Source organism: Mesocricetus auratus, unplaced genomic scaffold, assembly GCF_017639785.1.
Source record: "Mesocricetus auratus isolate SY011 unplaced genomic scaffold, BCM_Maur_2.0 Super-Scaffold_100026, whole genome shotgun sequence".
Classification (NCBI taxonomy): Eukaryota; Metazoa; Chordata; class Mammalia; order Rodentia; family Cricetidae; genus Mesocricetus; species Mesocricetus auratus.
In genome coordinates this window covers 28,535,413-28,679,591 of record NW_024429207.1, presented here as the reverse complement: position 1 = coordinate 28,679,591, position 144,179 = coordinate 28,535,413, and the positions used below count along the sequence as shown (strand labels likewise).

General features: G+C 43.7%; 2 protein-coding genes across 6 annotated transcripts; one reads left to right on the top strand and one right to left on the bottom strand.

Moving 5' to 3' along the window:
• Positions 1 to 35,264: 35,264 nt before the first annotated feature.
• Positions 35,265 to 48,113, bottom strand: Smim19 (small integral membrane protein 19). The gene is made up of 4 exons (XM_005066531.4): positions 47,866 to 48,113; positions 44,524 to 44,662; positions 41,960 to 42,084; positions 35,265 to 36,097 (listed from the first exon to the last, which is right to left on the bottom strand). Exons 2-4 carry the CDS (start codon positions 44,655 to 44,657, stop codon positions 36,033 to 36,035), a joined length of 324 nt encoding a protein of 107 aa, XP_005066588.1. The 5' UTR covers positions 44,658 to 44,662; positions 47,866 to 48,113; the 3' UTR covers positions 35,265 to 36,032.
• Positions 48,114 to 48,142: 29 nt separating this feature from the next.
• Positions 48,143 to 142,763, top strand: Slc20a2 (solute carrier family 20 member 2). 5 transcript variants are annotated; one of them, XM_040731948.1, is made up of 12 exons: positions 48,153 to 48,290; positions 80,817 to 80,941; positions 109,661 to 110,214; positions 113,890 to 114,030; positions 115,502 to 115,587; positions 122,506 to 122,602; positions 129,823 to 129,939; positions 132,177 to 132,377; positions 132,596 to 133,187; positions 136,342 to 136,527; positions 138,307 to 138,391; positions 141,309 to 142,763. In XM_040731948.1, the coding sequence occupies exons 3-12, from the start codon at positions 109,926 to 109,928 to the stop codon at positions 141,465 to 141,467; spliced, it is 1,953 nt and encodes a 650-aa protein (XP_040587882.1). In that variant the 5' UTR covers positions 48,153 to 48,290; positions 80,817 to 80,941; positions 109,661 to 109,925; the 3' UTR covers positions 141,468 to 142,763. The 5 variants fall into 5 exon arrangements, with proteins under 5 accessions (XP_040587881.1, XP_040587882.1, XP_012966339.1 ...); XM_040731947.1 differs by lacking the exon at positions 80,817 to 80,941 and having other exon boundaries at positions 48,143 to 48,290; XM_013110885.3 differs by lacking the exons at positions 48,153 to 48,290; positions 80,817 to 80,941 and adding an exon at positions 81,890 to 82,030.
• The last annotated feature ends 1,416 nt before the right edge of the window (positions 142,764 to 144,179 follow it).

The following is a 144,179-nucleotide window of genomic DNA, read 5'->3' as shown; positions in this document are numbered from 1 at the left end:
GACATCGGGCTAGGTACTCAAAGAGGACAGGATCCCGGAGGCAGGAGCTGATGGAGTGGCCATGGAAGGGTGTGGCACACTGGCTTGTTCTCCGTGGCTTGCTCAGCAGGCTACAGAACCCAGGACCAGCAGTCCAGGTGTAGCACCACCCACCATGGGCTGTGCCGTCCCTCATCAATCGCTAATTAAGAAAATGTCCAACAGGCTTGTGTATGTCACTATTTTATGAAGGCATTTTCTTCATTGATGTTACCTCCTCTCAGATGACTGTGGATTGTCTCAAGCTGATATAAAATTAGCCTCCACAGATGGGATTTGTGTCCTCCTCCTGGAACAATGCTGATTTTGCACTAGCAAATTCAATATGGTTCAAGATAGAGCCCAAAGACAAATAATTCAGTGGCAAACTTCTTTTTGGTGTGCTTCTGGTTCCCTCCCTCTCTTACTTCTCCACCTGATCATTCTTACCCTCTTAACTTTTACTTGGGTTTTTATTTTGTTTCTGTTTTTGTTTTTATGGGGTCTTTTCTTTTTAATAATTTTTATTTGTATTTTATGTACAAATATGGTGTTCTGCATGCTTGTATGTCTGCGTGAGAGTGTCAGATCCCCTGACACAGGAGTTATAGACAGATTTGAGCTACCTTCTGGGTGTGGGACTCGAACCTGTGTCCTCTGGTGATGGTGGATGTCCTTCTGTGTGCTGTGAATACACGTTTCTCTTATTGGTTGGTGAGTAAACTCTGATTAGCCAGCAACCAGGTAGGAAGATAGCTGGGGTTACCACAGTAAGAGAATTCTGGAAAGAGAGATGCAGAGAGGAGCTGCTAAAGAGACACCACATAGCTACCTGGAAGAGAGGACCCTGAGCTTTCACTGGAAAGCCAAGCCCAGGTGGAAATATATAGATTAATAGAGATGGGTTACTAATTAAGAGAGAGCTAGCCAATAGGAAGCCTGAGCCATTGGCCAAACAGTTAATAATCTGTGTGTTTATTTGGGACTAAACAGCTGTGGCACCAGGAGGAACAGAACTCACTTTGTAGATCAGGCAGCCTTGAACTCACAGAGATCTGCCTGCCTCGGGTTCCTGGGCAGTATTGCAGTTACAGGTCTGTGCTACCATGCCCAGCTTACTTTGTCTTTTAAATGTTTTACCAAGAAGTTCTTCCTGGATAGAATTATTGCAATCATTAGGTCACCATTAGGACAATGAATATCCTAGCTAGGTCCCCAGCTTGGCTCCTAATCTGTGATGTCATCTGTTTGAGATTTTTTTCAGCCCCTGTCTCATTAGTTGCTGTCACAAAGCTTCGCCAAGTGCTCATGATGGGCAATCACACAATCCACTCAAGATAATTTCAAACTCTCCTCCATGAAATAAACCTGACCCATGCTCACTTAGATCCTGGGGACAGAGTCTAGCCCCATAGTCCCCCTCTAGCCAGAAGCCACCAATGAGAGAATATATCACACCTTTTTAAAAATCTGTCCTCTGGGTTTGGAGTGAAGGGTTAGTGTTCTTAGGGCCTCGGGTGTGCTGAGAAACTCCAATCAGGAAAGTTGGCTTGACAGATAACACTTGTGGGCTGTCAGGGTCCCGGGAGCCTTTGAAAAGATGATCCCAACCCGGCTGGTGTATCCACCACCTTAAGATTGCAGGGTGAGCTGGGTGCTGGTGGTGCACACCTTTAATCCCAGCACTTGGGAGGCAGAGGCAGGAAGATCTCTGTGAGTTCGAGACCAGCCTGTTCGGCAAGAGCTAGTTCCAGGACAGCCTCCAAAGCCACAGAGAAAAACCTGTCTTGAAAAACAAACAAAAAGACTGCAGGATGACTGATCTGAAGGTAGCGTCTTCCAGCCCCAAAGTTCCCTTTCCCACCCTATGGCACCCAACCCCCTTGTGGCACATGTGCTCAGCTTCCACTTCCTTGGGGACACCGATGCCCCTCAGTTCTGTATACAGGAACACTTCTGCTTCTGGAGAGGCTAGCCCCTGCTCTCTTTCATTCCCATGACTAACATCCATAGCCTTGACTAAACATGTTCAGGATCAGCCTTGACCATGTCTGAGTGGTTTGGAGTGGTCATCCAGAACGGGGATGGGGCTGATGGAGGAGTCCCAGGTCAGGAGGGTGACTAAAACCTTGAAGTTTGGGATTTTCCTTATCTATTTATGGCCTCTTTCTCTACTGGTCCACCTATCAGGGACCTGTTAAGGTCCTAGCCCTTTATTCTGTCAAACTACTAGAGATTTATTCTAGAAATGACAAAACAGAGGAAGGATTGGGTGTCCTAGCCTGTTGTTTTCATTAGTCTTGGGGAGATGAGAATGAACATCTATTCACCCCTGGTAGGACACCAGTAACAGAGGAAAGTAAGATTTTTACTCAAGTCCTGCTTAGTAAACCAGGGAATTTATTAGGCTTACTTACAGAGAGTGGATAAGGAGTTACAGAAGAGTAGGTTACCGATAAATAGGTCCATCATGCTGGTGCAGTAGCCTTAGAGACCATTGGAGATGGCTCCTTCCTCACGTATTTTAGACCCCACCTCCTGATTCTCTGGTAAAGCTAGAAAAAGAAGTCCATTTAGTTGGTGTTTATTTTTGAGATTTTTATACATGTGTATGTATGCACTTGCTCAGGTGCGCGCGCACACACACACACACACACACACACACACACACACACACACACACTGCTTTTGCTTTACAAGACAGGGTTTTTCTATGTATCCCTGGCTATTCTGGAACACTTTCTATAGAACAGGTTGGCCTTAAACTCAGAGACCCACCTCCCAAGTACTGAGATTAAAGGTGTATGTCACCACCACCTGGCTGATATTACAGTTTACTAACAACATCCCCCCCTTTTCCTCCATCCAAACCTTCCCACATGCCCCTGCCTGCTCTCATTCACATTCATGGCTTCTTCTTTCACTGAGTGTTAATGTATATCTGTATACACTCCTCCTGGAAAGAAGAGAGCAAATGTCTGTTCACCTTTGATAGGGCTGTGAATCCCACCAATCGAGAATAAGACCACTACCACAGTTTAAAGCCAAATTTGAAGCAAGCTTTAATTAAATGTATATAACTTAATATGCATATGTATTTGTTTATACGTATATAACCTGTTGAGTCCATATAATGTAACTTGTATGTATGTTTTCAGGGATGATGAACCTGAGCCACCAGGGACGCAACATGGGTGTGAACAAGTGAGCCCTTGCTGCCACATGGTGGCGCTGGGACACAGCTGGCATGTGACTAGGCTAGTGCACACTATGATGTCAAGCCCCTGGGCCAGGGCTCACATGTGAAGAGACCGCCCAGACCGCCGGGAACACAGGCATTTCTGCAACTCAGCAGGTATGAAGTAGCAGTGCTGGGGCATGGCACATGTGCACTTATTGCTACCTGGTCGCCTGGGCATACCTGTTAGTGGGCACTCCTTCACACTGCCTAAACACTCATTTCTCGAATACCTATCACATCCCAGGGCTGTCCTTGCCATTCCCAGACTTGCCACACAGTGGTGCAGTATTGCTTGTTCACCTGCAAGCCTGTCCCAACACCAACACTTACCAGCTGGGGCATGTCTTTTTTCTGTATTTGCCTGGTAACATCTGTTCTCACCTGCTGGCATGCTCACAAATCTGCTGTGTCTCAGACCTACCATGTGGTGTCCCAAGCTCTTCCACGTCTAGTGCCACTGAGTGACAGAATGGGGTTTACCTGTTTGTACTCCAGCTGTGTTCCAGTGCCACCAGCTGGTGTCCTGGGCACATCTGCTTTCCTGCCCACCATATTCCAGGGCCATCTCACGGCAGCATGAATATACCTGTTCGCACATCTGCCGTGTACCAAGCACGGCCATTTAGCAGCCTCGGTGTGCCAGCCAATCTGCCATGTCCCAGAGTCACTATGTGGTGGCATGGGCATGTCTGTTCTCACATCTGCCATGACAGCATCAGCTCACACACTTGTGTGACTCTTGTGTTCCAACACTGCCAGAGTTGGAATTTATTAGAGCAGCGTTGTTGGACTATAAGCTACTGGAGAAAATTCCAACTCTACTCACCCCAGATTGGGAGCCCATGACAGACCAAAGTACAGATATCATCAAAGTCCAATTTGGTGAATTTAAGAGTTTTATTGAAATTGTTTACAGGAATATGGGTGAGGGGAAATTACAGGAGTATAAATGACTCAAAGACATGTGCATTGCCAAAGCCCACCCCAGCATGGCTGGCATCTCCCCAAGGCTAGGAACCTGGAGAACACTGCATAGCCTGCAGGCAGCTCAGCAGGTTGGAGAGTGTCCTTCCAGGCAGCTCAGCGGGTCTATATCGGCTTCTTTCCAGGCAGCTTGGCTCAGTTCTTCTTGTTGGCTGTTTGGCGATTCTGAGAGTGACTCTCACAGAAGTCTTATTGTTTCTTTTTGGGAGGAAGGGACCTAGTGAACCTTATCAGTTTCAGGGACTTCCTGAAGCTTATCTTCTGTCTGAAGAATCCCCTGTAAGATGGAATGTTTCAATCTCTCAAACTTGGAGGAAAATGATATATAGCTCCTTCCTATGAACAAGCCAGGAAATACATGTGAGGACTTGCACACACAGACCTGCCTACAGTAGAACTAAGAATTAAGCACCTGCTTATGACAGAGTTAGGGTATAAAAGAGTATGTGAGCTGCACATATACACCTACCTATGACACAGCTAGGAAATACATGCGTGTGAACCTACACATACACATCCATTATAGAACACAGAAATACATGTGTGTGATTGTCCCACACGTATCTACCTATGAGACTTCTAGGGTTTGTATAGTGGTTGAGCCTGTGCATATACACCCATCTATGATAGATCTAGGAAATGATCAGAACAAAAAGATATGCCTAAGGGTCAAACAGTGGCACTCATATCTTTTTGGTAACCATCTGCTCTCTGATTGCCCAATCCACAGGAGAAAAATCATGCCTGGTACTAGAAACCAGTCAACTACCCAAGGCTCATGAGGTCATGGGTTTTAGAGGAGAGCCTACTGCTATTGCTTTACTAAACCCACATAACTCCTAACTCCATTCTAAATACTTACCCTTGTGCCTACAGATAACTGCAATTCTCGACCACCATAAATTGTTTCTTTGCAACAAAGACCATTACAGAAAACCACAACTGGGCAAAATGCAGAGTACAACTGATTGTGGAGTACCCAGCTCCAGAGGATAAATTTAAAACCCAACTCCTGCACCTGAGGCTCATGAACACTGGGGATGATGATGTGGGATGGTTTTAAGAGCCAGAGGATGAGGAGATATGCGGTGAGGCTGTGAGACTGTGTGTCTTAGAAAAAAACACAGAAGCTATGCACATGGTACTCCATATGGCTGCCTTAACTAGACCTGAACAAGGACAACACCAATAAATATGCTAATGTGACCTCACCCCTAGACAAAGAACAAAGGCATCTGAGGAGTGCGGAGATTGGGAGAATTAGGTTTCCACAGAATCCTATGTGGATGATCCCCTAATTGACTATCCAAATACCTATTGGTCATCTCTGAAATCATATACATACAAGCAACACTAAATGGACTCCATGAGGTGTGTATGTATGTATATGTAGGTGAGAGTATGTATTATGTGAGTATGTATGTATGTGTGTATATATATGTGTGTATGTATATATGTGTGTGTGTACACACATGCATGTGAATTTCTGTAAGTAACAAAGAAAAAGAGGTCATGAGTTTGGAAGGGAATAAGTTGGAGAGGGACATGAGAGTGGTCAGAGGAAAGGGAAAGGGGGAAATGTGATTATATTTTAATTTTTAAAATGGTGGGGGCAGGGGAGGAGGGGAGGGAGAGGGAGCTGGAATTGACATGTGAATCAAGTTGGTTTCTAATTTAAATTTAAAAAAATGGAATTGAAGAAAAAGAAAAAATGTGATTCAGTAGGTTGTTACAAATGTATCCATCACTTTGGAAATGATTTTCTGAGAAATGCTATTTGAAGCTAGCTTTTACAAATTAAACATTGATCCAATCTGTAACCAAGTTGATATGTGGTTTGGCATTGTTCATAATAGTTCATTCGTTCTGCTTTCATACTATACGTGCAGTCTACTTAAAATTGGCTGGCCTTTAAGAAAAACAATGTAACCAATACACTTTGGACTCCTAATATAATTAACTCCTACAAGCTGAATCAATTGCATAGTCTGGTTTTACCAAGTTCTTTATTTATCCTTCATAATCCATTCATACCCCTAAGTCAGAAAAAGGAATGTGTATGTTGAAAGTAACTCATGAGCCTGGATTGATAACGTCTAACTATGACTTCCTGTGTTGTTCCAAGCCCGTAAGACCAGAAAAACAATTTGATTTCCTTCCTCGTGAGATGGCCTGGAAAAGATTAAGACAAAAGTTCCTCATTCCTTTTCAGTGCTATATTTGCTGTGCTCTTCGACAAATACAGAAGGTGGCCTTTTAAAAGAGATTAGATTGTCGGTGCCAGTGTCACAGGAGCAGCAGTTGGTAATTGACTTTGGGAGATCAGCCCACCAGGAATCAAGGCATTGATGGGTGAATCTCAGCTAGGCAAGGGCCCCAGGGCTTCAGCTCCAGAATGTCTCTTGCTCCTGCTGTGCCTTTATATGTTTGCTGCTATTTTTCTCTGTTATCTGGCATGCCGTGAATGGACATGGGGAGATCCCCGCTGCCTTTAATGGAGTGTGATTGTCCCATGGAAATATCCTGTTATGCTGGGCATTTTTCACCTGTGGATTATTATGACGATAATAATCCCTAAGATGTACTGTTTAACTGAAGCAATGATTCTTACACAATAATAGTGTCAACTTAAATAGGATTTTAATGATTGAGAGTCTTTAATAAATATAGTAAGGGATTATGATAGAGGTTAATTTAGTGGGAAAACTAATATAGGTAAAGGTAAGATAGTGCTGCCCCCCACCCCTGATAAAGCAGGGGCTGAAAAGGATAGAAAATAATAAAGAAATATCAAGTTCTTTTTATCTTAACTTTGAGAGATGTGTTCGTGGGTTTCCCTGTGCATTGTGGCTAAATCAAAGCTGAAATGTGACTTAGGTTAGGTTAAGATGTTTTTGTTAATAGCCTTGAGGTGAAAAAACTCTAGGGGGCAACCTGAAGTTTAGAAAGGCGTGTAGTTGAGTGGGGACTCACTGAGGTCAAAGAGCGAGAACAAAGCAGCCTGGTTCTTAGTAGCTGGCCAGCCTTTCCCGTTAGGGCGGATTGACAATCAAAAATGATGATTAACTCGTTGTACCCATTTCTGCTCTCAAATTCCTGATATATATATATATAGTTGACAAATGGGCATACACCCTGATGATTTAAAGTAGAGAGTCTGTTTTTCATATATAAAAGTGTAGGTTTATGGGGTTTGTTTTGTTGTTTTTTCGGGGCAGAGTTTCTCTGTATTGGTTTGGAGTCTGTCCTGGAACTCACAGAGATCTGCCTGCCTCTGCCTCTGCCTCTGCCTCCCGAGTGCTGTGATTAAAGTCATGCGCCACCACCGCCTGGCTTGTGATTCTTTTAAGATTCCTTGTAAGACACCTTTTGAGATAAATGAGAAGTGATTGACCCTTTCTTTGCAACCGCAAAATGCAGCCTAACAGCATTTAGGTGGATCTACTCAGTTCATAGTCTATTGCCTCTAGAATACCTAACTCAGCATAATTATTTTAAGATTCATCAATGGTCTGCATGTACTTTACTTTTTCACTGCTTTCTATTGCTGTGTTGTATTCCATTGTATGGGTATACCACAATTATTTATTCACTGTCTGATTCGCATTTGGAATATTTCCAGTTTTTAGTTATTAAGAGTAAAATAAAACAACTCCGTACTTCCAGCATGTGTATCATTGCAAATTATTTTAGATGAAAAAACATCACATGACTTCTCAAAGAGGGAGAAAGAAAAAAAAGAGGGAGGGAGGCAGGGAGGGTGGGAGGAAAGGAGGGAGGCAGGGAGGGTGGGAGGAAAGGAGGGAGGCAGGGAGGTGAAATTGGGAAAGATCACCCTTTGGAGCCAGACAGGGATGGGTTTGAAGTCAGGCTCTGCTTCTAAGTATCCTCATTCAGGACAAGTGAGTGTGTTTTTAATTCCTAAGTTCTTTTTCATTTTTTTAAAGATTTATTTATGTGTACAGTGTTCTGTGTGTATGTACCTCTGCAGGCCAGAAGAGGGTATCAGATCTCAATACAGATGGTTGTGAGTCATTATGTGGTTGCTGGGTATTGAAGTCAGGACATCTGGAAGACCAGTCAGTGTTCTAAATCACTGAGCCATCTCTCCAGACCCCCCCCCCTTTTTGTTTTTAAATGAGGATACTACCACGGGGTAATTGAGAGGATTAAATTCTCTGACGTCACCAATGTAAGGCGCACAGCAAGCATATAACAAGTGGTGACTTCAATTTCCTCACCTGGGGAAGAGAAGGGCTTCCTGCAGAGGTGTACTCAGACCCTAGGATGCTCTGTAGACCACACGTCCATGAGTCATTTCCAATGAGTGTCACTGACGGCTGCTTGCAAGCTAAGGATGATTTAGTCCAAGCACATATCACTTACGTCAAACCATGTTCTACAAGTGTTTTGATCATGTTTAATCATGCTCCAAACAGCCCTTTAAGAATTATTGATCTTCCAAAGCCCTGAAATATTCAAGTTCATCTTTGTCTTTGAGGGAAATGTTAAGCAGTAGGAAAAGAACTTGGAGTCTGAAGATTGGTTAACAATGGAAATTGCTACCAGCTGACTTCTAGAATATTCTAGATAAGCAGGCTGATTATAATGTGAGATTTCCATACAGCAGACAGCTTTAGGAAGGCAGCAGTTTGTGTGAGCCCTGAGCTTCACATCTTCAAGACCAGTCCTGTCAATCATCCCTTTGTGGGAGTCCCAGGACATGCCGCAACTTGGATACGTTGCCAGCTAACTAGAGCACACAAGAAAACAAAGGGGCTTGGAAAGGTCACCTCGTGACCAATAAGGCCAGGTATGTCTCAGCCAAGCACTGAGAAGACGGGAGTCTCATGATTGCATCTTTCTTCACAAATCCCTTGGCTTGGTTTCTTTATCTTAATGAGTGGGGTTAAGCAGGGTTGCTTCAGCTCCAACATCCTATAATTTTGTAATAGCGATTAATCCATGGATGTTGAGTGCTGGAAACTTGACTACCTGGTCAAATTTCTGCTGTTCACCAGCAGAAATGAGAATTGAAAAAAAGCATTGAAGGGAGAGGAAGTAACACAGGAAAAACGGAAGAAGGGAGGGAGGGAGGGAGGGAGGGAGGGAGGGAGGAAGGAAGGAAGGAAGGAAGGAAGGAAGGAAGGAAGGAAGGAAGGAAGGAAGGAAGGAGAAAATAACCCAGTGAGCATCATTGCCATTACCAGAAAAGAGGCACAGGGAGTTCCTGCATCAAAAACGTCTACTCACGTTAAACCAGATGCTCGGCCATGCTACATAAAATAATTACAAGACAAGAGAGAATAAAGCAAACTTAGCAGTTTATTGAGTATAAAATAGAGATAGTACATAGTTCAAATTTAAGTGCAGGCATATAAAAAGTGGGAAAAAAGAGACCCTTATGTGTCTTCACAATGGATACATACATATATGATTTCGATGAGCTGCTTCCTTGTGTCTTTTTTAACTCTTGGAAGTCTTTGTGGAGGTTTTTGATATTTCTTTTAGCCTCTGTGTCCCAGAGATCATCTAGGTAATTCTCATAGGCAAGCATGACTACAGGACTGGTAGGTTTTACAGAGAAGACACTGACTTGATCTTTCTTATTGTTGGTATTCCGTCAATGAGTTCTGGGCATGTCAATTTCCTTTGTTGGCTCTGAGTTTGTTAGAGACGTAGCATTGTTTGGGAGGGAAGATGTGGGCATGAGTTGGACCTAGAAGCTGAAATTGGCCTGAGTGGAATGAAATCAGGTGGATAGAGGGGACCAAGCCAGTATATAAGATGTGCATCCTGCCCCGTGCTGGGGTGTGGGGTAGACAGGTCTGGGTGGAAATGTTGGATATGGCTTGGAAGAGTCCTATGGCTTAGAGGATAGGTAGGGGGGATACTGTCTCAAGCCTAGAGCTCCTCCACAGTGAAGGCAGGGGAGGCCAGACCAGGTTGAAGAACTGCTTGTGGGACCCAGGCTAAACCTGGTAGGTTTCAGACAAGGTATGGATGAGGAGGTCAGTGGTACTCATCAGGCTAGTCTCTTGAGGAAAATGTGGGAAGTCTAGGTGATGGAGGCAGAGAAAAGGGCCCTGTGAGTGAATACAGCTAGGACAGGTCCTGGTGGAGGCATGGATGGTGGCTTCTGAGCAAAAGGGAGTGCTGGGACTAGACCAGAGCTCAGGAGGAAGGACCCAGGGAAGAAGCCCAGAAGTCAGCTTCTGCGAGTACAGGTGGCCACACTAAGTTGGGACACTGGCTACGTCACCCAGGCTAGATGTGGTAGATCATAGAAAATAAGTATTGGGTGGCAAAGGGATATACCCTGGAGGAGGGAGGGTCTGGGAAGTCTGAATATGGAGTTGGGCGGTGGCGGCAGAGCCAAGGGTCCTGCCTATACCTCAGCTTTGAAGATAGGCACTGTTTTACAGAGAGTGAAATGATGGACAAACATCGGAGCAATTAAATAGGACCACGCATCAATCAGGCTTTGCCATCCTAATACCTGACAAAATAGACTTCAAACTAAAACTAATCAGAAGAGACAAAGAGAGACACTTCATTCTCATCAAAGGAACAGTTAACCAAGAAGAAGCTACTAGCATAAACACATACACCACACTCTGGTGCACCCAATTCCATTTAAAAAGGCTGTACTATTGGATAGGCATAGATTTAGAGACGTAGATTAACATTGGTCCATTAACACTAGGTGATTTTAATACCCCACTTTCTCCAACAGATAGGTCATCTGCATCAAAACTAAATGGAAACATCAGAATTAATTGGCATTATACATCAGTATGTCTCCAGAACATTCTGTCCGAACACCAAGCAGCATACATCCTACTCAGCAGCACGTGGGAGCTCTTCCAAACAGACCACATCCTGGAACACACAAATGAATTTTTATAAATTCTAAAAGATTGAAATTATTCTGTATATACTATCTGACCACAGTGAAATAAAACTTGAAAACCAGCCAACAAATCTCTAGTAAATACAAAAACTCACTACTGAAAGATGAATGGACCAAAGAAGGAATCAAGAAAATATTTTTTAAAATTCCTGAAATGAAAATGAAAAGACAAGACACTAACCTGCTGGGGGATGTTGAAAGCCTAACTATTAGTCTCATGTACTTAGTTCCATTTATTACTTTTTCCGAAGGTCAATAAATTGTCCTCAGTGAGTCATCCGTGTGCTACCAGGACCTGACAAATGCATTATTAGCCCTCTATGTTACTAATCCTCACAACAACCTTCAGAGGCATTATTTACATTTTGCAGATAAAGAAAATGAGACATGAGGAGACTAAGAAATTTGCTGTGGCCAAACTGGGGTTTTCTTCAAGGACAATACCCCTTGCCTATCTGTCCCAACTTCTTGGCTTTTCTTCGGCAGGGAGTCTGTGGAGATGTCATGTGGGATCAGAGGACATGAACATCTAGTGTGGTTTTGGCACTGTGGCAATGATGGCTCCTTTGGCCCGGCAGCCAACTTGCTGTGTGTCAAGCCAAGCCATGTGTTCTTTTTTTCTGACCCACTGCAAGGTCACTTAACTAGTAGGTGGCAAGAGAAATATTCAAACAGGACCACAGGAGAGCTCTGTTTCCTGCGCTTCGGGCAACAAATTAATTAGAAGAGAGGAATGCAAGAACTAGGTCAAGTGATCCAGAACCTGTGACATTTCTCTTACCTTGGATGCTTACCCTGTGCCAAGAAATGAGCTGAGTGTGTCACCTCGTCCTAGTGAGTTCTTGTGTCAGTAACTTTTCTACTGCTGTAGACATCCCACTGCAACAGTGCACGGTATGTCTTAAAGCCTTTTCTTTTGAATATGAACTTATATTTTGGGGGAAATGGAAAATTCTCAAGAGTAAAAAAAAAAAAAAGCCATGACATTGTAGCAGTACGCAGGCTCTGGCACCCTGCTCCAACAGCCATGGTAGAGTTGACCTCATCAGTTTCCCAGAGCACTGAATCTTGGTCATGAGGCAAACAGAAAGCCCAGGGTATGAACAGTTTGGAAGCTGGAAATGAGACCTCTACAAATATGAACAGGAAAGACTTCACACCAGAAAACCTACAACAAGAAAATGTACTTGTTGTGGCTGGAGAGGTGGCTCTCCAGCAGTTGAGAGCACTGACTGCTCTTCCAGAGGACCCACGTTCAATTCCCAGCACCCATGTGGTAGCTCACAACTGTCTGTAACTTCAGTTCCAGGAGATTTGGCACCTTCACACAGACATATATGTAGGCAGAACACCCATGCACATAAAAATAAATAAATCTTTAAAAAGAAAGAAAAATTTACTTACCCTGGCCTTGGTTGGAGATGCAATGGGGTAAATGTTATGAAAATATTATGGTTGACTGGGTGTAAGGGTAAACTTAAACTACTGGACTGTCCAGAATTCCCAGAGTTGGTAACTTCTAACTTAGAGTGATCTTTTGGGAGAATTACACCATAAGCAAGATCCCACAAATAAAGGTCTTGTGGAGCAAACAATAAGGTACTATCAAAAATAATGATAGAAATTAAAAGTCAACAAGTGAGTTTAAAGACTGAGTTATGGGACATGAAAAGGCTACACATACCTCAAAAGATTTACTGTTCTGGGAAGAAAATAATGCATTTGCATCAAATGTGGGTTAATAAGATGTGACTGGATGTCAAGGTGACACGGTGTAGACCTATGTAAGCCTTAGTTGTCCACTTGATTGAATCAGGAATCTACTAAAGGAAAACAACAAGGCACAATTGAGCTGGTTATTGGAAGTAGGAAAACATACCATAAACGTGTGTGTGGTACCTTCTGGAGGCATAAGGGAAAAAAACTTCTTGCTTGTTTTTTGCCTGCTTGTTTTCATTTTTGTTGATAAGTTCATCTACTCTGTTGCTGCTACATTCATTCCCTGTTCATAACTCAGTTTTAGCCGTCTTCCAATATAGATTAAATGCCAGTGAGTTTTCTGGGAATCATCCAAACCTTCAACACTAGATTAGAACTGCAAAGGCACCCAGTCTTGTGAATTGAGCAGCTCCTGAGCTTTTGGCCTCTGTGAAGACATCCATTGTTGGACTATCCAAACTCTACTGTGTAACCAAATCTAATAGTCGCCTTTTCATATATATTCATCCTATCTGTTCTCTTCCTCTCGCATAACTAATGCAATCACCAAAGAGTTTGTTGTGTGTGTGTGTGTGTGTGTGTGTGTGTGTGTGTGTGTGTGTGTGTGTACACGTGCCCACGTGTGTAAAGCAGAATGTTCAGGGTACTCACTTGCTCAAGATTCACCTGGAAAGCTTGGATGTTGTCACATTCAAGGATCCTAACATATTAGATGGATGTTAGAAAGGTTAATTCTGGATGGAATTTTGCCTTAGTCAAATATATAATGTCTCACTTATCAAACTGGTTCCGACCCATGGGAATTAGCTTAGAGCAGTGGTTCTCAACCTCCCAATGCTTCCACCCTTTAATCTAGTTCCTCATGTTGTGGTGAACCCTAACCATGAAATTATTTTGTTGCTACTTCAGAACTGTAATTTTGCTACTGTTATGAATCATAATGCAAGTATCTGTGTTTTCTGATGGTCTTGGGGGACCCCTGTGAAAGGGTCATTCCACTCCCAGAGGGGTTGCAACCCACTGGTTGAGAACCACTGGCTTAGAGAAAGATGTATCCTTAGAAACACCTTTCCTGATGCAATGCTTTCATGAAGATTTCCCAGTTCATTAGGAAGCCCTTGTTTACACCTTCCTCTTAATTCCATTAGGAAGCCCTTGTTTACACCTTCCTCTTAATTCCATGTGGTTTTTGCTGACAGCCTACTGGTAGACATAAAGCTGAGTACAACACATCTTACCTGGTTTGCAAATACTTCTGACAGTTTCTATAGCTCCCAATGCCAACTACACAGCTTAATTTATACAGAAAATTCACTGAAGTGTTTTTTTAATGTTTTTCGCCCTTTTAAAGAAATAATTAGCTAATCATTAGCTGGGCTTCCCAGACAGGGCCTGATCACTAGGTGTGTGACTCAGCTTCATCACAGAATTGGGGTGAGTATAGAAGGCTTATGGATAAGAGGGTATACTCACTAAGCTGGGTTGTGACACAGGGTTCGCCTACCAGGCCTCAAGTTTATCCTTAATGATTTCTTTTCTCTGCATATCTACCATCTAGGACTCTTCTTGTATTCATTAACTCTGATGGGTAGAATTTTAGATGGGTTTAGAAGAGATGTATTACTGTAAGTAGAAAATGTCATAGGCTGTCAAAATTTGGACTCCTTTCCCCCTTTTAAGTCAAGCATGAATGGAAAGTTGACATAGGGACATTTTCATAGGCTTCTTCTACAGACCTGCAGGAACTGGCTAACTCTTAACTAGTCTTGTATTCTGCTACAGCAAGATGTCTTTAGGTCACTGGGAATGTATACCTCAAAGCAGTTGGTGAAACCTTGGTCTCTTGAATGGTTTACTTCACCATGCACTATTTTACCACATACCTCCCACTCCAGAGCAATGGGGCTAAAAGCCAAAAGTGTCTATGGGTAAAGAGAAGTCTAGACAGAGACAACTTTTGAGAAAAGAATTATGTTGTCTCTTTTCTCCCATGTCTTGCCCTTACATTCTATCTTTTCAAGCTGATGTTTAAGACATTGCATAGTCTCCTTGGGATAAGATCTTGTGTGACAAGTAGGAATTTTTATGATTAGAACCGTTTGTGATGATACTGGCAATACTTGAAGTATCAAACATTCTTGTTTCAGCAGAACATATGAAATTTTCAGGACTACTTATAGCTTCTAGAACTATGGAAAAAAAGGATTGGAACTGTTTAAACAAAGCTCCCAGCTGGTAGATTTTAACTAAGCTGGTTGAGACATGGACATGGAATGACCATTCCTAATTGCTTCTTGTATTGGGTAGTCACTTGTGGATACCAGCTTACCCAAGTGTGATTGAAGAGGAAACAACTCATATATTCTTACCTTCAAATCTTTGCTAGATCATACCTGTTAATTAATATTCTTATAATTTCAAGACGTAGTGGGATACAAGCCTTCAAGTCCCTAAGTAAGATGCAGATATGTGACACTTGGATACTGGCCTCTGCTTTGCTTCTGATCCTGCCTTCATTTTTTTAGTCCCCTTTTGCTTGAATGAGAAGAACTGAACTTGACCAACTTTGCTTTGAAGAGTGAGTATGTGGTTGTATTTCATTCCCTTTTGAAAGGACTCTTGCATTCACTGTCCTTATCCCATTGTGTAACTGGAATGTTCACCTCGACGTATTCTCACTGTCTTCATGATAACGTCCCGAGAAAAGGGCCGGAGTGGGCTAAACAGGAAAGGAAGAGAACCCAGAGGAGGCTGCGCACTTCCTGCCCCATGAATGGCTCTTCTGCCATCTTCAGGGTTCCTGTTCACGTCAGGACTCCACCAGGTGCCCTTTGCGAGGCTGAAGATGTAGCACCTCACAGCTGCTGTCTGTCCGTCAGTACTCTGAGTCCTTGGGGGTGGGGCATCAGCAAAGCTACGACATATAGCTAGACCTACCTCGATTCCCATCACCACCCATGCGCTTTCCCAGTCAGCTGTTACTTTCAGTCCTTAGCTGGCATTCCTATTGGTTCACATGAGCAGGGCTCTCCCTAATATTGAAACTTTCTCCTAGCTCTCCCATGGTATGTTTTGGAACCTGTAATATACTGAAGACAAGCAACTAAGTGTTGAGGGAAAATATTATGCAATTCCTAGGGATCGTGGTAATGTTTATCTACCCTCAACTTAAATCACAAGTATAGACAGCTAAACACTAGATTATAGGCATCAGAAGTTGTTGATTATTTACTAATAACAGAGAACAGTTAGTTATCTAACAGTACATATTCATTAGGGGAGAAAAGGAAGTTCTTTGAAATGTCCCCGCTTGCATATAATTTAGTCTTATGAATACCACAGAGTATGTGCTTCATATCAAGTGTAAGTTAATTTTCCCTCTGTCTCTTTCCCACGAACTCACTACCAGGCCATAACTGATTTCAACACCACTGGAATCCCAGAACACATCTTTAGTAAATTATAGCTCTGGAATAATCCCCCTCCTGTTCCCTGCCTCATTCTGTCAGCTCTAAGAGTAGGTATCTTTGATTCTATTAGCCTATTTTTTTCTTTGTTTGGATTTTGCTGGAGTCCCATGCAAGAGACATTCTCATGAGTCATCCCTCTCTCCCTTCTGTTAACCCCTCAACAGTTTTCCCCCATCAGTCCTCATCCAACCTCCAGAGAACCCGTTCTTTATTTCCACATAAAGAAAACCATCAGTAAACCCAGATAGATTTGCTTAAATGCTTTAACACACAAGGCTGTATGGAATCCTCTGCTTTGCATCTTAAACAACAACACCAAAAAAATCAAATTGATAGACTAGGTCTCATCAATTACCTGGGTTATGACAGAGTACAGAACTGCTACATTTAGGAACAAAACTTAATATTTAGGATGCTTGAGTGAATTACTAGAATGTATGAAAATGGCATCTGTGCTAGAAAATGGTCATGTAGCTGTGGGCACTTTCTTTATTGAAAGTGAACTTCTTATACTGCATGTGCTCAGCCTCCGTTCTAGTCTGCCCAGAATTCCACTCTTGTAGCTTTTCCTTCTTTCTATTCTTTCTTCACCCCACCCCTTCTCTCCCAGTATATGCATTGTGTGTGTATGTGAGCACATGTATCTATTCACATATGCATTGTGTGTGTGAGCACATGTATCTATTCACATACGCATTGTGTGTGTGAGCACATGTATCTATTCACATATGCATTGTGTATATGTGTGAGCATGTGTATCTATATACATATATATTGTGTATGTGTGTGAGCATGTGTATCTATTCACATATGCATTGTGTGTGTGTGAGCATGCGTATCTGTATACATATGCATTGTGCATGTGTGTGAGCACATGTATCTATTCACATACGAATTGTGTATATGTGTGAGCATGTGTATCTGTATACATATATATTGTGTGTGTGAGCATGTGTATTTATACACGTAATGCATTGTGCATGAGCGTGAGCACACATATATATGCATGTGTGGAGGCCAGAGGTCAGTTAGATGATTTCCTCCATCACTTCCCCAACATTGTTTGTTTGTTTTTTGAGGTGAGGTCCCTTACTGAAGCAGGACTGGATGGTGACTGAGTCCCTGGGGACACCCTGCCTCTGACTCCCTTTTAAACGGGTGCCAGGGATCTGAACTTGAGTTTTCATGTTTCCATAGTTACCACTCTCCCACTGGACCATCTCCCCCACCCTGAACAAGTTTCAGAATAATGTGACTTGTAGTTCATTTCTTCATTTCTGGTTATTTAGCGTGGGGGGGTTCATGTAATTTCTAGATCTGGGAATTTGTATCATATATCAGCTCCTGAAAATATCGCACCACTGAGTATTTGATAATTATTTTTTTCTTCTCACTCCCTGTGCTTTGCATTTCATTTTGTCCTTTATTGCATCTGTTTTCTTTTCCATTTTTCATTTTTGTTTTTCTGTATGGATTCTGGGTAAGATCTTTGGGCATATTTCTGTTTATAATACTTTTTTTCCGAGATAGGGTTTCTCTGTGGCTTTGGAGGCTGTCCTGGAACTAGCTCTTGTAGATCAGGCTGGTCTGGAACTCACAAAGATCCGCCTGCCTCCCGAGTGCTGGGATTAACGTTGTGTGCCACCACCTCCTGGTTAATACTTTCTTTTCTATAGAAAATCTTACTGTAAAATTAATTTGTCCTATTTCTCTCTCTTCCCCCTTCTTATCCTTGATTTTAATACCAATTATACCATGAACATTCAAGTGCTTTTTTTGTTTTTAGAAGTATTAACTTTGTGTGTGTGTGTGTGTGTGTGTGTGTGTGTGTGTGTGTGTGTGTGTGTGTGGGAAGTGGGTGGCATATGGATGCCTGTGGAGGCTAGATAAAGGCATTAGATTCCTGGAGCTGGAGTTACCCGTGGCTGTGAACTGCCTGGTGTCAGTGCAGAGAACTGAACTTGTATCCTCTGGAAAGGCTCTTAACTGCTAAGTCATCTCTCCGGTCTCTACAGGGTAATCCTAAGGATGTATCAAAGTGACTTTGAATAATCGAGGGGAACACTGTTTAAGTAGGTAAGTGTATAGTTTATTTCTAAAATCTTCATTATAAGCAACTTTTAAAAAAACAAATTCTTGGCTTTCCATCGAAGTTACAGTGCCAGGAATGAAATTCCTTCCTGTGGAGCAGGCCTCAAATCTAATTAGAAGGTAGTTAGTTACCCAGCCTTTAACAGCTCTGTCGCTATTGCACCAATGGCTACATCTTGCCTGAGAGGTCAGCACCGTGGCATGCAGAGACTAGTGCTGAGTAAAATTATTAGTGTCGTTCCCCACCAATGGCCTTCTTAGCCCCTTCCAGCACTATTTAAGAATCTCATGAATGGTCATGTTTTCAAATTGCCTTCTGAATATTTTGTTTATACCCATAGCTGCTCTCAATGTGGGTCAGTGACCCTTCTTTTCTAAGGGGACTGCCGTCAGTGCAGAGGTTCGTAATTGGTCAGTGCTGCGAAGAGCTTGAGAGCTCAGCCGTAGGTAAGATCCGTTTATTCCACGGCAACATGGTTCGGGAACCATTAAAAGAGGAGCCTGAGAACATGAGAGACGGCCCTGTGGTTAACAGCACTTGCTGCTTTTGCAGAGGGCCTGGGCTTGGTTCACTAACAACTGCAACTCCAGCAGTTTCAGGGGAGTCAATGTCCTCTTCTGGCCCCCATATGCACCTTGCATGCGTATGGTGCACATACGTATGTGCAGGCAAACGCTCATATGCATATAATAATAGAAATGATAGTAATAAATAGAGAGTGTAACAGTTGGAGGATGGGGAGGAGCACTGTGAAATGGTTTCTTCTGGATATGATATGGTTATTGTACTCACGAACTCAAAGAGGTTATGGTTATCTGCACAAGACCTACACAAAGTCAAGCCAGCCAATATTCCTGCATAAACACAATAAATGATCTCCAGGCTTTGACCTGATTGAGGTGTTATTGTCAATTGGTAGCTGCTGGGGAAACGGTCTTTTTTTAAAGGTGTGGCCACTGGTCCATTTCCTATGCTCCAGGGGATGGCTCTACACATGTTCTCTTGGAGACAGCCTAATTGGGCTTAGTGGGCTAATGAAAGGTTGTGAAGGGAGGAGGCCGTAGTGTCGTGAGGTACGTGGGGGGGGGGGGGAGTTCCAGGGGAAAAGGGAGATGCATCTGATCATATTTTGTATGAAATTCTCAAACAATGAGAGGAAATTTTTAAAAAGGAAACATGTTGACTCCCAGGTCCAGGCCTGTGACCCCAGCTACTTGAGAGGCTGAGCAGCAGGAGGACTGCAGGGTTAAGGTTTGCTTTGTTTGTAGCAGCAAGGCCACCCTGAGCAACTTAGTGAGACCCGTCTCACAATTTAAAAGCAATTTAAAATAATAAAAGGGATTGAGGGTGTAGAGCGACGGCAGAGACCTCCCCTAGCTCACAGGAGACCTTGCGTTCAATCTTCAATACTGCAGGAGAGTACAAGGAAACGGAGTTTAGGAATCTAAGCCTTCCTGTTTCAGCTTGCTGTGATCTGCAGTTATCCAGTGGAAACTGCTGGTCATTGGGAACTCAGGATGTGTTCTGCCCTGTTTGACACGGACTGGGACGTTCCTTCTGTCCCACTAGGCATGGAGAGCTGCTCATGTCCTCTGGCTCAAAAAGGAGGCACATTTTTATAGGAGTAGAACAAAGAAAGTCACAAATCAAGGCAGTTTTCAACTACACTGGTGGAAATGTGTAGTCAGGTTAAAGAAAAGCCAGGAAACCTCTGCTTTAGGCCCCAGAGGTGATCCGACCACACCCTTAGCTCTTTGGTTGGTTGGAAACCAGTTCTCTGTATATTCCAAAGGATTTACTTAATGGTCACAAAGCTATTAGGGCAGGCAGAGATGAGGGCAATACATTATCATTAAAAGGGATAAGGTTGCCCCAGGGAATTTGTCTCTAGACTTGCAACAGTCCACACATCAATGAAACTTAGTCAGTCCAGCATTGCAGTAGAAGGTACAGCTTCCATCTGGCAGCTTCTATTCACCAACACAAGGACAAATGTGCAGCCTTAGAGCATATGGGGATGCTAAGGCTATGGAGAGGGGACATGCCTAACCCAGGAGGGGAAGGTGAGGGACACTCCTAGAAAGGATGTGGGCCTGCACCGAGCCACTGAGGGTTAGTTTAGCAGCCAAACAAGTAGTAAGGAAGCGAGGCAGGAGGAGGGTATCCTGTTTACGTGGAACTAAGACTCTGAGGGTGATGAGACAAGGTTCCACTCTAACACCCTGCCTTGGTGGAATAGAAGAGTTAAGTCAAGAAGATGGAGAATCAAGACTCAAAGACCTCAACTGCTGCCCAAAAGAGCTTGAATTTATTCCTGTGGGTAAAGAGCAACTACTGACAGATGGATTTGCACTGAGCAAGCTCCAGGCAAGAGAACTAAGGATAATGAACACCGTAGGAGGAGGTAAAGAAATGTCCGTGGGGAGAATGAAGAGAATGAAGAAGCCAGGAAGTGGTACCCACAAGCAGCCAATGCTCCCTTTGAATGAGACAGCAAACAGAAAGCATAGGGCTGAGGGCTGTTGAACCAGAGATGCTGCTGGGATACCAGTGAGGCACCCCAAATTGTTTGTGTGGTGGGGAGAATAGATCCAGGTTAGTGACCCAGTCTACGGAAAGTGCGCACGGAGCAGATAAGTGGACTGCAAAATCGGATGGGGCTTCTCAGGGAGGGTATGGCAGGGGATGAGTTCACTGTTGTGGGGCAACAGCACAGGAAAGAGATGCCTGGCACAGAATTCACAATCTTTCTAATGAACTGTGAACGCAACATTTGTGGAAAACATTACACAATTTCTACAGTTAGTGGTCAGATGGCCTCATCCACAGTGTAATTGTGAGTGTAGGCCCTTAAGAACTAGATTATAGCTTGCAAACGCTGTTGACTGCCTATTGAAAACCAAAAGACAGTTAGCATTGGCATGTATTTGCAGTTCTGTGCATTTGTAGCGGGAGTAACAAGATTTTCTTTGAACTTACCCTCTTGGTGTGTAATTTCCTCTGATGAGTACCTACTAGGTCTGTGTTTCACATAAAACATGATTTGACTTTTTCACTTGGTTTTCCCATGAACTTGGCTCTTTTGGTTGGACAGAGACAATGGCATGCTCTCACATCTTTCATGGATTCTTTGCAAATCTTCGAATATTTTTGACCTTTTGACTGTAATCCCGTCTTTCAGCTACTGAGTTGTTTGTCCCTGAAACCAAATCCTTGTCCCCTGGGGAAAAATGATAGCTTCAACAATTATCATTTCCTGAGACCTTTTTCCTGAATACTCTCATTTTAAAATCTTTCATATATAATAATTTTTGCACCTCTCCCATGCTTTATGTTAATCTGCTCTTACCAACGAGAAATTAAAGTACAAGGCTGGAGATGGAACCAAAAGCCGAATGATGCCTTCATGTGGGCCAGGCAAGGTACAGCCTCAGGCCATGTCCCTTTGTGTCCAACCTCGGCTACTATTAACTGGTGGGAGGTGGAGTAAATCAACAAAGAAGATATGTCTGTCTGTTTTTCTGTGAATGAAGGAAATTCTTCATCAGAGAGTGAGGCCTCATGTCCGTATTGGACTCTCTTGTGTCTGGATCTGTCAGCTAAGGTCTCAAAGGTCAGGTCAGCAGTTCTCTAGAAACATGAGTCCACCATAAAACCCTCCACAATTTCTAATAACAAAGTCAAATCCTGTGAGAAGTTTGGGGGCATGAAATTACACAATTCATAGCCGTATGTTCACCACAGTAAGTATCGAGAAAGGTCTAGGCAAGAACACAGAAATTTCAAACATGATACACCACCACAACTATACTGTATTTTTGTTATCTTGTCTATAAAATAAATATGGAAGTAAATTCATATTTCTCATAATGGCTGTATAAACGTAGACTTGGAAGCTATGAATCCTCTCTGAGAATTTCTTTTTCTAAAACTTTCAAAAATAATTTCCTATTTGTTTATTTTATAATTGTCTTCTCTCTTCCCCATTCCTACTGAACTCTTTCTTTTCCCCCAAATACTCTCCCTCTTGCATCCATGTCTTAGGTGTGTACACATGTGTGCCCGTGTGTGCATGCATGTGCACCCGTAATTCCTGTAAGTAGCCATAGCTGCTGTATTCATGATTGCAACAGCAATGACATATCCAGGAGATAGCATTTCATAGCATCCTCCACAGCCTTTCACTGACTCTTCCAAAATGCTCCCTGGGCCTTGGGGGTAGCAGTTTGTTTAGGGCTGAGTACTCAATAGTCACATATTCTCCACGAATGGACCAGTTATGAGTCTGTGCACTACATGTCCAACATGAAAAGAGGCTTCCCTAACCAAAGGTGAAAGCATCACTGTCTATGTATAAAAGCGTAAGTATTTAGAAGGCAGCTGGACTACTTGTCTGTTTAACAAAGGATCAACAGCAGGATTCCTGCCTAGTACCCATTACATTCCTTACTTTTGACCAGGTTCACAGAGCTAGGCAGACACTCTTTTCTTCGAGGCAGTTCTCAAACCCAATCAGAAAACAATTGATTATCCCCCAAACACCCGTGTCACCATTGCGCCAGTGGCTTCATCGTGCCTGGCAGGTAGGAATTGCAACATTTCATCCGGATCCACATCTGGGTGAAACCTTTGATGGCTTTTCCCTGCAGCTCCTACACAGATCACAATACTTCTGGCATCATTAGCAAGCAAGAAGGAAGCTGCCAGCACACTTACATCTTGTTTTCTGTGTCCTGTGTCAAGTACAATGACAGTAGCTGGAATTCAGGAGCCTCTGTGCTCTCCTTGGTCAACAATTCATAGGGAAATACAGGATTTTTCATGTAAAACCCTTTGGCTTCAGCTGAGCATTGGTAGTGCACGCCTTTAAGCCCAGAACTCGGGAGGCAGAGGCAGGCGGATCTCTGTGAGTTCGAGGCCAGCCTGGTCTACAGAGAGAGTTCCAGGACAGCCTCCAAAACAATACAGAGAAACCCTGTCTCGAAAAACTACAAACAAACAAACAAACAAACAAAAACGCTTTGGCTTCCTGGAGAAGCACTGTCCAATCATGCAGGGTACCTCTGTTCAGCCTCCGTTTATTATATTTTAGTTAGCATATAAAATAGTACATTTCCGCGTGACTTTCACACACATCCTTAGGTTTATTTAATCCTTTCTCCAAGTCCCCACCTTTCACCCATTGTGCCAGCTGGGTTTTATTGCTAGTTAGAGTCATCTGAGAGGAGGGAACCGCAATTGAGAAGATGTCTCTGTAAGATGGGGCTGTAGGACATTTTCTTAATTAGCCTGCTGGACATTTTCTTAATTAGTGATTGATGGGAGAGGGCTCAGCCCATTGTGATCAGGGACACCATTGGGCTGGTGATCCAGGGTTTTATCAGAAAGCAGGCTGAGCAAGCCATGGGGAGCAAGCCAGTAAGCAGCACCCTTCCATGGCCTCCGCATCAGCTCCTGCCCCCAGGTCCCTGCCCTGACTTCCTTTGATGATAATCTATAGTATGGAAGTATAAGCAAAAGAAACTCTTTCCTCTCCAAGGCGCTTTTGATCATGGTGTTTCGACACAGCAACACTAACCCTATCTATGATACCCACCTCTCTGTCCTATCCCCATGCCTAACATCTTCTTTTCTTCTTTCACATCACATGGTGTCTCCTCACAATACCAGAAAAGCAAGTGAGCACCATGCATGCATGAGCTTTGGGACCCACTCGGAGAGAGACTGAGATGCCCTGAAGAAGCAGAGACCAGTTGAGCAGTCTGGGAGAGGCTCAGCCAGCTGAGCTACCTGAAACCCGCTGAGTCACCTGCAGTGTGCCCCAGGTTCCAGCTCTCGCAAACTGTCACCCATGCTAGAGGGCTTTGGTGGTATAGCTGTCTTGGGGTCATTTTTGCTTCTTTAAGTAACCCCTCACCCAGATTCCTTTAGTGTCCCCACTAAAACTAATTGGTCCACCATGTTGGACTTTGGTAGTATCCTTAATTTGGTCTGTTATTGGTTCCCTTCTAGGATGAGCCGACATTTGTTCATGTCTCTCCTGGAAGTGTGTCACACAATCGCAGGCACATAGGATGGTTTGGACTGGAGTTGAAGAAAATCATGAAAAATATGATAAATCTTGGTTTCCATCCTTAGAGCACGAAGGAAGGCAACTAACTGGCTTGCCCTAAACCATTTTATTTGTTTATCATCTTAAACCATGGACTTCTACGACTAAGGGTGCTTCATGAATCCTTGGGGCATATGACTAAGCAAGTTAACAAACAACTTTTTAGCAATTAAAGTTTGTCCTCAAAATGTGTGAGTCTTTATTATCCCTTTTGCTAATGTTCACTCTTTACTACATACTTTAAATATAAATATTTTAGAATACTATAAATCAAGTTTCAGAAGTAAGCTGTCTGCTATTTATTCTTAAAGCAGTCAATACTTCTTGCATTAACAATTTTGAAAACGATTCACATAAAACTCCAGAACTGATTCAATAGGCAAGACTAAACGGAATTTACAATCAACTCATCTGACCTTTGTAATCAAACAGTTCTGCCATTTCAAATGCACTACTTGAATCTAATCTTGAAATTTCAAAAATCATCTTTAGTAATAACTAACCATATTGTATGAGGCATTATTTATTTTTTAATAAATTTTATTTAAATTAGAAACAATCTTATTTTGCATATCAGCCCCTCCCATCCTTGCATTCCCCCAACCGACCCCCCACCATCTCATCCCCCATTTGCTCCCCAGGAAGGGTGAGGCCCTTCATGAAGGATCATCAAAATCTGTCATTTGGGGCAGGGCCTAGGCCCTCCCCTGTGTATCTAGGCTAAGAGAGTGTCCCTCCATGTGAAGTGGGCTCCCAAAGTCTGTTGGTGCACTAGGTATACATCCTGGTTCCACTGCCAGAGGCCCCATAGACTGCCCAGTGCTGCTTGCTGACACCCATGTTCAGGGGACCTGTTTTGGTCCTACGTTGGCTCCCCAGCTGTCTGTCAGGGGTCCATGAGTTCCCACTTGCTCAGGTCACCTGTTTCTGTGGGTTTCCCCAACATGGTCTTGACCTCTTTGCTCATCACTCTTCCCACTCTACAACTGGATTCCAGGAATTTGGCTCCGTGCTTAGCTATGGATCTCTTCTTCTGCTTCCTTCAGCTGCTGGACAAAGGCTCTAGGATGGCATATAAGGCAGTCATCATTCTCATTATAGGGGAGGGGCATTCAAGGTAGCCTCTCCACTATTGCTTAGATTCCTAGTTGCGGTCATCCTTGTGGATCTCTGTATAATTCCCTGGTGCCAGATTTCTCTTTAAACCTCTAGTGACTCCCTCTATTGATGTGTCTCTTTTCTTGCTCTCCTCTATTCTTCTCCCCACTCAATCTTCCTGCTCCCTCATGTCCTCCTCCCCCCTCTTCTTCTCCCCTACTCTTTCTCCTACCTCCCTCTCCCCTCCCCCATGATCCCAATTTGTTCAGGAGATCTTGTCCCTTTCCCCTTCACTGGGACCATGTGTGTCTCTCTTATGGTCCTCCTTGTTTCCAAGTGAGGCATTCATTATTTCTGAAAATTTTACTTTCCAGAATGTGGGGATGCACATGTAATTCATAGTATTATACTATATGTGTGCATACTTGTAAAAAAGGATTGTGCAAGTTTGTCATAAAATTCCCCTAAAATTTTATTTTAAAAGCATATGTTCATAGAAAATGAAAGTATTCTAAGAGTTATTCGTAATTTTGCCCTTGTCATTCCATATCTTCCCCTGTGGAGCCATGGTACTCCTTCCACAGAAGGCAAGGGGTCTGGGGCCATTTAACGGAAGTAGTGCCCAGACCAGCAGGCTTGTCAGATTTCTTTATTTATTACGTGTATTTATTACATGTATGGATGCTTTTGCCTGCATGTTTGTCTGTGCCCCACTTGTGTGACTGGCGCCCGCGGAGTCCAGAGACAGTGCTGGATCCCCGGAACTGGAGTCATAGATGATTGAGAGTCACCATTGGGGTCCTGGGAACTGAATCAGGGCCCTCTGCAAGAGTGGCCAGTGCTCTTGACCACAGAGACACCTCTTTAACCCACAAGAGGCTTTTCAAAGCACATGGTTTTAAAAAACGGTTTTGAATCACTAGCTTAAACTGCATTGGTATTTTGGGTCACCCTTATTCCCACAGTGGATTACAGACTTTGTATCATCCTTGGGGAAAATCGATAGTATAAACGCAACTTTAAGAAAGACACTGGCTTTAATCCCAGCACGTGCGGAAGGCAGAGGCAGAGGCGGGAGGATCTCTGTGAGTTTGAGACGAGCCTGATATACAAGAGTTAGTTCTAGGACAGGCTCCAAAGCTATACAGAGAAACTCTGTCTCAAAAAAAAAAACTGAAAAAGAAAGGAAGAAAAGAAGGAAGGAAGAAAGGAAAGAAGGAAGAAAGAAAGAAAGGAAGGAAAGAAGGAAGGAAGGAAGGAAGACACTGGCTTTAGGCAATGATGACACACCACTTTAATCCCAGTACTCATGAGGCAGACACAGGTGAATCTCTGTGAGTTGGCAGTCAGCCTGGTCTACAGAGTGAGTTCCAGGACAGCCAGGGCTGTTATACAAAGAAACCCTGTCTCAAAAAAACCAAAGGAAGGAAGGAAGGAAGGAAGGAAGGAAGGAAGGAAGGAAGGAAGGAAGGAAGGAAGGAAGGAAGGAAGAGGGAGAGAGAGAGAGAGAGAGACTTAGTGTACAAGCATGCATGCCTTGGGAGCTGTAATAGAATTTGGATTTTCCTTAAAACATCTTTTCATCACAAATACAACAATGTTGAAGGTTTCAAAGTTAAAGCCTCTATAATAAACTCACCAACTCGGAAAAGAAGACACTCCTTTCCCATAGGCGGCATACATTTTGCATGATGAAATCAATGTATTTCAAGTTCCAAAGGTTTGACGAGCTCAACACTCTGGCACCGGAAGACAAAATCTTTCAAGCTGCCAATGGGCAAGGTGCCTCCTGGTGGCTTGATGTAGAATTTACACCAATGGCAGGATGAGAACACTTGCGGTGTCCACACTGAGTGCTCCATCAACGCGCTGTGGCAGAGCTGGGCACTAGAAGATTTTGTTGGTGCCATAAATGCTATTTTGACCAGTGTTGGGGGTTTTCTACTTACATGAGTGAAGGGATAATCTGATTTAGTAGACTTTTCATCACATTTGTAGGTTGAATGAACAAATAAACAATTTTCAGTAAACTTTTTTTTTTTTTTTGGTTTTTCGAGACAGGGTTTCTCTGTATTATCTTGGAAGCTGTCCTGGAACTCACTTTGTAGACCAGGCTGGCCTCGAACTCACAGAGATCCACCTGCCTCTGCCTCCCGAGTGCTGGGATTAAAGGCGTGCACCACTAACACCCGGCGTTTTTCAGTAAACTTATAATTACTGAAGGAACTAAGCCATCCCACATGTACTTGGTGTTTTGTTATGTTTGTTCTGTGTGCCCACAACCCTGACTTTGGAAGTTAAACTTTTTCATTGCCGAGCTTTGAGCATGGTCTTGTACGTGCTAGACAAGCACTGTTATTCATATTTTGTATTGACTGTTTCTCATACGCAGTATATGATGTGCTTATCACTTTAATTCTAATCGCCTTAAATTTAGGTATTATTACCATCTCATATATGACTAAATGGAGACTATTTCCAATTTCTGGTACTATAACAAAATACCTGAATTTTAAAACTGTAAGCTTTGGGCTCTGACCACTTGATCCTGTAACTTTGCATGGGGTAGAGCAGAGCATTTACTGTCTGGCTAGTGTACAAATGAGAATAAGAAAGAGAGCAGGGTCTCACAAGGCTTTTATGGGCACACTCAGTATGATCTGAAACCTCCTGCTAAGCCCCATCACTGAAGTTCCCACCATAGTCGTCTAACAGTGGGAGGCCGGGACAATGCCTTCGTTTAACATGTGAGCCTTTCAGAGACACTTGAGAGCCAAACTAGAGTAGATTCTGTGAAGTTAAGAGCAACCTCCAAGGCCTTACCTTCTCCGAGGAGTGGATGGGAGGTGGGATGAGGGAAGGAGGGGAGAGCATGAGGAGAGGAGGATTGGAATGTCAATAAGTAAATAAATAAATAACAGTAGCTTCTATGCTAGGAAATGCTAAAGCAAGAATTTTTTTAAAAAATATTTATTTGTTTATTATATATACAGTATCTGTCTGCATGCATCCCTGCGACCAGAAGAGAACACCAGATCTTATAGATGGTTGAGAGCCACCATATGGTTGCTGGGAATTGAACTCAGCACCTCTGGGAGAGCAGTTAGTGCTCTTAACTGCTGAGCTCTCTCTCCAGCCCTAAAGCAAGAACTTTAACAAAGACTGTTTCCCCTAATGCCTCACTGTCTACAGCGATGGGGAGAGCTGTGTTCATACAGTCATCTCTTCTTTCTCTCCCATCTTTTCTAATTATAAATAGTAGAAATGTACTATATTTACCCACTGTATTGTGTATGGATAGTTGTATGTGCACAGGTGTAAGTACACACACCTGTGCTCTTACAGGCCTGCAGGTCTAGAGGAAGATTTTAGGTGGCCTGTCCTTCACTCTCCACTTAATTCCCTTGAGACAGGGTCTCCTACTGAACCTGAAACTAGGCTGGCAGTCAGCAAGCCACAGCAATTCTGTTGTCTCTACCCCCATAGCAACAGGGTTATAGTAAGCAACACCACACCCAGATTTTAACACGGATGTAAGGGACTAAACTCCATACCTCGTGTTTGCATATCAAGTACTCATATATTTTCCCAGCCCTTGTTCATGTACCTATGTATGTATGTATATGTATATGTGTGTATATGTGTATGTATATGTATATGTTGTATTCCCACCATTGAATATTTGAGTCAGGCTAACTTTATAAGGAAAGGAGACTTGGACTGGAGAGATGGTTCAGCAGTTAGAAACACTGCCTGCTCATGCAGAGGTCCTGAGTTCAATTCCCAGCAACCACAGGGTGACTCACAACCATCTGTAATGAGATCTGGTGCCCTCTTCTGGCCTGCAGGGATACATGCAGGCAGAACACTGTACACATTGTAAATAATTTTTTAAAAAAAGAAAAGAAAAGGAGGTTTATTTGGCTCACAGTTGTGGAGGCTGACTGTCTACACATCACAGACTCTGGTGAGGGCCAGACAGCAGAGGACAGGGACACAGGGACAGGGAGGAGAAAGGTCTTATGTCTTCACATAGGAAGCCCCAAAGAGGCTACAGCCTCACTGCCCCTTGCCTTACAAGGGCATGACCACAGTTTATGTAAGGAATTTCCACTAGGCTCCACACATTAAAAATTCTCACCATGTCTTAATTCTACCTGGTAGAGACCAACACTTCACATGTGACCCTTGTGGGAACACACAAGCCTCGCCCAAAGCATAGCATGTGCCAAGGTAGGGGCCAGGAACCAGGGTTTTGGGTCTGTGCCTGCCATCTTTGGTAATGCTATATTAGTTACTAAACTTTCTCCCCTTAGCTTTCTTATCATAATAAAGCTGACTGTCTCAATCACAGGATTGCAGGAAGTTCCTACAGAGATGTGTGTTAGAACATTCTATGGGTTTGCTGAAAGACTGCTCAGTGGTTCGGGATGTGCAGTGCTCTTGCAAAGGGCATGAGTTCAGATTCTAGCACCCATGCCAGGTGACTCCAGCTACTGGGAGGTCTGACCCCCAGGGACACTTGTACCCATATATATAATTACAATAAAACTTAAAATTGCTTTGCTAAAAAGTCCTGGCTTCTGCTGCAGCTCAGCGGTAGGGCTCTTGCCTAGTATGTTCAAGGTTCTGGGTTTGATTCCTGGCATTGAAAAAAAAACTGTAAATAATCATGGTAGCAGTTTACACTCTTCTAGTAGCTTATAATTTAATAAGTTAAAAACGGGTCTTCTTTCCAAGTAAAAACAAGCACTATGGTTGCTGCTATAATACAGACCATGTTTTGCAATGTTGTAACTGAGTTTAGGTCTTATTAGTCCAAATCCCATTGTTCTGTTTTGTCATGCTGCCTCCTAATTGAACACAGCATCTGTCCCAGCTAGTTTTATGTCAACTAGACACGAGCTAGAGTCATCAGAGAGGAGGGAGCCTTAACTGAGAAAACGCCTCTGTGAGATCAGGCTGCAGATGATGGGTGAGGGCCCAGCCTGTCCTTTGTAAGTAGCCTGAAGATGCTGATTTGTGGGTTTTGTTTTTGTTGTTGTTTTGTTTGTTTGTTTGTTCTTTTGGTTTTTCGAGGCAGGGTTTGTCTGTGGCTTTGGAGGCTGTCCCGGAACTAGCTCTTGTAGACCAGGCTGGTCTCAAACTCACAGAGAACTGCTTGCCTCTGCCTCCCAAGTGCTGGGATTAAAGGAGTGCGCCACCACCTGGTTGATTTATGTATTTTTTATATAAAGAGTAATGACAGAAAACAACAACCAATTTGTTCAACACATACTTATTATAGCAAAAGCATCATTTTAGCTTTTAATAGTTACACAGGAGTGGTCTCACATATTCAGCTTGGTGCATATTATTCTACACTTTGAGAGGTGCTGCAGTTTGAGTTCAGGGCATTGAATATGCTAAACACACATTCTGCTGAGTCACACTCTTTCCTCCTTTTCAGAATGGTAATGTTTATTCTGTACCACTGCATGCAATTTTTGCTCTTACAAAGGGCTATAGGTGAGGGATTGCCTTGAGTCAGGGAAGGCTTTGGACTTTACTCATACAGTGTGAAGACTAAGACTATGGGGATTTTTGAAGTTAGACTAAATGTGCTTGACATTGTGGCTATGAGCCTATGGAGTGCAGGGAGTGGAACTTCGTGGTTTGAATGAGAATAGTCCTGTAGGCTCATATATTTGAATATCTGGGGCCCAGTTGGTGGACTGTTTATGAAGGATTACGAGGTGTGGCGTTGTTGGAAAAGATGTATCACTGGGGAGTGGACTTTGCTCTTTCAAAAGTCCAAGCATGATCGATCTCTCTCTCTCTCTCTCTGTCTCTGCTTCCTGCTATGGATCAGATGTAAACATTCAGCTACTGCTCCAATACCATGTCTCCTTGTTGCCACACTCCACGCCGTGATGACCCAGGACTTACCTTCTGACACTGTCAGCTAGGTCCCAATTAACTTTGTTTCATAAGTTGCCATGGTTATGGTGTCTCTTTACAGTAATAGAAAAGTAACTAAAATGGGTTCATTTGCTCGGAAACCCTTTTCTATCCTTTTGCCATGAGGTGATGTCGATTCTTTTTTTAAAAAATAATTTATTTAACTTTATTTTATGTGCATTGATATAAAGGTGTCAAATCCCCTGGAACTGTAGTTACAGACAGTTGTGAGCTGCCATGTGGATGCTGGGAATTGAACCGGGATCCTCTAGTAGAGCAGTTAGTGTTCTTAATTGCTGAGTCATTTCTTCAGCCCTGAGGTGATGTCTCTTCTTGATGTTGGTTTGTGTTTCATGAATGCAGCAGAAACATGAAACCTACTTTCTAACCCAATATGCTAGTCTGTCTTTGTATTGGGGAAATTGAGACCATTAATATTGAAAATTATCGCCGGGCGGTGGTGGCGCACGCTTTTAATCCCAGCACTCGGGAGGCAGAGGCAGGCGGATCTCTGTGAGTTCGAGGCCGGGCTGGACCGACAGCCTCGAAAACAATACAGAGAAACCCTGTCTCAAAAAACCAAAAAAAAAAAAAATATATATATATATATTGAAAATTATCAATGAACAGTGTTTATTGATTCCTGTGTTTTGTTATGATGTGGGTCTCCCCCTTTTGATTTATTGATCTGAGATTATGTACTCCTTTCTTGGGTATGGTTAACCTCTTCAGGTTGGTTTGCCTTCTAGTGCTTTCTGTATAGCTTGACTGGTATAGCTACTGCTTAAATTTGGTTTACTGTGGGATGTTTCTCTTTCTCCACCTATTCTGATTGACAGATTTTCTGGCATCTATGGTCTCTCAATTTGGAGAATATTGGGCCAAGCCCTTCTGGTTTTCAGAGTCTCTATTGAGAAGTCAGGTATTATCATAATGGGCCTTTGACCTGTTTTTTTTTTTTTTTTCTCTCCTTTTTTGACTTTTATCTGTAGATTTGGTCTTTTCATCATGACCCAGATTTCCTCTATGTTTTGTGTCTGGATTAGTTTAGATTTAACATTCTCTTTGACCAAGCTAATCAGTTCTTCAATAACTGATTCTCTCTTTCATGCTTTGTACCTCTGTTTTTCTTTGCCTTCCTAAATTTTTTATCTGCCAGTTTTTCTTTAGTGATTGTGCTGACTAGTTTTATGTCAACTTGACACAATCTAGAGTTTTTGGGAAGGAAGAAGTCTCAATTGAGAAAATGTCTTCATAAGATTGGGCTGTAAGCAATCCTCTAGGGTGTTTTCATAATTAGTAATTAATGTGGAAGTTCCCAGCCCATTGTGGATGTTGCCATCCCTGGGCTGGTGGTCCTGGGTCCTATAAGAAAGCAGGCTGAGCAAGGCATGAGAAACAAGCCAGTAAGCAGCACCCTCCATGTCTTCTGCATCAACTCCTGCCTCCAGATTTCTGCCCTGTTTGACTTCCTGACATGACTTCCCCCAACAGACTGTGCTATATAAGCCAAGTAAACCCTTTCCTCCCCATGTCATGGTGTTTCATCATAGCAGTAGGAACCCTGAGATAGTGATTCTATTTCTACTCTCAGATCTTGAAATCTTTCCATTGTTTCATTCAGTTGCTTCTTTGTGTTGTCACAATCTGCACTGAGAAACTTATTCTTGTCCTCTTTAAGGTCCTTGACCTTATTCATAATTGTTATTTTGAAACCCGTATCTTGTGCTTCAGCTACAGTGTGTCTCTTAGGGCCACTGGGTTCTGAGGGAGTGAACTGTCGTGGCTGTTCGGGTTTGTTTGGGGCAGAGACAAAGCATCTGAAGTTATGACAGTCGAGATGTTTCTTGGCGTTGCTATCTGGTCTTCTTTGCTGGGTGGCTGTTCTGGTCTTTGGATCCCAGGCAAGCGTGGTGACTGATGTGGTCCTTGGTAGAGAGCTTCTGTAGGTGGCAGAAAGAAATGGAGCCGGGCAAGGAGGAAAGGCTGTGGGGGCTGCGGGAATACATTAGAGGGGTTGCGTCTGCACCAAGAATTACAGTCCCGAGGCAGTGAAGTGTGGTGGGAGTGCAGACCCCTGCAAGCAGGCTTACGTAGGACAAAGGTGAAGTCTGGATAGACAGGGGTGAAAGGGATAGGGACACCCTGAATCTGCACCAAGGTTCCCCAGTGAATGGAGTTGGGGAGGGAGGAGGAGCTTCACCAAGCAGGCGCTTAGAGGCCTGAGAGACTGGAGGGATCATAAAGGAGGACAGGAAGGATCATGAACTCACATGAGTACCTGCCCAGTGTGCCACTGGGAGTCCCTGGGGAGTGTTTCTGTGAACTCATGGCTGACACAAAGGAATGGAGACAGGCTAGGAGGAGGACTGAGATGGTTGGCAGGAGTGCTTGGTGTGATTTATAACCAGTTCTGCTGCCTTACGTTACTGAAAGTAATGTCACACAAACATTTCTCTCCTACCCTACGGCCTTTATCCTAGGAACAGTTTGTTTTTGGACTAAGTCATATACACTAACTTAAGAAAAGTATAAAAACAACAGCTGATATGTATCCTGTCACCCTCCCCGAGCAGTAAATACTTGGTAGTTTGTCAAGGTGAACCATGGGGCACAAAATGGGTGATATTTAAAGCCAAGCCTCTGGTCTGGACTCACGTTCCTGGATCTTCCACGTACCTCCAGACCTCTGGGTCCCTAAGTATACTTCAACCTCAAGGTCTTTTTCTATAACTTCAATTAAAAAAAAAGCTGTTTTTCTAACCCTGCGTTTGTAAGTATGTATATATGTACACGAGCACATATGGTCTATACATGTGTGTGCAGGGTTGAGACTGCTCCTGTCCCAGATCTTCCTCTATTTAACCTGAAGTTCATGAAGATTGGATGGGAAGCTTGAATTCCCTTCATTCTAATACCACTATATTTCTCAAATTCCTTTCCTGACAGTCACGATTTTTTTTCATTGTATGTTTGGGGCTAGGGGCTGATCTAATTCGTTGAGAATGTCTGAAGTCACACCACCAGGGGCTAAGGATGCAAGGGACCATAGTTGCTTTCAAGTCCTCATCTGTTGATGTAACATATGGGACATTCTGAAATCCCAGTTGTACTAGTCGCTTTTGCTTTCGATTATGGACCACTTTTCCCTCTTGACTCTGGGTCTCATTTCCTGTTCTCCCCATTCTTGCCTCTTGTTTTATACTGGACATGAAGAACAGTATGGTGTAGAGTCCCTTGGTTCTATTAGCTTCTGCTGAAGTATTGATTTTTGTTCTATCAGGCAATCCATTTGGCAGGAATCAAACTATAATGTGTGTGGTGGGACACAGCTGAAGGCTGCTCAGGTATTTCTTGTCTTTTAGCTGTTTGCTTTCTACCGGGCTCCAAGTAGTCCGCCTTATAGACTCAGCTCAGGGATCATCCATTGACTCGGTAATACTTACAAGCAGACTGTGGCATGTCTCCTTGTGCAGTTCACTTCCTTCTGTGCTATCTGTCTCTGTTGTGGTGTCCCGAGGTGCTTGCTTTCATCGAGGCCACAGCACCGTAGCTTTCTTGAGTTCTGCCTTGCTTCTACCATTACCTCCAACCAGCTTTTACATAACTCGGCATGAAAAGTTGGGTTAAAAAAAAAAAACCATTCCATTGTCTACAACAGAATGACACAAGACAGGTGGGTCTTCAACAAAGCTTTAAAAAGCAGAAGACACGAGACAGTAACATTCAACACTGACAGAGAAACATGGGGAAGTTGCCAACAGCAAGACAGATGTCTCTTTGTTTAACAGCATGGACTCAAGGAGCCCTATGGAGGCAAGGGAATTTGCAATCAGAAACAAAATAACAAGTTTTTGGGAATACAATCAAAGGGAGGCAAACCCAGTTAGAGAAGCATCTACAACCAGCAGATGGGCTGTGCTTCATGATGGAGAAGACAGTACAACTTCAGTGGTGTGGCATACAAGCTGTGAAGCAAAAGTCACCAACTCAGCGCCAGCAACAACAGTGAGAGCGACACAAGTCAGTCTGTTACTGATGTTAAGCTCGTCATCCCAGACCACAACCTAACAGCGAACCACCTCATATAGCTAGAAGTTCATATTTTAATGCTGTGACAATATTCTCATCATAGTGACACTAACTCCAAGATTCTTGCTTCCAAAGACATGTTTGTATTTCTCGCTGTATCCTGAAGACATCAAAGATCCTGAAAAGAGAAAGCCCTCATCTGTAGTCACAGAGAATCTTCCTAAGTGTTTTTGTACGTATGGAGCAAGCCCTAGAAGAAGCAAAAGAAAGCCAAGGCGGAGGTGGGGGACGGGGGTGGTGGGATGACTTGATGTGACAAGTTTACTAAATGCCTTGGGTCATGATTGAGGGAGGGGGTTAGGAACTTGCTGCCACACTGCTCCACTGTCACTTCCGGTGCTGAGTTTGAAGTTTCATTCCAGCGAGAGCTGCACGCTGTCAGCTGGGCTCTGTGGCTGTTGGTACTCATACTTTCTTGCTAGGAAAGAACGATGACAAGAAAGATAAGACATAAAATAAATACTAGCTAATGTCATTAAATCACGATGCTTGGTAAGAAATTACTTTAGAATTAAACAACTGTTTTTCCTCCAGAGGAAGTTAATTCTATTCTAAGATCTTCTAATTTTGACACTATTTATAGATATCTTTATAATTATTTAACTATCAGGATCATTCTGAACTTTAAAATATAGTTAACAACTGAGTAAATGAAGAAAGTTTTAGATTTCCTTCTTTCTTACTCTATATCGCTACTTTTTAAAAATATTTTTTATTTATATTTTGACAATTTCGTATATACATACACATGTATATTTTGGTCATAACTTTGCTCTTCCACTCCAGCTTCTCCCAAACTCTCATCACTGTGCATTTCCTTTCCAACTTCATGCTCTCATGTTTTTTTTTGTTTTTTGTTTTTTAGCCCACGAAGTTCAGTTGGTGCTTCCAGTGTGTGCATGGCTACCCTCGGAACCACATGCAAGCAACCTCTCGGGGCCATTTTCCTGAAACTCTCTACCTTAGCAACCAAAAACTGTCAACACCTCCTCTGCCAGAAGCGGGACTTCCTGCGCCCTTCACCATCGGTCCTGCGCCCTTCACCATCCGTCCTGCGCCCTTCACCATCCGTCCTGCACCCTTCACCATCCGTCCTGGAATTGTGATCAGCTTGATCTTGTGCAGACAACCACAGTCACTGTGAGTTTGTGTGTGCAACACCCTGTCACATGTGGGAAACATTATTTTTACAGTTTTTCCTTAGCCTCTGGCTCTTACCATCTTTCCACTCATCTTCCTTCCTTGATGACTGCTGAGCCTTGTGGGAGGGGGTCGGGATACGTGCCCCACTTAGGGCTGAGTACTCAATAATAACTTATTTTCAGCAATTTGATATTACCACCTTTTTGTTTTTACTATATTTAACTTGAAAGTCTACAGAAGCAGCTAGAAATAGAGCTGTCATATGACCCGGCTATAGCACTCCTGGGCATGAACCCAAAGGAATTTATAACCTACTGCAGACACTTGCCCTCCCTGGTCACTGTGGCTCTATTCACAGCAGCTAGGAAACAAAAGCAACCCACGTGGCCTCTAACAGATAGATAGTGAAAATGTGGGACATTTACACAATGGAAGGGTGTAAGTGTGTCGATAATGACCTACGGATGGACCTTGTCCGGCAGGTCAGAGTTGTACCACACAGCATGGGGTAAGACCACTGATGTCTTGTACGCCCCCAGCAGCACGCATAGTATCTTCAAGCACTGTGAAAGCTAGCAGGTAGGGAGGAAGTTTCCCAGTCAGTTTGAGATTTATCTCTGTGTTCTGCAGCTTGAATGTGCTGTTTTATCAATTGGGTCTTGTTGTGTAGTTACACTGAGTAACCAAGGGCAATGACAGTAGCCTGTGTGGCTTTGGGGACTTCTGGGGCCAATAACTCAATTGTAAAGAAAATAAAATCACGAAATCTTCAGGGAAATGGATGGAACTGGAAAAAGAGTATACTAACTGAGGGAACTCAGGTCCAGGAAGACAGATGTCACATGTTCTCTCATGTGTGCAACCTGGTTTCAGACATTTTGTTTTGTGTGTTTAGCTTGGAGCACAGGTAGATGCGGATAAACCAGAAAGTCTGGACTGGGAATGGTGCATTAAGAAGAGGCAGTAAATTCTAGGTAAAACCAAAGTGGCGTGATGGAATATGGGTGAGGGTAGAAAGGCCTGTGCAGGAAGCGGCAGGAGAGAGGGGAAATGGGGCGAGAAATATGAAAAAGCTACACAGAAACCTAGACCTCACAACCCAATTAAAACCACGATTGGAAGGGAAGCTGAACACATGGGAGGGGAGGCAGGGGTGGTAGGGAGCAGAGCAACGGAGGAGAGAAGGGGAAAGGGATTGGGATGACCAAAACTAAAGACATATGAAATGGTCTTATAAAAACCCACGAGCCAGTCAGATAATTTCAAAATACAACTGTAAAAGTGAAAAAGTCTGAATGGAGGTACCCTGCATGGGTGGACAACACTGCTCCCAGAAGACATGAGTTATTCTTTCTATCATCTGTCTGTCTGTCTGTCTGTCTGTCTACCTAGCTATCTATCTTGGTTTTTCAAGATATGGTTTCTCAGTGTAACAGCTCTGACTGTCCAGGAACTCTCTTTATAGACCAGACTGGCCTCAAACTCACAACGATCTGCCTGTCTCTGCCGTCCAAGTGCTGGGATTAAAGGTGTGTACTACCACCCAGCTGACATGAGTTATTAAACAAACTGCAGTGCAGGGCATGGAACACTGCCCTATGAGTTATTGACCCAGAAGTCCCCAAAGCCACACAGGCTACTATCATTGCCCTTGGTTACTCAGTGTAACTACACAACAAGACCCAATTGATAAAACAGCACATTCAAGCTGCAGAACACAGAGATAAATCTCAAACTGATTGGGAAACTTCCTCCCTAGCTGCTAGCTTTCACGGTGCTTGAAGATACTATGCGTGCTGCTGGAGGCGTACAAGACATCAGTGGTCTTACCCCATGCTGTGTGGTACAACTCTGACCTGCCGGACAAGGTCCATCCGTTGGTGCATTAGTGGCATGACTATTATGGATGAAGCAACCAACCGCTTTCTGGTTGGATTTGAGGTCTACTCCACAGATAGGAGATTTCATGTCTGGTATTGTAAACCTGGACAAAAGCCCATGGCTGAGGAGATAACAGCACTAAGGTGGAGCCTGATACTGCTTTTGCTAAAAGGTCAGGTTGTCTAATTGCCTTCTAACAATTTATACTTATACTCAGACATGGGATGCAGTCGGTGAAGGAGCTCACAACTGCTCATAGTTCTAAGAGTGAGTGGCTAGTGCTTAAACAGGACATTTTGAAATTTTATTTATTTTTTAATATGTATGGGTATTTTATCTACACGTATGTGTGTTTACAGTGAAGGAGGCAAAAAAGGGGAAATGGAGCCAGGCAGTGGTGGCATATGCCTTTAAACCCAGCACCTGGGAGGCAGAGGCAGGCAGATCTCTGTGAGTTTGAGGCCAACCTGGTGTACAAAACTACATAGAGAAACCCTGTTTTCAAAAACAAAACAAACAAATAAAAAAGGGAACTGGGTCCTCTGAAACTGGAGTTACAGATGGTTGTGAACCCCAGTATGAATGCTGGGAATCAAACTCTGGAAAGAGCAGTCAATGCTTGTAACTGGCTGACCCTAAACTGGACATCTTTATTGAATAACACATTTTCCATCACTGCCAAGGCTCTGAGAACATGGCAGAAGAGAAGATAGAAAGACCATAAGAGACAGAGGGTAAGGAGAAGTACTATGCAATATTGTCTTCTGGAAATAACATGGCTATGGTACCCATGAACTCATAGTAGCAGGGGTTCCCTACCCAGGAGGTGCACATGACCAAGCCAACTAAAATGTGAACATACATGGGGGAGGAGCTCTCAAGACTCCACCCTTCACTGTTGAGGGAGGGAGAATCGTTGTTCTTTGAGGGTATGGCCGCTGAAAGGTTTCCTGTGCTCTAGTGGATAGCCATATACCCACATAAAATGACTAGCAGCAACTGAACTTATTTAGAAGAAAACTTGAGGCTGTAGGGGGAGTGTTGGGGGAGACCTGTGGGAGTTGGAGAAAAATGGGAACAGGTTGTAAGAAATTAGCCGGGCGGTGGTGGCGGACGCCTTTAATCCCAGCACTCGGGAGGCAGAGGCAGGCGGATCTCTGTGAGTTCGAGGCCGGGCTGGACCGATAGCCTCTGAAACAATACAGAGAAACCCTGTCTCGTAAAAAAAACCAAAAAAAAAAAAAAAAAAAAAAAAGAAATTAGTTACGGCACACTTTCAGAGTGAGGTGTGTTCAGATCTCACCAGAGAGCCCAGATAAGCAGGAGGCCCCGCATCTACCTTTCCTAGCCGGCACTAGCACCTGCGTGTCTGGGGTCAAAGGTTACAGGTAGTCTGCTATTTCACTGAGCCCATACACAAAGGGAGGAGGAGGTTAAAGCTGTCCCAAGATATTCATTAGATACAGCTGGGTTTGGAAGCAATAGGATGGGGAACTGAGGCAGCAGCAAGATTGCATCTAAGGAATTCAACCAATGAGAATTAAAGGGGCAAAGAAGTACAACTAGGGACACAAAAGCAGTGCTTTGTGCCAAATAGGAGCAACAGCCATATTTTTCCTTTTATATAGGCTGACTTCAGTTACTGCACAACTGAAAATAGATCCGTCTTTCTTTTGCTACTCTGAGACTCCACTGTTCTTATTGTGAAGTGAGGGTAATAGTTTCTCATAATCTGGGAGATGGACATGTTCCAGGATTGCTATATTTGGAAAGATAAGCCCTTGGTCTCTGTGTGTGTAGGAGATACATCCTGTCCTATCTTTGGGTGTCCTACTCTGCCAGACCTCCGTCTCTCCCCAACACTTCAAACAAGACCTAAGGGAACTTTTAACAGAAGTGAGGTTGAGACTTAACTCCTATGTTCCCCTCAACAAGTGACAAGGAAGATACAGGACAGTCTGTCATGTTTACAACCTTCTCATGTTCTATGAAAGGAAGAGTTGGGGGCAGCAGCAGGCAATGGGGGTGTGCGTGTCTGGTGTGCTTCCTACTGCTGTGATAAACACCAGGGCCAAAAGCAACTTGGGAAGGAAACGGTGTACTTCAGCTCACAGTCCATAGTCTACCACAGAGGGAAGTCAAGGCAGGAACCTGGAGGCAGCAACTGACGCCAATGAACTAACAGAAAGTCAGCGATTGAGCATCCTTACAGACTGGCTGAAGGATGTAAAACAGAGAGAGGGGTGATGGCTTCATTCCCAACTTCCCTTTGTAATTGCAGCAGAAATACTAACTACAGTAGAGTGACACATTATTCCCTCTAAAACAGTTTTCACAAAAACCCATTAAAACAAAATTAGCAAACAAATGTCCAAAACACATTCACATAATCTAATGCTTTTAGATACTAGGCCAGACAGACCATCAGTTCTATGATAGGGTAAGAAATGTTAGATCAATTAAACAAGTTAAAATACATCTAAAAATAAGACCGATAACTTTAAATAAAAGGGGGACTATAATTTAGGAAATACATCATTATGGGGTTTCCCTCGTGGTTCTAAATTCTATCAAGGTGACAGATGAGATGAACCTGGCATTCTAATATAAGTACCATCTTGTTTATCCAACTTAATGAACCACAGAAGGCACACCTTGATTTTATGTATGTATGTATGTATGTTTTGGTGTTTTGAGATAGGGTTGTCTCTGTGTAGCTTTGTAGACCAGGCTGGCCTTGGACTCACAGAGATCCGCCTACCTCTGCCTCCCCAGTGTTGGGATTAAAGGAGTACACCACCATCGCCCGACTCACACTTTAATATTTTAAGTAATGAAATCAAAGGCTTCAATGTACAGTTGATTCTGAACCTACACATTTTAAAATTTGTTTCTTCTTTCCTGTGTCCATGCTTGCAATGACCAGTACCATAATTACTATTGTTCAAATATAAATTCTGGCCTTGTACCTTGATTTTGCAAGTCCTGAGAGTCATTCTTACACTACTTGGGTGTTCTGTTGATTTACCATTTCAGTGTCATCCCAAAGTACTTCAATGAGAAGCACGAGGAAGGAGAAATTGGAAGAGGAAGAAATAGAGGCATCAAATGGTGACTGCAATCTTAATTCCGGAAAAACTTATAAGAATATGATCACCTCTCAAGGTCACAGAAGGCTTCAGGCAACAGAAAAGCCAAAGACTTAGCACCAATTTTAAACATGTTATGTATACAGCTCGACAAAGAACATACTTACAAATGGAATGCATTTCCAACTGTTGTCTTAAGCGAATTTTGCTCATTGTGTCATAAAAATTGGGCTCTGACAAGGTTTCTTCTGAAGGTGGCATGCTAAATATTCTCATAATTTTCCTCTTATTCCTAAAACACAAAACCAATGCAGATTTGTTTCAAAACTTAGGTAATTGTCTCACAATCCATGAGACAATTCTCCATGGCACAAATTCTTTTTGTGAAGTACTCTATTTTTTTCACTAACATATAAGCTCTCTATGTAGAGCATGGCATCACAGGGAAAAAAAGCTTAACATATAATACATGTAATACTGTATTACTAAGCAATATATCAAGATGAGGCCCTTTCATTGCTATTCCCCTTAACTCCTAGGAAAAAAAATAACATATTAAAAACAACAGTATACAAACAAGAAAGCATGTCATTTTTCCTCTCTTTCACAATATCCAACTAAAGACAAATCATTGGAGTGGGGAATATGCCGGATGTGAGCAGACCTCCGTTTGGAAAATTCATGAATAAAAACGTTCTTTAATGACATAGTTCCAGTGGGATATCTTTTTTAGAAACAAGAGCAGTGCATCTCTGCTTTTAAAAGAAAAGTGGCAAGGAGGTGGCAGCTCTTTTAGAGAAAAGATGTCACATGCAAGTAGATCTGTGATGTCAAGTGGCACCTTCTTACACCCATAGCCAGCAGTCCTGCCACTAGGAGGGAGCTACAAGGACAAATATAAGTAGGTGAGGTGTACCCAAGTCCAAACAAGTTATTTCTGGACTATTAATTATTATAAGACACTTAATGGCCTTTTTAAAAACCTCAGTATAGAATGTACTGAAGTATATTCCTATAGCAGAAAACTGCTTTTCCTCTTTAAAATACACTCTAGCCATAATCATCATCATCACCATCATCATTAATTCTATTACTGTTTTTGCTGGATTTGGGTGATAGTAACCAGGAAGAGTTAAAAGGGGCATTTAAATTAAGCTACACTTGATATCAAGTCAGAAATGTGTCTATTGAGAATTCAGACCATGAGGCATATCAATGACACAAAGATAAAAGACAAGTTCCTTATTCTCGAGGAATTGACATTTATATAAAGAACAGAGATGTAGTGTGCTGATTTCTTGCCAACTTGATCTAGCAGGAGTCATCTGGGAAGACAGAACCTCAGTTGAAGAATTGCCTGTAGGTAAGTCTGTGGGGCATTTTCTTCATTCTTGACTCTTGTGGTAGGGCCCAGTTCACTGAGGGTGTAGTAATTTTTAAAAAGCAGCTCAAAAGAGAAAGACACCATGCCACAGAGTTCAAGCAGAGGGGTTTTCTTATTAAGGGAAAAGGATCATAAAAAGGGAAAGGGGAAGTGGGAGATGGGCCTGTGGGGACAGGGCAGCAAGAGAGAGGAAAGAGAGGCAGAGAAAGAAAGACACAGAGAGAGAGAGAGAGAGAGAGAGAGAGAGAGAGAGAGAGAGAGAGAGAGAGAGAGAGAGAGAGAGAGAGAGAGAGAGAGAGAGAGGGAAACAGACAGACAGAGAGAAGGAGAGAAAGAAAGGAAGAGGATAGGAGGTGAGTGGGGCCCGTTTAAAAAGGGAACATAGTGAATGTGCACAGGTGGTGCTCTTAGTGGCTGCAGCTGAGGATGTATCCTGTCAGAACCCCAAGGACAGGCCAGTACAGATGCCTGAATACTAACAGAGGGTGGGTGGTCTCAGGTTGCATAAGAAAACAAACTGGGCAAAGCATGGAGAACAAGCAGTTGCAGTGCTCCTCCAAGGTCTCCACTTCAGTTTCTGCCTCTAGGTCCCTATCTTGAGTTCCTGTGCTTACTTCTCTCAAGAAGGACTGACTGTGGCCTGTAAGCTAAAACAAACTCTGCTCTGCAAGTCGCTTTTGGTTGCCTCTCGGTCTTTATCACAGCAATAGGAAGCTAACTAATACAGTGCCGTGCATGAGAACCAAGGAAAAGGTCAAATAGGTGGACAGAGCCTTGCTGACTACATAGGCGTCAAGAGTTTTTGCATTTCAGACACTTGAACCCAAAATACTTCAAAGCGTGCTCACTGCAAGAGGACAATGTAGCAACGCTGGTGATAAAGCTGGGCTACTTTAGAAATGACAGTGACCAAACTTCAGAGCAGCAGGTCCTGTTACCAGGAACTGAATATGGGATTTCCAGATCAAACTTCAGTCACCAAAGCCTCCGTAGACAGTAACTTTCAGTCCAGGAACACTCTTTCTCTCCCTCCCTCCCTCCCTCCCTCCCTCCCTCCCTCCCTCCCTCCCTCCCTCCCTCCCTCCCTCCCTCCCTCTCTCTCTCTCTCTCTCTCTCCCCTTTTGTTTTTTGAGACAGGGGTTCTCTGCAAAACAGTCCTAGCTGTCCTGGAACTCATTCTGTAGACCAGGCTGGCCTGATCTTCACAGAAATATGCCTTCTGAGTGCACAATTTCTTAAGAGATATATTTATGCATTTAATCCAGTTAAAACAAAACAACAACAACCAACCACATTATACCCCTTTAAATCTCATAAACACTCGGTACCTTATCTGCCCGTATTTACCTCTTGGCATACATGAAGAGACCAAAGCTAACAAGGATCACTATCAAGTACACATTGGTGGCTTCGTTCCAGGCTTCGTGGACTGTGTAATCCATAGAACCATCATCACCCATCACGCCATAACTTCCAGCCATGGCATCTGCAAGAAACAACAAAAGGAGGGGTGGCTGAGACATGGCCACCGACTGTTGTTGGATGGCCCACAGCTAAGGGTGATTTTACACTTTGAAATAGGCACATGGCATTCATTGCTCGCATTTGTCTTTGAAGTGTGCTGGGTCACACACATGCTAAGCATGCTCTCTATCCTGAGATACCCTGCAGTCCCTAAGTAGGGACATTATGATCCTAAATACCTATGGGCCTCAATTTTCCTCATTATTTAAGGAGCCTAAAAAGTGCTTTCAGTTTGGTTCTTAGGAAAAGGGATACTGACCCCAGATATAGGTCATGAAGGTACGAAACATGTATTTTCCCATTTTAATTTTGGAATATTACAACTCTTACATAAATGTTAAAATGTAGAATAAAAAATAATGCTAAAAGAATTGAATGTGAAATGCTACTGCAGTTTCCAAATTGTAGCTGCCACTCAGATGAGAACAACAGAACCCTTCAAAACACAGACCCAGACAACAGGGAGGATTCTTAGAAGACCAGTCTCCTTCATGACAGCAACCTGGAGAATACATGAACACACTAACTGCTCTCCATGTGCTTCCCAACATGCCTGCACATCTGGAGCTGGACCAAGCTTTGCCTGTTAGCCAAATCTGGCTAAAAGAAGCCACGAGATAAAGAGTTACATTGCTACTTATCCATAATCATGCATTCTTTGGACATTCCCACAGAAAGTTGGACTGGTAATCACAAGTGTATCAAACAGAAAGAATAAAGGTTTCTTATTTGTGTTTGAGGACTGAATTTTTCCTTAAGGACAAAGTTCTTCCCTTGTGCTGAGAATAAAAGGAAAGTCTCAGTTAAATGACGTAAAATATGAAAGCAATTCTAAAGTGTTTTAGATATTCTACAAAAGGGAGAACGAAGAAATGGCAGGTAATAAGAGTACAGTAAGTAGTATTTAACAACAAAGCATGTTTAATACCAAGAAAAGAAATAACCTGAAATGTATGAGAAGTTATTTATAAAACTTTTGTGGTATTAGTTTCTGCCTTCAACAGCAAAGGTGATGCAGAAATTCTTCACAAAAATAACTTGCAGTCTATTCTGTAAGCTATGCAAATGCCATTAATGTCTTTTCCCTGGGTAAGTTAATTAGCATGTATTTTCTTTCTTCCCACTTGTCCATATAAAATATGGAATTAAATTCCAGGAAAGGGTTGCTCTAAGGCAGGTGGCATGCTTTTGTCTTTCTCACACCTGGAGTCTTTGCCAGATGTTTGAAGACCTATTGGGCTCGTTTAGAGTAGAATAGACAACATGAACAGACCTTTAGTTTGAATTCCTAACACTGAAGACAAGATTAAGTTCAAGTCTGATAGATACAAATACCCATCTTGTAAAAATATTTTGGTCAAGAAACAATAAGCAGAACTTCACTATAAAAGATTTACACCTAAGCCGGGTGGTGGTGGCACACGCCTTTAATCCCAGCACTCGGGAGGCAGAGGCAGGCGGATCTCTGTGAGTTCGAGGCCAGGCTGGACCGACAGCCTCCAAAACAATACAGAGAAACCCTGTCTCGTAAAACCAAAAAAAAAAAAAAAAAAAAGATTTACACCTTTCAGATCTAAATATGAGGGTAGACCTAACTCCTAATATGACTAAAGCTATGGGCTTTTGGTTGAAGGAACAAGAGTAGATGACATAGTCACATGATGAATTCTTATTTTTTTTAATTCAATTCCAGGGAGTTCTCTGATTATTATTGATTCATAGTAGATAGTCAGTGTATTTTGATAGAGACTTCTGGAAGACCAAACACTACAGTTGCCTTTAATTTGTGGCATTTTGACCCTTGTAAACACCAACATGCTAAGATGGCAATAACCATGATCGTGTTTGGAAGAAAGTAAGTTTGAAGTCTCTGGTTGGAGCCACTTCAGAGAGCACAGACACAGACAACAGTGCAGGAACAGCAGCGCTCGGAATTGGGAGTTAATAAATTAGGGAAGAAACAGTAATAATAAGGCAATGGGCCACTAGGATACGGAGTGAGTGCCATTATTTATCTGACAAATTAACCAAGTGCTTCCTAATGCCCAATGGATCTGAACCAGGTTAATTTCCTGCTACAACTTTTGACAAAACTTGGTCCATGTGCCACAGAGTGGATGGTATACTCCTGTCCAGAGCATTCCTTCCTACTCTGCCACTCTATAATTGTATTTAGAAAAAGGATTTCTGAATACTGCTGTCCCAGAGTGGCAAAATGTCTACCTGAGACACACAGCACATAATCTTAAGCATCCGTGTACAATAACACTGCCACTCCATGGGTCCTGGGACATACGGATTACCTTAGACCTGCAGCTGTGAAAGACTGGCACTGGAGCTCGGCCTCTCCTGCCAGTACTGACACGACCAAGAAAATGATGCCTTGTGAGACCACCAGGGACGGAGAGCCAGAGTCAGGAGGCAGACATGATCCTCTGAGCAGCTCTCCCACACACTTGGTGTGGTCTAACACACCCTTCATCTTCCGTCTAAAGTAAAATGTCCTGGGGTTCATTTCTGTCAAGTTAATAGTCCAGTAAGATAAATTCTCTTGGGAAGACTGACTCCTTCCCTCGGCTGTGCTGTGATATAAATGCTTGAACTATTATTGCAGGGGGAAGATGACAAAAGTCACTATGAGCATTCAGAGACAATGCTGTCAAAATGCACCCATTACGGCTTAGTTTAAGGCTGACCTGCTCTTAGGTGAAAAACCCTTTTCTGGTAATCATGAGACATTATCTGAAGTTTTTAAATTCGTCTACACCGTTTTAGAAGTACGCGTAACTTGCCATCATGCCTAGAATATTATTTTGGTCTCTCATCTGGAACTTTGTTATTTCTCACAGGAATGCAGCTTAAACACCATTTCTAACAACAAAATCCAAGCACTGAGGGGGAGAATCTTTCTCCTGATTTCTCTAGCACCAAGGGATTTGAGGTCCTAACTCAGAAGGGAACAGGCTCATCACAGGCCTTCACCCTTTCCAGGAGGAAGGAGGACATCTGAGACCTGTGGACCGGACAGTCCACATTCGAATAACATTTTTGCAACCATCCTGCTTTGAGGCTGTGTAACAGGTGGTAGTGGTGGCTCTGTAGTCCCAAGGCCACACGGGCCCGGGACCGGAGGGGCAGAGGCGGCACACAGATCGACGCCCAAACCTGGCCTCCTCCAGCCGCGTCCCCGAGCCTGTGCAATCCGCTCCCGGTGGCATGCAGGACGGTCCTCTTCCGACAGGCCGTCCACGTTCCCGCCGGGCACCGGCGCCCGGGGACCGTCAGCACGCAGCAGCAGCAGCAGCAGCCGCGCCGTCCGGTCTGAACTGCAGCCCGCGACCGGGACGGGGCGGGGCCGGCCGGCCGGGCGGGGCGGGGCGGTGACGCGGCCGCGCGCGCGGGCGGACGGGCGGGCGAGCGAGCGCTCAGCGGCTCCGGAGGTGCGGAGGCCGCGTGCCGCTCGGCTCCGCTCCGCTCGGGCTGTTCCGGGAGTCGAGCGGGGAGCCGCGGCCAGAGACCCAGCGGACCGGACGACCTCTCCTTCGTCACTTCCTGCCGGCCCGCGGTTTCCGGAGGGAACGAGAAGCCAGGTTTTGTTATTGGTTTTTCTTCCTTCCCTCCCTCTCCCGGAATGCGAGCCCCACGCCGCGGCGGCCCCGGTGCCGCCTCGGGCGCGAGCCGAGCGGGGCGTGTGTCGTCGGCGCGGGCGGGAAACGGCGGGCCCGGGCCCCGAGGGCGTCCCGGCTCGTCGCTCGGCGGTGGGGCGGTCGCGGGGTGTCTGCGCGTGCTCTGGAGGCGAAGCTGGCTCCAGGCTGGCTCCCGGGTCTCCCCGTCTTCCCCGCTGCGAGGCCCAGGCGATCGGAGTGTTCTTAAAGCTGGAAGTGGCCCGGGTGCCTGCTCACTGTTTGCTTGAATGGTTGGGGTATTCTTAAAAGGGAGGGGGGAAAAAGAAAACAAACAAAAAATCCCTCTGCGTAGCCACTCAAACGATAACGCTTTCCAGCGTGAGGCAGGTGATGGGTGTAAGCGTGATTGCAGCTTCGCCATTAAAACCGATCAGTCCCCAGGTTAGTCCTGGCCATGCAAATAAAGCGGCGCATTGTCCACGTGCTTAAGGGCTTAACTATTCCAGCTGGGCAAGTTCTCCTGGATCAACTGACTTCTCGTTACGATTCGTGCTCGCACTGTAGCGGTTCTGTTGAATTGGGATGCAAATAATTAATAGTGTAACTTTCAACAAATTATCTTGCCTGTTACAAATTCACCTCCCCCCATATACTGTTAACATACCAGCATTTTGTGTAGTACCAGTATATGTGCATTTACATATATAAGCAAGCACGTATACAATTTTTAGTCATTTAGTTTGAGTTTAAAGTTAGAAAATTGTAAACTGTTTTCCAGGACAGTGCCAGATGTTCTTAGATGTTTTATATCAGTTCGTTCTCAAGGTTAACTTGGCATAAGCATAGAATGTTCAGTTTTTTAACACATGAGTTTGTTTGAATGCATCACTATATAGAATGTCTACGTTAAATAAATTGTTTCTTCTGTGAAAATAAGGGTGTTGATTACATAAAGTAATTCAAGTCAGTGTGGCTTTAAAAGTTCATAGAATTGCAGTTAATCCCTTTGGGTATTAAAATAGTTTACAAAGCCTTGTAGTTCTTACTTATCCAAGTGCCCATTACATAATATGGCCGAAAATGAACGCCTTAGGGTGTGCGTCAGGCAAAGGTACTGACAGCATTAGTGACCCTTAACTCGAAGGGTCATTCTTTGTATTTCTTAGTACAGTTCCTAACTAAGGGCAAATGTGTGACATGATTTTATTTTCAACACCAAACTATGAAAACAGTGAGTAGGCTGTTAGATTTTGTTGATGTGTCTGTTTCTTTTTCTTATTATAGACAGGGTCACTATGTATCCCTGGCTAGCCTGGATCTATGTAGACCAGGATAACCCTGAACTCAAGAGACCTAACTTGCCTCTGCCTCCTGAGTGCTGGGATCAGAAATGTACACTGCTTCACTCGGCTAGGAGTGTTAGGGTTTCGCTGAGCATTTGAACATTAGGAATGTTAGATTTTCTGTATTGTGTGTAGTTGCAAAAGTTTTATGTGCCCAGCAGGGCGGTGATGGTGCATACCCTTAATCCCAGCACGAGGGAGGCAGACGCAGGCAAATCTCTGAGTTCAGGCCAGCCTGGGCTATAGAGTGAGTTCCATGATAAAAAGTTTTAAGTCTTATTCAGTATTATCTCCAATATAAGATTAGAATATATTTATAAAGATACAATTTAATGATGTATGTAGCCATAACAGTTCAAGAAACTGATTTGTGAGGGCGGCGGTAGATAGAGTCTTGAGTCATAAGACAGACATGGCTGGGACGATTAGACAGACTGAGAGAAGTGGTTGGAAGCTTGTGCTTGAGGGGAAATTAGCATATTGGAATTTATCAGAAAACCCCATTGGGAAGAACTAAAAGTTGGGAAAGCTTTGTTAGTTGGTATTTACCAAAGGGCTTCTTTACTTGAGGTAAATAGAGGAGAGAAGGATTCAAGTTGTCTTTTGGAGGGAATACTTCTTTGTGTGAATAATTCTTACTACTACATAGGTGCCTCTTCAAGCACTTTGCAAGTTTTGAGGTTTGGGGGCCAGTCATTGGCAGATGAAAGAAAGAAAAGGGGGGGAGACATAGTAGTGATAAGGAATCCCTGAACAGGCAACTACACAGGTAAGGCCTTACTGGGCTTTCCTGTGGCCAAACTGAACGGAATCTACCCCAGGAATAGTGACAATGAATTGGTAAATCTCTTGTCATTTGTATGAAAAAATATGGAGACTGTTCTCTTAATGTATACATAAATGAATAGATTTGCAATTCAATGCAATACGTGAGAAATTACTAAAGTATTCAAGTCAGCCATTTGTATACATTTATCATAGTTGTGAAGTTGTAGTGACTGTCTCTAAGTCATCCGAGACATGGTAGGAAGCTAGGCCTGTCTCATTCTTCATTTCAAAACTTGGTTCAGACGGGTGTTTGTTACACAGGCCTTTAATGCCAGCACTCGGGAGGCAGAAGCAGGAGGATCTCTGTGAGTTCGAGGTCAGCCTGGTCTACAGAGAGTTCCAGAACAGGCTCCAGAGCTATGCAGAGAAACCCTGTCTGGAAAAGCAAAAAAGAAATAAACAAACAAACTTGGCTCCTAGGCTGGGGATGCAGCTCAGTGTAAAAATTTGCCTAGAGCCGGGCGGTAGTGGCGCACGCCTTTAATCCCAGCACTCGGGAGGCAGAGGCAGGCGGGTCTCTGTGAGTTCGAGGCCGGGCTGGACCGATAGCCTCCGAAACAATACAGAGAAACCCTGTCTCGTAAAAAACCAAAAAAAAAAAAAAAAAATTTGCCTAGAATGCTTGCAGCCCTAGGTCCTATCCCCACCATTGCCAAAACTCAATGGAAAACTGGTCTCTAGTATGGATGGATGCCTTTTAGCCCACAGACAAGCCAGTTTCTAGTATGTGTTAGTTGTTGCTTATCTCCAGGACCTAGATCAGAGCCAGGCCAGGAAAAGCATTTATAGAATAAACTTTGCAACAAATGTATCTGTTTCCTTTCCTTTAGGTCCTTCCTGTCCTTGTGAATGGGCTACTCCAGCCTTCCCTCTCTCTAATTGAATCCCACTACTCTTTGTGTGTCAAGTGTTTACAGGGTACCATTTGGTGTTTAATTTCAATGACCTTAATGTTGCTATTTTAGTGTTTCATGTCATTTTTTCTTCAAATACAATGTCTTGTTTTCTTTTTAAGGCTATACCTATTTATACAGCACTATTTTAAGAATTGCCTTAGCATCTGGTATGTCTATACAGAGTTGGCTTGTATGTACCTACTGAGTAAATACTAATTATCATGGGAAAACATTAAATGTAGCTTGAACCATAGATAATATATTATTTGGGCAAACTTTGTGTACACTTAGGAAACAATGTAGAAACTTAGTGAGTGCCAAAAAATAATTAAAAAATATTTATGCAGTGCTTAAAATGTGCCCACCACTGTCCCTGTCCCCTTTACATGTCGGTTTATTTGTGTCTCAATCTATAATCTTTTGCTGAAGGTAGTTATTGTCCTATTTTTCAAAGGAGGAAATGGATGCAGAGTGAAGCTTTCTTACCCAGAATTACGATGTGCATAATGAATAACAGGTAGTCTGGCTCCCGCCCTGGTCAGCCAGGCTTCTCTGCAGAATTTGCTTATGTGTGTGGTGGAAAGGGGGGTCAGTTTGCCAGTGCACAGAGGCCAAAGGCCTTCTCTATCACTGTCTGCCTTGTTCCCTGGAGACAGGCTCTCTCACTGAACCTGGAGCTGGGTTGTTGACTAGCAAGCCCCAGTGAGTCTACACAACAGGGATTTTTATGTTGGTGCTGGGGAACCAGAACTCATGGTTGTCTAACATTGAGCCCATCTCTTCAACCTAGGAGTTTTATCTTATAATTTGAACAATCTAAAAATTCACGCTATTTTTGCAGTTGTAAAAAATGCTCGTGACTAGGGCTGGGGGTGGTGGGAGAAATGGCTCAGTGATTAAAGCACTTGCTGCTCTGGCCTGAATTTGGTTCTCAGCACCCACTTGGTAGCTTATACCCATCCATAGTTACTCCAACTCCAGGAGAGCAGTGTCTTCTGCGCTCCATGGCACCAGGCATGCATGTGGCCCACATACAGACATGCATGTAAACAACCGCATTCATTAAATAAATAAATGAAACAGACGCTCTTCTAAATTTATTTATCTACTTATTGTGGTGCTAGGTATCAGAGCCTCATGCACGACAAAGGACTGATCTGTCACATCTCCATTCCAACCCTAAAGATGTTCTTTTAAAAGTTCCTAAGATGGCTCAACAGGTAAAAAGGTGCTTGTGAACAAGCCTATTCAATTCTTGGAACTCATTGTGGAAGGAAAGTACCAATTCCCAAAAGTTGTCTTCTGACCTGTACAGGAACACAAAATGTAATTTTTTTTATCCTTAAAAAGTTCATGGTAGGGAAAAAAAAAGAATGACTACACAGCAGAAGTATTTCTGAGTTTTCGGGATGGAAGAGGGTGATAAAGAGATGCTCAAAGATATTGCATTGCAGGGCTGAAGATGAGGGTCGAGAAACTCTGTTTTGACTCACGGCTGAATAAAGATGTTGGTCTTGGTGGCTGTTGGGTTCTAGAATAATGATTTACCAGGACAATGGCTTGTATGGTCTACTAGGACTACTTTAGGATACTTCGGCTAAATAAAACAACACCCAGTGACACATCACAGTTTCCTGGCTTCTCTTCCTAAGCACTGACTACGTGGAAATCATTGTGGCAATCTACAGTGGTGTGGGTGTTACTGTCCTCAGGTTAGCTGCCCTCTGATGGGATTCTGACCCCACCTTTTCAGCTTGTATTGAGCAATAGACAACACTCAATTGGAAAAGGTCAGGAGTCCTCTTCTGACCAGGTTCTTTTCCTCTTTTTAAATGGTGGAACAAGATGTAAAATTTTAGGTTGATTTGGTACGAACCTGAAATAAAATCAGAAATGTGGGATTAAGTGAGGCCCTAACAAACAAAATCCAGCATGGTAAAGGAAAACCATCTTCTCCCAAAACCTATACATATACCCTTGTCCATACTTGATCAACAGCTTTTGAATGTTAGTCACTGCACAGATAGGAGATTGCACATTGCCTGACTGCTGTCCAAGAACCAAGAAGACATCCCTTTAAATGAAGCATGGGCCGCAGCCCCGGTTAGCAGCCAGGCTGGACATACCCTATAAAGGTATAGTAAGTACTCTGTATTAGAGATCATTTTCACAGTGGCATGTGTCATGTCATTCATCTAAGGACTACTTTGTAGTACACCAGTAAAGAGGTGGCACGAGCTGCTACTATTTTAGCATCGTTTATTTTGAGATGTCCTCTGTAGAAGTGACAGTGCACTTTGCCTCCCCGCTTGTGTCCTTTTTAAATAGTTTAGAAGCTAACTTGGAAAGTTTGAGTTGAAATATATATTGAAATGCTTACCAAGGGGCTGTGGAGATGGCTCAGATGTCAAGAGACCTAGGTTCAATTCCCAGCACCCACGTGGCAGCTCTCTACTGTCAACTCCATTTCCAGTGGATCTGATGCACAGTGCCCTGTGCCGATCTCCACGGGTGCCAGGCACACGGGCAAGCACTCATAAAATAGAAAAAGAAATGTTCATCCAATTCACGTGGTAGGCTCCTCCCCGAATGGTTCTTAGTGAAAAATTCTGAGGCACTGAGTCACTTAGTGAACCCAGGAGAGGCAAAAATGGAAAAGTCAGCCATTAGAATGTCCATGTAGCTTTAGCTAGTACTTTTTATTATTTTCAAACATTATTATTTGTAATATTGTTATTATATGCCCTATGGTGCCTTTTTAAAAGACTATTTTAAAGTTGGAAAACTAAAATTTCTTATTGATACTAATTTTTCAGTTTTAGCTAAAATACCATTTTGTTTGAGAATTTATACTGTGTTAAGAATTTGGGGTTTTTAATCTGGTTGATTTTTAACTTTTCTTTTTTTAAGGGATCTTACCTTGAAAGCAATATGATTGGCTTCCATATCATCTTTGAATATGAGTGCTATTCCTAGTTTCATTCGACATGTCCTCCTAGAGATCAACAGACCAGGGTTATTCTTTGAGGAAGTCTCTCAACGCCGGAAGTAGTGTGTTGGATGGCTGCACATGGACTGGATTGCTCATTGACGCATAGAGATATTTGAAAGATGGTGAACAGCTGAAGCAAGGCGGGTTTGAGGAAGCAACTCCTGCCCACTCACGGCTTTTGTGCAACGTGAAAGAAGACAGTTATAGGAATGAGTGAGAAGAATGGCAGTTGTTTCTACACATTTGTTTCTAGACATTCATTATCTTTGTTAACCCATCCACTTGCTGCATGGTATTTGAGTTGTTTTCCATGACTGTAGTAGTTGATAATCTACTTCTGATCAGTTTTGTCTGTAGGTACAGACATCCACGTGAATAGGAGGAGAAACAGGAACCATTCATTGGGATATTGATGCCCCCATCCCCGCAGAAATTGCCTCTCACTGAATAATCACTTAAGAGTGTGAATTGTTTCTTTATAATGACACACTCTTTCATTGGAAGTTTTGTTTTTATCTACTCAAGGCATTCTTTTGAACTGAATTTTAGCGCTGAAGATTTGATAATCATATTTGGGGTGTTAAAATAAAAATTGAGCCATTTGTGATGGTGCATACCTTTAGTCCCAGCACTTGGGAGGCAGAGGCAGTTGGATTTCTGAGTTCAAGGCCAGCCTGGTCTACAGAGCGAGTGCTAGGATAGCCAGAGCTACAGAGCGAAACCCTGTCTCAAAGGGGAAAAAATTGTATCTTTATAAATAGAACTTTAATATACTTGCTGTTCTACTTTATATTTTCCTGCATCAACAATTTCTAGAACTAGATATGCTAATGCATGCCAACAATCTTATCACTTGGAAGGCAGAGGCAGGAGAATCAGGAACTTAAAGTCATCTTCAGCTTTGTAGTTAGCCAGAGGTCAGTCTAGACTGAATAAGACCCTGTCTCATCAAATTAGGAAGGAAGAAAGACTGACTTCTGCTCTCTGCACCATGTCTTTCTTCTTGTCCAGTGTTTCGTTGTTGCTTTTGTGTTCTATTTGTTCTTCCAGTAATCTAACATCCCAGAAGACGTGGATAGTAGAACGTTCTAATCTTTAAAGTTCATGTTAAATTTCAAACTAGTTTTTAGTCTCTTGGTTATGATATTACCTTCTTACCCTTCCCTCTTAGTGTATTTAGGGAGGCAGTGCAAAAGAAAAAACACATTTGTGTAGTTAACTAATGAAGTCAAAGCCAGGAGGTGGTGGTGCACACCTGTATTCCCAGCACTTGGGAGGCAGAGAGGTGATCTCCGTGAGTTTGAGGCCAGCCTGGTCTACAGAGTGAGTTCTAGGACAGTCAGGGCTATACAGAGAAAAACTGTCTTGAAAAAACAAACAAAAAACGGAAGGCAGTCCTTAAGGTCTGATCCCTATATGCATTCAGATATAAATTGGTTTGTTGGTTAGACTTAAGAAACGTGACATTGTAAACTATTGTAGCTCCTCCGATTATGGCCTTAGCCTAATTGAAGATGAGTTGACTTCTTCAGTACATGTCTGTAATATAAGGAATGTTTTTGTTCTTACAGTTCATGTTTTACTCAACAAAGGCAAACACATGACAAAGAACAGGCCTTTTAATTTAGTGAAGCAAAGTTCCATAAAGCATTTGGTTAATTTTAAAGTTTTCTCCTATAGGAGGCCTGCTCTGTTTTCTCTCTTCCTAATTCTATCACTTGTTCTCAGTTGTACTTTTTTTTTTATTTTTTATTTTATTTTTTTGGTTTTTACGAGACAGGGTTTCTCTGTATTGTTTTGGAGGCTATCAGTCCAGCCCGGCCTCGAACTCACAGAGATCCGCCTGCCTCTGCCTCCCAAGTGCTGGGATTAAAGGCATGCGCCACTACCGCCCGGCCTGTACTTTTTTTTTTTTTAACCATCTGTCAGGATTTAATTTCTTTGTGTTTTGCCTCCATGGGTCAACCTTCTGTTTTAAATCTGTATGTTCTTCTTTTAAGAATTTGTTTTTAATTTTTATTAAGTCATACATGTATGTGTGTGTATGTGCATGAGCGTACAGTTCCCTAGGGGGCAGAAGAGGGCGTCAGATCCCCTGGAGCTGCATCACAGGTAATTGTGGGATGCTAGGAACCACACCTGTTCTCTGCTCGAGCGGTGTCTGCACTTAACTGTTGTAGTGTCTCTTCAGCACCTTTTTTCTGGTCTCTCTCTCTTCACATGGCTGAGCCTTCCTCCCGGTCAGCCACCTCCAGCTAGCTGCATGTCTGCACGTCCTCGTGAGTGACTCGTGATCCTGTCTTTGGTGTTGGTGCTTGCCTGCCTTAGGTGTAAACCAGCGCTGTGGTCGTGGTGCATTTGCGCCACGGGTTCTTAGGGACAGTCATTACTGATGGATTTGGTGTCAGTCCTTGCACAGAACACAGCTCCTTTTTACGTGTTTTCTAAGTATCGGAGATAAATCAGTTGTCAGCAACTTTTCCTTGGAGCAGTGGCATTTTTGTGTTTTCTGATTCTAGGAATTAAGGTTGGTACTCTAGACAACAAAAGCTACTTCAGAATGGCACTGTCATCCTAACTCTTCAAGAGTTATTGACATTTAAGTGAGTTATTGATTCCTTTGTCTTAGAGATTTTGTCATAAGCACACTATGTCAGAGTCATAGACAAACATGCTTTCATCTTTCCACAATGGCAGTTTGCTGAATAAATAAATATTCGGGGTACTACCATTTTGAGTGGTGGTAATTTCTCAGATAATCCCATTATCTTGGTTATCTGGCTAAGGTGAACATAGGGTCTTGTGTTTAAGGATTGATTAATATGTATGTAAATAAAAATGAATTCCTGTGCACTGTGTGTGCGGGTGCCTTTAGAAGCAGAGGAGGGCATCTGATTCCTTATATTCTTTTTATTTTATTTATTTATTTTCGAGACAGGGTTTCTCTGTGGCTTTGGAGGCTGTCCTGGCTGGCCTCGAATTTACAGACATCTGTCTGCATCTGCCTCCTGAGTGCTGGCACTGAAGGTGTATGCCACCACCATCTGGCTTGATCCTTATATTCTTGGTGATACAGTCACTAGCCAAAATGCCTGGAATTACTAGTACAGTATAGGTGCTGGGAACCAAACCCAGGTCATCTGCAAGAGCAATAAATGTTCCTAATCTTTGAACTATCTCTCCCATCTCCTAAAATGGGTTCTTTAATCCAGTCTTTTAATATTAACTCATTACAGATCATTGTTAGAACAAAAAAATGCATGGTTGAGGAAAGAGCTGACGTGAAATTATTCTTAAGAATGAACTTATTGGGAGGGAGGGAGGGAGGGAGGGAGGGAGGGAGGGAGGGGACAGAGGGACCTGAAAGGAGAGTGCAAGCCTTCAGGTCTGGAAAGGAGTCCAGTAAGAGAGATGGTTGTCATGAAGGAATGCCCTTAGACCCCCTCCAAAGCCTCAAAACAAAGTTTGTGACTTAGAGCTTTTTGGTGGGTGGGGGTTCCCTACCACCTGACTGTGTAGCTTAGCCTCTTGGCAGGGAGCCAAACACTGGATAGGCCCATTAACAGCAAGGAGGCAGGGCTCTAGCCCTGTCTGGGCCGTGGCAGCTCTTTTGACATGCACTAAGGCAAAGTTGTCTGATAGTCAGGGAGACAGAGAGGGGCAGGTAGAGGGGGTCTGTGATCTAACACATCATGTAGTAAACGCATCTGCATATATACAGATTACGAGTGTTAGACAAGGCTGCTGCAGAGCTCCTAGCGGTTTCAAAAAGAAGCCAATAGAAGTGCATGTGGGTGTGCACTGAACACAGTGAACCCAAACCAGCAGCAGGGAGGAGCTGACGCTGCAGCCAGGCCTCTGGCTCACGGGTTTGGGAGAAGCTGCAGAGTTGAGTCCAGGCAAAGGAACGGTGAGACAGATGGGTGGGAGTCAGCAGTTGAGTAGACTGTTTGAACAGGAGGGACTGAGCTAAGTGACAGGCCTAGGGACAGTCAGTCCTGTCGGTCTCGATGCATGCATCATGTGTCAGGTGATGGGCAGAGGCCATGGCCATCGTAATTGCGCAAGCTGATCACTTACACAGTCCAGGTGAAGGAGCTAGACCGTTTCCTCAATCTGGTGCATACAGTAAGTTCTTGGACCTGGTCTCCCTGGTAGGATTTTAATACACCCATTTGTTTATATAGTCTCAACTCACTCAAATTTATAGGAATACCTCATTTCATCAGTCTGGGCAATTTGAGTGGTGGTGCACCCATTGTGATGTTTGTGGGGTCAACCAGGCATTGCCAGGGAAACTGAATTCTCCTTTTGGGACTCTTAGTCTCATTAGTAATAATGTAAAAAGTAGAAACAGAAAGCGTTTTGAGAACAGTTTTATTAAAGTTGAGAAGCATGGTACAAGGTAGGCAAAAATCCTGGTAGCCACAGAGAGGAGAGATGGAAAAAAGTTATTCCTCTCAAGTACATGGCGGAACAGAAGTTGAGGCCGCTCTTTGAGAACGGAGAAAACATCCCCAAGAATGGAAGAAGAATAAAGTTTGTTTTTTACAAAAATGGAAATGGGTTAGTGAGCTGAGGAAAGCTCCCAGTTACATGGTGTCTTACAGCCCCTCCCTCCCACCCCTTCCTCACCCCCTGCACCCAGCCCTTGTCTTTGCTCTGGTCTTATTTCATGGTTAGTGTCCTCTGCGTTCTGTTCATCAGATGATCCCGGAGAGGGAAGGGCTTCCAGGCTTCCTCTGCAGACAGGCTTCCTTCCTGTTGCTCTTGACATGTCTTTTCCCAGTTGTCACTCTCCCGTCAATGTAACCAGAGCCTCTCATGGCAAGGGCCAGCCTAAAAATTCACTGTTTCATACTGTAGAGTAAATTAAAACAAGGCACAACATGACCTCAACAGTTTTACAGCAAAAACATGGGAGGGCAGGAAGAGAATGTAAATATACTAGGAAAGGATTTGCATTGATAACCAATTTCTAGAAATGAAAAGAGTGAACGTGGCAGCTTTAACATTTATTAGATAAAAGGTCCCCTACACAAAAGTATCCATAACTTTAGTAACCAGTTTTACTAGTGCATTGTGGATATTTTTGCACTTCCTTTTAAGTCCTAAAACTATGTTGTTGTTTTTTTAAAAAAAAAAAAAAACAACACTGACAACAGACTTTTTATTTTGAAAGACTTCTTGTCTCCTTAAAATTTACCTGTTATTTTGTAATTACATTGTAACATTCTGCTAATGCTTTCACCAACTGACTCATTGGTTTCTGACACAAGAAAATTTACAAACTGTATAGTTTGTATCTCCAGACTCCAGCTGCGTTATAACGAAAACAGGCCTTAAACAAGACTTTATCTTAAATGCCAGGCATGGTAGCACACCTGTTTAATCCCAGCACTCAGAAGGCAGAGGCAGGCAGATGTCTGTGACTTCCAGGCCAACCTGGTCTACATAGAGAGTTCCAGGCTAGCCAGGAACAAGATGAGATCCTGTCTCAAAAGTTAAAGGAAAAAAAAGTTTGTCTTACAGTATTTGTAGATTTATTTCTGTTTTTCCTTTTTCTTGTATATATGCTTTGTTGTTATTATAGAAGATGATAGGTTTTATTGTGATGTTTTCATACATGTATAGAATGGAAAAAGCCATGTATTGCATACAGTGGTGTTGAGATATGAAGAGCAGCCCTACAAAGTTGGATTCACCTCGCTGAATATCTTTCTGCCTGAGCCATACTGGTGGTTGGTTGCTGGGTGTCACAGAGCTGAAGGAGTTTTAATAGCCACTAGTAAAAGATGGTCTCAAAGCTATAATTGGAATGATAAAAAAGGAATTTACATAAATGTGCTACGTCATATCTGAGTGGGGCATATTAGTAAAGCATTACAGTACCTTGTGGCAAATGCCGAAATACAAGCGTGAGGCAGAGAGAGCATGCGCTGTTGAAAGAAACCTCCAACAAGGCCACACCTCCTAATCCTTCCCAAACACTTCCACCAATTGAGGATTAAGTGTTCAAATATGTGAGACTTTGGAGCCATCTTCACTCAAACCACCATACAGCTCTTAAAGAGACTACCCTTCACAAGGTTAGACCTATATATGATACTTATGTTCAGTGTGTATGTAAATTCTAACTGTGGTAATTTTTCTTGTATCTAACTGTGTGAACTGGGCAAGTTATGAGACATTTAACTTTGGTTTCTGTATCTGTGAAAAGGTAATATTATATAAAATGCCTATATGCCTTTGTTATTTGTTTTTAAGACCGGTTAGCCTTGAACTCACAAGACATCTTCCCCTGTCTCCCATGTGCAAAGCTTAAAGGCATAAACCAGTATAACTTCTTACTCAGTAGGGGAAGTAAGAGTTCATTTAGATTATAATCTCAGGCTACAGTCAGTCCTTTATTGTTGGACTGACATTTTCCATTTTGAAAGATAACTTTGATAAGCATATTCTTGGTTTATGGTTATTTACTTTCAGGGTTTTAAAGTATTTCATTCCATGCCTTTCTGGCTTTTCTGGTTGCTGATGAAGGTCTGTGGTTATTCTGATATTTCTGGCTTTATATGTGAGTTGACATTTTCTCATGCCCCTTCTAGTACTGGTCTTTACTTTGTATTTTTAACATCTTGACTGTGATGTGTTGTGAAGTTTCTTCTCTGTTCATGACTATTTTGGAGTTCTGTATGCCTCTGGTATCTGAATGTCTGCTTTAGTCTCTGGGTTAGGGCATTTTCAGCTATAATTTTGTTAAATAATTATGTTTGATTTTTACCTCTGCTCATTCTATACCATTCTCAGGTTTGGCTTTTTAATGTACTCTAGACTTCTTGGAAATATCATTTCTGCTACTTAACTTCTTTTTCCTTTTATATGCCTTTTTATGTTATTGTCTCCATTTTCTTCTCTATCTAAAATTTGTTCCTCTGTGTGTTTTTATCCATTGATGATGCTTTCTGATATGGGTTCTATTTGATTGACCATTTCTTTCATTTCAAGTATTTTTGTTTGATTCTTTTTCACTGTTTCAATCTCCTGGCTGAATTGTCCCTCCATACTTTGAACTTTTGCCTGTCTTGTCAAGATCTTATATAGATTTCTTTAATTTATATATCTGTTTGTTTGAATCTTCTATATGATCATTAATTTCTTTTTATTTAATTTTTTCTAGATTTATGTATATGAATGTTTTGCCTGCATGTGTATATGTGCATAATATGCATCCCTGGTACCATGAAGGTTAGAAAACAGTATTGGATCCCCTAGAACTGGTGTTATAAAGAGAACTGACTTCCAGTTTTCTACAGGAACAGACTTGTCTTTCAGTTTTGAATCAAACCTGGATTCTCTTGAAGAACAGTCTGTGTTCTTAATCACAGAGCCATCTCTACAACCCTGATCATTAATTCTTTTAAAAAATAAGACTGAATTCTTTCTCAAGCATCTCAGCTCTGTGATTTTGGATTCTATTGTAGGGGAGCTACTCAGTTGAATATGGGATAGTTATGTCATTTTCTTCAAGATTAATGAACTTGTCTTTTAGTTTTGAATTCCCCTTCTGATTCTACTTGGATGTCCTGTTTCCTCAATCTTTCTGGAGGGGTGTCTGTGTGAAGTTCAGCTTTGGGTACTTGTGAAAATTGGTGTTGGTTGTACAATAGAATCGTTGCAGTGATCAGTATTAGTCAGGGTTCTCTAGAGGGACAGGACTTAAGAATGAATATGTACGCATGCATACACACACTGGGGATTTATTAGAAAGGCTGTGGGCCAGCTAGTCCAACATTAGCTGTCTACAACAGAAGGTCCATGACACTGACTGTCTCAGCTGGTCTTCAGTGTCTGCCAGAACCCCAAAGAAGGAGGCTCTGATGCCATCAAAGAGTGGACTTGCCATTGGGTGGCCGGTGACAGCCAGAACAAGTGGGCAAAGAGCAAACGCTTTCTTCGTCCATGTCCTTCATATAGGCCGCCACCAGAGATGTGACCGAGATGAAAGGCGGCTCTTCCCACATCAGATGACTTAAGAAAAAATTCACCAGGCGGTGGTGGCGCATGCCTTTAGTCCCAGCACTTGGGAAGTAGAGGTACATGGATCTCTGAGTTCGAGGCCAATCTGGTCTTCAGAGGGAGTTCTAGGCCAGCCAAAGCTACACAGAGGAATGTTGGGGAAGTCCTGTTATTTGCCTGTTATTTGTCAATAAAGTACTGTTGAGCCTATAGGAACCAAGATAGGAGGGACTAGGAGTCCAGGAGAACTCTGGGAAGGAGAAACACAGGGAGTCGAGATGTAATGCCATTGGGGTAGGAAGCCCGGAAACCTCTCCGGTAAGAGACATACTTAGATTAACAATTATGGGGTAATTACTTAAGTCAGAGCAAGCCAGTAAGAAACAAGCAAAGGCCAACAGCTTCATAATTAATATAGCCTCCTGGGTGTTTATTTGGGACTGATGTGGATCTGGAACCAGGCGGGCGGAACGGCTCCTTCTCAAGGAAAAAGCTTCTCTTAACAGAGGAACCATATTTCAGTCCCCCCATACAAAAAAAAAAAAAAAGGAAAGGAAAAAAAATCCCTCATAGGTGTACCCACTTGTTGGTGATTTTTTTTAAGTTAATTCCAGATATAGCAAAGTTGACAACAAAGAATAGTCATCACGAGGGCCCCCTTATTGTCTTGACACACAGTCAGTCATATCTCCTTATGCCATGCTTAATTTCCAAATGAAAACAATAACCAGGTCATAATTGCACCTAACGTGATAGAACTCTCATACAACCACAAATTTTAGAGTAGGTAGCAATGTCCCTCAAGGGACATTCTTTTAGTATCTTATACTTAGATATGATAACCTCTGATAGTCTCTTAATATCATATTGTATAATAAGTAAATCAAAGAAAGAAATATCTGAACAAAACACATTCTTACCAAAATATGACAGAAACACTCATGTCAACTTTTACCCTCATTTCTGTAATTGGACACGTGACCTTAGTTGGTGTTTATAACTACCTTCCCCTACTATCCTGGGTCATATGACCTTAGCTGGTATTTATAATACCTTCCTCTATTACTCCTGTATTTCCTCCACCCTCAGCCAGCACCCCAGCAGGTCTTGGTTCTTTTCCCATAGGAGTGACACACCCTCATTCATGAAGGGTCTGTGCCCTTTGTCACTCTGCCTGGATTAGGTTATTGTAGTTTCCTATGACTTTAATCACAGGGCATGGTAGCACCAAAAGACGGTCTAAAAAATCTCCTGCACTCCAGATATAATCTCTCTTAACCGCCATTGTGGAGAAGCAATCTAATATCCCCATGGTAATCTGGATCAGCCATCCTTCCTAACACTTATTCCTTTCTTAACCTGTGACTGAAGGACATCAGACGCCCAAAGTGGCTAGGGAAAAGTCTGCTAGTTCAGTGGAATGTTAGTTGTGTCTCCTGACGCTCCCCTGGAACCAAAACTTCCAGGCCAGCAGAACTTAAGATGACAGGAATAGGAAGCAAAAATTTTCCTAGTGGTTCACTAGGGGTGATAGTAAGTGGAACTATTTTCCACTCCTTGATTCCTGAACCTGTGATTCCTGTCTATGGGAGAAAAAAACAGCATATATTGGACACTGAGTCAAAGCATACACTGCCTTCTGGAGAACTCTGCCCCAGCCCTCCAGGCTGCTGCCACCTAACTGACACTATAACTGTGTCTCCAAAAGGCCATTCCACTCTTTTTTGTATCAGGCTAACTGGTTCAGGATGGTAGGGAACATAGTACTACCAGTGACCAACTGTCACACTTCCGTGCTTGAAGTGAGTTCCTTGGTCAGAAGCAATGCTGTGTTGTGGAATGCCATGACAGTGGATACGGCGTTTTGTAAGTCCACGGATGGTGGTTTAGTAGAAGCATTCTGTTCAGGAAAGGCAAATCCATAACCAGAGTGAGTATCTACTCTAGTAAGGACAACGCATTGTCCTTTCTTTAGAAGGAGCCATCCAGTGTAGTCAGCCTGCCACCAGGTTGTTAGCTGGTCACCCCAGAGGATGGTGCCATATTAGGCTTAATGTGGGTCTCTGCTTTTGGCAGACCTGTTACTGAACATCAGCTGTAGCCAGGTCAGCCTTGGTGACTGGCAGTCCATGTTGTCAAGCCCATGCATAACCCCATCTCTGCCACCATGGCCACTTTGTTCAGGGGCCCAGTGGGCAATGACAGGGATGACTGGAGAGGAGACTGACTATCCACAGAACGGGTTGTCCATCTACTTATTGACCTCCTCCTGCTGAAGTCTCCTTTTGATGAGCATTTGCACGGGACACAAGGACCTTCACATCCTTTGCCCATTTGGAGACATCTATCTGCCTCTTCCCCAAGTGCCTTTCTCACCGATTTTGCATTCATGCTCATTCCACACCCTGACTATCCACTCAATCCACTGGCTACAGCCCATGAACCAGTGAACAATTGCACACCCGGCCTTTTATGCTTCTGAACAAAAATGCATGTCCATGTGTACTGCCCGAAGTTCTGCCTCCTGTGAAAATTTCCCTTTGCTGGTATCTTTCAGGGTTGTCCCAGAAAGGGGCTTGTAACGCTGCAGCTGTGCACTTCTGGGTGGAGCTTGTATAATGTGCAGAAACATCGGTAAACCAGGCTCTAGTCTTCTCTCCCTCAGTCAACCAATCACAGGGAACACCCCATGAGGTTATAGCTTGGCAGCAGACAGCATTTAACAGAGTAGAAACCATAGGCATTTATCTGGGCAACTTCTGCGTATAAACTTGCTTGTACCTTCAGGACCTGCTTGAGCCAGCCATATATGTACCACTTCCATTTGATAATGGGTTGCTTCTGTGCACAGCCCACTTAATGACTCAGTGAGTCTAGAACACGGCTCATGATGGGCAGCTCAGTCACATGGAAAGTTGGTGGCCCTGTTATCAACATCCAGCTCCCACTGAGGCCCAACAGCAAGGCAAGAGCTGCCTCTCAAAGGGAGAATAGTTGTCTGCAGATGATGGTAGAGCCTTGCTCCCAAATCCCAAAGGTCTCTTCTGTGATCACCCATAGGGTTCTGCCAAAGGCTCCGAACAGCATCCCCATCTGCCACTGACACCTCGGGTTTACCTCAGGTCTGTCGACAGCCTGGACCTATTGAAGAGCTGTCTCCTGTTCCAGGTCCCACTTAAAGCTAACAGCATTTGAGTCTCTTGGTATATGGGCTGGAGTAACACACCCAAGTGCTGCTTCCACAATCTGAACAGGCCCACTAAACATTGTGTTGCTTTTTTGGTGGTAGGAGGGGTCAGGTGCAATAACTTTCCTTTGCCTTAGAAGAAATTTCTATGCATGTCTCATACTAGTGGGACTACTAAGAATTTGACTGAGGTGCCTTGCATTTTGGTTGGATTTTTTTCCCATCCTCTGGTGCACATACAGGTTACCAATAAGTCCTAAGTGGCTGCCACCTTCTGCTCACTTGGCCCGTTCAGCATAATGTCATCAGTATAGTGAACCAGTGTGATATTTTGTGGGAGAAATAGACCATCAAGATGCCTTTGAACTAAGTTCTGACAGGACTGGAGAGTAGATCTGTCCTTACACTTCTCTTGCTCTAGGACCACTTCTAAAATCAAACATCTGTATTAGTCAGACCTTTCTAGAGGAGCAGAACTTGGAGAATACATGAGTGTGTGTATTGCATTACATAATGGGTATATATTATATGCTATTATAAATCCCATATAATATTATTTTTGAGAATGGCTTATAGGCTCAAAAGATCTGGATTAAGACTGTATCTTACCACCTCAGAAAATTCAGAAGATCCACATTAAAAGTTGGTCAGCAGCTTGGGTTTTAGTTAATTCCAGATATAGTCAAGTTGACAACTAAGAATAGCATCCCATGATTCCCCTCTGGCTAGCACCAAGGGTGGGGCAGCACACTGAACATGAAGGTAACCAGATGGAGCAAAAACCTGGTCACAGTTTGAATTATGTGAATCTGCTCAGCCAGGAGCTGGAGAATGCCGGACCCATGAAGTCTGGGCACTGGCTGGGGGCTTTGATTAAAATCTCTGGTCTCAGGTGACCTGTGGGGAAAATTTTGATACTGCTGGAGCCAGAGTGAGAGCCTAGTACCCGGTACTCCCACTGGAGACTGCCATTGATTTTTGTATAAACTGTGTATCCTGGCCTTTGGTGAAGATATTTGTCAGACTTTGAGAGTTTTCTGGTTGATCCTCATGGTCTCTTGTCTGTACAACCATGCCATCTACAAATAAGGATGCTTTGACTTCTTTTCCTAGTTGTATTGCATTTGCCTCCTGTGTCTTCCTGCTCCAGCTACGACTCTCAGCTTTTGGTGTGATAGTGGCTATAGGTTGGTGATGTGTAACCTGTATTATGCTGAGATGTGTTCTTCCTATTTCCAGTGTCTTCAAGGTTTTTGTCAAAAGCCTTGCCACATCTATTAAGAAGATCATGTGATTTATGTTCTTGATATATTGTTACATTTACTTATTTGTGTATATTGAACTGTCCCTGCATGAAGCCAACTTGATGATGGTAAAGTTGGAAGGCATTTTATTGAGGTTTTTGTTTTTTTGGTCATCGTTGTGGTTGATGGTGGGTGTGTGTCTCTCTGTGTGTGTCCATGTTCATCAGAGAGATTGGCCTGTAATTTTCTTTTTGTTTTTCTTTTTTCTTTTTCTTTTTTTTTTTTTTTGGCTTGAGTATCAGGGTAATGTTAGCTTCATAAAAAGGAGGTTGGTAGCATTCTTCCCCTTCTGTTTAATAGAATTGTTTTAGAAACATTGATGTTAATTCACCTCAAAAGGTATCACTTCAGACAAGAGGCTAATTCCTAAAATTTACAAAGAATTGCAGAAATTAAATACCAAGGGGATACAACACTAGACAACTGACGGGGAGTCCTGCTGTGTGTGTGTGTTTGTCTTACTGTTGATAAATAAAGCACTGTTGGCCATAGGGAAGCACATCAAATGGGCAATTGTACTGAAATAGGCAACTTTCAAAAAATGTGTATATAAAATAAAAATGGCTAATTTTTAAAACTTATTTATTATGTATACAGTGTTCTGCCTACATGTATGTCTGCAGGCCAGAAGAGGGCACCAGATCTCATTACAGCCGGGTGTGAGCCACCATGTGGTTGCTGGGAATTGAACTCAGGACCTCTGGAAGAGAAGCTAGTGCTCCTAACTGCTGAGCCATCTCTCCAGCCCTGTAATAACTGTTTTTGAAAGTGTTCTCTATTCCTAGTCATCAGGGAAATGCAGAATTAAAACAACCTCCCCCCTACTTTACCCCTTCCTCACCCTATCTACCTCACCCCTACTTCACCCTACCCACCTTACGGCTCCCTTGCCCTGCCTCACCCCAGTCAAGAAATCTACCGTCAGTGTTGGAGAACATGGGAAGAGGAAGGAGCCTCATACACTGTTGGCGGGGCTGCAAATTAATTTAGCCATTGTGAACATCGGTTTGGAGAGCCCAGCTGCCCTCCTGGGCATGTGCCCCGATTTCTCCATATCCTGCCATGGAGGTATTGGCACCTCTTGTTTGTGCCGTATTCACTGTAGCCAAGAATCAGCCGGTTTGAAAATGAAATACTAGTGTGTACTGCTCCGCTCTAAGAGAAAATGAAGTTTAGACGTTTGTAGTAAAATGGATAGACTCAGAATGTATAACATGGCGTGAGGCCAGACTGTTGCAGTAGTAAGTGTCCATGTGATTTGCAAAAAGCCTTTAGTCCCTCACCATATTCCCTTCTCTTCTATCCTACTCCCTACAGAATCCTCCTATTCTAGTTTCCCCGTTATTTCTCCATAACAGTGTATTCTGTTTTCTCTTCCTTGGTAGATCCTCTCCCCTCCAGTCCCTTTACTAGGTACCCAGCCTCTGTGGCTATTTGGATTATAGTACTATTGAAAACTTTAAAGCTAACATCCACATATAAGAGAAAAATATATATTTGTCTTATTGGGTCTGTGCTACCTCACTCAGGATCATTGTTTCTAGTTCCATCTATTTACCTGCAAACTTCATAATTTCATTTTCTTAACAGCTGAATAATATTCCATGGTGTGGATGTACCACATTTTCCTTATCCATTCATTGGTTGGCGGACAGCTGGGCTGTTCCAGTTTCTGACTGGACCAGCAGTGAACATGGATGAGATGGATCTCTGTAGTAGGATGTAGCATTCGTTCTTTAACTGTATCCCTGTCTTAGTCAGTGTTATGTCGCTGTGAAGAGACACCATTATCAAGGCAGCTCTTACAAAAGGAAGCATTTAATTGGGGCCTGGCTTACAGTTTGAGAGGCTTAGTCCATTGTCATTATGACAGAGAGCACGGTGGCACAAAGAGCTACGATCTTCATATCCTGATCCACGGGTGGGGTGTGGGGGGAAATCCGGATGTGAGCTTTTGAGACCTCAGAGTCCACCCCCATGACACTTCCTTCAATAAAGCCACACCCACTCCAATGAAGTCACACCTCTTAGTCCTTCTAATTCTTTAAAATAGTTCCACTCCTTGGTGACCAAGCATTCAAATATATGAATGAGCCTGTGGGGTCCATTCTATTCAAAGTACCACAACCCCCAAGAGTGGTGTAGCTAGATCTTGAGATAGATCAATTCGCAGCCTTTTGAGGAGCCTCCTCACACTGATTCCCATAGTGATTGCACCCTGAGCACTCCCACCAGCAATGACTGAGTGTTCCCTTCACTGCCTCCTCCCCAGCGCCTCCTGTCATTTGTTTATTGATCTTGGCCATTCTGACTGGGGTGAGATGAAATCTCAAAGTAGTATAATTTGCAATTTCCTGAAGTTGAACATTTCTTTAAAGTGTCTCTCAGCCATTAATGTTTCATCTTTTGAAAACTGCTTAGGTTGGTACCGCCATTTTTAACTTGAGTTATTTATTTTCTTGATTTTTTTCTTTATATTCTAGGTATGAACACGTATCAGATATGTAATTGGTAATGATCTTTGCACATTCGGTAGCCTGCTGTCTTGTCTGAATAATGGTGCTCTTTGCCATGCAGAAGCTTTTTAAATTCGTGAAGTCACATTTATTGCTAGTCTCAGTGCCCGAGACATCAATATTCTGTCCAGAAAGACCTTGTGTGTGCCAATGAGTTCAAGCCCATTCCCCACTTTTTCAGAGTGTCTGATCTTACATTAAGGTCCTCAATCGATTTGGAGTTGAGTTTTATACAAACTGATAGATACAGATCTATTTTCACTTTTCTACATGTAGCCATCCACATCGACCAGGGCCATTTGTTGAAGATGCTGTCCTTTCTGCAGTGTGCATTTTGGCTTCTTTGTCAAAAATCGAATGTCTGTAGGTGTGTGGATTTACATGCCTGGGTCTTTGATTGTATCCCATCGATCAGCATGTCTGTTTTTACGCCAGTACCATACTGCTTTTATTACTGTAACTCTGTATTTCAACTTGAAATCTGGGATTATTTTAGCCATGCTATGTTTTTTGTGTTTCCATGTGAAGCTGAAGATGGGCATTCTTTTTAACTTTCTATGAAGAACAACGTTGGAATTTTGATGAGGTTTGCCTTGAATCTGTAGATGGCACTTGGTGGAGCGGCTGTTTTCACATTTTAATCCTACTGATTTGTGAGCACAGATCTTTCCATCTGTGGTGCCTTCTTGAATTTCTTTATTTTTATTTTATGTGTGTGAATTTTTTTGCTTGCATGTATGTATGTGCATTTGAATTGAAGTAAATGTCGAAGTCCTTGGAACTGGAGTCACAGACAGTGTGAGCTGCCATGTGGGTGCTGAGAATTGAAACTCTGCAACAATAAGTCCCCTTGCTAAGCGCTCGCCTTTAGTCCCAGCTCTCGGGAGGTGAGTCAGGCGGGTCTCTGAGTTCCAGGCCAGCCTGGTCTACAGCTTGAGTCCCAGCACAGCCAGGGCTACACAGTGAAACCCTGTCTTGAAAAACAAAAGCAAACAAAAAAAGAGTAAGTGTTCTTAACTGCTGAGCCATCTCTCCAGCCTGTGAGGCAAAAATAGATAAAAGTCAAACCATCTGCAGAGGTTGAGAAACACTTAGGGGAGACATCATCTCAAACATTTGTCATGAAAAATGCCAGCGGATTTGTTGGGAGTCCAGGCTTCTGTAGCCATTGCTCTGGTGAGGTTGCTGAGAATGGAGCGATCTAAGCTCCTCGGTACATGTCTGCGTCACACCGTCTGCTTCCCCAGGACAAGTCTATATCACATTACTTACTCAGGACATGTCTGCATCACATTGTCTGCTTCCTTGTTTGGGGTTTAGATCCTATTTGATGAGTTGTGTTTAGGTCTGTTGACTGCGTTTTAGAAAAGATACTAACAAAGGAGAAAGACAAAAATCAATAGAGTAGTGCTCAAGGATTTTGACCCTTGGACCTGAACAGCAGGGTAGAATGAACAGTTGTGCCCTCCCCTGTAGACTATGGAGAAGGAAGACCATGCAGTGATGTAGGTAATTTTCTAGACACCCAAGTGCTCAGTCAATGTTTGTACAAGTGGAAATTACAAGGCAAAAGATTCTTAGTCTAAGACAGAACATCATGGTGTAAGAGTGTTCTAACCACATGTAGGCTTGGACTGGGAGGTAATAATTTCCCATATGTTGAGTACTTCAAACCTAGCATTATATTACAAGAGAAGGGACTCTGGACAGTTTCCATTCTGAGTGAAAGATTATACAACAGGAGTAACTGTAGACTCTTTAACTTCTCATTTTATATTATTTCTTTCTAGTACTATAGCAGTGTGTTCTCATTGTTGATAAAATACCTGAGAAAGCAACTTAATAAATAGAGAATGGTTTGGGGGCTTAGCCTTCAAAGGTGCAGCCTATCAAGGCAGGAAGCTAGGGTGGTGAGAGAGTATGGCTGATGTCACATCCAAGTAAGAAACAGTGTGGTGTGCAGCTGACTCCGTTTATGTAATGTAGGACCCCACCCCACAGCATGCTACCACCCACAGCTGGGGCCTTATTTCCACCTCAATGTTTAAAAATCCTAATCTAGATAATCCCTCATCAACATGCCCAGAGGTGATTGTAGAACTTGTCAAATAGACAGTTGAGCCAGGATCAGGAGCGTGAGACCAACCGGGCCTAAATAGTGGGAGTATATCTCAAAAAGCGCACTGACAATTGCAGAGAAAATGGATTAGTCTAGTTGTTCTCAACCTGGGGGTCACATATCCAGTATCCTGCATATCAGATCTTTATGATTTGTAACAGTAGCAAAATTATAGTTACGAAGTAGCGACAAAATTACTTTATGGTTGGGGGTTACCACACCATGAGGAACTGTGTTAAAGGGCTGCAGTATTAGGAAAGTTGCTAACCACTGGTTTAGTCAGTTTAACATTTAAGCATGAAGACCTCAGCACCCAAATAAAACAATGGATATGGCAGCACGTGCTTGTAACCCTAGCACTGGAAAGGCAGAAACAGGTGAATCCTGGGAGCTTGCTGGCCAACTGGTCTTGCCCAGTTAGTAAGATCCAGGTTCAGTGAGAAACCCTGTCTCAAACAGATGGAGAAAGGAAGGTGCCAGCACGCACGTACGCACGCATGCACGCACACACTACACTACTACGCGCATACACACACACACTCCACTACATGCATACTCACTCACACACACGTACACACACACTGCACTACACATACTCAATGCAAACATACAGAAAAATATGTAAAATACTTGTATAGAAGGAATACTTTTGACTCAAAGGCTCCTTGATTAGCAATACCAGATTTTCAGAGATGCTGAATAGATGCTGAAAAATTGAAACAATCAGTTGAAACGTGTATGCTGTGTGTGTGTTTTTTTTTTAACCCAGCTATAAGATTGAGTGAAGAAAGAAACGTCGCCATTGTGAAATGGTATCTTTGTTGTGGCTGTTGGAAGCCTGAGTAGGCACGCTGTCTCCATCGGATCAATTCTTCTGGATTCTGAGCAGATAATAATACCATCACAAAGTCTGTGTCAGGCTCCAGCCCTCATACAGAGGTTTACACCAGCTTTGTATGCTGACCTGTACAAACATGTTGCTAGCACTCACTGATTTGATTAAGATAGCATCTGCTCTGTTTAATCAAATAATTGAAGCAATGTAGAAATCTTTTAAGCTGTGGAAATGAATAAACACTTTCAAATTTATATATAAGCTTTTTCAGAACCTCTGTGTTTCCCACTTAAGTCTTATAGCAGGGTAGGGGCTGATGGCACCTAGGATGTCACAGTTTCTAGTCCTTTTTATAGCTCCTGAAGGATAGGGTGAGAAGGTAGGAGGCTGACCTGATGGGTTCAAAATTCGTCTCCCACATTAAATGGTGGACTGTGTGGCCCTGGTCTTCCATGTCTGGTCTTTGATGTAAAAGACATATGACAGCATCCAGGCTGCCTGTGATGTAAGTCAGATGATAGTGTCACTGGTGGTTGAGGTTGGGATCAACTGTTTCCAAGCCCTGGGCTTTTTATTTAAGGTACTGAAATAGAAGCCTACACGGATTTGCAAAAGTAACAAAGAGACTTTAATAAAGTGAAACAATAGAAAAAATCAGAATATGCCGAAAGAGCAGCAGGTCGCATGAGTGAACATACTCAAGGGTCCCTATTGTTTGGGGCTTTCTTTTATGGAGTTTAAGAGAAGGAGGGATTTTGTTTCTAGGAATGTAGTGAGGAGGGGTTGAAGTTTTGACAGATTGGGCCTTACAATCTTTTTTCTCCTGTGTATACCCCTTCCCACAGTGCATCTGATTTTATTCTTATGTACCTGCAATTGTGCATAGGCATAAGATGAAAAATACAGGATTTCCTCCATAAGTTCACTTGAGGACATGGTTTTGCCTTACTATGCATAGACCCAAAATCAAGTTGGGAAAGATCAGCTTTTCTATTTTTTGTACCCAGATACACTGGGAATGTATTTGAATGGGAACTTTCTAAGTTTGTTGTTGTTAGGGGGAAAGAGCCTACTGTGTTATTCAGAGAGGGGTGTGTATGCAGCCTGATCAGGCAGAGGTCCACGGCTGCTCTGCATTGTTCCCTGATTCTTCCTCAGGAGTCTCTCCACGCTTATTTCTACAGGGTCTTTCTTAAACTGTGTCCACTATTAAAAAAAACTTTAGAGTCTTCTGAAACGACATGCTTATTTTGGACATGTACCCATGTCTCCTGGGCCTTAACATTCTACTCCCCTATAAAAAGTTAGTAATATGGCTAACCATTCCTCTTCCCTTGCCTGTGTTCAAGAGCCTGCATGTTAAAAAAAAGTTCCTCTGCCTTCAGTCTATTTTTGCACTGTTACCCCATCAACTTTAAAACAAGTTTTTAATACCACTATCCTGTGTATGTAGTTGTATTGATTCTAACTGCTTGTGGGTTTCACCCCTGACACTACTAGAATTATATGGGAAGATTTTTTGTGTTAAGTATTGATACTTGGGTCCCAGCCCAGAACAGTTGTCAATACTGTCATATAATAAGCATCAGTACTCTGCCTTCAGGTTTCCCAGGAGATTTTAATGTATATCCAGAGTGGAGAGCCTCAGAGCCACATAATAAACTGGCTTGTTAGCTGGGTATGTGTACACCACAGCAATCTTGCATGATGACCCTAATACTCCCCTTGTCCCTTTCCTGATTCAGAACCCTCTCTACACCACAGGGAGACTTGTATCCGTTACTTTGACTCTGCATTAATAATTATGGAGCTCTTTCCCAGAATACCCTGAAGTTCTAGAAGCTACGGTCCTGAGCATTGTGTATTCGTGAATCTAAAAGCAGAATCTAAAAGCGGAGTCATCCTTCCTGAGAGTCTCCAGGGGCTTCTGTAATCCTGATTCAGCATGAGGGTAGTGCCAGCTGTTTTTCTGGCTCAACCGAGTGTTCCAACTTAGTTACTGAGATACTCAAACATAGACACACCTGTGGATGTGTGTTCCTAATCTTGATCTCATTCTGGCCTTTGTGTTGGAGCTGCTGACTAACCCTCTTGGCTATTTTAAAGACCTTTCTTCTATATATCCTAAAGACTAGTAAATGTGATTTTGTTCTTTCTCTCCCCCTTCCCCACTACCTAGGATTAGTTTAAGTTGATTTTGAAAGACACTGCTTTATTTTGTAGATCATCTCAGAAAGACCCTTGAATATTGACATGTGATGTCTGGAGTTGTTTATTTGCTGTTTGTCTTGATTCTTTGTCATGAACACTAACTAGCACAAAGCACTGGAGTGACAGTGGCACTCTGTGAGTGCTTGTCTGATGCGACCTCTACACCCACAGCCCCAATGGCGCTAACCATGTAGAGCTGCTGTCCAAGTAGCTGCTTACTCCAGGAGTAATCATGAGTAAGAAGGACAGCATTTTTCTTTCTAAAAATCAAAATAATGGTTGGAATCTATTAATGTTACCCTTGCATTTCCATCTATCATTTAGAAGGTTTTTTTTTTTTTTAAGGTCTAATGGAATCTGTTTTTTTAAAGAGCTACTTTTTTTCAATGCAGTTTACATAAGAATTTCTCAATTGAGGAAATCAAAAGGGAAAGTTTTCAGCCATTATCAAAGAACTTTCTGTCAATAGACTCAACCAGCTGGGAATATGTCCTCCCCTGGCAATTTGTGGAAAACGATGTCAAAGAAAAATGAAAGCATTAAGGTCTAAGATAGATAATTGCCTATCATTTTGTAGTATGCAACAACCAAGCCTGTCCCAGGACTCTCTGTCCACTTTCCTTGAGAACCAGTGCCTGTGGAAGAACCCACTTCTGTGTTTATGAGAACAACCCTCTGGATTATTATAATCACTGAGTTATTACAGCTCTTAGAGCTGAGTCGCTTACCCTCCTGATTCTGGGTTTTTATTGTTTTGTTTTTGTTTCTTGTTCTTGCTTTAAGAAATGAACAGTCATGGGAATACTTGTGAAATTAATTACTTCGTCTCTAAGGATACCCTCATGTACCTTGCTGACATTAGCCATTTGTTGGATTATAACTAGAATGTTCCATCACCATCATTTCAAGTTGATTTTAAACTGCCTCCCCTACATGTCTCAATTTATCTGGTTGGAAACAGATCCTATCTGGTCACAGCAAAAAGAAAGGAAAAATTAGAAATTAAATGCTTAGCTAGCCATAGTAGTACATGCCTTTAATCCCAGCACTCGGGAGGCAGAGGCAGGCGGATCTCTGTGAGTTCAAGGCCAGCCTGGTCTACAGAGCAAGTTCCAGGACAGCCAGGGCTATATAGTGAGACTCTAGCTAAAAAAAAATTACAAATACAAAAAGGTCTGAGATATAACTCAGTGGTAGAACATTTGCGTAGCAGTGATAAAGGTTGCCTTAGGTTCAATCTGCATGGCCAGGAAGAATAAAGAAGGAGAGATGGAATAATTACTATCTAGTACTAATGCACCAAAATATTTGGTAAACCAGTGGTTTGTTGTCTGGTTCTTAAGCTTTTCTGTAGTTAGATGAGGTAAACTGGGAAATGGACACATGATTAGCAACCTAACTAAAATTCAGATTTTATCCAACAGGAAATAAGCAATAAAGTTTGATTTGTGATCAGCAATGTTTGTGAAAAAGAGCTTCTAAGCAAGTAAGTGATAAAAATATGATTACAAGAAAATTGTATTTGTTTCGATACAATGGGATAGGGATAGTTCCAAGTACTTTTAGCAGATTTTTTTTAGTAGGACTTGGTTAGTATGTTCATCTTCAAAAGAATGATTCAGGTAATGATACTGCATTCAAAATTATTTTCAGGGTAGGAAAATAAAAGTATTTTCAGGGCAGGGATGTAGTGTTGTGATAGGGCACTTAACTAGCATGCATGATATTCTGGATTCAATTTCCAAGACTCACTCTCTCTCTCTCTCTCTCTCTCTCTCTCTCTCTCTCTCTCTCTCTCTCTCTCTCTCTCTCTCTCTGTGTGTGTGTGTGTGTGTGTGTGTGTGTGTGTGTGTGTGAGAGAGAGAGAGAGAGAAATGTTAGAAGCTATAACTGTTTTAAGTAAAATTAGTCTGAAACTAATAAGCCTTTGTTAATCTACTTTTTGAATTACTGTGACTTTAAATCTAATGTCTGATTCTGCTTCTGGATCTTAAGTCATAGTACATTTAGGATTTCTTGTTTTACATTAGCTTAAACAACAATAAATCATAGAAAAAAGATTGCACTTAATAAACCTATGTTTGTTTTTCCATTCATTAATGCCCCTTCTTTGAAGTTGGTGGCCATGCTGTGTCTGTGTAGCAGTGTCAAACACAGCAGCTTCTACTATCAAGTACAGAATTATTGTCTTACAGAGAAAGGAGGGAGCCGCCTGTCTGCGAATAGAGCAGGCACAGCCTTTTTTCTTTTAACTGAAGCTGGTGTTGGGAAATAGGAAAACATATTTGAGCCCTGTACTCAAATATAAACAATCCATGAGTGCAAGAAAAGGGAGAAGGGAACATTAAAGTCTATGTAGCAGATTCTACTCCAAGGTGGTGTTCTGATAAGATTGTGTCAGCAGAGTCTGGGGAGATGGCTCAGTGGTTAAGAGTCTTGCTGCTTTATCCTGGCACCATTATATGGAGGTTCACAGTGGCCTGTGATTCCAGTTCCAGGGGATCTAATGCCTCCTGAACATACATGGTGCACATAGATGCCCTCAGTCACACACATACACACACACACACACACACACACACACACACACACACATAAAGTAAATATTTTTTTAAAAATCATGTCTACACATCTAGATCCATATACATCTCTATATACTTAGGACTGGAGATGTAACTCAGTGGTAGAACCTTTGTCTAGCATGTACAAGGCCCTGGGTTCCCTCCTACATACTACATACACAAGCACATATACATGCATGCACACACAGGCACGCACACAGAATCCATCTGTCTCATCTATTGCCTCTCTGTCTCATTGTGCGTGTGTAAGCATGTATTGGACAAAATGCTTATGCTGGGCTCTCCTGTGCGTACTTCTCCGAGACAGCTCATTTCACCTTCGTAATCACACTCTGGGCGTCTTTAATCAGTATCCTCATCTGGAGACAATGAGGCTGAGGCACTTGCCGTAGACCCCATCCTCCCATTGGCTACTTCGTGACGTGGACTTGGAGAACTCAAGTAACTTACCAGAAGCTGAAAGCTGACCCAGGCTGTTATTGTCTCTCTGCTTCTAGCATCTGCATTATGTTCCTTATTATGTTGCTGCAAAAACTTGAATTATTTGCAGAAGCCTCGATTCAAATGTCATTTCCTCCAAAATGCCTTTTCTAATTAACATACTTAGAAGCTTCTTTTCTTACATTCCTATAGGAGTGGATTCTTACAGGAGTGAATTTGGGATATGTACTCCTTTATATGGTAAAAGGTTACATACACTGTCCTAACTCAGGTTATATGATATTCACCACTACCACCAACCCCCACACGCACAGGTTTCTTTCTGTGTAGTCCTGGCTGCCCTGGAACTTACTCTGTAGACCAGGCTGGCTTGAGATCAGCCTGCCTCTGCTGACATTAAAGGTGTAGGCCGGCACCACCTGGCAGATTATACAATTCTTAAAGGCAAGAGTTGTCACAGGCATCTTGCTGTTCATACACTTCTTGAAAATTCTGGGAAGTTTCAAAGTAGCAAGAATCAATGCCTTAAAAATGTTAAGTGCCTGACTATTTGCAGTGTAAATGTCCCAACTGAATTCTAGTATACTTTTAAAAAATTAACCTGTATATGAGCATATTTCGTTATATACATACATGAAATTCTCAAAGAATAAGACAAAAAATTTAAAATATGAAAAATATAAATATATTTTTGTAGGGAAAAGAGAGATTGAAATAAAACTTTTCATCAATTGCTGTACAAAGTTTTCATAATGACTGATGAAATAAGTGTTCAAGAACCAGCAGTTACAAGGCTGCCTTCACTCTCCAGGACCCGTGTGAATTACATCATAGCATTACGATGAAGTCACTATTTATCAGAGGTTTTTTTTTTTTAAACTGTTTTGAATTCCCTAGTTATTTACAGCCTTTTTTTTTTAATGGCAGAAAACAAATGGTGAAGAAAGGCTCTTTAATCTCTTATAGTTCTGTGTTTGTGTGTGTATAAATGGTACTCTTAATTTATTGCTAAAGTATTCTGTGGCTAATACTAATGTGGTCATTTGGGACGCTAGGACAGAAACGTGTGTGTTAATGAGCTTTTGCTGCAAGATGCCTAATACACTGGTGCTGGTGGCAAGTACTGGTGATTCCACATCTCGGGAGGCTAAAACACCAGGATTGTGAGTTCGAGGCCAGCCTGGACGAAAGAGTGATCGACCATCTCAAAAATAAGGCTCTGGGTACTGTTTCCTAGTATCCTGATAGCCAAGCCAGAGTCAGCATGGGAGGGGACGGCCCAGTGGTGTGGCTAGAGTGAATAAGGACATTATGACAACAGTCTGCAGCTCTGTGTCCCTTGCATTGTCTATCCAGTATCCCAGATTCAAATTCCACCAGAGGCTAGGCACGTTGGGTGATATAATAGAGGAAAATTAAAGAGGTTATTGCAGTGACAGGGTTTCAAGAGCATTTGCACACCCCAGGTCTCCTTGGAACGCTTAGCAATCTTTTGAAATTCCTTTCAACTTTGCATATTTTGAAGCTTGGAGCTTTAAAAGTGGAGCGTTTGATCTTCACTCATTAAATACCCAATTGATCTTCACCAGGTGCTCCATTGATGTGACACAGTCACAACACCACAGCCATTTATTGGAAGCACCTGTGGACCAGTGTTGTAAGTCGTCTCATGGAGCTCTCAACTGTCCTTTGATGTCAGCATTATTGTCACCATTTAACATAAGAGGAAGCAGAATCACAGAGGTCAGCAAAGTCCCTGTGGGGCACCTTACAGTTTAACCCCAGAGCTCCCATCCAGTGAGTTTCTTCCCTAATGGGTTGGTACTTTTGTTAAGGCTTTGAGTGATTTGTATAATCTCTGACAACCTGGGAACCATGGTGAACCCTGGAAATGTCCCCTGTTCTACTACTTTCAATATCGGGTCAAATCTAAAGAGCTCAGAATCAACACGTCACTTTGCCTAGATATAATTTTTAGGTATTTTAGAATATTTCATCTTTTCACACAGTCTGTGACTCTGGATCTTAAATTTCATCTGAAAAATAATCTTCATCCAAGAACTGAGCTGTGTCTTTTGTGTGTTCCGGACTCCCTGCAACATCGGATACCAAAGTGTGAACTCCTTGGTCGCCTAGATTTTGTCCTGTATCCCTGTCCCTCACTTAGTGCTGGAGCCCATACCCAGCTCTATTGCACCACAGTATTGTAACTGAATACCATACCTAAGAAGGAGACACTTCCTTTGCTTTATTTTGTTAACCCTTTCTAATGGTCTCCCTCTGTCTTCTGTTTGTCTGGTTCCTTGGTTTTCCTCAGCTTTCAGTGTCTCCCTCAGCACTGCCAGGCTAACCTCAGGGCTCTCTAGTCTTTGGGCTTGCAGACCCCTTCTTCATAAAGTTACACAAAAGAAGTTAGCACTCCAGAAAAGGACACAATGAACACAGGACATTTTGTTTATTTTAGAGGTTCGTAATTCAAAACCTTGAGGACAGAGTAGCCCAGGAAGCTCTGTGTGTCTAAAGACAATGTGACCCAATACAAAACTGTATAAACTTATTTAAATTACAAGATTTTTATGAAAAAATGTAGCTTTTTGCACATTCTCCAGCATAAATTTTGTGCATAACAATGTTATAATGCAGTGTCTAAAGTGAACTAGACGGTGCACTATTTCTTCATAGGTGTTGGTTGGGGGTTTTGTTTGTTTTGTTTTCTGGTTTTCAAGACAGGTCTCTCTGTGTGGCAATCCTGGCTGTCCTGGAACTCACTCTGTAGATCAGACTGGCCTCGAACTCACAGAGATCCACCTACCTCTGCCTCCCAAGTGCCAGGATTAAAGGTGTGAGTCACCACCAGCATCCTGCAGGTTCTTGGGTTTTCAAACAGATGTTGCTGCTGTTAAGAGAAACAACAGACTCTTGCTTAGTGTATTTGACATAAAAGGAACTAGAAAATTGCTCAGTATTTCTTGCTTCCAAGTAGACTTTACAATGCAATCTGGATCTTCTACAGTGCAAAATCTGATGTGTAGGTCAAGTCAGCTTTTTGTTTTTATTTTATTTTTTTTTTTACTAGATTAGAGCAGAGACCTTGCTACTACACACAGGCATTTTCGGATAATAATAATTTTGTCAAAATTAGCCTCACAGTGTCTTCTTTTGGCATTAAGAATTCTAGAGTAAGTTTCTGGTCAGTAGAACTTTCTTTCTTTCATCACAGGATGGGAATGTCACCTCCAGGAGCTTTGGTTGAAATGACAAAGAGCACACTCCAGCTGCCGTTACAGAGGGGGAGATGTGTCCCGTCTGCAGCAGCATAGAATGGGCATGAGCATAGAATGTCAGGTAGGCAGACAGCGATTTTTACAAACATCATGAGGAAGTTATATTTGCAGTTTATGCCAATGAAAGCTAACCACTGGCAACTTTTGGCATTCTTGTCACACATGGGCTGTGACCTTTAAGAGTCTGGTTGTGTCTTAACAACCCATGCTGTAGACACATTGCTGTGGAGCAGTGGTTTTCAACCTGTGGGTCATGACTCCTTTGATAGCCTATGTCTCAGATATTTACATGACAATTCATAACAGTACCAAAATTAAAGTTATGAAGTAGCAACTAGACAATGTTATGGTTGGGGGTCACCACAACATGAGGAACTGTATTAAAGGGTCGTAACGTTAGGAAGGTTGAGAACCATTGCTATAGAGAGAGATACTGGAGCCCCTGAACTTAGACCCAGGTTTGGAGGTTTGAGTACAATAAAGCCCCTGAAGTCTAAGCTAACATGGCATTTTTTTTAATTAGGAAAACAAATAGCTCTGATAAGATGTGGGGTTTGGAGCCTGTTGTTAATATGGAGTCCCCTCATAGAGGGTTGTGGAGGAAGGTGGATTAGTCCAGTTGCCTTCTAGGCAGAGTTACTTTGTATCTGTTGGAAGGGGAAGTGACTGTTTGATTGATGAAGTGTCCCTTCGGAACTAAAAGGCCTGAAGCTAACTGGTCTGAATCACCCATGGTAGACGCAACAGTCTATGCCTTTGTTCTAAATTGAAGTTTGTGAGAGCATTTGCGTTTTTTAAACAATGCATTGTGTTATAAGTTTCTTTTAAATATTGGCTGTGTTCTTGGAGTCTTGAACTGTTTGCTTGGGTTTCAGTATGCCTAGAGAATGATCATTTGTCCCGGCCAACCACACAGCGAAATGCACTTTAGAGTGCATTTGGTAAACTGGAGATGTTTGCTCTCAGCTGTGGGCTTTGTTTTTTAAGTGGCCATGTGTCCTCATGGCACCTCCTTGGGAAGTAGAGAAGAAAAGCAGAAAGCAAGTGGGTAATCTCACCAGATGTCCCGCCAGGAGCCCACAGTGCTGCCACCTTGTTGCCAAAGTTGCCTGATCCGAGTGTGCTTCAACATCCAGTGCTGCCTCTTATGGTAAAGACCTCCCTACTTTTCCTCTGTCCGTGCTTGCAGAACCGACGTAAAGTAAGTTAGTAGTGTCCAACTGAGTTCAGTAATTAGCGTAATCACGATGCTGTGCATTGTTTGACAGGGCACACCCCTTGGCCAGCTTCCCATTAAAGAGGACACCAGTGTTGTCCTAGTGAATAAATCCCAGCCCACATGATGCAAACCAGCATGTTCCTGCCTGCTCCTCGGCTGCAGTTAATTTTAGCCAGCGTCTGTTCTATGAGTTGTAAAGCTGTGTACCCAACTGGAAGTTAGTGAGCTGAAATGTGACTTCTGGGCCTCGCGCGGTAATTGTCCGCTTTAGACTGCAGGTTGTTTATGGTCCACAGAGAAGACTTCTGAAGAACTGTGCAGCTTGTTTCCTTTCAAACTGCTTGTGAGTACTCTGGGCATTTTTAGCACCTCTCTTCGTTCTTTGTACCTTAAATCTTCCTAAAGTGACTACCATGGTGATTTTTAGATGCCGTGGGGAAACTGGGGTAGATGCTGCAACCGGTCCGTGTCAGAACAGAGGCACAGTGTTTTCTTTCCATGTGTACTGCTGTGGGCGCCCCGACTTAATCAGCTTTTCCTGGAGAAAGTATTTGACTCTCACTTCTTGTTTTTTTTAGTTGTGGATTAGCCCTTACTTGGAGTGTTAAAATGTTAGATTGGTAGAAATGGTCTCTATACAGAAATGTCACGGTACGTCTCTAGCCTTCTTTTCCCTGGTAGTAACTGTTGGGGAAACATGTTGACAGTTAATTCCTGTTACACCCTCTCAAGTGGACATGCTACAGAAACAAGGGAGCATCAAGCGTTGCCTCGCCACATGTGTAGATGAAAAGCATCTCTTTAAAGGAAAGGGCTATGCCTAAAAATAGACCTTTCCACTCCTAAGGAAATGCACTTTATAAAACCCATTTAGGAAGGTTTTAGAGCAGTGGTTCTCTACCTACTAATGCTGGGACCCTTTGATACAGTCCCTCATGTATAGGTGGCCCCCAGCCATAAAATTACTTTTGTTGCTTCTTCATAACTGTAATTTTGCTACTGTTATGAATCTTAATGTAAATATTTTTAGAGATAGATTTGTCAAAGGGGTCGAGATCCACAGGTTGAGAACCACTGTTTTAGGGGTGGTTTTAAAGTCAAGCATGTTCTAGTTGACTTAGTTATCAGTAGTATCTAAAGCTCTTAGCTGCTTTTCAGTTGGTCAGCCCCAACTGAAGTCTATGCTGAGGCAAACGGAAGATTCCAATGGTACTTTAAATTAAACACAAGTCACTTTGGCTACTTTGAACTATGTTTACACTTAAAGTAGAATGACTTCAAGTCAAGCAACTTGTTTGTATCACAGAACCGGAGAGAAATTTCTCTACTGGCTAACATGTAAATTACACCTGCTTTAGGAATGTGGGTTTTTTTTTTTTTAATGAAACAGTTGTGCTCCCATGTCTCCATCTATAAGCAAAGAGGAAGACAAACCCAGGATTAATTGTGAATGTCATTTTCCCATTTTGCAAGACTTTACTTAAAGGTTTCTTTGTTGTTGTGTGTTGTCTGATTTTAAATACAAAAGACATAAGGTGTCAACAATGAAAGGAAATGTTTCAGTAGTGCATTTTGTAGGAAAAGAATGTAAGAATTGAAAATAGCACTGAATTCCTGGGCTATTTTTAGATAGAGACATTTTTTGAAGCTTAGCTTTCTGAGCAAGAGAAATCTGTAATTATAATAGAAGAGTCCCTAGTGTCATCTGGGCAGAAGGGGCTCTGTTCCGGCAGGTGCTTCAGGATGCACATGTCATTGCAACAATGCTACAGCTCTTGACCTCACCTCTGCCCTTCTGAAGAAGCCACTGGGACCCCCCCTGCAAAGTGTTTATAATGGTGTACTCAAGTCATGCTGGTTTTCAAGCTAAGATTAATTTCACCGTTGGCATTTTTGATCCTCCCCAAAGAAAAACTGATTAGCATCTATCCATTTTTCATGTAACAGAAAGAGGTTTATCTGTCCGTGGGAAGCATGAGTTCTGCAGCAAGTTGCTGAAATGAATGAGTGATTTCTGTGTGGTGAGAGTGATCTAGGTTCTTCATCGTGGGGACTATGCAAGTGGGTGGTGGCTGGTTCCATGGCTCTTTTCAGTCCTTGGTGTATCCTCGGTGTCCCACAAAGGGGTGCTTGGCAGAGGTCCCTCATGAGTGGAGTTGGCTGTGTTGATTAGTTGTGACTGAGCATAACAGATCACAGTGAGCTCAACTCTGTGGCCGTATGCTGAAGGCCGAATGCTAAGGAACACAGGCTGCTGCCGTACTGCAGGAACAGCCCCACTGGGACCTGCGTGTCCTGCTGCCTCTTCGCTCCAGGTCTGCCCGCAGGTCCTGTGGGAGCTGCTCTCACTGGCCGCCTGCCCTCCTACCTTCCTCCCACACTGCCGAGGCAGGGGGTTTACTCTGCAGTTCCTTTAATTACAGAGTGTACAGCCTTCCGCTCCGAAGCTCCGAGGAGCTTAGCAGGCAGCCTCTTGAGTGGCTCCTCTCCATTCATGTGCTCTCTGTTTAGCCGGTTGGTTGGTTGGTTCATGTGGGGATGTGAACAGAATCCAGGGCCTCAGATGCTCACAGGCACTTCCCCTCTGAGTTACTTCTCCAGACCCCACATCCGGGCTTCAGTCAAGCAACAGCTCATCTGCATGGATCTAGACAACTGCATCCTGTAATGGGTTGCATTTGCTCAGTGAACACAGCCCCGGAATATTCTCTTTGAAAAGGCAATTTGGCAGAAAAAAAAATGTTGTGGTGTACCTGGTTTCAGTTGTGTTATCTAAAACTAAGGAAGAGTGAACGGAGTGAAGCCTTCAGTGTGCCTGTGTTGACTACAGTCAATAGCCGAGTGCCGGGAAGAATGCTGATGTTTCTGGGAAATACTGGGACAGCGGTTGTTATGTGCTGAGCACCTCCGCAGCGCACACAATACACAAAGAGAGCATAGTGCAGACAGCTCACGTGCTCAGAGTCAGCAGTGCCAGAAACGGGCCCCCGACATGCAGTAAACAAATTGGCAAAAAGACCATATGAAAGGGAGAGGTGGGAAATGAGAGCGCGGGTATGTTGAGGGCACAGCAGCATTCAGTTCCTCTGGGCATCCGTAGCACAGGATCGGACGGGCTTTCGTGTCCTGGTGCAGCTTTGCCCTGGGAGGCAGCCCAGAGCCCAGTTGTCCACTCCCAGCCCTTCCACTGCCCCAGAGAAGGCTCTGAAGTTTCTTCACCTGAAGCCCTTGTCGGGTGGTGGCTTCAGATCTAGACTGCCGAGTAAAAGGCAGTAGTCTCTCCTCTGTTAAACTGCGTAGACGTGGAAATCTGACCTTGAGTTCCAGGTTACATCTCCTCTCCTCGATGTCACCTGGCCCACTACTGTCTTAGAATGCTGGGTCGCCTCTCTGGCTTCTCAGCAGATAGTGTTCTGAAGGTCTGTGAAACATGACTGCAGCTCAGAGAGTCAGCAGCACATGACAAAGGATCGCTAACAGGCAGGCAGCCTCGGATACGAAAGACCAATGAATGTGTGCCCAGGATTGGGTCTGAGTCATTCACTTCCTGACCCAGTCCCAGCAGGTCCCTGACTTGGGTTCTGCATCTTGTTCATGGCTCTACATCTGAAAGAAACTTGGAGAGATTCAACAAAGAGCCTCAAGAGAAAAGAAAAAAGAATCAGGGGTTGGAAATGATAGCTATGATAAGAGGTTAGAGGACTTCTATAGAAACCTGCCTGAGGGACTCTTGGCATTTTTGTTCAAATACATATGTGCGCTGATCCAAACAGTAATGAGGAACATCTGGTATCTGCTGCCTTTTGGAATGTAAGCGGTCAGGTACAGTGATTGCCACAGTGTGGCTGTGACCTGTCAACTTCAGTACTGCCTGGGAACGTGGTGGGGATACAGGTTCTCAGGCCCCCCAAGACCTGTAGATTCAGGGGTGGTGGGGATACAGGTTCTTGGGCCCCCCAAGACCTGTAGATTGGGAAGTGGTGAGGCTGGATTTCAGGGTTCTGTTTTAACAACCCTCTAAAGTAATTCAGATGTCCACCCCATGAAGTATTAGGAAGAAAAGTACCACACAAAGGAGAACAGGGATGCTGAAAAACTTTCCTCCCTGGAGACACATAAACCCGGGTTTATATTTATTTACAGTTTTTAAATATTGTCTCTGAAGTCGGGGGACAAATACCTCTCAAAGTCCCTTCTAACCCTGACTTGGCTCTGGATTGCTTTGGGTCATTAATGTTTAACCGGGAAAATACTGTGTGGACTTTTCTGAATTCAGTAATTAAGTGAGTTGCCTATCTTTGTGTGTGTTTGTTTGGAGTTTTGGTTTTTGCACTAGAAATGGAACCCAGGGCCTCACACCATTCGAAAAGCAAGTGCTCCTCCACTGAAGTGTGTTCTTACCATGACAGTATCAGGTTGTTGATTTAGTTTATTTATGCACATTGGTGTTTTGCCTGCATGTATGTCTGTATGAGAGTGTCAGATCTAGTTAGGACAGTTGTGAGCTACTACGTGGGTGCTGGGAATTGAAAAGCAGCCAGGGTAGTTGCCGAGCCATCTCTGCAGTTTTTAATGAGGATACAAGGGGAAAGTCAGGGGGTAACCGGCTGTGGGGAGTTCCATCAGCAGAAGTGAACTTGAAAAGGACAGGAGCACAGTAGGATGCACTGTGGTCTCACAGTAGGATGCCAGTCTCCCCACTGGAGGCACAGCCCAGGGGCTTGTTTCAGCTTGACACTCCTTTGTATAGCAAATAACCCAGTGGTATGCGTAGGAGCCACTCAGAGTTATCCAGTTGACATGTCCAAAGCCATCTAGGCTCTCCCCTCTTGAAACTCATGAGTTTGTACCCTGCCCAAGTCAATTATTGTCTCCTAACAGTTCCCTGCGCTAGTCCCCTGCCTTTTTTTTTTAATAGGTCGTGTGAATGCATCTTAATTTAGTGATGACTTCTTTGCCCCTTCTTACATCCACCTTCACGGTTTTTGCTTGTGGGAATTGTCTTTTGTTGAAAACAGATTTTTGCGATTGTCATTACACCTTGTCTAGCCTTTAATCCAAAGCTTTTTGTGATTAAAATGAAGGAAGGGCTTTGCGAGGGCATGATTTTTCAGTTCTGTTTTAAAAAGTATCAGATGAGCAACACCACGATAGCCAAAAGAACATCCCCTCCCTTAGCCAGGGACTGTGGCCTTAGCATTTTAGCGCTTGAAAGAGGCTAGGTGGAATCTTTGGCTTTCAAAGATAAAATTAATCACATATTTTCAGAACGTTACCATGTCCTTAAAGTGAAAAGGATAAAGACAATTGTAACTCAACTCTACTTCTCCCTGTGAGGGGACATAGCAGGACAGAGGCAGGAGTGTGGATATTGACAGAGTTACTCTGGTTTGGGCTCTTGTTATAGTTGGAAAAGCCTCAGACATCAAGCTGCAAAAGTTGTTTTGCCTTGTCTGTTTTGGTACATCTGTGTCAGTTTCAGAATGTATAAAAGAAAAGTAGCTGTACGGTTTGAATAAACCTCATCTCCTTCAAGTTGCTCACTAAAGAACTTAAGCTTGAAGAGAGAGGCTTGGGGAAAAGCTTTCTGGACTGGGTTTCTCTGTGTGGCCCTGGCTGTCCCAGGACTTGATATATAGACCAGGCTGGCCTTGAACTCAGAGATCCACCTGCCTCTGCCTCCTGAGTGCTGGGATTAAAGGTGTGTGCCACTATGCCCAGTGGGAGAAAGCTTTTTACTTATTATTAGAAAATGGTAAGGATTATCTATATTAATTAAATAAAATACTGCAAAAACAATAATGTAAAGCTTAATCTATAATAATGCCCAGTAGTGTAAACTGTGTAGCATATGAAATAATGATATTCTGTGTGTCGTGAGTAAGTGAACAAAAGTAGCAAGTTACAAAATACTGTGTATTTATGATCCTGTTTCTGTAAGGGAGACTCCTAACAGTACCCCTCACGGACCGCTAACATTTTATTTTGCAGGTCTTGTAAATGCATCTTAATTTAGTGATGCCTTTGCCCATCCATACATCCTTCTTTATAGTTTTTTTTTTTCTTGAAGGGATTGTCTTAGGTTGGAAACACAAACTTTTGAGATTATCTGTGACATTTTTGTATTGGCTTTTTACGTCAGGGCCTAGGACCTGCCCTTACTTGTGGTCTATATACCCAGTGAGATAACCCATTTAGGATGGTGTGTTCCAAAGTTTCTCACTCTCTGCCCCACTCAGTGTTAGCTCCCACCTACTGCTGGAAGAAGCGTCTCTGGTGATGGTTAAATGAGACATTGATCTATGGATATAGCAGAATGTCATTAGCAATCATTTTATTGCTCTGCATTTTTAACAGAACAATAGTATTTGGTTTTCCGCTAAGTTCATGGCCTATCTAGCCTCAGATTCTTGGCCACCTGAGCAGTGTCAGGCATGGATTCCGTTTCATGAGATGGACCTAAAATCCATGCAGATAAGGGTTGGTTATTCCTGAAACATGTGTGCCGCTATTGCAGCAGTGTAGAATGGAGAGTTTGTAGCTGGGTCTGTGTTTACCTTCCTCCTCTGGTAGTGGGTAGAGTGCTTTCTAGTACACTAGAACATTAGTAGTGAGAGAGCAGCAAGGTTCTAGTTAGGCACCAGCTTAACTTCTCTGTGTTCAGTGAGATAGGTAAGTGTTGTCTTCAGCAATAGGGCTTTACCATCAGCTTGTGGGGAGCAACCAATAGCCTTGGCAACAGCCTGAGTTGTTTGGGGGCTTCCATGGTGTCTCTTTGGCCAACAGCTCTCTGGCACTGGAGGTTTCACTTGGGGGAGAGAGATACCTAGTTGTGGCTTTGTCTCCCCTGTTATTTGGTGACTCCATGTAGATTTCCTTCATATATGTATGTATTTTAAGAAGCTTCTACTGTAGTAGGTTTCCATGTGACCCTGCAATGGCTCAGTGCTAACTGTCCCCTCCCTGTAGTCCCTCCTTTAACACCCCCTTTCCCTCCTCTTCCCTGTTTAATTCCCCCTCCTTCCGTTTCCTCTCTGTCCCCCCCAACTGTATATTCTATTTGCCCTTCCTTGGTAACCCACCTCCCTTACTCTACACCTGACCTGTGTGATTATAAAGATTGTAGCATGTCTAGACAACTTTGATTGTTCCATTTGATTTGGCAGTGGCCGCTTGGGACCTTACGTAAGTAGTGCCTCACCCAGCTGACAAAGCTAGTACACAGAACAAAACTTTAGTGATGGCTGGAAATATTTCTCGTTTTCTGCCCTATAAATACATGTATTTTCATAATAGAAATTTTGACCTACTTAAAAAGTTATATATTTGATGTTCTAATTTAATTAGCAGTCTTTCTCCCTTCCCTTCCCTTTCTCCAGATCCTCCTGTATACCCCTCCTCACTTTCCTTCAAATTCCCCACCTACTTTTTAAGGCAAAGACTTGGGATACTGACCCCTGGGAAGAGGCCTGCCCCGCACTAACCGGTGTGTGGCAGTGACTGATCAAGTGTAGTCCTGCAACTTCTGCAACGTGAGAGGCAATTAGCAAGAGTCTAAGCTGACGGCTGCTGTGACTGTGATATGAACCCCAGTCCCATCTCACATGGACCAGGGTGTCACAGTCAGTAACATTTGGAGAGCAAAAACAAGAAGGTGGGACCCAGCATATTTTTAACCCAGTTAAAATAGTAGCTCTGCTATTAGGTTATCCATTTAAATTTGGCAGAGAACCATAGTTCAGGGTGAGAATGAAAGTCAGAAGTGGCGGAACCCCGTGCAGTGGCCCTCAGGAAGTACACCAAGTGGTGATGCTAAAGGCTAAGAGTAGACTCAGATCTCAGAGCCACCACTTCCCAAGTGTGGACCGTGCATCGGCCTATCTCACCAGTGCTCACCGCAGGAGTAGTGCTACCTCCCCAAACGATGTCTGCCATGTGCTGCTAGGAGCATCGCCATGGGCAGTTCCTAGGACAGGGGGGTCCTACCAGGCACTCCCAACCACAAATGCCAAAGCCCTCCTATAGCTGTAAGCACAGCTAGATGAGATGACACATTCAGATGCGATGGAAGGGTGTTTAAAATTTGATGAGTGGATTATTTGCAAGTTAGTAGCTTAGGGTAAAATAATAAATAAAAATAAGGAGGGAGGAAAGGAGAGAGGGAGGGAGGAAGGAAGGAAGGAAGGAAGGAAGGAAGGAAGGAAGGAAGGAAGGAAGGAAGGGAGGGAAGAAAACGAAACGTTTTCTGTCTTCACAATGGATGGAGCAGCCAAGCTTGCCTGGGAACTGTTAAGTGGGAAAGGATCGCTTTGGCAGAGGTGGAGGAGGAGGAGAATGGATCTCAGTTTAAGTGTCTAGCCGGCCTTTTTGTTTTTTTCTTGTTTATCTGTTCATTTGAGTTTTATCTGCTTGTGCCTTACTGTAAAAGCAGAAGTAAGATGTGATAAACACGCATACAGTTTGGAGTTCCCACTGAACTAATCCAGTACAAAGGTTTTTACTGTAGACCTGACCTGAAATTAAAGCGGCGCTGGGACAGGGAGAGAGAATCACTTGAATGTGTGCTGCTTTGTGCCCTGCCTGCTGGGAAGACCTGGGGTCTGAGAAGGGAGGGCAGCCAGCCAAACGCCTTCCTGCTGAGCCTGTTTCGGCCATCTCCTTGGTTTATTACAGTGCTTTGGGTTTTCCTTGTTCTTTAAAGTCAGAGTAATCTGCCAGACTTGCAAGTAACAAATAAACCTAGAATTTTACTTAAAGGAAAATGACCCAGAGCCTAACCTACAATCAAATGTGAGAGTTTGACCTTATTGTTTTCACTTCTAAGCATTAGAATAATTTTTAAATTAACTTTGACTGTATTCTGAGAAGGCAATGGTATAATAACAAGAAAGATGTTATTGTCTACTTCCCCAGGGAATATTAACTAGTCAGCTTCTGGGAATCAGTAAGGAACCCAATCCAACTCTTACAAGCAACACAGGTTCAGAAGGCTCTTTCTCCATACAAATAATGACCACTTTTTCTTTTTAATTTGCATACAGAAAATTCCCCCTTTCTGGCATACATATATGTAAACTTTTATACATGCAGATTTTTAGGGCTACTACCATAGATGGACTACAGTCCACCCCCCAGAGAACACCATTGTGCTGCCCTTAAACTTTTTTTAGATTTATTTATTTCTATTTTATGTGTATCAGTGTTTTGCCTACATGTGTTTCTGTGCACCACATACATGCCTGGTGCCCACAGAGGGCAGAACTGGAGTTACAGATGGTTGTGAGCTGCCATGTGGGTACTGGGAATCAAACACGGATCCTCTGAAACAGCAATAGTTCTCTTAACCCCTGAGCCGACTCTCCAGCTCTGTGCTTCCCTTTGTACTCAAGCCTCCCCTGCACCCTGGATTCCCTAAGCCAAGCCTTGAGAGCCTTCTAGAAGTCACATACATATACCATGGTTAAGGGTGAAAGTTTAACTACTTAAGAGGGTAGTGTTGTGTGACAGGACTTTTCCTGGGAAGCCATTATACACACACCTATTCAGCTCACCCCAGATATGGAGCCCACGCCAGACCAAAGGATAGAGTCCACCAAAGTCCAACTTGGTGAGTCAATGAGTTTTATTGGGGTGACTTACAAGAATACAGATGAGGGGTTATTTATAGGAGCAGAAATGACTCAAAGACAGCTGCATGATCAAAACATACCCCAGCAAAGGTGACAGCCCACAAAGCTGGGAAGCTGGAACACACTGCACAGATCTGTAGGCAGCTCAGCATGTTAGAGAGTATGCTTTCCAAGTAACTGCATTCGTATAAACCTCCTCTAGACAGTTGATCTGGCCTCAAGAGACTTCTTTGGTGCTTGGCTGGTTTGAGATTGATAACCCCCCCCCCCTCGGCATCTTTACTGAGAGGGAGGGACTTTGTGAGTCTGGTCAATTTCAGGGACTTCCTGAAGCTATTTTGAGTTGTTTGCCTTCCTACTTAAGAAGCTTCCCTGCAGGGTAGAATGTTTGAATCTTAGAGGAAACAGCTCTACAACGGGTCTAAGCAAATCTTTGACCAATAAATAAATAAATCTCTGACACCCCACAAGTAATAAAAAAATAAAGGATAGAAACTGAACAGAGATATCATTGAGAGGTAGATTTCACAGAAGTAATTCAACCAAATCCACAAAAGCCCCCAAACAACAATAGACTAATATGCAGTGGGAGCCTTGGTACCCAGAGTTAAGATGTATATTATTTGAAAGGTCCAGTTTTCAACTGTTTTTGAGGGATCTCCAAAACTGAACAAGACCACTATAAGTATGTTTTTGAAATCTAAATAAAATTATGTATAAGGAGTTCTCTTAAACATAGAGTGACAATGATTTGCCTTGTGTGTACACGCACACACAGGAAATATTTCTGTGTCGGTTAGCTACTTTTCTATTACTGTGATAAAACACCGTGACCATGACCAAAAGCAACTGATAGAAGAAAGATTTTTATTTGGGCTTACAATTCCAGAACAGTAAGAGTCCATGATGAGTGGAGCTGGGAACTGAGGGCTTACATCTTATACCACGGCAGGAAGCAGAGAGACTAGCCTAAGGATGAGTTCTGGCTTAGAAGCCCACCCCAATGCCATACTTCTCCAGCAAGACCAAACCTTCCCAACTTACTCAGTCAGTGCCACCAACTGGAGACCAAGTCTTCAAATATCTGTTCTTGTGAAGGGTATTCTCATTGAAATATATGAACCAAATGGAGATATGAGACCAAAGACACAGGCAACATTATTATTAGACTGCATGAAAATTAAAAACTTCTGTGCTTCAAAGGACACAATAGAGTAAAAAGGCACCCTATAGAATGGAAGAGAATATTGCCAATCATGTATCTGATAATGGGGTTAGTATTCAGAATATGTCATTTTTAAAATACAGTTCAACAATTTAAAAAAATACCAAATGACTTGATTTTAAGATGGACAAAAAACTTGAATAGACATCTCTCCAAGTAACCAAATGGCCAGCAAATGTGGAAAACTGTTCAGTATCACTGTTCATTGGAGAAATGAAAATTAAAACCATGGTGATGTATCTCCTCAACCTATTAGGATGGTGTGTGTGTGTGCAAAATAACTGATAGAAAACTAAGAAATACTGGAATGGATCTAGAGAAATAGGTATGGTTGATGAAAATGTTGAAATATGAGGCTGCTAGGAAACAGTATGGCAGCTTCTCAAAAATTTAAAAATAGAACTGTTAGATAACCCAGCAGCTCATTCCTACGTATGAGAAAGCCTGGTGTCAAAGAACTACTTGTCTACCCATTTTAATAACAGTAGTATTCATAATCACCCAAAGGCAGAGTAACCCAAATGTTTCTTGGTAGGTGAATACATAAATAAAATTGGTACATTCTGTCTTAGGAAGGAAACTTTGCCATGTGCTACAATGTAGATGAGCTCCGAGGACAGTAGAGTGAGTAAAACAGCATAATGACAAGTGAATAGTGTTGGCTTTGCACTAAGTGGATAGCCACAAAGAGGCAAATGCGCACTCCATGACTGCTCATGTGAAATACTTAGGTGGAGAGATCCACAGAGGCGGCTTGGGAAGTGTGGGTTTGAGATACTGGGGGAAGATGGGGGCTGATAGTTGTCGAATGGGCATAGGATTTTAGTTTTATAGATAAAGACTTACATGAGTGGTGATGATGGCTGCACATACTGTTGAACTGTACATGTAAGGATTATTAAGTCAGTAGGTTCAATGTTATATGCGATCAGCCATAATTCAGGCATTGAAAAGTAAGTTACCAAATAGACAATTTAATTAGAGGGATTCCATAGTGAGCTTAAGTTGGCAGAATATTCAGTGAATTTGACAATAGAGCAATAGAACTTATGCAGAATGAAGAGAAAGAATGAAGAAAAATTAATGGAGCCATTGAGACATATGAGCCACCATGAAATACGGCAATAGTAACATCAAAAGTAGAAGAAGGGGACCAGTTATTAAAGACATGTCTTGTAAACAGGACATCCCTAATTCAGAGCTCACATAAAACCCAGTGATGGCAGAGGGAGAGTCAGAGAGAGGGGGGGAGGGAGGGAGAGAGAGAGAGAGAGAGGGAGAGAGGGAGAGAGAGAGAGAAACCCAAGGTGGGCAGTACCTGGGAGCAGCTCTTGCCCTGTCCTCTGACCCACACATGCACAGCACATGCAAACCTGCATACAGTCACAAAGTAAAAGGGCAGATTTTCAAAAGCAATCAATGATGATTTAAAATAGCTTAACTTTGTACATTGATGAGAAATACCGACAAGAAGCTTGACAAACTCCAATTGGATAGCACAAAGAGATCTACATCCAGACACGTGACAGCCAAAAAAACTGAAAGACAAGAGAGAAAATCTTGAAAGGACCAAGAGAAAGACAACCATTGAATACAGTAGAGCTGAAGCCTAGCTGTTTTCAAAAACACTGAGGCAAAAAGGCAGGCAGCAGAGTGACAGAAAGGATCCTTAGCCAGCAAAACTATCCTTCAGAATTGATAATGGAAAAAATAAGGTGTCAAAACAATACAAACTGAGAATATACTGTTGGCAGGCTTGCCTTACAAGAAATAATGTAGTATTTCAGGCTGAGAAAGTGCCCCTAGACACTGATCTCCCTGCTCATGTTTGCACAAATGCTCTGGTATAGGCAATGATAAAACATGAAATAATTATATATTTCTTTTTCTTTCCTTTCTGAACTTACATAAGATGCCATGAAAGCATTACTTAAGTCCAGTTACTTCCTAATTATATTCCCATCAGAGTATCCTCTCTTGGTCCAAGTCAGCCAAAGGGAGGATGAAGCCAGGGAGCTGGCTCTTCATCGTGCATCAAGTGCCAACATCCTTGCAAAGTGGAGAAATGATCTCCAAAGAAATCTTATACATTGTCTCATCCCTTTTATGTTTTCAGCTGTTGTGTTAGGTCCATGTTTCTTTGAAGGTACCATCAAACAAGTTCTCATGGCTTCTTAATTTAGTAAAAAGTTTCTATTTGGGTACTCTCTCTGGAAGAAATGAAGCACTACTAAATTTCCACCTGATTCCTCAATCAAATAGCAATATTACAAAATTATTGTCTTGCTTAGGCTGTGTGTACAGCTAATTTAGCACAATATTAGTAACATTTAATGAAATTCCAGACTTCTAGTGAAATGCTTCTGAAACTTGGCCAGACTCTTCCTTTCTAAAGAGGAAGACACTGCCTGAATCCATATCATAGCTGTGTGTCCTCTCTTACTTGTCCTGCTCCCTAGCAAACTGTGCTCAAGAATCGCAGGAATGCACTAGAAAGATGGCTCAGTGGTTAAGAACACTGGCTTCTCTTCAAGAGGACCTGGGTTCAATTCCCAGCACCCAGATGATGGCTCACAACCTTCTATAACTCCAGATCCAACACCTTCTTCTGGCCTCTGTAGGCACTGGATGTAGATGAAATGGCCATACATGTAAAATAAATAAATAGATAGAGAAATAAATAAACCAGTTGTAAAGGGAAAAAAATCTCTGGAGTGAGAGCAAGAAACAGGGAGCTATGAATTGAAAATGAAATAGAGATAATCATTTGTCAATTGTATTTACACTGTGTTGAATTAGTAGAAAAAATGTGTGCTTGTCTCAAGAATCAAAAGTGTCTCTGTGTATATGTGTGTATGTGTCTATGTCTGTGTGTGTCTGTGAGTGTGTCTGTGTATCTGTGTGTGTCTGTATCTGAGTGTGTCTCTGTCTGTGGGTGTGTATGTGAGCATATATACATAGGCTAGAAGCAGAAGCTGAAATACCAGCATCCATGAGCTCCCCCAGTGTGGGGGCTGGGATCCAACACTAGTTTTCTGAGAAAACAGTAAGCACTCTTAACCACTGTTCCTTCCCCCCAACAACTCCAGAATCAAAACTATGTAAGTACCATCAGTATTTTTATTGCACCCCCAACCCATTAGAACAGAATTAGCAAACAAATATGTAAGAGCCAAGATATCTATTTATATACAAGGTTCCATTTTAAACCAGCTAGGAGGAAAGTACTTCCTTAATATAGTTCTTGGACCCTGGCCAGCAGTCCAACACTTCAGGCACAGAATTAGAACAAGCCATCCCAGGCCTGCCACTTGATAGAAATTTCATGTGATAAGTGATTTATTTGCTCATGAAAATATTTTTTATATCAAACAACCCAGGCCCTGGGGGTTCCATCTCCAGGACATACAGAAAGTGCAAAATGGGAGAAATACATGGGACCTTTTCCTATCTTAAAATGGAAGAAATACATGGGTCCTTTTTCTATCTTAAAATGGGAATGAATACATAGGACTCTTGTCCTTCACTTTCAAACAGCCATGTACCTAAAATACCCTGCCACAGTGGTAATCAATTTGTAAACCTCCACTACAAATAATCCCACATTTTCTGTAAGAATTGGTTTCAGGGTATGCAGCATCCGTTCAGTTAGAATTTTTAACACCTGCCCAGCTGTAGTCTTTCTTAGATCAAAGATTCCTGCTTCCTTATGCTACTTTCCTCAGATTTGAATTGATGATGTATCTTTACTTGTAATAACTTTTATATAGATTAACTGAGTTATGAGTTCAAAGTAGAAATACAAAATAAAAGCTTGTTTATAATAACCTACCATTTGGTCATTCGGATTTGTATCAGATATCTGTTTTAAAAAATGCCTACTACTCTTTCTTTTACAATTTTAAAAATAGTCTCCATGGGACCCACATAGAATCTACTAGATTCTTCTTCTGCGGCTGTCTCACCTTCACTCCTTGAATTTTATCCCATTTAATTATCTTTGTATTTATCTTTTTATCCTTTAAAAACTACTTGGCTGGGCATGATGGCACATGCCTTTAATCTCAACACCAAGGAGGGCAGGGACCACTGGTGGGTCCCTGAGTTCAGGACCACTCTGATCTACATAGTGAGACCCTGTTTCAAAATACAAATATAGAGATGTATTTATTCAGAAACAGAGAGAGAGAGAAAGAGAGAGAGAGAGAGAAAGAGAGAGAGAGAGAGAGAGAGAGAGAGAGAGAGAGAGAGAGAGAGAGAGAGATTAGGTTAGATTTATATAATGCTTTCCCAGAGAGGAAACATCTAAATAACAACAACAATTATGATCCGGAAGGAAATTAAAATGTCAGTAGAGAATACTAATACTGGGGGCGGGGGTGAGGGAAGAGGAATGTGGCCTGGGGGTGATGGAGAAAGCCAGAGTGTTGGGCTCTTAGGTAGAAACTTTAGATGGAGCAAAAGTAAGTTGGTTCATGTTCTGTAAAATCAGAGCCCCTGCCTCGCCCTGCCTGGGAAAGGGTCGGAAATCTCCACCCACCTCATCCCACAAAACAATCTTGTGGTTCCCAGTTCTAGGCCACACTGCCTCGTTCCAATCCTGTGGTCTCTGGTTGATGTAGAATTACAGAGTTGAACAAGGCTTGGAGGGATCAAGTAACCTTGATAACTTCCAAGGACAAAGCCTTGGCAGGCTTCTGTGTAGTGCATACTCTTCCTTGTTCTCCCTTCACCCCAGCTCTGCCCGTCTCTAGGACCCCAGGGGCCATTAGTGCCCCAGATGGAATTACCATCGCCAAGAAGGACTGAGGAGTGTCAGCCAGGACTCCACGTCGTAGGTTCTTTGAATCGTTGCATTTGCGTTTCTCCTGCTACGATGCTGACTTGGAACTAAGTCGTGTGTTTTGGGACTCATGTAAGATCACTTTCTCTTGTCAGCTATGTCTTCACAATGACAACGCTGGACTGGGTACCTTCTAAAGTCCTCTGGCTTTAGTGTCCTGAGATTCTCCAGCTCTAGGAGCCAAGACAGAAAAAAATGAGTAGTTAGTTACAAGCCATTCCGTGTAAACACGAACTCAGATACTTCAATGAGGAACACCTGCAGAGTACTTGGCTCCGGAATGACATTTTTAATTCAGTCGAGCCTGGATGGCCAAACCTCAAAAGAAGCCCAAGGAAGAGAAAGGAGACTTGAGAGAAGGATCCCAAGTACCTGAGTATAGATGAAGTCTGTAAAGTGGTGCCTAGGAAAAGACTCCTAAGGTGGGGGAGGAGGGCTTCCACTAAGTCCTCAGCTACCTGAATGACAGATATACCCTTAAAAGTATCTGCCTAAGGTGTGTTTTCTAGCTTTTGCTGTATGGACCTAGTATCATACTGCTCTCGAAATTTGTATCTCTGAAACCGTACACTAGTATGTCTTTCTCTCTTAATCACAAAAATTCCTTTGTATGCCAGATGGTAGTTAACACGGAAATTTGCAGTCAGTCAGAATGCCGTGAATAAGTGTCTGTGGGGCCCTTGCCCGTAAATGGGCCATCTGTATCACATTGCTTCCCTCAGGGCTCAGGGACTGTGGAGGAAGCAGGGACAGAAAGACTGGAAGAGCCAGAGGCTGGGGAGGACCAGAGCTAAACAGTGTCTTCTCAACATGACAGGACATTGCCCTCATCCACTAACAGTGGTTACCTTCACAAAATGGAACCGGTCACCATTCCATCATGGAGTGGGGAGCCCCCCAGTCCTAGTCACAAAGCCATAGGCAGTGTGTGGCTGACTGTTGAGTGGGGGTGGGGGGGAGCTGTAGACAGGGTGTGGCTGGCTGATGAGTAGGGGGGCAGAGTTTTCTTCCAGAGTGTGATCCTTGGTAGGGTTGACCATGTTCCATTGGTGGCCACACCCATATAGATAGCACAGCACAGATAGGACACGGTGCATTATAAAAACAAAAAGACACAAACTTGAAAGGGAATGGGTGGTGGTGGTAAATCTGGGAAGAGCTATAGGAAGGAACAGAGGGTGAATATAAGCAAAATACCTTGTATGTGAGTTTCTGGAAAGATTAATAAAAGTACAGTATTTTTTAAAGCTCTTAGTCTCTGGCCACCTCAACACCCTCCCACACACAAAAAGAGTGATATTGCTTTCCTTGAACTTTCTGAACCATTCCTGACTGGGATTCTGGGTGACACAGTTACAGAACCAGACTCACAATAGGTGACTTCACAACTGATTACGGAGTTGCCATTGGAGTTGCCAATCAGAGTGACATGTTTGTTACAACATACTGGTCTCAAACTCCTAAGTGACTTGGCTGGCTAGCACATGGAAGACTCCCCCTCTCTGCCTCCCAGTGCTGGGGTTATTAGCATGAGCCATCAGGCCCACTTTTTTTTTCTATTTCTGGTGTAATTTTATTTTTAAATTTAAATTAGAAACAAGGTTGCTTCACATGTCAATCCCAGGTCCCTCTCCCTTTCCCTCCCCTCCTCCCACGCCCTCCCACCAACCCCCCAATATACCCTCATTTCCCCAGGGAGGGTGAGGCCCTCCATGGGGGTGTCCATAGTCTGTCATTTCATCCAGGGCAAGATCTAGACCTTTCCCCAAGAGTCCAGGCTGAGAGTGCATTCCTCATTGTGGGATGGGCACCCAAAGTCCATTTGTGTGCCAGGGATAAATACTGATCTACTATCCAAGACCCCATAGATTGCCTAGGCCTCCTCTCTGACACCCACATTCAGGGGGGTCTTGATCAGTCCCATGCTGGATTCCTAGCCATCAGTCTGGGATTCAAGAGCTCCCCCTTGTTCAGGTCAGCTGTTTCTGGGGGTTAAACCACCCCAGTCTTATCCCCTTTGCTCATCACTCCTCCCTCTCTGTCACTGGGTTCCTTAAGTTCAGCTCAGTGTTTAGCTGTGGGAGTCTGCCTCTGCTTCCATCAGTCATTGGATGAAGGTTCTGTTTCCCAGACTCTCTGGCCATGGGATTGTAGGCTGTCACCCCCCAGATCTATGTCTAAAATCCACATATGAGTGAGTACATACCATGTTTGTCTTTTTGTGACTTGGTTACCTCACTCAGGATGGTTTCTTCTAATGCCATCCATTTGCCTGCAAATTTTAAGATTCCATTGTTTTTTTTCTGCTGAGTAGTACTCCATTGTGTAAATGTACCACATTTTCTCTATCCACTCTTCAGCTGAGGGGCACGTAGGTTGCTTCCAAGTTCTGGCTATTACAAATAATGCTGCTATGAACATAGTGGAACAGATGTCCTTGTTGTATGAATGTGCATCTTTTGGATATATGCCTAAGAGTGGAATTGCCGGGTCTTGTGGTAGGCTGATTCCCATTTTTCTGAGGAATCTCCATACTGATTTCCAAAATGGCTGTACGAGTTGGCACTCCAACCAGCAGTGGAGGAGTGTTCTCCTTTCTCCACATCCTCTCCAGCATAAACTGTCACTGGTGTTTTTGATTTTAGCCATTCTGACAAGAGTAAGATTGTATCTCAGAGTTGTTTTGATTTGCATTTCCCTGATGGCTGGCTAGGGAAGTTGAGCACTTTCTCGAGTGCCTCTCAGCCATTTTAGACTCCTCTATTGAGAATTCTCTATAGCCCACTTTTTAATTGGATTCTTTGGTGTTTTGGAGACTTCTTCTTGAGTTCTTTGTAAATTTTGGAGTGCAGTCCTCTGTCAGATGTGGGGTTAGTGAATATCTTTTCCCACTCTGTGGGCTGCCTTTTTGTCTTGTTGGCTGTGTCCTTTGCCTTACAGAAGCTTCTCAGTTTCAGGAGATCCCATGTATTAATTGTTGACCTCAGTGTCTGTGCCCGACTTTTTACGAAGGTGCTGGGAATGAAAATGCCAGCTGTCATGTGCCCTCCCCATCCCTAGCTGGCCAGCTGCCTCCTTCTCATTATGTAGGAGGAACTGTTCTGGTTTCATTTAACATAGAGGACTTGGGGGTGGGTAATACCTACAGTGTAGGAAAGAAAAGCTATCAAATATGAATTCTACTCTGTGTGACCTGGCTTATTTTGGATTAGTTTTATATATAATAAAGCTCACCAATTTTAAGTGTATACTTTGAGTTCTGAAAATGTGCAGTGTGTAACTGCTACCAGACTTAAAATTTAAACCAAATGTTTCCCGGGTAGACAAGTGTCATCATGCTCCTTCGATAAATACCCCTTAAGATGAGTCGACGGGTGGTTGGGTTAGTACATGTTTTGCTCTGTAAGAACTGCCAAATTGTGTACCTGTGTGGCTTGGCTTTTTTTCTTTTCTTTTCTTTTCTTTCCTCCTGTTTCTGAGACAGGGTCTCAATATGTATCCCTGGCCTGGCTGGAACCATGCCCCAGCTATGGCTTCACCATTTTGAGTAAATTTTCTCCCCTTAGGGCCCTTTAGCTTTTCGGTTTTTTTAATATCTCTCTTTACTTCCTTTCATGCCACCCCAACCCCAGGAAATCTCTGTCCCTTACAATGTATGTGACACTCTTTAGCCAAAGAAGAGGCCATGATTTGGAACTGTAAGAGAAGGAATTTTCTAGAAGGCTTTGGAAGCCTCATATAACCATGTGACTCCCACAGAGCTGGGGCAGGGCATGGAGAGAGGTACCGAATGAGAAAGATCTTGCTAGAAAGGTTTGTATCCCTATACCTTTTCCTTTGTTTTTATCGAAGGCTGTTCCTTCAAGTTACTTGAAGCACGCCACAATTACAAAATACTTTACATTGTTAGATTTAGCGTCACACTGATTTTGTAAGTGACGTGAATATTGTCGTCATCCACATTTTATGGAAGACCAAGCTCTGGCTGAGATATATGTGTGTATGCCAGGGTCCACTGCCATTACTAACAGAAGTAGGATTGGGCCTAAGTTTCCATACTTGCTAACAGCTCTCACAGTTGTCATGCTGTGGCTTCTGCTTTGCGTGTGGTCGGTGGTCAGCTTTCCCAGCTAGCCATGGAGGTGACTTGCCAGAGTGGTGTAACCAGCAGCTAACTAGACGGGAATGGGATAGGAGCCCTGTAAGCAGAGACTGTGCTCTTTCCCATCTCCACAGAAGGGAGACAAATGTTCCCTTTTACAGCCTAGGAGAGAAAAGGGTGGCAGGGTGGCAGCAAACTGTCCCACCCATCTATTCCTTCCCGGTGCCAGGTGCCATCTTTCATCTTCATCCTCAGGCTATTCATGCTCTTGGCTCCCGCTGGGGAAGCTTCCCATCTTCCTGTCTCCGCTGTGTCCTTTTGCCTCTGTGTTCCCTGCGCCCCGAGTCTGGCCTCATGCTTGGCTTGATCACCCTGCCTTCCCCTCCCTTCTCCTCCCTTCTCCTCCCTTCTCCTCGCTGCCTTCCTACCACTCTTGCTTTCTTCCTCAGCTCTGCTGCGGGCAAAATCTTCCTTCAGGCTCCTTTGCCCCCAGACTGCTTTGCGTGTTTGTGAATACGCTGTTTTAAAGAGGAGGAGATGGAGTTGGTAAAGCATAGTTGTACAGATGTGAAAATCCACTCATATGAAAAGCTGGGAGGTGTACATCTGTGACCCAAACACTCGGTGGGTGTGGAGGCTGAGAAAGAAGAATCCCATGGACTCGCTAGCAACAACAAAAACAAAGGGTAGAGGGGCTGGACACATGGCCCTGTGGCTAATAGCCGGGACTGTTCTTCCAGAGGACCTGAGCTTGACTCCCAACACCGTGTAGTAGCTCACAGCCATCTGTAACTCCAGCCCCAGTGTATCCAATGCCCTCTTCTTGTGTTTCTAGAAACCAGGCGCACACACACACACACACACACACACACACACACACACACTTCACAATCAAAACACTCATACATAAATATAATAAAAAGATTTTTTAATATTGCATAAAGCCATTAAAGAAGACACCTCATGTCAACCTCTGCCAACCTCTGAACTCCACAGGTACACATATAGACTTGTGAATATCACACGTGTGCACACACACACACACTCACCAAAGCCATCTCAGAGCTGTTCTAGTGACATCCCATTCTTATCATAAGCATGAACATATAAAAATACTTTCACAATTACATTTTTCCTTTTTAAAAAATTTAAATCAGAAAAATCTTATTCTATATATCAATCCCAGTTCCCTCTTCCTCCCATTCTCCCATGCACCCCACCGACCCCATCCCTTCCCTCTTCTCCTCCATAGAAAGGGTGAGGTCTTCTATGGGGGATCATCAACGTCTGTCACATCATTTGGAGCAGGGCCTAGGCCATCCCCCATGTGTCTAGGCTGAGACAGTATCCCTCTATGGGGAATGCTTCCAATGTCCATTTGTACACTAGGTATAAATACTGTTCCATTACCAGGGACCCCATAGGCTGCCCAAGCCTCCTACCTGACACTCATGTGCAGGGGACCTCTTCTGTCCTGTGCTGGTTTCCAAGCTGTCAGTCTGGGGTCCATGAGCTTGTTCAGGTCAGCTGTTTCTGTGGGTTTCCCCTTTGTTCATCACTCCTCCCTCTCTACAACTGGATTCCAGGAATTTGGCTCGGTGTTTAGCTGTGGGTCTCTGCTTCTGTTTCCATCAGCTACTGGATGAAGGCTCTAGGATGGCATATAAGGTAGCCATCAATCTCATTATAGGGGATGGGCATTTAAGGTAACCTTTCCACTATTGCTTAGATTCTTAGTTGGGGTCATCCTAGTATATCACTGGACAATTCCCTAGTGCCAGATTTCTCTTTAAACCTATAAAGGCTCCTTCTATTAAGGAATCTCTTCTCTTGCTCTCCTCTATTCTTCCCCTGCCTCAATCTTCCTGGTTCTGCATGTCTTCCTCCCCACTCCTCTTCTCCTCTTCTCTTTCTCCTAATTCCCTCTCACCTTCCCCCATGCTCCCAATTTGCTCAGGAGATCTTGCCCCTTTCCCCTTCTCCGGGAGACCATATATGTCTCTCTTAGGGTCCTCTTTGTTTCCTAGCTTCTCTGGAGGTGTGGATTGTCGGCTGGTACTCCTTTGCTCTACGTCTAATATCCATATATGAGTGAGTACATACCATGTTTGTCTTTTTGTGACTGGGTTACCTCACTCAGGATGGTTCCGTCCATTTGCCTGCGAATTTCAAGATTCTGTGTGTGTGTGTGTGTGTGTGTGTGTGTGTGTGTGTGTGTGTCCACTAAATAATATTCCATTATGTAAATGTACCACATTTTCTTTATCCATTCTTCAGTTGAGGGGCATCTAGGTTGCTTCCATGTTCTGGCTATTACAAATAATGCTGCTATGAACATAGTGCATCTTTTGGGTATATGCCTAAGAGTGGAATTGCTGGATCTTGAGGTAGACTGATTCCCAATTTCCTGAGGAACCACCATACTGATTGCCAAAGTGGCTGTACAAGTTTGCACTCCCACCAGCAGTGGAGGAGTGTTCCTCTTTCTCTACATCCTCTCCAGCATAAACTGTCATTGGTGTTTTTGATTTTAGCCATTCTGACAGGTGCAAGACTCAGAGTTCAGAGTTACATTTTAAGGACATTTTGGTTTGGTTTTGACTTTTTAAATGTGTACTTTAGATTTATTTTAGATTTGTTGTATGTGTACAAGCGTCTTTCCTGCATGTATGTACATGCATCATGTGTGTGCCTGGTACCCACAAAAGTTAAAAAAAAAAAAGGTACTCAGATCCCCTGAAACTGGACTTACGGATGGTTACAAGCCATTATGTGGGTGCTAGGAATTGACCCACACAAGCTGCTCTTAACTACCACACCATCTCCCCAGCCCTTGGGTTTAACTTTTCAAAACAGGTAGGCTGTGTAACCTACACAAATCTTGAACTTCCTAAGTAGCTCAAGACGGTCTCATTATCCTCCTACCTCAGCCTCTGAGGTGCTGGTTCTCACATGCCACCTTTCCCTGCCTGTCATTGTCAAGCATTCTAAAGTGTAATGTGAATGCTTGCATGTGCCATTCAAGAGTGATATGACTAGGAACTCCTCATGACAAGATCTGTGCTGTCCCGTGAAGGATAATGTTTCACTTTATCTCATTTATCAGGAAAAGCTTGTGACTTTGTGTTTGGGAAGTCTGAGTACCATTTGTGACAGTTACTAGATAATACATCGCACCATTGAAGAGGAAGGAGCTCCCTTCACCCGAAGTGTCAAAACGCAAGACTCAGTTTCAGCTTTCAGGGGAAGTAGCTCTTACACTTTTAGGGATGGATATGATGGGTTTGGGGTTTTATGGAAAGGAAACTGGGAAGTCGGTTAAGGATCCTCTAAGGGGAACCTATCCTTAAAGGAAAGCTTTGACTGAGTGAAGCCCATGACCTTTCTTGTAGAAATGGTCAGAGACCACAGTAAACTTGATGGAAAGTAGGTGGTGGTGTGCCAGTCTTTTGGAAATACAAATGCCACGTGGTGCCATATGCCTGTGACTCCAGACTTGGGAGGTAGAAGCAAGAGGATCAGAAGTTCAAGGTTATCTCTGCCTACGTAGTGAGTTTGAGACCAACTTAGAAGATATGAGCATCACTCAGAGAACTGTTTAAAAGAATATATATTTACACACACACACACACATCTGCCTGGGCAGTAGTGGGCCATGCCTTTAACCCAGCACTCAGGAGACTTCAGGGCTAGTCTAGTCTATAGAGTGAGTTCCAAGTTAGCAAGGGCTTCACAGAGAAACCCTGTGTTGAAAACACAGTAATAATAATAATTAATAAATAAAAGCTACTTAGGGTGGGTCACTTCTTAATCCCAACATTCAAGATCAATGTGGTTACATAGTGAATTCTGGGCCAACCAGGGCCTTATAGTGAGATCCTGCCTTAGAAATAAAATTAAATAAATACATACATATAATATCTATGTGTACATATAAACTACAAACCCTCTAGGAGCACTCCCCTTCAGGAGCCTTCTTACCCAAACTTCATTTCCCATAAATGTGTTTGGGGCCACAGTTCCTCCACATTCCTGGTCTAAAATAGTTGTGAGTCTGTCCAGAAATAGCTGTGAGTCTGTCCAGAAATATCCTGAGAATGTTTTTTTCACTTACATACATGCTGTAAAACACTCATACATATAAAAATCATTTTTAAAAAGATAGCTCTTCCTCCGTCTATCATTTTTATAAACGCCACTGTTGGTTCTTTCTATTAATTGCCTTTGTATCATATCTAAGCCTCCCCATTCCAATATTAAATAAATATTTGTGTCTTTTTAAAATTCTTTAGGGTTCAGTTTTTACTTGTAAAACTCATTTGTTTTGGTGTGAAATAGGGAATCTACCTTTATTTTTAAGGCTTCATTCTGTGTCGGTGTTTACCAGTGTGTATATCTGTGCGTGACATTTACACAGGGCCCTTGAAGGTCAGAAAAAGGGCACCAGATCCCCTGGGCCTGGAGTTACAGTTGTGAGGCAAGATGTGGATGTGAAGGCTGAACCTTGAGTTTTCTGGAAGAGCAAGCAGTGTTCACCCTGCCCGAGTCCAGCTTTTTCCCCTTCCAGGGAGCCAGTGTGGAGCTGTCTCCGTGTCATTTATTGAATGAGTCAGTGTTTATTCATGTTGAAAATTCTGCTTTCCCGTCATCAATACCCTCCTATGTAATACCTCATCAGACCTCAGGTGCTCTGACCTTGGACACCTGTGACTCTTGGAACGCTAACATTTGGCTCTCTGCACAGCATCGGCTAGCTTGTCAGGGTTATCACTTAAAGAGGCATCACCGTCTTCTGTGCTTCAGATCGTGAGGTTATTTCTTTTAAGCTTTATTTTCAATTGTGTGTGTATATCTGAGTGTAGGTTTGTGTACTTGAGTGTAGTGCCTGAGGAGTCCAGAAGGGGGCATCAGATCCTCTGGAGCGGGAGCTACGGGGCAGTCATGAGCCTCCTGACATGAGTGCTGGGCACCAAACGTGTGTGCTCTGCAATGTAGACTCTTTACCACTGGGCAGTCAGTCTCTCCAGGCCGTAGTGGGTTTATTTGCACATTTTGTTTTGTTTCACCTGAGCTTAATAAAAATATTTATGGGAAAAGGAAAACTCCAGAGCATTTTGTTTTGTTTGTCCTTACAAAGTGCTTTGAAGATAGAGGTTATTTAGATTCCAGAGGAGGGGCAATGCTTTCTCCTCAGCCCAGTACTTCCTGGCTGTGAATACAGTGCTTAAGGCATGAACACAGGTGAAGCATCACGTTAAAGATCTCCACAGTGGTGGGCACAAGAAACCTCAGCAGGAAAGGGCATCTCTGAGCCGGAATTGGTGTCACAGGTGACATAAAAAAAAAAAAATAGTTTCCCACCCAAACAAAACAAAAGACACAGCAGTTTGGCATGTCACCACCCGCTCTCCTGTCACTGAAAACAACCAACCCGGCAAGGGAGAAGAAAAAGCCGCTTCGTTATTTTCAGTCTTGTCCCTCTATGTCCACAGCTGTGGAGTGAGGCCGCTTCCTTCCCCCGTACCTGCCACCACTGCAATGCAGAGCCCTCGTGGTCGCCTCAGCACACACATACTTAGTCTGCCCACATCCACACTTGTCTCCTGAGCAGTGTGTCCTCCACACCACAGCCAGAATGGTCTACTAAACAATCCTGGGTTTGGGCTGGCAAGATGGCTCAGCAAGTAAAGGGACTTGTCTGCGAGCCTGGTGGCCTAGGCGTGATTCCTAGGGCCCTCATAGTAGAGACTCTGACTACTTGTCCTGTGACCTCCTTATGACCCTCCCTGGTATGTGTACTTACACTCACGAATAAACATGTAAACATACACATATACATATATACATATGTGTGTGTACATGTTTGTAGACTATACTGCCAATCTCAATTGGTGTGTGTTACCTTTCATCCTCCCTCCCCAACAGTGCCAGGGATTTAACCTAGGGTCTCATTTGTGCTGAACGAGCATGATACCAATGAGCTATAGTCTCAGGCCTCTTCTTGGTCTTTTTATGTTAACTTTTTGTACTGCCATAATCGTAAGTATGTAAAAATATCTTTTCCCCTACAAATGCCTAACTGTTGACTTGTCGGTACTGTGCCGCTTGTGGCATGGGAGATGAGCCTTCTTCATTCTTCTCAGCACAATAAACAAGAATGAATGCATTCTTGGGCTCCATTGGTTGCACCTCACACCATTCACAACAACAGCAAGTCCGGATTCCTGATGGTATTTTAACAGAATGGCAGTTACAAAGCTCCCAGCACTGCGCTGGTGTTTTCTTGTAGTGTGTCCTCTCCTTCTGGGAGGACGAAGCAAACCTTGTCTCCATTTCCTCACTAATTCCTGTGTTCATTTAGTGACTTGACTATTTACTATAGCCTGGATTGCAGCACTGAATGAAGGTCTCTGTCTTCTAGCGGGGGAACACAGGCCACACCTCCTAAAGGATGAATGAACGATGAATGATTGAATGAATTAGGTGATAAGTTGAATTTTTAGGAGCAAGAGAGATGAATGAGGCCATAGACAGGGTTGTTCTCCTGAGTTGGGACAGCATCCTGAGTGGGAACAATGGAGCAGGTTCCTAACAGGAGTGAGGAAGAAGCTGCTGGGCTGTGGGGGAGAGGGTTTGTTCCTGGCAGGCCTGGGAGGTGGGTGGAGCCATCAGGTCCTGTTTTAGGTATTTTCCAGTTTGCTGTGACAAAACACTGTGATTGCATTTGATTGGATTTATTACAGGGTTAGAGTCCATGACAGTGACAAAGGCGTGACAGCAGGAACAGTTGAGAATTCACAGCTTCATCCAAAAGTAGGAGACAGCTAAACAAGCCCAGAATGGTGCCAGTCTTTGGAAATCTCAAAGCCCTCCCCAGTGGCACACCTCCCCCAACAAGGCCACAACACACTTCCTTGTCCTTCCCAAACAGTTCCACCTGCTGGGAACGAGTATTCAAATGTGAGCCAGGAGGGGCCATTCTCATGCAAACCCCACGGAGACCAAAGCCCTGGAGTTAGACTAACCTTTGTGATTTCAAGCAGCCAAGAGCTAGATAGACTGAGGGCTGGAGGGAGCCACGTTGGTCATGAGTGGCTGGTGACCTTACTAGCCAAGTGAGGTCTCTGGTCATCCCTGGGAAAGATGAGAGAGTGGATAGTGGTCAGCCTGCCCCTGCCTGCTGCCCTCTCTATTTTGTCTGCCCCTCCTCTGAGTTTCTCCTTTGTCACCCCCTGGAAGAGTAACCTTGCTCCGGGGTTTGAAGACACAGCATTCCCACACATAAATGTAAATGAGTTTCACTCTGTAGTGTCACATAGTCCGATTATGTAACCGCTGTTCCAAGGAGCCTGGCACATTCCAAACATTTTTAAAAATTATAGAACTTTGATGTTTTATTTCCTTATCTGTTACTCATTTGAGGAAATTGCTCTCTGAAAACAGTGGTCAAGTATATTTTACAAACTGCATCCAATCTCTGAAAAGAATGACCAAATATATTTTATGAACTGCGTCCAGCACTTCACCTACTATGGCATCCTGTCTATCTGTAGGTATTAAACAATCTGGAAGTCAGCTTGGTGTTTTATTTTTGGTTGGGTTGGAGGAGACTAATTAGGATCTTCCTTAAATTGCTTTGTTGTCAGATCCTGTCATGTGCCAAAGACAGATCCCATTAGAAGGCTTTAAACATTTAACTTCTGAAAGAATTGACTGTTACAGGTACTCAAGGGTGATTGGTATCTCTGTTTTCCTTCTACAGGAAGAAAGATCACAGTTTTCCCAGGCTGGGAGCAAAACTATGGAATGTGTTGTACCACTGACTGAACACAGCCCAATGAACTGTACTCGCCATAGTTCAGAAACCAGCAGTTAACAGCTTCTTCAGACTTCGACGTTGTCCAGCACTTTCCAGAGCAGACTCACTGTTCACAAGGACTCTTGGCCTCCCGAAGTTAGCAACCTCAAATTTTGTTTACTTAAGATATTTCTGCAAAAGAAAAGTACCCCAGATCCCATTCTCCACAATGGCTATGGACGGGTATCTGTGGATGGTCATTTTGGGTTTTATTATTGCTTTCATCCTGGCGTTTTCAGTGGGTGCAAATGACGTTGCCAACTCGTTTGGAACTGCAGTGGGCTCTGGCGTGGTAACCTTGAGACAGGCATGCATTCTGGCTTCGATATTTGAAACCACTGGCTCTGTGCTATTGGGAGCGAAAGTAGGAGAGACTATCCGGAAGGGCATCATCGATGTGAACCTCTACAATGACACTGTGGGGACCCTCATGGCTGGGGAAGTGAGTGCAATGGTTGGTGAGTAGCCTTAACCTCTGCACCAGTGGAAAGTGCGCCCACTCATCTCCCCTGATCCCATTGCCATTTCCATGAGTGAGGGGGTCTATGTTTTAACTTTAATGATTTGTGTTTCTGATACAATTTTCATTGCCTGTACTTTATGAATTTTACAAGCAAGCATCCATTTTCCTAAACTTTTAGCCATTTTAAAATACACTTGAGCCTCAAGGTACCACTTGTAGAATATTACTTTGTTTTAGGGATATGTTAAAGTTATGAAAGAGTGCACACACACACACACACACACACACACATAAAATCAGTGAGTATGCTTTAAATTTTACCTAAAACCAACCTTGAGAGTTGATTTATATTTTTTTCTAATGACTTTTCATTGTATATGATGGAATGTCTCAAAAATGTAGATACTATAAAACAATATTTAGGAAGTTGGGTGTGCCTCTGGACCAGACTGTTTGTCCAGCGTGCATGGAACCCTGAGAGCAACCGCTAGTACTACAACAAATAGCACTAGTATATTTGGGGACCGATGACATGGCTCAATGGCAGGGTCTGTCCTTAGCATGCACGAGACCCAGCAATCTCCAGTACTAAGGGAAAAAAGATTGATTAGTTTAACTCTTGTGGTTTTAGTTTACAATATAACCTATAATCTCACTATAATCAACTAAAATTGAGATTTTTAATTATTAAGGCAGTGTCTCTCAATCCTCGGGTCATGACCCTTTGCAGGCCAAATGACCCTTTCACAGGGTCACCCGAGACCATCAGAAAACACAGATGTTCACGTTGCGCTTTCCTAACAGTAGCAAAATTAGTTATGAATTAGCAATAAAATAATTTTACAGTTGGGGGGGTCACCACAACATGAAGACCTGTATTAAAGGGTCACAGTGTTGGGGGGGTTGAGAACCACTGCACTAAGGTATTATGAGAAAGAACTCTTGAAACTATGAGAGGAACAAAGAGAAACACTGACAGGCTCAGTCTAGGTGCAGCCGCCCCTAGGATAGAATCTACTCCAGGTCTGCGCCTGCGCACCAAGCACTCCCTGTGGCTGACCGTGGTGGAGCTGAGCAATCTGTCCCAGCTGCTGGTTTCCAGGTCCCACTTTTCCCACCCGCGGCCTTTGGCTCCTTATTCAAAGAGAAAAGGATCTCTTCCCTCAACTAGAATTTGGGTTTACCAAGGCAATTTAAGGGTTTGTCTGAATAACATGATTGCTTCGGTTTCTCTCTTCTCTGGGTTTGTTCGGGGGGTGGTGGCTGCTTCTGCTGTTTCCTTTTTGGTTTGTGGTCAGATGAATTTCAAAGCCCGTTGAGTTGGGAATTTTGTATGACTTGCCTAGATTTTAAAAACTGCATTCCTTATGAGTGGGAGCTGTGTGAATTTAATGTGACAATGTCACCATTGCTGACCCAAACTGAAGCTAAGTCTGTTGAGAATCCCGAATCCTCAGTCTTCACTCTGCCTCCATCCTCTCTTCCTTGCTCGTTTTGTCTTTTCACCCTCCTCCCTACTCTACCTTCACTCTGTTCATTCCATTTCACTCTATTCCGCTCTAACCTCTGCCCAGGCCCGGGGCCTCTGTGCTCCCTAAAAGCCTGTGTCCCAGTTCGGGTTGAGTGGAAGCTGCTGTAAGTGCCATCTAAACTTCCCGCACAAGTTACCTTTCGGAGACCCTTTGCTTAGCCCTATAGAAAATCAGCCCACTAAGGTCATATGAGGTCAGCAGTGCTTCCAAAACCCTGAGAATTCAAATCTGGGCATCGCCTCATGAAGATACCACACACTGACATCAGGACAAAGAGCTGTCAAGTCTCCTCACCCTTCACTTCCTGTTCCCACTCCGCACCCTACCCTTACTCAGGCCGATCCCTGGCCCTCATGTGACCCCAACCCTTTGTTTGCCTTCTACTTGATCTTCCAGACACCGCCCAGCACCTCAAAGGAACCTGAGTTTCTCTTGGGATCTTTGTCCCATAGTTCATCCATGTTCCTTTGTGGGATGTCGCTAGCTAACATTAGAGCTGTCTTTCTTCAGTTTTCTTCTTGACGTGTGTAGGACTCTGTATCCCTTCAGCAATTCCCAAGGCTGAGGTGGCTCCTGTCCGCTGGCTGACCCCCGTGCAACCATGCTTCATCTGCCGTTCCCTTACACTGCCTTCCCATGATCCCCAGCTCTCACTATAATTTATAAAGTCAGCAAGAAAAAATGGTGGCAACTCTCAAGAAGGAAAATTTAGTCTGAGTGCGACGGGGTGAGTTCAGACCATCCTCCTACATCACTAGGTTAACTTTATAAGAATCATAAAACCATGAAGTTTATACTTCTACATTACAGCTCTGGATGAGGAAGCACGATCCTAACTCTGGTTTTATGTGTAGGGCAACCAGTTGCTACTGATCAAGGTCACAGGGGTGGGGTCTAGACAAGTGCTGCCCTGGAGACTTGACACCTTGTGTTAGCGCACGACTGATTCCTTCTTCACTCAACACACACTTCAGAGATGTATATGGCGCCACACCAGGCCTTGTCTCAAAGGTCAGCGTGCCTGGCCTTCGCTGGAGCAGCTGTCCACTTTGTCTCCTACATTAGGACATATGTAGCCTCAGATGAACCTTCACCACTCAGCTATCTTTGAAGAAAAGGCCGGGGTGCTTAAGGCCACTGCTGCTGATTTTCAGAGTTAACTTGGGCTTGGTAATAGTCCACTTTATCAGCCTAGTCTTCCGCTCTGTTTGCCCTTCAGCAACTGCTGCTGAAAGGGATATCTCCCAGCTGATATTCTCAGAGCTCCCTGCCATACAGGACCTGCTTATGCAGATGTCTTCAGTGACCTATAGCCTAGAAAAACATCAAGCCTAGAACACAAGGCCAAACTCACAGCTCCCGATACTGCAGGCTAGATCTGAGAGCAGATGCCCAACTTCAGGTCATACCCAATTTCAGGTTACCAATCTGTTATTTTTCACATGTGTGGCAAAAGTCAAAGGGCAAGGCAGCATGTTACTCTCTCTTTCATAAACTGATATGGTGTGTTAGTTTGTCTCCTTATGGATTACAAAAGAGAACAAAACTTTCTCCCAATATATTGCCTTTTTCAAATTTTTTTCATGTGTAATGTCTTATCATAGTCAGACTTCAGAGCAGAGTGACTCATCATTGATGCCCTCACCCTCATGTGATAGCTAGTAATCACTCTAAGTAATTTTTGCCAGCATGTCAGTGCTTTGTAAGAAAACATGGAAAATTAAACTCAGGGTGTCTTAGTTAGGGTTTCTATTACTATGAAGAGATACCATGACCATGGCAACTCTTATAAAGGGAAACATTGGGACTTGCTTACAGTTTGAGAGGTTTAGCCCATTATCATCATTGCAGGCACATGGCTTTATGCCAGCAGACATGGTACTAGAAAGGTAGCTGAGAGTTCTGCCATTTGCACAGACAACAGGAAGTAGACTCGGACACCGGGCATGGCTTGAGCATGGCCCGCCCCCACAGTGACACACTTCCTCCAACAAAGCCTTAGTTCCTAGTAGTGCCACACCCTATGATCTTATGGGGGCCAATTGCATTCAAACTGCCTTACGGGGACATAATGTTGTTGATATCCCCTCCCTGCCATATTGAGTATCTGGGGTTTTAACACATCTTTCCATCTACAGGTTCAGCTGTTTGGCAGTTGATCGCATCCTTCCTAAGACTTCCAATCTCGGGAACGCACTGCATAGTCGGCTCTACTATAGGGTTCTCACTCGTGGCGATCGGCACGAAAGGAGTGCAGTGGATGGAGCTTGTCAAGATTGGTAATTGGCATCTTCTTTTACCTTTAGCAAGTAAAGTTTGCCTTCTCTAGAGTAAGTTCGTTAAAAGTTACTTTTATAATACTTCCCCTTCAAATGTTAAGGTTCAGAAGACCTGTATTGTATAGGTAGGCATGCATTTTCCTTAACAGTTTCCGTTAATGGATCGAGTTCAGTTTTAACTCACTCTTAAAATGTTACAGTATCATCTAGCTTCTGAAATCAGTATCTTATTTTTCCTTGCCAACCAGAAGAGAACATTTATTTCACTGAAATCAGCGTAGCAGTCTGAGAAAGACTAGTGCTAGGCCCAAGTGAAGAAAAGACTTAAATCTAAGAGTCAGTGTTTACCATCATTGTCAAGCCTCTGAATAAAGCCAGTGTTGTTGGCATCACTGAGTCACAGACTGCCCCATCTGCCCCCTGGAGGAAACACTGTGGGGTTCCTCCCCTCAGGGCTCCAGTTACACTTAGCTAGTGAGGAATCCTCTCCAGGCCCATGTGTACAGTCCACTCAGGATGGAAGGTACATCTCTGTCCTACAGGTTGTTCATTGTATCCTAGACTAGAACCATCCTAGCCTTAGGGACTAGAACCATCCTAGCCTTAGGTCATGATTCCTGGCCTGCCAATCAAGGTGCATGGGCCACCATGAAAATCATCACCTTATGTCCCAAAGCTTCTCAAATAACAGCTCTCAACTTTAGCAACTAAGAAGTATCCACACCCCGATCTTACTCTGCAGCTCTGGAAGTATGGAGGTGGAGCCAGAGTATCACTGGTGTTCGAAAACTCCCGGGTGGTTTCTGGGTGTAGCCAGAACTTAGAAGCACCCGGTAGGGGCTAACACCAGATTTCTAGTCATTAGATGTGAGGAATGCAAGCTCTGATGTGGATGTGGTTAAAGGAAACAGAACATGACCCACCTTTATGTAACCCTTGCTGTTGGGACAACAGACTCCACATGTACTAATAAAAGCAAGTAAGAGGCTTAGAACAGTGGTTCTGAGCCTTCCTAAGGCTGAGACCCTTTAATACAGTTCCTCATGTTGTGGTGACCCCCAGCCATAAAATTGTTTCATTGCTACCTCATAACTGTAATGAATCTATTATGAGTCATATTGTTATGAATCATAATTGAATCATGATTTAAATATCCAATATGCAGACTATCAGCTATCCCAAGGGGTCATGACCCACAGGTTGAGAACCCTGGCTTAGAGAGAAATAATCCCTCTACTGAAGCTAGAGCTTGGGAACCTCAGTAACCTACCATTATAAACAGCTGTGGGTGACTATGTTTGGGCCTGAGGAGAGCTACACATGAGGGAGGACTTCCTGACCTCTGACTCTGGCAAAAACAGTTCTGATAGTATGTATGAATATAGGCAGTGTGTTGCTTCTTGTTGTATTTAAATATACTTGCGTGTAAATCTTAACATTGACTGGATGTCCATCCTTTTTAATCATTCAGTTGCTTCCTGGTTTATATCGCCGCTGCTTTCCGGCTTCATGTCTGGAGTGCTGTTTGTGCTAATCAGAATGTTCATCTTAACAAAGGTAAGTGAGGCTGCTTTCTGAATTTTACGTCTTACTAAATTTTAGAACTAATTTCGGTGGTAACAGTAGGTCTCTGACAGAACTGTTTTGTCATTGCCAGGGTGCACTGGAGTTTGAGTAAGAGGGTTACATGAGCAGTTGGAAGCCTCCACAAAGGCAGGCCTTGCCAGAGCCTGGTGCACAAAGGGTGCTTCACGGCTGTGGAATTTAGTTCATTAGCCGACACTCCCAGCAAGGAAATAATAAAAGTTTTGAGATTTTGAAATGGATTCATGAATTAAAACAGCTGAATAGCCTCTTTACTCAATATCAAAGCGCTGTCCTGGCCAGGTGGCTCCGTCTACAATGGGCACTGATGGATGCCATGACTGTAGCCGCCTGGGGAGGAAGGGTGTGTCACACTTACAGTTCCAGGTAACAGCTCATCACTGAGACGTCAGGACAGGAACTCAAGCAGCCAGGAACCTGAAGACAGGAACTGATGCAGAGGCCATGGAGGAGTGCCCCTTACCGGATTCTCCCGCTTGGCTTGTTCAGCCCACATTTTCACATAATCTAGGACCATCTCCTCAGGGTTAGCCCCACCTACAATGGACGTGCCCCTCCCAGTAGTCGCTAATTAAGAAAGTGCCCTACAAGCCTGCCCAGTCTGATAGAGGCAATTTCACTTTTGAGGTTCCTTCCTCTCAGACAGATGACTATAGCTTGTGTCTTGATGTAAAACTGGCCAACAAGTGCTTTTTGATTTTTTTTAATGACCTAATTTAAGAGGATTAAAAAACCATAGAGGGTGTTGGAGAGACAGCTCAGAGGTTAAGGGCACTGGCTGTTCTTCCAGAGGTCTTGAGTTCAATTCCCAGCAACCACACGGTGGGGTCTGTAGTGGGATCTTGTGCCCTCTTCTAGCATAAAGGTGTGCGCTCAGATAGAGCATGCATATGCACAAAGTAAATAAACAAATCTTTTAAAGAAAAAAAACAGAGAGATACATTCTGTCAAAACAAAAGAAAAAACCCAAAAGATTGAAATTAGAATTTACTAGGCATGGTGATCCCAAGACTTGGAAAGGGAGAGGCAAGCAGGTTTCTGTGAATTCAAGGCCAGCCTGATCTACATAGTGAGTTCTAGGCCAGCCAAGGATACATGGTGAGATCCTGTCTAAAACAGTAAAATGAAATTTTAAAATAGCAGAATTTATTGAAATCAGTATTCTGGCAAAAAAAAAAATTGTTGTCCCTTATTTGACTATCAAAGAGCTGTTGCAATATATTTCTTTTGTAATCATATTTTATTCTTTAATTTTATATAACATTTGTAGCTTGTGACATGCAAATTATATTTGATGCTTGTACACAACGTGTAATGATCAAAGCGGCATTCCCATCAGCTCTGAGATTCTGATTTCTACCTATGGAGGAGGAACATGCAAACTTTTAACTCTAGTTATTTTGAAACATATAATGGGTTGTCACAGACTGCCATTGCCCTGTTGTATGTGTAACTTTAGAAGTGATACTGTGTGGCTTCCTATCACTGAGAAAATGCCTTAAAGAAGCAACTTAGAGGAAGTGGGTTCTTTGGGCCCAGGGTATCAAAGGTTTCAGCTCATGGCTATTTGTCTCTCTTGCTTTGGTAGTAGCCCCGTCGGCCACGCAGAGGAGATCATTTTACTTGTGGTCCTCGCTTTATGTCTCCACTCTGTCTGGTTTCAGGGGCCCTCCCCCCATAGCCTCGCTTCCTCCCACTGTATCCCATTTCTGAAAAGTTCTTCAACCTCCTCTTAGTGCCTTTAGAGGATGTATAGGATCCAAATTACAGCAGACTACATCCCTGTCTAGCTATATTTTTGTAGTCGTTGCCTATGCCTTCTTTAGGCTTCCCCCCTTGGTCCCCTTCCTACCTGAAGTGACCTTCTATTCTGTCCATGTACGAGATCAACTTTTACTCTGAAGTAAACACACACAGTGCTTTTCTGCCTTTCTTTCTAGCTTATTTCATGTTATATAGTATTGTCTAGTTTTATCCATGTTACCGGCAAGTGACAGGATGGCATCCTTTATGGATGAACAATATTCCATCTTATATAATATGTATCACATTTCTTTTTTTATATATCACATTTCTTAGCTCTTTGATTCATCCTTGGACACTTGATTGACTTATTGAAATACTTGATAAGCTATAAAGCCTACCATTTTTAACTTTTATTTAGTATTATTGTGTATATATACATGATAATTGTGTGTGTGTGTGTGAGGGAGGAGAGAGAGGAGAGATTTGGGGGGCACATGTGCACAACGTGTGGAAGTCAAAGAACAACTTTGAGAAGTTGGTTCTCTCTCCTTTTGTGTGGTTTCCAGGACTTGAACTTGGGTTGTCAGGCAGGCACATGAAGCAGTTGTACCAGGCAGCTCATCAGCCCTTAAAGCCTACGTTCAGTAGTTGTGTTACATATCTGTTTTCCCTATTCACGGTTCTGCTTTTTGCTGTTTTCAGTTAGACACATGGCCAGATACGTGAAAATGGAAAATTCCACAAATAAAAAACGTGTAAGTCTTACATTGCATATGAGTAACGTGTGGTGAAACCTCATCCAGTTCAGTGCCACCCAGCACAGAGTGTGACCTTTGTCCAGCATGTCCATGTCGTATCTATTACCCACCATTGAGCTCCTGTTAGCCACCCCGCTACGGTAACAATGGTGTTGAAGAGATTTAATGTGGAAGCCCAATGCCTCATCCTCTGCTCCATTTCATCTCACCACACAGGGACTGTGTCCTCTCACTTGGTCATTAAAGGAAGAGGAGGAGGACTGATATATTTTGAGAGAGAAAAGATACTCATATAACTATACACATATATAGTCCTAATTGCTCTGTAACTGTGTTACTATTACTTTCTTCCTGTACCTCACCATAAATCTGGGTGTGTGTGTATGTGTGTGTGTGTGTGTGTGTGTGTGTGTGTGTGTGTGTGTGTGTGTGTGTGTGTGTGTGTGTGTGTAATTATAGTATATATAGGGTTGGGTTTCAGGCGTCTCCTGAAAGCCTTGGAATGATCAGAGCTGTTTGTGTTCATTGAGTTCTCTAAGGACATACCTTCCTTTCTCTGTGTGTTGCTTGAAAACACAACTCTGTTTTCTTAGTATTGACTGTCAGCCATTGAAGGATTTATTCTCTTGAATAAGCACAAACTTTGTCATCACTGTGTTTCAGCATTCTTTCTCTGGGCTAGGACGGCCACATCAAGGTTAGTTTACATCTTGGCTACCGGCCTTCACCCATACTGTCTCCTCCGCCTAGACTCTGTCCTCAACCCGAACACTCCCATGAGCCTCCTGATGTCATTTCCCAGGGCACCTCTCCTACCCCAGAGTTGGAAATCCCCCTTCCCACTCCGGGGCACTGTGCTCTCTCATTATTGTGCGTGGTAGTGTGTACCTCCTTATCTCTTGTCCTGCCTGCTTGCCCTTGACTGTATGATCTGTGGGGTAGAAACAGTGAGTGTCTTAGTCACTCTGAATTCCAGCACCTCCTCATGTGCCTCCCCCACTAAAGACACTTGTTTACAATCTGTTAGCAGTGAATGCTGTCACCGAGCATCTGTAGTGGAACCAGACTCTAGTTCCACTGGAGGCCATCGGGGTCTCAGTTGGGTGAAAGGCAAGTTTGAACTCATGATCTCCGTCTCCTTTGGTTTTCTTCCTCACTCCTCCTCTCCCTCCCTGCCTCCTTGCCAAATCTCTTCCCCTCTCTCCATTCTCTGTAATGCATGCTGTTAAAAGGTTCGTTCAAAGAACCCAGAAAGAGATCTCTTGGCCCTGAACAGTACATACGTAAAGATAGGGCAGAAAAGACCAGGAAAAGGCCCATTTCTGAAGAGATAAGATTCAAATCAATTCTTTCTTTCTTTCTTTTTTAATGATCATCTCTTCTTGTGCCTTTTAGGATTTCCATAAAGCTGCAAAAGAACTGCCATGCCAACACTTCCCTGCTCACGAAACACACCATCATGAGACACACCATACTACCCACCACCCCACCACCACCCACCACCCACCACCCACCACCCTATACCACACCACTCAGTGCCCCACCTACCACTCAAGCGCACCCACCCACCCCAGCCACTACTACCCAATCCAACCCTAACGCACCACCCCTCCCAAACAAATTCTCCTCAGCTCACCCCAGCCCAGTCCCCACTCCCAACCCCCCTGCACTCCTCTCAACTCTGCCTCCCCTCACCCCAGCCTCCCCCCTAAATTGACCTAATGCTCAATTTCAGTGCAAAGTGCTCAGTATTTCTGAGAACACCAACCACAGCCCGAGCCAACTGTTGTCCCGGCTCCCCTGCCTTGCTCACTGCAGTATTGGGAAACCCCATTCCTGCCCCGCCTTCTTAACCACTTGTGTGGATGCTCCGTACCGTTTTTAAGAACGAAATCTCGGGGGTGGGGGTATGCTGGAACTTTTGGGCGACTGACAGATACAAATGGATGGGCAGGAAGGAGGGAGAGAAGAACCGGGTGGGTGGAGATAAAGGTCTCAAGCCGACCTATATCTAGTGACTGTCCACCCGAGAAGTTACCTCTAGTGACTGTCCACCTGAGAAGCTCCCGGCTGGGAGTCCTCACACAGCCATGGTTCCCAAGAGAGTAATGGTTTAGAAGCCAGTGGCGGGAGGCGGCGTGTGGCCTCATTGCCAGTTCTGTCAGGGCTCTCGTGTGGCACACTTCGGGTGGCATGCTAGCTTTGCTGACATCCTGCCCTCTGGCTCGGGCCTCTCTGTGTGCACCCCCCTCACGCCTCCTCGGCCTGGTCTGGGGAGAGCTCGCACATGGTGGGAACCTTTTCTGTCCCTCTCTTACGTTCCTTATGCTTCCCTGCCATTCAGCCTAGGCCCTTGGACCAGCGCTGCTGGTGACCTGAGGCATTCCAGAATGTTTTTCTGAGCTGCACCACACAGCAGGTACCTTCGCCTGTGTTATGTTTGCATTTCACAGTCCCATCCCTGAAGTAGTCTTCAGCTTTTCATACTATCACAGCGCACTTCAGTGTTTACATCTCGGTTTCCTTTGATGGCAGCGGGTGGCGTATCCACAAAAGTGTACCAGGGTAGATCTTAGAGATCAATCACTTTTTGAAAAATGTAAGTAGCAAGTGTACACTAGTACTGCTTTGATGTGTTTCTAGCCTACATTATTCCTTCAAAAGTCTTTTATAAATCTGCTTAAAACAGTATTTTTAGCGACTGGAGAGATGGCTAAGCAGTTAGGAGCAGTTGCTGCTTTTGCAGGAGATCCAGTCTGAGTTCCCAGCATACAAGTGACAGTCCACAACCTTCTGGAAGTCCAGTCTCAGGGTTCCAACGCCCTCTTCTGGCCTCCATGGGCACTGCATGCCTGTGACACAGAGATACATCCAGGCAAAGCCTTCATCCGTACACCAAAGTAAAAATAAATAATTTAAAAAATAGCATGCTAAGCCAGGCTTTGGTGGCGCATGCCTTTAGTCCCAGCACTCAGGAGGCAGAGGCAGGCGGATCTCTGTGAGTTCGAGACCAGCCTGGTCTACAGAGCGAGTTCCAGGACAGCCTCCAAAACAATAGAGAAACCCTGTCTCGAAAAACCAAAAAAACAAACAAACAAAAAAAATAGCATGCTAATAGTTTCTCAGATGTAAGTTCATCTCAAACACATGCAGTACTATTCGTGTGGGTATACTAAGAGAATGTCGTAGCCAATGCCCAGAATTACAAATAAGCATTCTGTTACACAAAGAGCCCACGATTCTTATTTCAGTGGCTAAAGGTCAAGTATTGTACCTTATTAAAAGAGTTTGAAAATCATAGCACATGCAAATATGTTTGCTGTGTATAATGGATTTATTATTACTGTGTATGGGGGCACACATGCCAAAGCATGCATGTGGAGGTCAGAGGGCATCGTTCAGGAGTCACATGACATAGATAGGCCAGGCGGTGGTGGCGCACGCCTTTAATCCCAGCACTCGGAGGCAGAGGCAGGCGGATCTCTGTGAGTTCGAGGCTAGGCTGGACCGACAGCCTCCAAAACAATACAGAGAAACCCTGTCTCGTAAAACCAAAAAAAAAAAAAAGAGAGAGAGAGAGAGAGAGAGAGACATATAGAGATAGAGCTCAGATCGTCATTATCAAAGAGTGAGTGTTTCACCTTCTGCGCCATCTCACTGTCCCTGAAGTAAGTGTGTGTGTGTGGGTGTGGGTGGGTGTGGGTGGGTGTTTTACCCGCAGATATGCCTGTACAGCACATGTGTGTCTGATGTCCACACTGGGCATTCGGTTCCCCCCCGAACTGCAGTAGAGACAGTGGTGAGCTACTATTTGGGAGCTGGGAATCAAGCCCATTTCCTCTGGAAGAGCAGCCAGTACTCTTACAGTACTCAGCACCACTGAGCCATCCATCCCTTCGACCCTGCTTTATATATTTTAATATAGCTATAATGTGTGTTTAGCCATAGAGCCATTTAAAATCTGCCATCAATGCTATGATAGCTGTCACTTGACTACTAGATCTTCCAAGGGTAGAGAGTCTACTAGCAGTTGTTGAAGGTAGACTTCTAGGTGCAAAGCTGATCTTAGCCAAAGAAGAAAGCACTAGAGGTTTGGAAGATGCCAAAGGCAAACTCTGGGCTTGGGACTTCAGGCATGAACCACCCTTAGCCATTCTCTAAGTCTGATGTCAGATCATGTGACACTGTAATGTGCTGGCCCTGGCAGAAGCGGCCTGCTGTCCCCGCATCTGTGTAGAAGAGGCGGCCTCAGCCAAGGCAGCAGCACCACACCGTGTCCCTCTCCTGTAATCAGGACTGTCTTTCTGTTTATGTTGCTGCCAGATGTTCTCGGTCCTGACCTCCCACTTTACCCATTGTCACGCAGGAGGACCCCGTTCCCAATGGTCTCCAGGCACTTCCTCTGTTCTATGCTGCCACTATAGCAATAAATGTCTTTTCCATCATGTACACCGGAGCGCCAGGTAAGACACCCCCCTCCACAGAATCTCAGTAAGGAGTGTATTGTAATTTAGTATCATGCCCTTGCTTTGTAGCTAACATTGGTGTTGGCCAAGAGTAAACAGCATTGTTCACAGTCATTGTGGAGTAGTAAAAATGATAGTAAGTCTATTTGTTTTAACTACCAAGAAGATACGTGGAATATAAGAACAACAGGCTTTCAGCCAGGCGTTGGTGGTGTACGCCTTTAATCCCAGCAATCGGGAGGCAGAGGCCGATGGATCTCTGTGAGTTCAAGGCCAGCAGCCTGGTCTACAGAGCGAGTTCTAGGACAGCCTCCAAAGCAATACAGAGAAACCCTGTCTTGAAAAACCAAAAAAAAAAAAAAAAAAAAAAAAAAAAAGAACAACAACAGGCTTTCAAGTTAAACAGTAAAATCCCGTTCTGCCTTTACCCAGATGTGTTGCTCTGGCCATGGGGGTCGGAGAAGGGTGCATCACAACATGTGGTCCAGTTGTTGAGGATGGGAAAGATGGGTCAGAAGTGGCCTACAGCTGTGAATACAGAAATTCCAGGGCATTACCAAATATTAGTCCTGGACCTGGTGGTTTTCTTTTCAGAATTCCTCCTGTTCTGATTCTGGGTTGGGGTAGGGAGCCTGGTGGCATGGACCTGTCGTCCCAGCACTCAGGTGGCCAAGTCCAAAAGGTAGCCTGGGTTAACCAATTTCCAGAGAGCCTGGTAATACAGTTACCTCACACACACACACACACACACACACACACACACACACACACACACACACACACACACACACACACACACACAAAAGGTCTCGGTGTGTGGCTGGTCCTTCAGAGTCATGACTGCTCCTCTATGTGAGTCCTACAGAAACCTGAAGTGAGAATATTTTCATACACATTGTAGCTATAAAAACAAGGCTAATAATAACTGTTGGTAGTAAAACAGCCTCTGACACAAACTGAGTTTATCATGTGCCAGGCATTATGGGACGTGACCTGCCTCCACTGAACTATGGTTGCTTTGCTTTTGTTTTTTGACGCAGGGTCTGTAAATAGTCCTGGCTGTCCTCCAGCTCACTATGTAGACTAGGCCGGCCTCAAACTCAGCAGAGATCTGCCTTCCTCTGCCTCCCGAGTGCTGGGATTAAAGGCGTGTGTCACCACTACACCCAGTCTTTGGATATATTCTTCCCTGAACAGTTACCCACCCAGATACCAACTCAGGTACTGGGACTGTTGAATGGATAGTAACCTGTAGCACCTTGTATAGATTTTTAATATTCCTAATGACAAAAGTGGCTCTGAACACTAAATATACAGTAAATATAGAGATAGGCTATCAAAAATGTTGGAAGGTATTTTTAAGAGAATTTAGAGAACGAATTTGTTATTTTCCATATGTGCCAGGTTGCTTAAGCTGTTTTAACTGAACCACTGGGGTCCTAGACTAGGTGCCTGGTGTAAATTCTGGTCCTTAGGTTTGCTGATCACATTAATACTGAGGATCTATTTCCCATCTTCAAAGTAGCATTGGTTATGATAGATCCATCTAAAAATCAGCTCCGTGGATTTAAATCATCTGTTTCTTACAACAAACCAGTGACACGTTTCCCTCAGTGTCCCGTAACATATAGCTTCATCTCCCCAGAATAATCCACTCTGCCAGCAAGATGGTTTCCCTAGCAAATATGCAATTCATAATCAAACGGTAGGCAAAAGAATGAGAAGTGACCCCAAGAAGACTGGCAAATGTAAATAAACTGAAAGTTTTATGAGAAAACACGGTTGTCTCCTGACGTTTGGAAAAACTAAAAAGCAAGACTAGAAGGCAAAAACAGAATGTAGTGCTGTAGCGTACAGTGGCATACAACTTCTAATCAGAGTGAGGGCCACAGGCCAGCTGCATCAGCAACCCGTGTGCTGACATCAAACCTGCAATTGTCTGGTCTGTCTCTGGGCCTAGTGCTCTGCAGTCTGTGTTCCCACGGGGACCTCCCGTGACAGTTCAGGGTCCATAACACTAGGTGCTTTCCTGCTTATCTCTTTTGAGACAGGATCTTTCTGTGTGGCCCAGGCTGTTCCAGAATTTCTGAGATTAAATGATCCTCCTGGGTAGCCAGGACCACAGATGTGAGCCACACCTGACTAACAACTGTTTTTTGCCATAATCATCACTGCTTTATTATAGTTCTCACGTGGTGAGTGCTAGTAAGTTCCGGCTAGCAATCTTCACTCCATTTGTGAAAAGTGTGTATGTGTGTGTGCAAGGGACACCCATGGTGCAGCACTCACGTCGAGGTCAGAGGACAGCTTTCAGGAGTCCCCTTCCAAGGCCTCTCTTGTTGCTGGCCAGGCTAGCTGGCCTGGGAGCTTCTGGTAGTTGTCCTGGCCGCAACCCCCACCTCTCTGCTGTAGCACGGAGGGATTACAGACGCTTGTCACTGCATCCTGCTTTTATTTATTTATTAATTATTTATTTAATGTAAGTTCCAATATGGGACTCAGGTTGCATATCAAGTACTTTTACACCCCCACCCACACTCCCTCCCACCCCCGCCACATCCCTGGCCCTGCTCTCCTTCCTGTCCTCAGACACCACCCAGCCTGGTTTCTGGCTTTTCTAGCGGAAACCTGTTCTTGAGGGCGCGGCTGCCATAGCAGCCTCCTCCCCATCCCCTCCCTCCTCCCCAGCATCCTTTTCTTTTCCCCCACTTTTTCCTCCTCCATCTTTGTTTTGTTCTCCTCCCCATTCTCTGTCTTCTCCCTCTGCATCTCCTTTTTTTTCCTCCCTTTTCCTCCATCTCTTCCAGTTCTAGCTGCTTCTCATCCAAGCCCAAGGGAGTCAGCTCACTGGAAACTGTCAGACGCCCCACAGCCTTTGTAAGGAGGTAGTGTCCTCCTCCAGGATCTCTGGGTTCCAGGGCTGACTGCAGCATCCAGGCTTTGGAGAAGCAGCAGCTGCAGTGATGGCTAGCCCCGAGGTGAGACGTCTCCAGTCCCCAGCAAGGGCTGCATTCAAAACAAAGCTCTTCCTTGCATTTGCTTCTCCCCCAGATATATTTACAGATGTAGTCTGATCTGAGAAAGCTGTTGCTATATTTTTAAAATTCTAACTATAGAGCAAACTTAAGGAGTACCGTATTTATTTCAAAAGCATGATTCATTTTCCTGAGTTCCCCAGCATTCTTTTTACATACATGGTTCTTCTAATGCTTTAAAATGTTTGTCTAAAATAAAGCAAAACCTAATAGCGTTGTTTACCATTTGAGGAAGGATAACAAAGAACAGGTAAACCTGTGTGAGCATGTGTGTGTACACATGTGTGTGCACATGTCTGATACTGTGTTACAGTGCCCACAGTACATTTAGATGACTTTGTGAAAGCACAAAGTAGAATATGGAGTATCATTGTGGTTCTGTTAAATGAACACTTTTTGAGACAGGCTGTTAGGTGTAGCCCTGGATGACCTGGGACTCACTGTGTAGACCAGGCTGGCCTCTAATGCACAGAGATCCATCTGCCTCTGCCTTCTGAGTGCCAGAACTAAAGATGATGGTCTCCACTCCCAGCTAGAATGAACTAATTTTTTTCTATAATTGAAATTTTTTTGTAGACAGTATATTCTGATAATGGTTTTCCTTCCCTCATCTGGTCCCAAATCCTCCCCACTTCCCTACCCATCCAACTCTAAGCTTTCTCTCTCTCTCTAGAGAACATACAGGCAAACAAATGAACAAACAAACCAAAATAAAACAAAAAAGCACAAGAAACACAAATATATATATATATATATATACCCATACACAAAATAGGAAATCATAATATACAAACAAAATACTAGCAAGAAAAAAGTGCCCAAACAAAGCAGTGAGACCCCCAAAATTACAAAAATACTATCGAGTTCATTTTGAATTGGGCATCTACTGCTGGGTATGGAGCCTGCCTTAAAGGTGATTTGTATACCCAGTGAGACTGTATTGGAGGACACTGATCTTTCCTTTGCCAGCAGGTGTTAATTGCAGATAGCTTCTTAGTTAAGGATGGGAGCTCTTAGTGCTGGAACCCCATCGGCCTGAATCTGTACAGGCTCTGCGTATGTTATCACTGTTTCTGTGAGTTCATAGGCGTGGCTGTCCTGTTGTATCTGGAGGACAATAGTTCCATGGTGTCATCCATCCCCTCCTCTTCCACAGAGTTCCCTGAGCCCTGAGTTGAGAAGTTTGATGGAGACATCCCATTTAGGACTGAGTGTTCCAAGGTTTCTCACTCTGCACATTGTCTAACTGTGGGTTTTGTATTAGTTCCCATCTAATGAGGGAGAAAACCTCTATAATGATGGCTGAGGGAGGCACTGATCTATGGGTATAGCAGAGTGACATTTAAAGTCATTTTATTGCTGTGTTCCCTTAGCAAAGTATAGTATTTGGTTTTCTCTTAGGCCCATGGCCTATCTAGTGTCAGGTTTGGGTTCCATCTTATGAGTCTTTAAATCCAATCGGGTAGTAGTTGGTTACCCACACAGCTTTCGTGACACTGTTACACCAGTGTATCATGCAGGTAGGTCACCATTGCAGATCGCAAGTAGCTGAGGTGGTGTTTACGTCTCTGCTCTGGTAGTGTACTGAATACTGTCTGGTACCATGTGCACTAGTTAGTAGGGGGGTAAAGGTTCTAGTTAGACACCAACTCACCTTCTTCATGTTCAATGAGATGCGTAGGTGTTGTCTTCTAGGGCCTTACTATTTGTGCAACCAATAGCCTTGGCAACAGCCTGAGTTTTGGGGTGTTTCTATGAGGCCCCTTTGGCCAACAGCTCAATTAGATGTAACCCATTCTTGGCACTTAGGGTTTTACTTGAAGAGAGGTAGACAGTTGGGGCTTTGTCTCCTCCATTATTTAGATTTCTTTCATATATATATGAAGAAGCCTCTACTGTAGTAGGTTTCTATGTGACACCTCCAATGACCCTTAGTGTTAGTTGTCCCTCCCCCTCCCTGTATTCTCTCCTTTACCCCCCTCTTCCAACTCCTAGTAACACTCTACACATACCTAGAAAATGCCTGGGAAGGTATACAACGAATAATCCACCCCTTTCCCCAGAAAGTGTGCTCATAGAAAGGGTGATAAGAACATTGCATATTGGTACATCATACAGTTCACTGTGGTCATGATAATATTATTTTTAAAAGCATGTATCATGTGCAAAATTAAAACCAAATGTGGAAGCTGCATTGAGTCAGTGACAGGGAAGGTTGTAGCGGGGAGTAAGCAGAGATAGAAGTAGACTGGGCTGGGCTAAAGCCTTACTAGTCTTAATATGTTTAATTTGTTTTGTAAATTCTGTTAATGATTACATGTTAAAAATGAGATGCAAAACAAAATAATGACAAGGAAATTATTAAAAGTTCTGACATTTCTTTGGGGTGGTTGAAATAGAACCAAAACGTTTGAAGTTAGCACTAAATCGCTGTTTGTCATCTCTTTGTTGTTTAGAAAGTGAGAGGAGCAGGAGATGAAAAGCCATTTAGTGGTGTGAGCTGAAAACACATCCCAGGCTCACATTGCTGGTTCCTGGCAGCCGCTTTTGGCTGAGTGAGCACAAGCCATTCAAGCTGTGCCCTACTTTGCCCATCCACAGTGGGGACAACCCTGGTGCCTGGTTGGCCCCTGAAGTTGCAATTATTTGAAACAATTACAGAGCCTCGCCAGGAAGACAATTCAATGCAAAGTACTTCCTCAGAAAGTCTGTTGTATGTGAAGCAGCCCCAAGTATTGAATTTAGAAGAAACACTTTGCTATGTGTGTACACTGGTTCAAGTGTGATCCTCGTTTTTGTTTTTGTTTTGTTTTGTCTGCCTCTTCTTGAGGCAGGGCCTCATGTACACACATAGCCCAGTGATAGACTTACCTTGCATGGTTTATTGAGCTGCTCTGGGACCAAGTCCATGGGCAGAGCTAGATAGGACCTGGGCTGGGCTGCTAGTTAGTTAGCACAGCATCGCCTGAGGAGGTTTTGAGTCCATGGCTCCCTGCTGTCCCCGGACATTGGGAGTGGATCCATCTAAATGTCTAAACCCCAGCAGCCACCTGCTAACCGTAAGAAGCCAGGGAGGTCTGCATTTTTTTTTTTAATATTTGCAAGCATTCATTCTGACCTCCTGTGTATGTTGCTCGTTCTGTAACCTCTCACCACATAATAATACTTTTGATTAACTTTGGGCTGATTTGTATAAAACAGTTAAAAGTGCTTCCAATTTACACACATGGCATTCATAACAATATATTTTTAAGTTACTTTATACATATGTTTCTTGTATTATTATGTTAAATATATTTAAATATATATTTAAAGCCAGGGGCATATATTACATAATTATAGTATAATATATATTCATATATATACAAATAATAGAATATATATTTCATATATATATATATATATATGAAATGAAACCCTGCTGGAATACATGCTCAGGCCTCTGACTTCCCACTAATGTTTCTGGTTCACACATTTTCTTGGAAGCTTGTGATCAGGTGAACATCAGAACTGCTTCTTTCTGAGCATAAGTAAGAGAACAGTGCAGCCAGCTTGGGGAAAAACATTGGGTCTCATCTCTCCAGAACTTGTTCTAACCCTGTATGGCTGCCTCCTGTGTATGATTGTGCTGTGACTAGTTTACATCTCCATAAGGATACATGTATTGGCTGGTCTAAAAATCCTTACTATTAGAAATAGTGCTGGGGAAGGAGATGGAGAGATGGCTCAGAGGTTAAGAGCTGTGCTGTTCTTCCAGAGGACCCGAGTTCAATTCCCAGCACTCATGTCAAGGTGTCTCACAACCTCCCTGTCTTAGTTAGGGTTTCTATTACTGTGATGAAACACCGTGACCAAAAAGCAAGGTGAGGAGGGCAGGGTTTATTTGGCTTACACTTCCACTATATTGTTCATCATTGGAGGGAGTCAGGACAGGATCTCAAGCAGGGCAGCAGACTGTGCCAACATAGTAACATTTTAATAATCAATTCCAAACAAGCACAAATTCTCAAGGCCATAATATGTCTTAAACACAGTCCTGCTCTCTGCCCACCAGATGTGCAATGTGTTTAGTTTGGTTTCATTTCTTTGAGACTGTCGTTCGATACAAAGCCCGGGTGGAGAAGAGAAATTGCTGTGGGAGGCTTTACCTGTACCAACGCTGCTGTTCACTTTGTTTCCCAGTGCTGGGTCTGTCGCTTCCCATATGGGCCATAGCACTCATTTCCTTTGGTGTGGCTCTGCTCTTTGCCTTCTTCGTGTGGCTCTTCGTGTGTCCGTGGATGAGGAGGAAAATAGCAGGTAAGCAGTTGTTTTTTTATTATTATTCTTCCCAATTACAAACCTGCTCTTGATTCCCGAGACTTCCTATGTAAACAAACAAGTATCCTTAACAGTAAAGGAGTTGGAGGTGGCGGCAGTTCCCAGAACTGCAATAGGATGCACACTCCGGCCTCTGGCTCTCCACTTCTGTTTCTGGCTCACATGGTTCCTTGACAATTTGTGACCCACGTGAGCATCATTATTTGTTTCCAAGCATACCTCTGAGTGAACTAATACAGCCAGGTTCTGCCAGCTTGGGAGAAAACATTTGTCTTTAGGAAAATGCAAACAGTTACCATAAAAGATAGCACATTGTGACAAGATTGGCTAAAAGGCCAACAAGTCCAAGTGAAATAACTTGGATTCTTCTAGATTCAGGGGGGACTGGCTGCAGAACAGGTCTTGTAAGTATGTTTCAGTGTGGAAATCTATGTCTTAAAGGAGCATTAAAGACAGACACTTTTGAACTGGGAGACCAATGTAGCCAGAGTGTTGGTTCTTTGCAAATTGGTTTGTATTTAATAAATTTCCCAGCATAATGTAGTCCTGACTGTTCTAGAACTCTACCTGCAGACCAGGCTGGCCTTGACCTCAGAGATCTGCCTACCTCTGCCTCCTGAGTGCTGGGATTAAAGGTGTGAGCCACCACTACTTGGTAAAAATTCAGTTCTTTTTAACAGAAGTCACTGAAATAATTGAATGTCCACACACCAAAGCAAAAGCCAAGTCTTACTATAAACATTATACCTCATTTTAAAGTTAACTCAAAGCATACAATAAATCTAAATGTAGAGGTAATAAAGACTTTTGGGGGTGTAGGAGCTTTTGTGATCTTGGGTAAGCAAAGAGCTTTGTCTGTGACACCAAAAATGATGCTTAGAATAAATTTACAAATTGTACAACATGAAAATTGAAAACTCTTGCTCTCTGAAAACACCATTAAGGGAAACTTTGTGTCATAGAAATATATTAAGATATTAAAAAATAAATCAGCTAAAAATGAGCTATATATTTTAATTTTATTATTACTTTTATTTATTATGTGTGTACATCTCTGTGTAGGAGTGTGTGCTTGTGGGCGCAGATGCCCATAAAGGCCCAGGTGTCGGATACCCCTGTAGCTCAAATTAGAGGCTGTTCGTGAGCCACCAAGAGGAGGTGTTGAGAACCAAACTGGGATCCTCTGGAAGAGCAGTGTTCACTCTTAACTTCTGAGTCATCTCTCCAGGGAGAGCAAAATATTTGAACACCCTTCACCAGAGTAGAGAAGCAAGTGGCAAATTGACCTATGCAAGGTTCAGGGCCACTAACAATCATGGAATGCACAATCAGATGAACATGAGATATTGAAGGACGTCAACACATGCCATGCTAACTGGGAGAAGGAAAAGAGAAAACCACCAAGACAAACTAACCACCTAGAACCTCCATCGGCAGTACAAAATGGCCCAAGAGACATCTGGGCAGTTCTCGGATTACATATGCACGGCCATCAACGTTCTTTGAGCCACTCCTAGGTATTTCCAGAGAAATCAAAACCTAAATTCACACAAAACTCTGTCCATGGGTGTTAATAACCCCTGCATCGCTGTCACCCAGAAGGGAAGCCCTCCCCCCACAGATTATCCACAGGATAAATGAAGTTTAGCTCTGCACTCCAGTGCTCGGCAGTAACCAGGAACTGACTGCCACTCCTGTGGCAGCGTGGACAAGTGGCAAAGGCAGCGAGCTGAGGATAGGAAGTCTTCAAAAGTGGTTACTTACCTAGAAGACTTTCTGAACATGTGAAACTGGAGGGTGGGAGATCAGACAAGTGCTTGTCTCATGTGGGGCTGGCGGGGGAGTAATGGGAACGTGAGGGCTTCTTACATCCCCATGTAGTTGTGGCTTCTTTGGGAAATCAGAATCATATACACCCGCAAAGGCAGCTTACTGTGTGTGAATTCTAAGATTAAGAGACTTTATGGGGCTGGAAAGATGGCTCAACAGTTAAGAAACCCTGCCTCAGAAAACCAACCCAGACTAAAAAAGATCACTGATGGAAGTTTCTATTTTATTTCCTCAATCTAGCTATAACATTTTGTTTCTGGGGTAAATACTAAAGAGTAAAGACATATGTTTATATCTTAATATTTATTAATTTTATTTATTTTTTATTATTTATGTTTAAAAGAAAAAAATGCATTTCCCAAATCTGTACTCTTTTTTTTTTCTAGGCAAATTAGAAAAGGAGAGCGCCCTGTCGCGCACTTCTGACGAAAGCCTCGGTAAGGCCCAGGAGGTGGAGTCCCCCTTCAAGGAGCTCCCTGGTGCCAAAACCAGCGATGATAGCGCTGTCCCCCTCACCAGCCCAGCTGGGGAGTCTGTGGGGCCCTCAGAAGGCACATCAGCAGGGAATCACCCCAGGACTGCCTATGGTAAGGCTAACTGGGAGAGCTTGGGGACAACATAGGAAGACCTCCTCTGGAGGTAACTAGCCAGGCCAAGCATGGGACCTAGTGTCCCCAAACTTGATGCTGTTGTACTGTTGTGATGGTCAGGGATCCATCCCAGAGTCTTGTGCATGCTAAGCACCTGATTTTCCACAGAGTGCCATACCCCCACCGTAAATAAGCATCTCCTAACTTATTTTCAGGACGGGCACTTTCCATGACTCACGGCTCTGCAAGGTCACCCATCTCCAACGGCACATTCGGCTTTGAAGGCCACATGAGAAATGACGGTCATGTTTACCATACTGTACACAAAGACTCGGGCCTCTACAAAGACTTGCTGCACAAAATCCATGTAGACAAAGGCCCCGAGGAGAAGCCCGCTCAGGAAAACAACTACAGGCTGCTTCGGCGGAACAACAGTTACACGTGCTACACCGCAGCCATCTGTGGCATGCCGGTGCACACCACCTTCCGAGCCGCCGATGCCTCCTCCGCCCCGGAGGACAGCGAGAAGCTGGTGGGCGACACCGTGTCCTATTCCAAGAAGAGGCTTCGCTACGACAGCTACTCCAGCTACTGCAATGCAGTCGCCGAGGCAGAGATCGAGGCCGAAGAGGGGGGCGTAGAGATGAGGCTGGCCTCGGAGCTGGCGGATCCCGACCAGCCTCATGACGACCCCACGGAAGAAGAGAAGGAGGAGAAGGACACGGCAGAGGTCCACCTCCTCTTCCACTTCCTGCAAGTGCTCACTGCCTGCTTTGGGTCCTTTGCTCATGGTGGCAATGACGTGAGGTGAGCGTCTCTATTCACTCAACCGATGCACAGTAAGGGTGTGTTATACCACGCTGACATGCAGAAGCCCCTGCCGCTGGGCAAAGGGGGCACAGACAGGAAGCATTAGTACCCACAGGATGCACTGGAGATTAGAAAGGGGGCGGCGGCGGCAGGGGGAAATCAGCTAGCCGCATGGGAAGGCTCACTGAGCAGGTCTAATGAGGTGAGGCAGCCAGCCTCGTGACTGTTGCAGGAAGAGCAAACAGGAGATGCAGAGGTGAAGCAGAGCTTGCCTGGGCTACTCTGCAAAAAGCAGGAGACCTTGGACAGGGAGGGTGGGCACTGAATCAGGTCACAGTGTGGTCATATAGGAATTGTGTTCTGTTGGGCAGAGTAGTGGCAGCTGGAGTCCTGACTGTTCTGCAGGCTGTAGGATATTTGTTTGATCCCAGGAATTCAGGATTAGCCTGGACAACGCAGCCAGGCCCTATCTTCAAAAGAAGTTGTTCAGGGGCTAGTTAAGAGCAGTTGTCACTCTTGCAGAGGACTTGTGTCCAATTCCCACCGCCCACATGGTGACTCACAACCATCCTCAGTTCCGGTTGCAGGGGGTCCAGTGCCCTCTCCTGGCCTACGTGGGCACTACATGCACAGGGTGCACAGACATGCATATCAAGAAAAAAATGCACTTAAATAATTTTTAAGGAAATACATTTTTGGAAGAGGGAATTCTTCACTCTGAGAGAAAAGGGAGCCACCAGAAGGACTGACAGGCTAGTCTACTATGCAGACAGATCCCCCTGGCTTAGACTGTGATATGGGAGAGCTCTTAGGGTGTTATTAACAGTGATCTGAGAAGAAACAGCAAGGCTTGGAGCTAGGGTATGGACATATTATTTTGAATGTGGAACCAATGGAATTGATAAGCAACTGAGACCAGTGATTCTCAACCTTCCTAACGCTGAGACCCTTTAATACAGTTCCTCATGCTGTGGTGATCCCACCCATAAGATTTTCATTGCTACTGCATAATTGTAGTTTTCTGCTGTTATGAGTCATAATGTAAACATCTGATAGGCAGATGGTCTTAGGCATCTTAGGTAAAAGACCCACAGCTTGAGAACTGCTAAACTACACATAGGTAAGAAGGAAGGAGGCCTAGTCAACAGTTTTGGCTCTAACAAACCTGAGGATGAATGGCCACGATGGGAAGAATGTGGGACCAAGCAGTTAGAGTTCAGATTAAACATAAACCTGAAGATGCCTGTAACATCCAAGGGACAGCCAAGTTAGCAGCCAGCTGTGTATGTCTGAGTTCAGGAGTGACCAGGCTGGGTACAGATGAGGGCCTCTGTCCTGGTCTTGAAGGAAGGAAAGGAAAGCAGCAATGTGGACACCCTGAGCCCTGTGGTTTCACAGATGGGAAACGGCAGGAGCCGTGTCAAGCCAGGCAGGGAGAGCTTAGCAGGGGTCGGCTCTTAATGGGTATTTAGCGGTCACTGGATCACATCCATCCTCTTAAGTCTTTTCTCCATTTTTTTAAAAAGTTTGACCTAGAAGATGCACACAAAGTATTGAGTGCCTGCTGTTGCGTACCTTCCCCCTGTGTGAAAGTTTGAATAACAGGGTGGACATATTGCCGAGAGGAGATGTGTACATAACCTCTTTGCGATGGGGCTGGAGCTCAGCGAACCTTGCACCTGGAATGTGGGGAGCCATTCTATGTAACATTCTGAGACAGCACTGCAGCTACAACAACAACCCTGTTGCTTTTGTCTCCTGTAAGACAAGCAAGACAGTGCCTCCCTTAGAGACGATCTGGCCCAGTGGCACGTGGTCCCATCCATCCCAGAAATGCTAGCGATACCTTATTAATGCAACAACATCAAAGTGTCCTGTGACATGGTCGAGAGTGCTGTGGGGACTACTGCCTTTTTGGAGGCCTGCCCTGGTAGGCCGCTGCCTTGAAGAGCCTCTCGTGGAGGGATACTCTGAGGGGCTCTCAAGAAGGGCTGCCTGGCAGGGGGCAGAATGGGAAACTACTTTCCTGCAGACCCTGTTAGCTTCCAGCTGGCTGTTGTCTGATATGCTGTCTGTGCAGCTTTCAGTGTGCTAGTCAACATCACAGAGTCCAAACTCTAGCCAGAGAGCTCAGATAACATGTTCTATTCCCAAAACACAGTACCCCCTCAAGAGGACAGAGTCCGGAGCCATCGCTCACAACTCGGAGGCTGTCTTTGAGGCTTCTAAACAGTGTCATCTGATAAAAAGCCAGATGCTAGAAATAACAACCCAACAACAGTCACCCAGGGAAAGGTTTGCAAGGTACCTGTCAGGATTCAGTACAGAGCGGTTTGCAATTTCCCGCTCCCTTTAGGACAACCACTGAGTCAGGCGAGTGTGTTCTTCAAAGATGGGCCCAACACTAAAAATGTGAAGTTACACGCCCAGAATCACACAACTAGAGCAAAACTAGCCTGGAAGCCTACCCATGCCGAACCTCAAGCCCCACTTGTCTACACCGCTGTGCCAACCAGGGGAAAGGACAAGCATGTCTAAGCAGACCCCACCACAGCACCGTGGCCTTGGCATTCCTGTGTGATGGAGGCACAGTGGCCACCCTCCAGGCCAGTTGTAAGGATCTGTGCCCACAGTGTGAAAACTGACTCATCTGTCAAGCTAGTAGCTACAATCCAGAAGCAGTGGAGATGAAAAGAAAGAGAGAAAGAACTGGGTTGTTAGCCGGGAGACCATGGCGCACACCTTTAATCCCAGAATTTAGGAGGCAGAAGCAAGTGGATCTCTGAGCTCAAGGCCAGCCTGGTTCAGGACGGCTAAGGCTACACAAAGAAACCCTGTCTCAAAAAGCCAAAATAATAAATAACAATAATAATAATAAACTTGGTTGTTGCACTTCACAAGATTTTTTTTAAGTACCTTTTTACAACCATGTATTATTCTTACTCTGCTTAACTCTACCTAAAATGGTTAAGACAACACATTTTCCGGTATGCTGCTTATATCAATAAAAGTCCATTTTATCACCTTAAATTCAATGAGTAAACTACAAACAACAAGATTTAGCTAATTTTCAAAACTAGGAAGCCATTATGTAGTGTGTATAGTGCCATGCCTTCGTACAATTAACTCTCCCCCCCCTTTTTTTTACTAGCAATGCAATTGGGCCTCTTGTGGCTTTGTGGCTGATATATGAACAAGGTGGAGTTATGCAAGAAGCCGCCACCCCAGTCTGGCTGCTGTTTTATGGAGGAGTCGGGATTTGCACAGGTCTCTGGGTTTGGGGGAGAAGAGTGATCCAGACCATGGGGAAGGACCTCACTCCAATCACACCATCCAGGTAAGGCACAGGGTAGATCAGCAGAGACAAGGCTTCCAGGTGGGGCTCACTGCAGACACTCAGTCAACATGTCAGCTTTCCTGTCTTAGCATTTCTACTTCCGTGAAGAGACACCATGATCACAGCAACTCTTATAAAGGAAAATATTTAGTTGGGGTGAAGGCTAACAGTTTCAGAGGTTTAATCCACTATCATCATGGTAGGGAGCACGGTGATATGCAGGCAGACATGGTTCTGGCTACATCTTGATCAGAAGGCAACAGGAAGTGGACTGTGACACTGGGAGTAGCTTGAGCATAAGAGAACTCAAAGCCCGCCTCCAAAGTGACACACTTCCTCCAACAAGGCCACACCTGCTCTTAACAAAGCCACGCCTACCCCCTAATAGCGCCATTCCCTATGAACTTATGGGGGCCAATTACATTCAGACTACCACATTTCTCGTGCTGCTCTTCTGTAGCAATAATCACCGTGAGAGAGGGCAGAGGGATCCCTCCCTACCTCACTCTCCACCAGTCCGCCTCATCCTCACTGTTCTACACTGGCACCAGGAGGAGGCAGGAAGACGCTGAAGCAGAGCAGCAGGGAAAACTAGGAGAGAGACTGCTGTAGTTTCCCGTCTACCCAGCTGTGCCAATGCAGCGTGAGCTCCAGAGAGCAAGCGCAAAGCGCAGGCGCACACCGGAGCCTGAGGCCCGCCTTTCTCCCAAAGTCTCCAGCCACACCCACTCTCCTGCCCTAAGACCCATCTGGTGTCCTGTCTGGGAGTTGGCTTTCTGTTGCCAATAGGAAACACCCAGATAAGCAGTGTGTAAAGAGGAAAAGGTTCACTGCGGCTCACACTGAGACAGGCGGATAGGAAAGTGCACATCATGGTGGGAGCCTGTGTCACAGGAAGAAGATGACAACGACAACAACAGCCCACCTCAGAGCCAGGAGGCAAAAGCAAACATCAGAAAAGCCAGAGTCCTACACCCCTCAAGGATGTGCCCCAGTGACCGGACACCCCTTTTCCACCTCTCAATAGCACCACTCTAGGGACCACGTCTGTGACAAATGGGCCTTTGGGAAATATATACCCCAAAACATGGCACCTGCCTGTCCTCAAGTTTTCAAGGACTAATATCTCACATGTCATCCTCTGGAATCTGAGGGCATGTACCTCTGCTGTCCTCACGGGGTCTGAAGTGTCACAGTCATTCTGCTGTGTAGCCTTTGGAGGAAATAACAGATCTCAGCTTACAGAGTACAACTGAAATTCAGAACTATTAGTTGTAGGAAATCTTTTTTTCTTTGTGTTTCTTTTTAAAAGTTAGTAGGGGTTTCTGTTTCATTTTGTTTCTAGTTTTCAGTTCCCCATCCTTAAAAATCCATTTTAGCAAAAGGTTGTTTTAGAAGAGTGAATTGAAGAAAAACTGGTCATCTGAACATCCAATCCTCTTTTGTAATAAGTTCATACTTTCAAGATGAGAACCTAGTTTTCTCCCCATCCCCCTTAGAAATGAGCAATTCATCATCTTCCCGCACAGCAGGAATTTCTGACCCAGTTCCACATTTCAGGTTGGAAAACATGCTGAGAAAACAAGGTCATTGGGTGTCCGCTGCACAGCCCAGTGCCCTACTGTGAGCACAGTGTCTTGTCCTAATGGTCATCTGGCTCAGGCAGCAGCAGTCCATAACCAGCTTACAGAATGTTCTGGCAAGCCTTCTGCAGCCACGGGGTGTCGGCAAGGCCACACAAAGAGCTCCTGTGACGTTGTCTTCCTGTTGCCCCCACAGTGGCTTCACTATTGAGCTGGCCTCTGCCTTCACCGTGGTGATTGCCTCCAACATCGGACTTCCCATCAGCACTACACACTGCAAGGTAGGCCCCCGCCAGCCCCAGACTGCCCTTCCGGGGGGCGGCAGCCCAGCCCAGCGGCACCACTCAATCTGGAAAAAAGCTGCTAGGCTCTGCGTGGCTGCTGTGGGACTGCCAGGTCACTGTTGGATAGCGAGGAGGAGGAGGAAGCAGGGGTAGTTGCTTCCCTAGATGCCCCCTCTGCCGATCCATCCTGATCCATCCTGATCCCCAGCAAAGCACCTGTTGTTGAGGCTCTGCTTTCTCGGCACTGGTGGGAGAGCTTCCGTCTGCCCTGTGCCCCTCACTGTTCCCACCTAGATTTCTTCTGAAGTCATGTGTGCACCGAGCATGTCTGTAGGTTCACCCGGGATGTAGCATTAAGTTCCTGCCACTGCAGAGCTGACCTTAGCAGTGGGACAGGAACAGCAATTATAAGATGTAGCTACTTCTGGCTTCCCCCTTACATGATGTTGAGAGTGACTTAGAGTCGATTCCATGTGAGGAGCAGGAGGTAGCTCCTGGTGCTGCCGTGGTCTTCTGTCTGTGACTCCCAGCTGAGAAAATTTGGGCTCTCAGGATTGAGCCACTTTCCAAAGGTCATACGGCCTGCATACAGTAGGACCAGGGATCAGATCTTCAGCTAATGTCCAGTCCCTCCTAATCGTAGTCACTTGGTAAACATCACTGTAACAGCCAACTCGGCTCTCCTGTGTCAGACACGTGCCCACGGGGCTCTGTTGGAGGTGCGGTGTGAATGGGGACTCATTCACTCTTTGCAAGAATCTTTTGAGAACACTAGCATTTCCCCAGTCTTCCAGATGTGGGAATTGAAACACAGAAAGGTTACAAAACATTTCCCACCGAGGGCCTGGCATGGTGCCCTGCCATCCCGGCAAGGAAAGCTTGGCACACCCACCACTCGGCATCTGGGCTGCTGCTCCATTTCAGTTTTTAAAATGATAAAAGGGTCTTGTGAAGCAAGACAGAGTACAGAGTGCGTAGCTGGCACAGCAGAGGCCTTGAGTGCAACCCATGGTATGGCAATAATAATAAAGTAGAAATTATCAAAGATACATGGGTTTCCTGAAGTACTTCAAACAGCACGAAACTGTGTAGACTATAAAAAGTAACCATCTCCCCATTCACCCCATCTTAGTTCTCTGATGTTTAGGACTACAGTTGAGGAAGCACCCTAAAATAATGTTCTCCCAAGGAAAAGGCATTTAGCGTTTCACTTTTCTATTACACTTATTCGTTTATTTAGTGTGTGTGTACACCTGTGTGTGGGTGTGTGCACAGCATTCACGTGGAGATCAAAGGACAACTTCAGGAGTCTGATCTCTCCCTCCAGCATGTGGGATAGAACTCGGCTGGTCAGCCCGAGAGGCAGGCACCTCTATCCCTCTCAGCTCCGCTTCTCACCGTTTCATAGGCACAAACAGTCACACCTGCTTGACTTTGCTCGATGTTGTAACTCATTAACTGAAAGTGATACACCAAACAGTATGATTTGTTAATAACCTGAAACTAGCCGGGCGGTGGTGGCGCACGCCTTTAATCCCAGCACTCGGGAGGCAGAGGCAGGCGGATCTCTGTGAGTTCGAGGCTGGGCTGGACCCATAGCCTCCAAAACAATACAGAGAAACCCTGTCTCGAAAAACCAAAAAAAAAAAAAAATAATAATAATAATAATAACCTGAAACTAGAATATAACTCACAGCCATAGAGGAAAAGTGCTGCCTACAAATTCTGGCCTCTCTAAAGAGGGCTTGATTAGGGATATGGAGGAGAGAGAGAGAGAAACAGAACACAAATATCAAGGTCCCTCGTAAATGTGTGAAAATTTCACAGTGAAACCCATTGTATGCACATATACACTTACACTGGTTTTAAAGCTAAACTTAGGTCAAGCATGGTAGTGCATACCTTTAGTCCCAGTGCTCAGGAAGCAGGGGTGGGCAAAATCTCTTGAATGTGAGTCCAGCCTGGTCTACATGGCAAGTTCTAGGCCAGCCAGGGCACATAGAGAGACCCTGTCTCAAAAATTTTAACAAGCTAATTAAAATTAAACTTTCATTTTCATCTTGAAGTATAATCTGTCCAATATTTATACCATAAAAAGGGCATTTTATTAAGAGATTTACATCTAATTTGCACAAAGACCTCTAACAAAGAAATATGTATGTTACTGTTAACAAAGTGCCTATGCTAGTCACACAATCAGTTGTTTCCTTGGAGTAATAAGTAGCATGAGGGTGATCTGTTGACATGAGTAGGCCCTTCACACGGGACCACAGTGGGATTGTACAGAAAGACCAGATGAAGCTAACAGAGTGAAACTGCCCACCTCCAGGATGAAAATAAAAATATCTAGAGCTCGATTACCAACAATAGCCAGTTAGAAAGTATAGCAGGGAAAAGAACACGCAGGATCTACGTAGTTGCGAGGGAGAAGAATGTTTTTATACCGATTCTAGTAAGAAACAGGGCTGTTGAGAAGGCTCGGTGCAGAAAGGTGCTGGTCACGAAGCCTGAGCGCTGCCGCTAAGACCCACATGGTGGAAGAGAAATGAGCCCCACCCGTGTGCTACGGCATGTGCACACCCACATAAATGCCGTGTAAATACAAAAGTAAGTTTAAGGAAACATAAGGAATGTGCATGGAGATGACCCAAGCTTATGCTGAAAGGGGGAAAGAAGATAGGGTGTGCTGTGATAGAGTTGTACCCTCAAACGCTGGCTGTCCTGTAGAAGTGTTCTTGGGACTTTACAGAATGGGGCTAGATTGATAGCATAAATTATACCATAAAATGGTTCCCAGAGAAAACTAATAAGGAAGGGTTCGGGGTACGCAATGCGCATGATAAACCAAAGGTCTGGGTTAGTGAAAGTCTCTCCTATGTGTTCCCCTGTGAATATGATGTGTCTGCCTCTACAGGTGGGCTCAGTAGTAGCTGTGGGCTGGATACGCTCGCGGAAGGCTGTGGACTGGCACCTCTTCCGGAACATATTTGTGGCCTGGTTCGTGACTGTCCCTGTGGCCGGATTATTCAGTGCTGCTGTCATGGCTATCTTCATGTATGGAATCCTATCATAGGTGTGATTTTGTTTCTTCCGGTTGCTAAATGGCTATGGAGATAGTCTACCATGGGTGTATGTATTCACACCTATCCACCCCACTGTGACACAAGCACACCCCTCCCGCATCCCTTCCCGATAGTTTCATGCCACACGCTGCTTACCCAGGCCACAGAAGTTCATCTTCCATAATTAACCTAACTACTGTACATAGTAGTGTATATCAAACTGATATTGTGATGACATAATGTGGTGCAGTTACTTATATATTGTGTACCTAGAATATGTAGCATTTATTTTAAACTCAGAATGAAAGTGGAGAGTGCCGCCTGGAATGCAATATTCTGTTAACTGTATATAATGATTTCAGCGGTGGCAAGTGTTAGAAACTTTTAAAAAGTGTAGGTTATAAAATCCTTTTTAAAAAATATACTGTAATATAAGTGAGATACAGTACACTTAATACAAACTTGGGCAAGTTTTCAGGCCCCGTGTGATTGCATAGTGCTGAGACAGGTGTCCACAAGTGCTTTCTCTGAAGATTGTGTCTACAAGCCGTGTATGAGTTACTGTGTAATGTATCACTATGCTTTTGTAAATACTTAAACTGTAATGTTAATGGTATGCTTCCCTTATACTTTACTGATTGGAGAGTTTTGGAAAGTACCAAAGAAATAGGGGATAAATTGCCAGTATTATATTTTCATGTTGTTTGTTTCCTTCCCACTGGCCACTGCAGCGAACCTGGCCCTTCAGCCGGGCGAGCTCTTCACTCAGCCAGAGCAGTGTGTGTAGCTGGAAGCACCAGTCACCCACCAGCAGCAGCCACCCGCTGCCGTACCAGGTCCTGGTAGGCTTGTTCAGTGGCCTTCATTGTCACCAGCGCAGACAACACACAGCAATGGGGTATATACTTAAAAACACTACATACATATCAAGTCCAATTCCAGTGTCCCTCCTTGTTCTGCCCTGTGGCCTGAAAGTCGGAATTCTTATTGCAAACACTGAAGCCAGTGAGGCTTTGATGCGCCTGGATGCTGTAAAACTCAGGGCTGAGCGGGGAATATTAGAGGGGACGCTGAACTTGGGGATCTTTGAGGCCTTTTTTTGTGTAAACATGTGAGGTCCTCCTGTAGAGCCACTATTGTCTTCTGATGGTGAGAGACACAGTATGACTAAAATGTTAAGAGCCTGAAACCATGGAAATGCTGCTAATATTTTTATATTGACATACATTTTCACGGTACTTCATTGTAATTTTTTCATTAATCAACCAGATTAAATTTATAATAAAAAAGTGCCCCTCAAAAGTTTACATCTGAAGTCTTTTTCTTTCAGAGTTCCCACAAAAATCAAAAGCATATAGTCTGGCCACTTGCGGTTTTCAAATACTTGAACTTTCTTCTGCCTCTAACTCTTCTGTGTCTGTTCAGAGCCGATCACAAAATGAGAAAAGGGAAAGGTGAGCCCACACCCGTCTGCAGGCACCCCCTCGGTCATCCCTCACACCGCTATGAAACATGGTGTCCAGAGATGTGTGTGTCTGATCAGGACAGTGGTCCTGTGCTGAGCCACCTGCTAGGCTCTTCATGTCTACAGGCTCCCACTGGGAGCCCCGTCTCTCCTCAGAGTGAAAGCAGAGAGCTGATGGTACCATTTAAGCACCACCATCCAGGTGTGACAGTCTCCTCTCCACTAGCAGACCGGAAATCCTCCCCTCGTCCCCTGCTTTTGATAGTCTCACACAACGCAGTCTCCTGCCGAGTTTATTGGTAAGAAAATCACAACACAGATGTAAGCAAGCACTATGCAGGCCAAACAGCCTGCTGGTCCCTGCCCTAGAAGGGTCACCTGAATATCACGAAGCCCTAGCAGGCAAATGGCAAGGCTGAATCCCAGGAGAGGGTAGGAGGGATGGAGGGGTACCATGCCTCCCCAGCAATGTCAAGCCTTGCCCAGGAACTCTCCCCCAACTCTGTTATCTGACCTTATATGTCATGCCAGGAAAGGGGCAAAAGGCCACTCCAACAGACTCCAACCTTACAGCCATTGTCCAGGAGTGATTCCTGCATGTGATGAGGGACAGTCAGGCCACACACAGGTTGTGACGTGCTCTCTGCTCCTGGAGAGGGTGTTGCCATGTCCCCAAGGGAAGGAATGCTGAGTCCCTGACATCTTTGTGTGGGGGGAGACAAACTTCCCATGCAAAGGACAGCTGTCTGGGGGACAAGAAAGCCATGCTCAGAAGAAAGGCATCAAACCTCACACTTCCTATCTTTCCTGAGAGTCTGAATCTAAGTATCTAAACATGTTTGTTCTAATGTTCTCCCGGTACTTTTTAAGTCTTCCCCACCTCTGGGTCTCAAGTTACAGGGTTCTCAAGCAACAGAAAACATAGTAAAATTCATCCCATAGACTGGCTGTGGTGATGCACACTTTTGATTCTAACATGCAGGAGGTAGCTCTCTGTAAATTCCAGGCCAGCACACTCTACATAGCAAGAGGCCAGATGAGGGATCACGACTGCCCTTCCTTAGGATTTAAAGTGTGGTGTGAAATACGCATGCGTCAGTGCTCTGTTGAGGCCTCTTAAGGGAAAACCACTAGGTCAAAAGAATAGATTGGAGGTTCACCTCTGATCTACTCCCAAATACCACATGCTGGTGTCTCCTCCCACACGGGTTAATCAAGCTGGGCCTGTCAATCACCTGGCCAAGGACAACCCTAGCAC

What these genes read in the sequence shown, in the direction of transcription:
- Smim19 (XM_005066531.4), bottom strand. Translation starts at nt 44,657, where the DNA reads ATGGCTGGAAGTTATGGCGTGATGGGTGATGATGGTTCTATGGATTAC. An exon ending in CTCTTCATGTATGCCAAGAG is followed by an intron (nt 42,085 to 44,523) that starts GTAAATACGGGC and finishes TTTGTGTTTTAG; the next exon opens with GAATAAGAGGAAAATTATGA. An exon ending in GTTGGAAATGCATTCCATTT is followed by an intron (nt 36,098 to 41,959) that starts GTAAGTATGTTC and finishes GTTCTTTCCTAG; the next exon opens with CAAGAAAGTATGAGTACCAA.
- Slc20a2 (XM_040731947.1), top strand. Translation starts at nt 109,926, where the DNA reads ATGGCTATGGACGGGTATCTGTGGATGGTCATTTTGGGTTTTATTATT. An exon ending in GGAAGTGAGTGCAATGGTTG is followed by an intron (nt 110,215 to 113,889) that starts GTGAGTAGCCTT and finishes TTCCATCTACAG; the next exon opens with GTTCAGCTGTTTGGCAGTTG. An exon ending in CATGGTGGCAATGACGTGAG is followed by an intron (nt 133,188 to 136,341) that starts GTGAGCGTCTCT and finishes TTTTTTTACTAG; the next exon opens with CAATGCAATTGGGCCTCTTG.